General features: G+C 32.4%; 2 protein-coding genes across 2 annotated transcripts; both read right to left on the reverse strand.

Annotated features, from left to right (window-relative positions):
- Positions 1 to 2869: 2869 nt before the first annotated feature.
- MS3_00009229 (uncharacterized protein) lies at positions 2870 to 18497 on the reverse strand (the record flags this gene model as incomplete). Its single annotated transcript, XM_035734407.2, has 3 exons — positions 17725 to 18497; positions 5272 to 5497; positions 2870 to 3028 (listed from the first exon to the last, which is right to left on the reverse strand). Exons 1-3 carry the CDS (start codon positions 18369 to 18371, stop codon positions 2870 to 2872), a joined length of 1032 nt encoding a protein of 343 aa, XP_035586186.1. The 5' UTR covers positions 18372 to 18497.
- A 39258-nt stretch (positions 18498 to 57755) lies between these two features.
- Positions 57756 to 114976, reverse strand: MS3_00011140 (uncharacterized protein). The gene is made up of 10 exons (XM_051219553.1): positions 114578 to 114976; positions 95183 to 95388; positions 90746 to 90855; positions 89171 to 89243; positions 87023 to 87297; positions 84675 to 84774; positions 81955 to 82009; positions 76816 to 77484; positions 66085 to 67108; positions 57756 to 58077 (listed from the first exon to the last, which is right to left on the reverse strand). The coding sequence occupies exons 2-9, from the start codon at positions 95317 to 95319 to the stop codon at positions 66695 to 66697; spliced, it is 1833 nt and encodes a 610-aa protein (XP_051064976.1). The 5' UTR covers positions 95320 to 95388; positions 114578 to 114976; the 3' UTR covers positions 57756 to 58077; positions 66085 to 66694.
- Positions 114977 to 144179: the final 29203 nt, after the last annotated feature.

The raw sequence follows: 144179 nt of genomic DNA on the forward strand, positions 1-144179 counted from the left end.
CTGACCAGTTTTATCTATATCTACTCTGCTTCATAAATTCACCCAATCAATAAAAACTCTTCTCCTTGGCAAACGATAACTAATTAGCTTAAATAATGTTAAAACAATATGTAAAAGCTTTATTTTTTGTGAATAAATTATCATGAAATATATTATAATTGATTTATTCAAAGAAACTATTCTTCACAAAAAGTTGATTTAATTATCAGTAGTTTGAAAATATTGAATCTGAAAACATTTCACAGAGAAGCAAAATTCATTTATAAACTATGACAAACAAATTCCATGGATCAGTTGTTTCTGAGCTATAAATAGATTATCAATCAATTTTGGAAGTCCAGTTTTCATCACGGATTAAAATAGGTTTATGACAACGACTTTCACTCCGTTTTATGATATAGGATACATAATAAGGTTGTATCATCAACTATACGTCTATGTCATGTTCCAAGCTGTCCATATAGGTGAAATGAAACTAGGCTAGAATCAGGCTATCTACGCTTGAAGACAAACAAAAGTATTACGTGACATAATAAAGTGAAGAGGGTAAAAAGTAAAATAACTCTACTGGAAAAACTAGTAGCTCAGCTATGATAAGTGCAATAATCGAAGCCTATCAGCCATAAGTGGATTTTTAAAACTGTAATGCATGTAAATTTGGAAAATGTTTACAATAACAAGATGTGTAAACAGAAAAAGTTTTAAGAAAAAGGTTGCATAAAAAATGATTCTCACTAAAACTTAAGATTACTGAGATGATTTGATTGCAAAGCATTTTCAATGAAAAGATTAAGGATATTAGCTCGACTTACCAATTTTTCACCGGTTTGAAGATAAATCCAACGTTTTACACGAGAATATGATTGTCACTTATTTTGATAACACAGAAATCATCTGTTCTGTCTAATCAATATGATCTTTGCAAGATGTATTCACTGAGCGTCACAAGACACATGAACAAAATAAAGAATATGTATAGTTGTGGAAATCTTCTTTCCAACAAAGTGTCTTTCATAAACAACGTATCCATATGCTAATTAAACTCCTACTATTAACAACTTTTGAGATAAGATTGTAGTTAAACATTTTGTGTTTGTCTAACCAAGCTGGGAAAGAATTTAATATGGTAACGTCTCTGACTGTGAAGCTGGGTGAAACGGCATCGAACCCATTAGGGAGCATCAGTCCTTTCAAGATTACAGGTACACCTTGCTGACGAGTGCCAAATAGCACGAAACCTAGATCCAGTGTTTCCTGTTGACTACTTCCAACCACCATCTTATTCCAACATAGTGCACGCAATTTCGAATCACTTGGACTGGCGACCACATTGCAACTTGGTCGGTAGGAATCGATCAGAACTAAGAAGGAGCTGACATACATAACATTGATCACCACCCAGTGATCAATCAATTGTATATACATCTCAGTCCTATGAGAATTCAATTTAATGTATCATTATGACAAGGTCCTCAAATACAACACGGAAAACAGCAATTCAATCACACTTGATGGAGAAACTCTGGAAGGTGTAGAATCCTCCACGATGAACAAGAAGGATCCGATGCAGATGTAAAGACGAGGATTGGCAAACCAAAGGCCACATGCCTACAATTGAAAAACATATGGAACTCAAAACAACTCTCAACCAATATCGAAGTCACAATCTTCAATACCAACGTCAAGGCAGTTCTACTGTATGGAGCTGAAACTTGGAGAACTACTACAACCATCATCAAGAAGGTACAAATATTTATAAATAGTTGTCTAAATAGGATACTCAACATCCATTAGTCGGATACCATCATCATCAGCCTACTACTGTGAGAGAGAACACACCAGCTTCCAGTTGAAGAGGAAATTATTAAAAGACGATGGAAATGGATGGGAGATACAATACGGAAATCACCACACTACATCACGAGGCAAACGCTAACTTGTAATCCTGAAGGGAAGAGGAAAAGTGGAAGGCCAAAAAGTACATTACGTCAGGAATTGTAAGCAGACATGAAAAGGATGCATAACAACTGGAAATAACTGGAAATAACAGCTGGAAATGATTTCGCAAGAGAGGGTTGTATGGAGAGTGTTGGTGGGAGGCCTCTGCTCTTCCACGAGGAATAACAGGCATAAGTAATTAAGTAAGTAATATCTTGTTCCGACAATCTAATTGTAGTGAGCTTATTTCGATAGGTATATGTTTTAACGTTTAACTGCATTTTATTAAAGGATACCACATGGAAAATGAAGCTAATATCGTAACTAAACAGCTTTAATCAACCTTGTAGCTGATTAAATATAACCTTTATATTCAACATATATTCTACACATTGATGAAATCACTAAAAGTAATATAAATTTATTGCACTAATCTATCATTTATGAAATAATAAAAACATAATGCAATTTACTATGTTTTCTTCTTTCTCTTTTCATTTCAACCCTAAATAAATAAATATCGTTATGAACAATTAAGATTTTATATTTGTTGAATGAACTTTTCATATGAACATAGATTGTTATGTAATCGAAAGATATTATGAATTAGGTGAACTAAAGAATAAGTAAAGACTAACCAGAATTCATTATTATCCAATTATAATTGTTATTCAAAAGTGAGGGGGAACGAGAGAGAAAGCAAAATAGTCAAAATAAAGTACGTAGAAAACCAGAACATCTAAAATTGTGAAGAATATTGTTTAATGAATATGTACAAGGGTACTTATTTCATCGAGTGTTACATTAAAAAATTGACTGAGAATCAAATGAAAATGAATATAAGCTATTTAATATTATTGACATTAATATCAATTTGTTTATCAGTTTTGAGTGATTGATTTCATTTCATTGATAGTACAGAAAATATGTTTTATTTGTGTGTAGAATGGAATGTTTTAGCTAAACCATATTTTACTGTTTTAGTTAAATAATCAAGAATTGATCTCCATGTAACTGCTAAATCATCCGACCATAAGCATTCTTCTTTTAAGACTGGTTCTATAGCACCCCATAATTGGTCCGAAACACTCTAAAACAAAGAACAAAAGTGAGAAAATAATGATGAGCCAGTGATTAATAACTTCATTAGCTAGATTTCTTTTTGTGTATCTAAACTTGATGGTGATAAAACGTAGATGTCAAAAATACTGGTTAAAATCTAAACCGCTTTAAGCACTTAACCAAACTAAATACCAGTGTAATGTCAAAATTTTTTAGATACATGCAGGTACGTTACTTCTTTTTTAACAATAGACTTCTGTCGTTTTTCTGAGAAAATCAAAAAGTAGAGAAAAAGTGTAGAGTTACAACATCGAAACCCATGAGCAATATGAATTATCAACAATACCAACATAAGATCCTCAATTTTCATGGTGAATATTATACTTATTTGAAAATGATTCAGAACTACTTGTAATAAACATGAATTATTACTGAGATAGTTACAGTTTCTAAGCTTAGATGTAAATTTTATGTTATTTTGTCTATGGTAATAATAAATGATTCCATTAGTTGAAATCATGAGTCAATTGAAGCTAGACCACGATGGAAAACCTGAGAGAACTGGACTGCCGTTTCGACCTAGTATGGGACTCCTGGGAAGTGCGCATCCATGACTCCACCCCCGCGAGATTCGAACACATGACCAATCAGTCTCGCGCGCGAGCGCCTAACTATTGGACCACTGAGCTGGCCAGCATCCAACGATGTTGATGTCTACCTTCAACCAATGATTCATATAATTTATAGAACTTTATTATACATTTGATTGGTTAGAAATTCGTTGTTATATATCGCTTACAAGCACATTTTGTACATACAGACAATCATGATATTGCTATGTATTCTTTCAAGCACCAAAATTATAAAAAGACTAGACTGAAGTATTTTTTTCTTTAGTAGTTATAGAGTTGATAATCAGATTACCAATTCCCTTTAGACTTCATTGGTTTACTTAATGGTTATTATAACAATAGTAATTTCAATCAGATACTGAAGCAATGAGTATCTAATCGTTAAATGTTCATTAAAAATTAAACTTTTGTCTTATTTATTAATGATTAATTTATTAAAAAACAATGATTTAGGACAAAAGTTAAATTCAACAAATGAATAGGTATGGATAAAATCTAATCAAAAATTTCATTTAACAATCGAATAACAGTAAGTGTTCTCAAATTCACTTGGTATTGTTTACTTAAATCTTCCCATTGATGTTTAGAACTGCAACTCATTAGTCTCATATTGGCATATGTACATACTGTGCGTATGGCGTTGATATTGACTTAATTCACAAGCACTATATGCAAAGATTAGTAGTGGCTAGCAGTGGAATCCAAGACACCCGTTTCGTTTTATTTGGGACTCTTGCGTTGGGTGTACCTGCATCCCAGAGTTGATGTTCATTCTGAACTCGAACCTAGTACCGTTCGCTTCAAACGCTACCGCGTTATCGACTTTGCTACTGAGTCCTGATAGCCACTTGCTTATGCAATGGGATGTTCTCTCTTACTTTTGTTTAAACGTGATGAAATGTTGAGCTTAATATTTCAAATTTCTATGTACGGATTTATATTTTATGATTTGTGTGAATATTCAGTAGAATATCCATTGAATTCATTGTTTCATATATGACTGACTAAATTTGTTTTTCAGTAAATAACCAAATAAACTCAGCTATACATGTAGCAATTCAGTTTACACCGCGTACTGATTAGAAAACCATTAAAAACCAAAGAGCAATGGCTAGTTGTTTCTTCCTATAACAAGACAAATAGGCGCTGTTAATCTACAGAATCAGTACAGATCTAGCTGAGAACCTTCAGTCTTGCTGCGACTCTTAACCCCTTATATACCGAGCTGGTTTCCAAAAGTTATATTCTCACCTGTAATTCATTCACGAAATTGTCAAACTATATTCTATTGGCTGTTGTAAATAACTGTCACACACCTGACGAAGGTGAACTCTACTAATCACTGTTTCTAATACGAAATGCTGAAATTTGATCCCGAAATTAGCTAGAAGTGAATAAAATGTATGTATTACTATAAGTGATTTCTGAAAATTGTTGGAATACATGATTAGTGATAGCTAGAATTATACGATTCATCTACAAACAAATTCTATTCGAATGTTCAACTATTGATATAGGCTGTTTTTAATTTTTCCGCTGTGATGAAGCAACGTCACTATAAATCCGCAACAAAACAATGTAAATGAAAAGCATTGCTATCTTTGTTTTCAAAATAAGTGGGGGAAAAATGTCAACTTACAGATACCAATGCAATTGTTGGAACGTATCGACAATGTTTTGATCCAATCATCATTAATTGTCTTTCAATATCATCAGTTTTAGGTAATCGAGTAATTAGTTTATCTACTACGCTTAATACGCGTAAACCATGAACTTGCATTGCTGGATCATGTTTTACATCAACGAATTTTCTCTTTCGAAATTCAGTGAATGCATCACGAAAGTCTGAATGTTGTTCAAATATGCTGAGTATAAAAAAGACAAATGCAAAACACTAATGAATCCTTCAGTTAAATTCTTGATGTAAAATTCAAAAAAAAACAACCAAGAATAAAACACTTCTGAATATTTGATAACTATTTATTGTCTACGTTTTTTAGTGAAGCTAGATCTGATAGAACTTGATATAAAATACAATTATTTACAATCATTTCAATATAAAATTGAATGTCTATGAACCCTTAATCTTTAATAGTGAGTAGTAAATATCAAGATACTTTGGTACGAGAATGCTGGTCGGCGGCCTATGCTCCGTTGGGAGTCACAGGTATGAGTAATTAAGTAAGTAAGTATCAGAACAAACAACATCACTTCAGTTGTTTTGTATATTCGTTTATATTATCAAAAATTGAAATCATTGTGTTGATTTTAACTACTCTTTTTGTTTCAAAAATTTACTAAAGACAATAGAACTAGAATAATGATTCAATGAACTGATTACATAACTATAAAGACAATGTGATCTTCATGAAAATTGATTCTGAATTGTGATCGTTTCCGGTGAATCAGAAAAAGTTTATTGATGTTGTCATTCATAGTTATCATAGCTGTTCAACAAAATTGATGCGTTTTTTCATAATGCAAACTAATTCATCTATTCGCAATCTGTTATATGGCTTGAAGGAATTAGAGTGATTATTTGACCATTTTCTTTGGAATTCATGTTTTTTTTTGTCAAAAAAACTAAAAGCTGATTAAGTTCTGACTTTTGTATAGTTGCTTTCAAACATCTATGAATGAAAAACATAATAAAATTGGTATTTAAAATAAGTTTCACCATTATACAACTGTGGTGTGTGCTACTTATATCGACATAAGTAATATAGTACGCTAGTCAGCAATGGAATGTCTCACAGCAGAAAGTCAAAATTATTGAGAAGAAACGAACGGAAATAGAAAGCAATTAGCATGGAAATTCAGGAACAATGGAGTGTGAGACGACTGACTGATATTTACAAAAGGCACAGTCAAGTTTGAGACAAATGATTGACATTTTGCAAGTTAAATAATCACAACCGTTCATTTAGTTAGCTGGTCTTCAGAATTTCGCAGTGATTCGCTTAATATTGGTATTCATAATTCCATGTTCATAGTCCATATTTTGAAGTCATAGCTCAAGATAAATTAAAATAGGAACTTTATAGAGTTTATTAGAATTAAAGACTTTTTATAGTAAAACTGAAGTGAACATAAACATGAGTGGGGACAATGAAATTTGTTTGAACAAAAAATTACAGTACATCTCACTAAAATCTGAGAACCATACAATGAACACTTAATTTGCAAAATATCAATCAAATGTCTCAAACTCGACTGTTCATTTTGCCAATATCAGTCTATCACTCCATTGTTCTTACATTTGCATGCCAATTGCTTTCCGATCCCGTTCTTTCCTTCTCGACCTGCTACTGAAATACATTCTATTGCTAACTATCGTTGTATACTACTTATGTGGATATAAGTAGCTCACACCACAAAAATTTTCGTCAATCGTATGTTTTGATATCAAATGATATCATATACTTTTGGTTCGTTTTTACAAGTGAGTTTTAAAAAATATATTCGGTTTGTAAAATCTTTGATTTACTCATTCAGTCGAAATATATGTTTACAAAAATGCCTGTTGTTAATTTATTGTGATCTAGTGGTCCAGAGGTTAATTGTTCGCGTACGAGACCGATAGATTCTGGGTCCGAATGTCGCGAGGCGGGATCGTGGATGCATACTATTGAGAAGTCTCACAATAGGACGAAACGGCCGTTCAGTGCTTCCAAGTTAACATTGTCAATGCAGAAATAATTAGATCCATAGTTAGAAAAAGCAAATCATCAAGTAAAACTGAAAATCCAGCTGTAAACTATCTCATTAATCAAAATGAATGAAGTGTGTATGATAAAAGCATTTTACTGAAATTCCATCATAGACTATTTCAATAAAATGATAACTTAAATAACACTAACATAGTTTACTCACGCAAAAATCAAACGAATAATGTAAAGTTTTACATTTCATTGTCATTCAAAAAAAAGGGAAAAAAAGAAAAAAGAAAGAGAAAAAAAGAAAAACAGCTTAACTTTGTAATGGTTTGTAACATTTTTATGGATGTAATCCATTCACGTATAGTTTCAACAAAATTTTTATCGTTTTAATTCATAGAACAATTCTAATTAATCACTTATTTATTTAGAATGTTTTATATAATGCATTTATCTCTGAGTGATCTTTGAAGAAAAATGTTAGAACTAGTTGGAGAAAATAGAAAAAAAACCTACGTATTAAAGTGCTGGAATTACATACTATTTAGCTTATAAATAATTAGAAAGTTTCTATGACACCTATCTTTTATCATTAGTAGATTATTCATGAGTGATTGTTTTCCATTATGTTATTCTACTGTAATTTTATCAATGTAATTTATGATATTGACTGTGAAAAAACTTATGTGTTTTCTTTTTTTTTGATGAGACTATAATTGATGGACGCTAAAGTGACCTTGAGAGTATTCACCTAATAACTAGAACTAAATGAGAGTTATAAACCAATGTGAGGAATCAGAATTACAATTTATAGTTGATGGTTAAGGTTAGGAATTAGATACAGGGTTTTCATCACGAACTGACATCAGCTATAATGCCAAAACTCCATTTATCCAAATGGATAAGTGAATTTCACACTAAATCCCAGACCTATTATCAGATGGTGGAGAAGATTTGTAGCTCAGGTAGATGATTTGGTGGAGTTTTGTTCTCTGGGCTCAGAGAACAGAACTCCACCGAGACCTATTATCTTGTACGTGATTGGTTCGTCCATAAATTATAGTCTCGGCGTACTTTTTTCTCAAAAAAATCACAATCATAAAGAATTATCAAACTGATGGTAATATGAATTGGTTGTAACAAAAATGTAATTGACAACCATGGAACATTGTATAGATGTTTCGTTTAATCATCGAACTCTTCAGCCTTATGTACACGTAATAAAGAGTAGTTTTGAAAGCAAGATGACTTATGGAACTATTTATTGGTAACCTAGTCCTATTAGATGGATGATGTTTAGTTCAGCAGTGTGAATATCGAACTATGAATAATTTTTAAAATCATTTTATGGATTATGATTGTTTATAATTTACTAATTACATACTAGATAAATGTATAGCTGTATTTTCATATTTTATTGACTATAATTTTCCAGCAAGCCTATTATTGAACTAAAATCTGAGCTAGAATAAAAGCATATGCTCTGGAACGACAACAGAAGGTTGTTTCTGCCTAATGAAATATAGAATATGTTAAGGCTCAGGAAACTAGGCAATAATCGAAGCATTACGACTGGTAAAACTCTTCCCCAAATACCGGTCAACCTGGATTCCTAATAATCTCTAATAGGTACCCCAAATGCAATGAAACGATTACCAGACTCGAGGTTCTTGAGCTCAGTTACTAACAGAGGCAGTGATTCAAACTCATGTGTCTTTTAATTCGGTACTGATCTGTTTATATCTTTTAGAGTTGGCTAGTAATAAAGACTAACATTCTAATTTCAAAAATAAACATAAACATCCTATCTTAACAATGACATATGTATATAGTGGTTCGGAAGCTTAATGAGTGACACTTCTGATCTTAGGTGAGTAAATAAATATTTTCGGTTAATATAAAATGTAAGTAGAATTAACTCATATCTTGAAACACTTGATACACTTATATACAACCAAGTACGTCAAATTTTACTGACTTCCAATTCCTACTCAGTATTTTGTGCGAATTTCATTTTTATCTGTAATGCAATTTCGATTCTTCAAGGCTCTTGGACATTTCCACTAATGTATTCTTACTGCTGTATATCACCTTAAGTCTTTATATTTAGTTATAATTGTTCAATTTATTTGAAAGCGGTTATTTGGAGATCGATGCTACCAAATTATATATATACGATTGACATTTCATTGAAACTTTACTTTAAAAAATGTGTAACTCATAGATGAATTACTTTTTTTCATTTTTGGATTTATAATTCTAAATAACAATCGGAAAATACGAGTAAAAAACAACTCCAAGTGAATTTAAACTTCACCACATTGCACATGCAAGTGGCTGTCATGAAAGAGTAGCTAAGTGGATAACTCAATGGTGTTTGAAGCCAACGGTACCAGGTCCAAGTCCTGGAGTGAACATCACCTGTGGGTGCAGGTAAATCCATCTGACGAGCCCCAAATAGGACGAAACGAGTGTCCTGAATTCCACTGCTAGCCACTATTTATCTTTGCATATAATGGTTGTGAGTTAAGGCTATATCGATGCAATCGCTCAGGATGCACATATGAAAACAAACGACTGTTCAATTGCAGTGCTAAATAGCGATGGCAAGATATAAGTAAGACAACACCACGTGATATTTAAATTAATTTTTAAGAAAACGATCGATTTATTTTGATACATTCGTCTTTCATCGTTTATGAAAAATTTGTCTTTTCATTAGTTGAGATCATGAGTCAATTGAAGCTGTATCACTATGGAAAAGCTGGAAGAACTAGACGGTCAGTTCGTCCTAATGTGAGACTCTTCAGCAGTGCGCTTCCACGATCCCGCCTCACGAGATTCGTATCCAGGACCTTTCCGTCTCTCATGTGATGTTTAAAAAAACAAACTTAATGTCTGTCATTTTCACCTCATATAAAGTTATTTAAGCTTTTTGTTCGAAAGCTAAATAGCCTTATAATGTATTTTCTTTACTGTCACACATTTGACCTTTTAAATATTGTGATATGGTTTGTATATATTTTGTTCAAATTCACAATTTTTTTTCTCTCAGTTAAGCAAATAATATTAAATAAATCAACGGGAAATATATGATTGTTATATCCCCTAAACCTTTTGAATATCTATTAACAAACATTTCGAATTCAAATCCGTAGAAAGAACTGTTATGGTCAAGGTAATAATTTTTTATTATTTATTTATTATTATTTATTTGAACACATAGATATTGGTACAAATGGGAGTCGAATACATATGCGCTACACAAATCTCATTTGATTTGTGGGAGGGCTATTATACTGCCCGGGTGCCCAAACCGAAACAGGTGGTTTACTTAGGAGGCCACACCCGTAGCCTACGATATAAAAGTCTAATCCACAAGGTATTGGAGCAACGTCAGGAGATGCAGTCACATAGTAGCTGTTGACAAATAATTGGTTCATGCGCTATTTGTTTATTCAGGATCCTGGAATACATGTGCACCATTGATTTGGAATGAGGGTTTTTCGACTCCCCTAGGTGAATCCTCCATATCTACTGACCCGGTTAAAGCACCGGATATTCGCTTTTTGTCCTCTCAATTTCGTAAACAACACCTGTGATGCGAGAAGGCAGTAAGTAGGACTTCCCTGGTAATGGTTCTATATATGTGGCCTTGTGAGAGCATTTGGAGAGGGAGAGCTGACTCTCCCCACTCTCGGCCGTGTTAGGGCATTTGGGGGGTTATCATTATTACTAGTGAATAATTAAAAAGCCTCATGATAACTTGTAAAAGTATCCCAGTTCAATAAACATGCTTACGTTTTGTTATAATGAATGATACTGATAAACACAAACAAACCAACAAAAAGTTCCAATGAATAAGCATAGACCCGATGGACAAGAAAGTAAACACACTTCGGAGGTAAGTAATTAATTCGAATCTCAATGAGAACATTAACTATGAGATACACATGAATCGACATAAATTGTCTAAAACATAATAATACACAGACCTTTAATTCCACTACTAAGTATAATCTATACACAATAAAAATTTCAATTATAATGTAATGTGAAATCATCCACTCATGATGTACATGCAGTAGTGAATATCTAAATCAAGAAAATACAAACCCATATAAATGTAAGATAAGTGTTAGATACATTAATTCTCGTATTATCTTTTTCTGTAAATCAGTAAAACATATTAAGGAGATTGGGAAGTTTATAATTTATGGACGAACCAATCACGTACAAGATAATAGGTCTCGGTGGAGTTCTGTTCTCTGAGCCCAGAGAACAAAACTCCACCAAATCATCTACCTGAGCTACAAATCTTCTCCACCATCTGATAATAGGTCTGGGATTTAGTGTGAAATTCACTTATCCATTTGGATAAATGGAGTTTTGGCATTATAGCTGATGTCAGTTCGTGATGAAAACCCTGTATCTAATTCCTAACCTTAACCATCAACTATAAATTGTAATTCTGATTCCTCACATTGGTTTATAACTCTCATTTAGTTCTAGTTATTAGGTGGACACTCTCAAGGTCAGTCTATCGTCGCTCATAGGTCGTCCAAAAATTTATTGTGTCATCAGGAAAATATTTCATAAAGTTATGGGGAGATGAGAGACTCCTTAAACGTTAGTACCCACAACCCTATCTGTAATTTATCCAAGTTATTTCAGATCTCTCAGTGAGTGTTTAGAAAACAGACTAATGAGTTTAGTTTCGGTGGTACACATTTTCCAATTTAAGCAATTCATAATATAACATAACGACCTCCCAGTAAAATTATACTGACAGGGAAATTCAAACGAAATAGCGATAAGTAAAGACAATATTTATAAACCAAACAAGTATTCCAACAAGTATAGTGGATCAAGCATACTTTCGAAATATAAAAACGTTATGATAACAATTAAATGTGAATAATTAGTGCATAATATTTAATGTAATTAAATTCACTTGGTGTTATTTTACTTGTATCTTCCCATTGATGTTTCGAACAGTCTCTTATTGGCATATGTACATCCTGTGAGGATTGTCTCGTTATTGCTTTGAGTCACAAGCTTTTTAAGCAAAGGTAGATAGTGGCTAGTAGTGGAATCCACACAGGATGCACATATGCTAACAAAACACTGATCAATTGAAGTCCTAAATAACAATGGAGAGATACAAGTAAAACAAGATCAAGTAAATTTCAACTTCAGCACAGTGCACAAGCAGATGGCTATCAGGAATGATTAGGTAAGTGGATAACGCAATGGTGTTTGAAGCGAACGGTACTGATTTCGAGTCACTGAGTGAACATTAACTCGGGTGTACAAGTACGAAAACTTTACCTATTACATACATGATATAAAGGTGTTTATTCTCTAACATTTTCATGTAGATACAAATAATGAATAAGTGGTTTGCGTTATTTTACTCCATTATTTTCCTCAATTTTACTGATTCATGTCTTTGGATTTGTTTCAGGTCTATTACGATCATTTATATGACAGATATTATTCAAACATAAACCATCTAAATTCACATAGTTATTCCTTAATTTTTTTACTTACGTATGACCACATGATAATGTTCACCTTGCTCGATTGTTTTGTTACAATGTATGATTTTTTTTAAAGAAACGACGATACCGAATATCTTCTGTATGAATCTCGTCTGTCAAAATGCCATCTTACTTATAAAGTTGAAATGATAAAATAATGTTATACGCTAAATTGCTTTGCAATAAAAAATCATTTTGGTTGCTAGTAGTCCAGTTACTGTTTTAATTTATTAATTACTCAAATAAAAAGAATTCCTATATAAAGATAAAAAGAGCTAACACCATATCCTGTAAACAGGTTTTTATGTCGTTATGATCATATGTTTCCCTTAGATACTAATTTTGTTTGTAAAAACAGTTAGTTTGTTTTTATGCGTGATGAGATTGAAATGCTCTCAAACATATTTATTATAAAAATAAATATGATATATGATGTCTGAGATAAGCATATTACCCAAGATCTATGGACCTCTGTGAACACCATTAGAAACAAAGTTTTGTGAAGATTATAATGTTTAAAAACTGTTCCCATCACTGACTGACTGAGAAGGTAATTAATGTTGCCTCTTTTGATTGGCTGTTTCAGCTAATTCACTCTGTGATTTACATTACTCTCATCTTATACTTCTTTCAAATTCAAACAATAACTGCTTGTTAACCAGTGGATAATATCAAGAATAATTTTTAAATTTCCATGCAGAATGTGTCTTTGATTAAATTCAATCCTTTCCGAAAAGAGATACTCGATGAACGAAAATAAATAGTCGATACGTATTAGTATGAATTTACTGACGATAGAAATACAAACTGATTTTAGTCTAATACTGAGTTCATGGTTTGTTATCGTTCAAAAGGTTTTCAAATTACTTCCAAACATCTATCTGATATTCTTTCAATGGCTTTTTTTAAAGTTTTGTGTTTGTATTCACTTTGTTCATAATTGATTAATTCTAAATATCCATTGTACATGTAGATTTGTAGAGCAATTGTATACTTCCTTTAAATTTGAGCATAAGTAAAAAGTGAAACATATATCAAATTTATTTATCGAAATCCTGTAAAATTTATGACATTTGTCAGGACGAAAAGTGAATATCCGGTGCTTTAACCGGGTCAGTAGATATGGAGGATTCACCTAGGGGAGTCGAAAAACCCTCATTCCAAATCAATGGTGCACATATATTCCAGGATCCTGAATAAACAAATAGCGCATGAACCAATTATTTGTCAACAGCTACTATGTGGCTGCATCTTTTAACGTTACTCCACCGCCTTATAGATTAGACCTTTATGTTGAAGGCTCCGGGTGTGACCCCCAAGTAGACCACCTGTTTCGGTTTGAGCACCTGGACAGTATCACTGCCCACACACAAACCAAGTGATTTTATGGTGCATATTTATTCAGTGCCACCTTTGTACTAATATTTATGTGTTCAAATAAACAAATAATAAATCAACAATCAACATAACTAATAAAGAAATCTAATCAGTATGAGATTATCAAAAAAAAGAATCTACAAATAAGTAGTGTAAGGTTTATATACATTTGTATAGGTCAAACATTTCTTTCATTTAAAATTCGGTTTCATTTAGAATGAACTGAATCAAATGAGATTATTCCGTTTCCTGTAAAACATCACTGAAACAATTACCTTCACCTTTAATGTTCATTCATGACATTTATATTCATTCAACTAGAAATAGTTGACATATTAAGTGTTCTTACATATTCATAAAAAGATATGACACTGAACGTTTATACACAATGGAGAACATTTCTAGCTAATAATATTATACCAAAAGAAAGTCGAGTGTTTTTTTGTAAGGAAAATGTGTAATTTCACAAAATAAAACAACTCGTTTTATCAGAAGGGGTTGTGTGGATATTATATTAATTTTAGTACCTGAGATCATGAGTCATTTGAAGTTAGACCACCATGAAAAATCTGGAAGCACTAGATTAGTTGAAGTTAGACATTAACACCTGCCAGGTCAGTGCTGTAGAGGTTAAGCGTTTGCACGCGAGACTGATAGGTTCTGCGAGTCGAGATCGTGGATGTGCAATGCTGAGAAGACCCACATTAGGACGAAATAGCCATCCAGTGCTTTCAGATTTTCATGGCAGTTTAGCTTCAATTGACTCATGATCTCAACTATCCAAAGAAACTCATTTTTTGTTACTCAGTTGATTTATCTTGTAAGCGAGTGGTCGAAGTTCCTGGATTTTAGTCCCGTGTGCAGGACCGTGACTATGAAGTGGTGAGGAGTCCCATACCAGAATGAAATACAATTGAAGTACTACCAGGTTTTCAATAGTAGTCTAAAGTTGATCAGTCTATGATCTCAATAAAAACTGGTGAGGTTGTAAACATGAAAAAATTTAATTTATCAATCTGAACGATCTCTATTCCGTAAGTAACAAACGAAGAGTGAGTCATAATATATGAGATTTTGTTAGATTTGATTGTAAAAAACTTAATAACTAATTCAATATGATTCTTTCTAAGTATAAAATTGAATAAACTTCAGTAGTATATTAAGTAGACCGACTATACTATACTAAATCGAATAGTAATGACGTATATTGATGAATAATCGGGTGATAAACAGTTAATATCTTGATTTATTTATAGTTTTATAAGTCATTGTTTGAAAGAAATGATTTTTTTTGTATCTTCCTATAGCAACTTTCTAAATTACATACACATCATTCATTTAATTCAAAATCTAATGTCAGGAATCAGATCAATCTTTATTTGATAAGGACAAAAATTATCGGAATTGTTAAAACCGCCATAAACGTTGTAGTGTGGCGTCGAGTCGCGTTTGACTATGGTCATCACTACAGGAAGACCACGTGCCAGTTAACCGATAAGATCCCCCTTAGGCCAAATATCAGAAGGCAGTTGATAGCTGTAGTCGAGATGTATTTGTTGACGATCTCGTGGTATCGAAAGGATACCGAGATAGTGCCAGGTTACAAGTGGGGTTACTGAGCGTAACCGAATTCGTGCAAGGTCACAATCAACGGAAGAATGTATGGTTTTAGTACCGTTCAACAAACAGGTACAGTAAAACAATCACTGGTACAATTAGTTATAATAATACATGTTTCCATTATACCAATCGCGTTCTCTTCATAAAAGTAGGTCACTACAAAGTATTGATATTAATTGTACTCTTCATTATTATTTCCTTTCAATAATAGTTTGAATAGTTTGGTGATACTATAATTTATGGATGACCTTTGAGCGATGCTAGACTGACCTTGAGAGTATTCACCTAATAACTATGACCATATAAGGGTTATGAAACATTGTGGGGGATTTGAATTATGATTTACAGTTGATGGTTAGGTTTAGGAATTAAATTTTGGGTTTTCATCACAAACTGTCATCAGCTATAATGCCAAAACTCCATTTATCCAAATGGATAAGTGAATTTTGCATTAAAATCCGAGACCTATTATGTTATACGTGATTGATTTGTCCATAAATTATAGTCTCGCCAACAGTTTTCTTAACATTGTTATTGATTTTCCTATAAATACACATCTTTTGGCAAAAGATTTGGGGTTGTTTTCTAATGATTTATGCCCTGATATTGATATAGTTTTTCATTGATTCGGCTACAATTTTTGTCGAGGTTAGTTTTCAGGTGTATTCATATTTATTGATTGTATGAGAATTAAAAGAAATTTGCTAGAGTTTTATTCTCTCTGACCAAACCATCCAGATCAGAGAATAAAACTCCAACAAAATCATCCACCTGAGCTATAAATCTTCCCCACCATCTCAAAGTAATTTACATTAATGATTGATTTCAGCTGGACAAACATTGGGAAGTATAGTTAAATAAATACTTTTTCTAACAAAATTGGTAATTTCATTTGTTATAGTAAATCAATATCTTGATAGTTATTTATGAATGTGAAATTTATGTGTTTCATTTGTAATTTATGTGTCACGTTAATCGTCAAGAAAAAAAACAACACTAAATGAAGAAGAATAAGAAATGAAGTGAGCCATTTACATTTCTACATAAATGATTGATAACTTGCTCTACCAACTTTGATCTTCATTAGTTGCTATTGACGTTTATCACGTCATTGTTTATTTATTTGAGACAACCAGTTATAACTAAAGTTCATAAAATAGGCCATTAGTCTATCTGGAGAATTTCGAATAGCTTGCATTTAACTGAAGTTTGTGCAAACATTGTTGTTCAGAAGAAGAATGTATGTTTGACGATTAAACCACCGAGATTGTACTAAAATGCTCCCTAATAACTTTACATTTCCACTATCTTAAAGCAAAGCGTACAAATATCCTAAGCATGATATTTCCCCATACTAAAATATAACAAAATCAGTAGTGAATCTACAGATGGTGTCGGACTGTCATGAAGTACAATATTGTTGGATATTGTTAGTTGTGTGTGGCATGTGAAAATATATTTAACTAATAAATATGCTGGTAAAAATCGATCTTAAATTCGACTTTATTCTTAAACCTTACGATCAATATTCATATTAAGTAAAAATAATTATGGTAATATTAGCTCTCATTGAAATAGTGTTCATCGCTTCAGTTTTTTATAGTTCGGAAAGTTGTTGCATAGCATTCTGTTACTATTCAACATACCCTACAATAGATAACGTAAACGTAAATAGCTGTAAAACAGTGTATTAAAGATATAACTGGTAAGATGTATTTTAAAAATTATATTATTCATCTAGTTGACTACTCAAACCCTTGGAAGATTGCTTCCAAAGAAAATAACTATGATATGTTAAAAGACTAATCATATTTTAAAGAATAAGTAATTAAACAAAACAACTACCTATTTCCTTCATCGGACTAAGAAATGATGTATGTTTAATTAATAACTTACCCAAGAAATGTAATCACACCAATTTTTTCAATATATTGTTTCACTAAACTCCAACTTGATTGTAATAAAAGTAATTCTTCATTAGTGAATGATGTTACAGTAATTAATGCTTTATCATGTTCATTTTCAATTAATGTTATATCATCTGGTACATCTTGTGTTAAATTTAATTTATTTACATTCGTTGATAAAATGGAACTTGACGCAGAATTTAAACTTATTATATTATTATTATTAGTTGATTGAAAATTGAGTTTCTTGGTGGATATAGACAAATCATGCATACTTTTATGTAAACTAGAATTTCTTGATAAAGTTAAATGTTGTTTAATACGTTTTTTAAAACTATTCAATAAACTATAACTAGAATCTTGTGATATAGATGGTTTTGTTGTTGTTGTTGGTGGTGGTGGTGGTAGTGGTGTTGTTACAGGTTCAACAATAGTTGGATTTGATGAAGGTATAGAAGAAGAGATTGAAGTTGATAATTTACTTTCTTCATATGTAATATTTATACTTGAAGATTTAATTGTACTTAATTCAACACAATCATGAAGAGATTTTACATCTTTCTCATTTGAATTATGTTTTATTATAGAATCTAATGATTGTGAACATTCAACAGTGATTATTTGATCATCATCCATATTATTAAATAGAAATTCTGACTTATTATGTAATTTGTTATCAATTACTTTACATATTTAGTCAATAATTTGTGCTAGATTTCCGGTTATTTCCAGGATCAAAATAGAAAAAAAAGATTATTATTCGTCTTTTATGTTAAATTTTGCATATTTAAAAAGAAGACAAAAACAATAGACAAGTCATTTTTATTAGACAGTTAACATTTTGATTGGTTAAACAGTTGGTAACAATTATGATTTGCCCAAAAATCATCCATTTAAGTAATATACTTTGTATATTTAAGTAATAAACAAAAATAACAAAAGTGAGAAAAAATGGGAAGATACAATTCGATTGGTTTATTTGTATTCATCTTCGTGAATATACACTTAGTGTGTGGAAAATCTTTCTTTTTGCTTTGTGACCGGGAAAATCACCGTAATTGTACATGTTGATCGTCAGATTCTAGAGCTAAGGTCAAATCATTTATTTTATATGAAAGAAAATAAACTGGGAAAAGCACAAGAATTTGAAAACACATAAATGAATTTTTAAGCAAAGATGGATAGCGGCTAGCAGTGGAATCAAGGACTCGTGTTTCGTTCTATTTACGACTCGTCAGATGGATGTACCTACATCCCAGAGTTGATGTTCACTCAGTGACTCGAAATCAGTACCGTTCGCTTCAAACACCATTGCGTTATCCACTTACCTAATCATTCCTGATAGCCATCTGCTTGTGCACTGTGCTGAAGTTGAAATTTACTTGATCTTGTTTTACTTGTATCTCTCCATTGTTATTTAGGACTTCAATTGATCAGTGTTTTGTTAGCATATCTGTCTCCATTTTTCGGCGTAATGTGTTCTTTGGTCTCCCTCTTTTCGTTCGGTCTGGAGGTTTCCATGTGAGAGCCTGCCTTGTGACGCAGTTGGGTGCTTTCCACAATGTGTGTCCAATCCACTTCCAGCGCTTCTTCCTAATTTCTTCTTCCTCTGGAATCTGGTTTGTTCTCTCCCACAAAAGCACTGGACGTAAATATAAAATGACTACTTTAGTAGAGTTTTATAATTTAATGTCTACAAATTGAATTTATTTAGCAGTATGAAAGAAAAACAGTATCTCATGCTACATATAGTACTTGTTGAGTAGGACTGACTTTTTAAATTTGTAAGATGACATTTAACTACTTTGTATATTCAAATATGCCTATCAATTATATGATTATTAATGAGCTAATTGAAACAAAGGAAATAGCTTACTGATTACCTATGGAAAGTAATGATGATGTATGGTTTAATAGTAAGTAGTATGATGTAGATCAAACAAAGGACTGTTGTCTGGACATCTTTAATGAACTCTCTTCAGTTACGTGTTACAGTTTAATCTAGTTACAAACTTGTTTTCACTGAAAATTCAAAAACTTTTAAATTGATAATAAAGCTTTTTCGACGTTCTACATTTTGCCCAAACTTTGATGAACCATGTTCTATGCTTCATCTGATCTATTACTGACTAGGATGTGCTGAATTCAAAACATTTTTATAATCAATCAACCATCAGAAAATCGAAGATTTCATAAAGGCAATCAACTCATTTTGACTAGTGAAAATAGTAGGAGCTTTATCACTCAAAACTAATGATTAAAGAAAAAAAGTGTTATCCTGAGATGTGAGAAAAAAATTTTGTGATTAGTTTTTTTTATAAAGCAATGAAAATAACCAATCAAGGAACTACCCATATAGAAATAGAGCACAAATTGATATCATACTCATAATGAACTATCTAAATTAACCAAAACTAAGGTAATCTTATCATTGAGTGCTTAATCATATTAGAGTAGATTACGTAATAGTATCAATGATAGTAATCAAAACAGTAATTATATCAGGAATTAGTTAAATCGATTAAAATGCTCAATAAACATATAGTATTTAGTGATAATCAGTCTCAGGTTATTAGTAAACTTTGATAAGATTCATACAGAAATAAATACAGTTACCGCATAACAAAAATAAATCAAACGTCAAAGAGAATTACAATTTTCATGGTTTATATCATGAAGGAGTCATCAGATAGTTGTTTTATCCTGCCTGGTATATGTCTATTCATTATTGTTCAAATCGAGGATATTCAGTCTCTTAGGTAGCGCTTAACTTCTAGACCACTGAGTCAACATCCAGTGGTGTATATGTCTGACTTCAATCATTTAGCGATGTTCAAGGATCATCTTCCACTTTCTGTGGTGAAACAATTCAACGAGCTCACTATATTGATATCAAAATCATTGACTGGAATAATCCCATTCACCTGGTGTTTAAATATTTTATTTTCACCGGTGGATGATGAAATATGTTCAAATATGAGAATTATATGACTATGCTCAAACATTCCTATCATATTCTAGGACAGGCATATAAACAATAGATTTTTGCGAAAATTTATTGCACTTTCACTCATTAAACCCACATCATTTATGTGTTATTTATAACTTTTGTATACAGCATGAAGATAAACATTGTCATATGCTGACATCATATGGTTTTCAGAAGTTTTTCCAGTTGTAATCAGTATGTAACCAAGTTATCTACGAACTATGGACATTTGCCGGAATTTATGTAATCTCATTGCATTGATGATTAATAAGCTCATTATTAAATCTTAGCAGCAATGACATTTAAGCAAAGATGGATAGTGGTTAGCAGTGAAATCCACGACGCGCGTTTCAACCTATTCGGGACTCGCCAGATGGATGTACTTGCAGCTATGTGAACAACGCGACGGCGTTTGAAGCGAACGGCACTAGGTTTGAGTCCCGAAGTGAACATCAACTCTGCGATGCAGGCACATCCATCTGAGGAAATGCGTGTCCTGGATTCCACTGCTAGCTACTATCTATCTTTACTTATAACGCTCGCGACTTAAGGCTATATCGAGGGAATCCGCACGTGATGTACATATGTCAACAAGAGACTGATCAATTGCAGTCCTAAATAAGAATTGGACGTTACAAGCAAAACAACACCAAGTGAAGTAATGACATTTAGTTTAAAGTAAACGGAAATAATAATAAAAATGCTGGATGTGAATAGTTAGTCATATCAATTTACTGATGAAAATTTATAGGAATATCACAGTTTATTGATAAAATAAGCCATTTATTTTGAAACTTTAACGAAATTGGTTATATTTTAGATGGTATTCATCATAAATTGACTTTATTTGGAATAATATTGAAACTGGAAACCCATGGACAATTTTCTCATCCTTCTAGGGCATCTTTTAAGAAATGCTCACTCATTAGTCTACCACTGATCGAATATATTTTAAATTCTGTTTTCTATTTTAGTCACATGACAAATGCTTTACTGTCATTCTAAACAACATTCATGACCCTTAATCTAAACAACAGCTGCACTGTCCACATTATTTAGTACTCTAAAACATTACTTTTACTTCCTCACCACTAGTAAACTATAGAAGTATTTTAAACTATGTTCCTATTCTCACTAACTAAAGCTTCTGCTAGTAACTATTATTGTAGTGAACAGAACACGGGTGGGGACAACTGAGTGTATTTGACACAAAATTATGGGACTCGTTCATAAAATCAAATAGTAAATACGTAATTTGCAAAATGTCCATCAGTAGTCTCGTAATGACTCAGACTTCATTGTTCTTGCATTTTCATACAAATTGCATTGTGTTTCCATTCCTCACCGTTCGATCCTCTTGTCTCTCTGTTGCCAGACATTCTGTTCACGACTAACATCATTTACTACCTATGTCAATATAAGTAGCACACACCACATTATCAACTATAAAAATACTACTTACATAGAGAAGATTGGAAACCTAAAGTGTCAGCAAGTTATCTAATTGTGGTTGGTGGACTGAAACAAGAAAGTTTGATGTATATGCGATTTCCTATACCAAGGATTTCATGTATAGCATTCTAAACTCATTTCATCCAAAGGAATCTACATAGTTCTGTTAGTACACACAAATACAACGCTTTTTAGCAATAGCGATCAAATAACATTGTATATTACTATTACTCCTACGCCTATACTTCCGTGATGAATGAAAACAGAGTCCTAATTGAAAACCTTCATATTCAAAGCTTCATAAAATCTAATTAAAACCGTCAACGGTGAAACTATAATTTATGGACGACCTTTGAGTGACGCTAAAGTGATCTTGAGAGTGTTCATTTAATAACTAGGATCAAATGAGGGTTATAAACAAGTGTGAGGAACTAGAATGACGATTTACAGTTGATAGTTAGGGTTAGGAATTAGATTCCGGGTTTTCATCACAAACTGACATCAGCTATAATGTCAAAACCCTATTTATCCAAATGGCTGAGTGAATTTCGAGCCGAAATCCGTGACCTGTAACTTAATTCCTGATTGATTCGTCCTTAAATTATAGTCTCACCATAATGGCCCACTGGTTTGAAGGTTCAGTGGTCGCTTCGGGCTCTTAAGGTACTGCTAGAATCTTGACTGAGCACTGTTGAATCATTCATAATTTCCATCAATTTTCATACTAAAGACATTTAGTGAAATAAATTTATAAATCCGATGATCTTCACAATACAGTACACTAACAAATTATTTAACTCAATGTTAGGTTCATATCAAACATTGACATTACTCCTTGTACTACATATAGCTTACATCATACACGTATTGTTTTCTTTAAAGATAATCATCTTGTTAAGAAACTCATATGATAAATGAAAGTTCAATAACTGTATACTGTTAATAAAATAAATAATTAAACTGTTTTTCAGAAGCATCCTACTGTTGACATTATTTTTGAAGTTTGTTTTTTTCTTATCACTATGACTGTTTCAGTTGTTGTTCATGCAGAAAAGAAGTAAAAGAAAATAAACTAGTCCATATCTATTTGATCCAACAGTCCACAACAACTAAATGAATATCTTTTTACAAAAGAGAAAAATCATTCAAACAATATAACAGCAAAATGTTCTTTAAAACACTGTTTACAGTTTCATTGTATTTTATATGCAAGTTAATGTGTTAAATCATCCAAACATGATATGTTATATTATATTGCAAAATAATACCTACAAAATGTCAGATTTGACTCTCAACAGAACTATTACACTGAATATTATCAAATGATTACTACTTATTAAAAGGGCATTTTGTGGAAATTTTAGTAAGATTATTGCACAGGACGACCGTTTCGTCCCAGTATGGGTCTCCTTAAATCCTGTGAGCGTGGATACACAATGATGAGGAGTCTTACACTAAGACGAAACGACCGCCTGGTGCTTTTAAGTTTTCCATGGTGGTCTAGATTTAATTGACTCATGAATTCAAGAATACGATTACTACTTAATTGAGATTCACCTTAATATCTGTTACAAACAAACCAATTACCAAACTAATTCATTATTTCTTTTTGTTTCCTTGTTTTTCAGTGATTCTATATTAAACAAGAACACGAATGGGGACAACCGAATTTGTTTGAACACAAAATTACAGAATCTCTTAGTAAAATCTGAGAATCATACAGTAAATACTTAATTTGCTAAATGTAAATTAATTATCCAAAACTTGACTGTTCTTTTTGCCAGTATCAGTCAGTAGTTTCAGATTTCATTGTTCGTGCATTTCTATACCAATTGCTTTCCCTTCCCGTTCTTTTTTGCTTGATCTTCTACTGAAATACATTCTATTCCTGACTATCATTATATACTACTTATAAGGATATAAGTAGCTCATACTGCAATTCTACAAACGATGCTAATTAAACGAAACTCCACTTCACAACTTGATTGTGGAAGAGACTGTTTTCTGTCTCTTTTACTATCAGATTCAGTCGAAATCATACTATTCATACTTTCCCAGTCACTTGTTCAGAAGAAAGAAATTAAATACGAAGATAATATAATAACTAATACCTAAACATAAGCTAACTAGGTGACCCAAGTAGCGATGGAGATTTAAGTGTAGCTTTAGTCTACCAATCATAAATTTTGTGGTTTTCATTAGTGAAATAGTGAATACAAGTAGGTACTCGAAAAAGTTTTTCCTTCGGTATGAGATTATTTGTAAGTGAATTAATATTGTAGTGGACGAAAACTCAGTTGGAGAAAATCAGTTCATTGTTTAATACAAAATTACACAGTGCCTCCTTAAAGTATGAAAATCATACATTAAATACACTATTTACATACCTTTCTTCCATTGCCCCTTGCATATTTCACGATTCTTCTACTTGTATTTTTATTCCAATTGCTTTCTGTTTTCGTACTTGTACTCTTTAAATCAACCTTATATTCACAGGTTGAAATCATGAGTCAGTTGAAGCTAGACCACCATTGAAAACCTGGAAGCACTGGACGGCCGTTTCGTCCCGGTATGGGACTCCTCAGCAGTGCGCATCCACGATCCCGCACCACGCGGGGCTCGAACCCAGGACCTACTGGCTTCGCGCGCGAGCACTTAACCACTAGACCACTGAGCCGGCACTGCTGAGGAGTCCCATACCAGGACGAAACGGCCGTCCAGTGCTTCCAGGTTTTCAATGGTGGTCTAGCTTCAACTGACTCATGATTTCAACCTGTGAAAATTTCTAAAACTCTCCACAAAACCCATTCTGACAACCTTATATTGGCAAGCATTTTACTTCCGATTACTGTTGCATACTACGTATATCGATCAGCATAGGTAGCATATATCACAATATGATCTCCACATAATGGAAGCCAAGAAATTAGAATATCACAGAAATTACATTACATCTAAATGCCTAAGTCGGTGAACAATACATTTCTGTATGCTTAAGAAAAGCTATATTGTCTTACGATAATAAAGATTTGTTTTAAATGTACAAAACCAATCAAATAATATTTTGTGACTTGTTATTTAAACTTTTTCAAGTTATCTGAAATTTATTCAGTGTCCACGCGTATAAAGTTTGAGCACTCACGTTTGGTGTGGCACATACGGCAGAAAAGAAGAAAGTGACAAGGCGAGCAGAACCATCGCAAGAACCACTGATTTAAAAAGGGGACGAGTGTGGTCTGTGCTACTTATATCGACATAATTAGTATATAACGCTAGTCAGGAATAGAATGTCTGGCAACAGAAGGTCAAGAAGATCAAAGAAGAAAGAATGGGAATAAAAAGCAATTGATACTGAAATGCAGGAACGTTGTTGTCTGAGACTATTTACTGACATCTACCAAAGGAGCAGTGAGTTTGATACAATTGATTGACATTTTGTAAATTAAGTATTCACTGCATGGCTCTCAGATTTTACTAAGACGTTCTGTAATTTTGTGTTCAAACAAATTCTATTGTCTCCACTTGTATTCACCTTCACTACATATCCATCCTATCTGATAACACTTTTGGGGAGAACTGAAATTAAATAAATAACGAATATGGATTATTGCACGTAATGACTGTCTTCTACATAAGAACTATTTGTTTCAACATTTGGTTGCTCAGAAGATGGAAGACATCAAAAAGGACATAATATTCCTGAAAATCTCTGTAGATGAAATCAAAATAACTACATCATTTCACTCTTCAGTTTAGTCTTTACGAAAATAAGCAAAAATCAAAATCGATTGTATATAAAAATGTTCACGAAACTACTGTGTACTAAACCACTGTCGAACCACACGATGTTGAATTTAGAATTCGTTTAACAGAATGTGAATATCAGCCATTTTTTATGAATACACTTTCAATGTATTTATATAAAGCTGTACATACTATATATATATACATGGTTTTATAGAGTGATGTTCTTTAAATAGTTATCATTAATTTAAGATATTTGCCACTAGGTTCATTCATATGCTTACATCTAGTTGTACTTGCGGAGAGAGCCATTGAACGAATAGTTTCAGAGTAGTTGAGTTCGGTTTTCATCCAATACATTGATGAGGAAAGTTATATTTGTAAAATTCTCAACGATTGAACCTTGAGTAAATCTCACGTTCCGCGCGATAATCTGTTCCAAGCTTTTTCAAGGAAATATCAAACATCAATATTATCGAACATAAATACATGGTTTGCCAGTTAATTTTATACCAAATAAGTCATTCAACCATGTTAACAATATTGCAAGTGAGATTTGTAGTATTGATTATGAGGACTTGGGTGTAAAAAGTGGAGAAAATGATGTTAAATTGACAGCTGTATATATATCTGATTTGAGAGGAATTCACTGACTATTTATTACCTTTGATTAGTGATTTTAGATGAAATCAGACAATCGGATGAATGATATGAATCTAACACATCATAGTATGCATAAAATGAAGGTAAGTAGAAAAAGTAAATGTTTGTATTGGAAGCCTTCCTGAAGTTGGAACGTTTGCTCAACCGTATAGTCTATCTGTAAACCTTAGACCGTGTATTTTTACAATATCATCTACACTAGTTAAGATTGTAGTATCTCATATTATTAAGTTATTTGTAATGTTCTCATAAGTACAATGGACATGTTCACTCCTCTGTTTTGATCTAATGTGCATGCCTTGCCAAGTACATTTAATTTACTATTGTTATCATGACTGTTTGTACTTTCCTATACGTTCTTTTCTTAGTTAACTATTATTTCAACCATTTGTGGTTTTCACTCATTCGAATCTTAAACTTATACATACTCTACAAATCTTATGTAATATCATCAAATCAACGGCGAGACTATAATTTATGGACGAACCAATCAGATTTGCGATAAGTTTTGAATTTTGGCGCAAAATTAATTCATCCATTTGGCTAAACAGAGTTTCAACATTATAGCAGATGTCAGTTCGTGATGAAAACCTGAAATCTAATTTCTAACCCTAACAATCAACTGTAAATCATAATTCGAATTACTCACACTAGTTTAAAACCCTCATTTGGTTGTCGTATGTACGTGGACATTCTCAAGGTCACTCATGCGTCACTGAAAGCTCGTCCATAAATTATAGTCTCACCGGAATGCGGTTATAAACAGCTGATCTAAATCCATTAAATAGACATGAATTCATATTTCTCTGTGTATTGATGGCGTTTTCGGTTTACTGAGATTCACAACAATAGCTAAATGTATGGTGCATTTCTCAGTTTCAAAATAGAATAAACAACTCTCTCTAAATGTCAGCTGCTTTGCTTTAGAAATTTGTCCACAGAATACTTAGTGCTCACAATTGCGCTTCCTTTGTGTTGCCGCAACTATCCTACAATCGATTCCGATTATGATTGATTTTGGTTGAGCCCTTTTATTAACTTACTTGACAGACAGTGTTGCTAGAACAGTAACGATTCGCATATTTCTTTGTACCATTATGATCACATGACAGACTTTAGTTAAAACGTTCATTACTCCATGTTTCATTCTCCCCTCCATCTATCTATGTTCTCAAATCCTATTTTGAGCTTTTGCTTTGTCTTGCTGTGCCCTTATGCGATTTGACTATAAATTTGCCCATGTAATTGCTTGCATATACATATTCACCTCTGCTACAAATTTGTTTAATGTACCCATGGCTTTGCGATGTTTGCTATCCGCTAGTAAACTGTAGTTGCCGCTTCTCATTGCCTTCTGATTTCAAACACCGTTGAGGATTATGTAATAACGGTTACAAGGGTGATAGATTAACGAAGTAAAGCTACTACAATATATTCAAAATTGACGACACACATCATTAACATCAATCCAATAGATCTATTCGTCAAACACGTAATTTATTCTTCGAACTAGTTGTTCTATGACTATTCAACAAGTAATATGGGGAGCAATGGATTGAGAAAGAAATCTTTATTGTACTAAATAAATACGCTTCTTAAAAGTACTTACAAAATTAACTTACTGAAATAATACCAGTATGGTTCATTGATTACAATGATTTACAAAGCACAAATAATCAATTTCTCAAAGTACTTAATTTTGTTTCAACTTTTATTACTATGAACATGATAGCAGATTGTAATCAAAATTTCTTCCATCACCAATTATGATTTATTCAATGTGGAAAATATTTATAAATAGTATTCAGAGTGGGTTTTGTGGATAACATAGTAATTTTAATAGTTGAGGTCATGAGTCATTTGAAGCCACCATGGAAAACCTGGAAACACTGGATAGCCGTTTCGTCTTATTGTGGGACTCCACAGCAGTGCGCATCCACCATCCCGCCCTGTGAGATTCAAACCCAAGACCTATCGATATCGCACGCAAACGTTTAACCTCTAGACCACTGAGTCGGCCGGCACCCAACGGTGTTCATGTCTAACTTCAAACAAACCATGAAGTTGCGTAATCATCTTCATTTGTCTCCGGTGAGTAAGTGTCTCACACCAGACACGAATTAACCGCACTGGTCATGGCTTCTTAATAAAACTCCGAGAATCCTGTGTGTGGGATTGTGAATACGCACTGATGAGGAGTCCGACAATAGGACGAAACGGATGTCCAGTGCTTCCAGGTTTTCAATTGACTCATGATCTCAGCTATTAAAATAGTTTTCAATTTAAAATCAAGGTTTTATCTCCTATTTTGTTTAGAGAATAAAAAAAGAGTGGTGAAGTGCTCGTGCACCATGTTTAGAAAACAAATTCATTGATTTTTATTTCTATGGTTATATTTTGGACATTTTACGAATGAGAAAAAAGGAATCATTCTAATGAAAAATGTTTCTGCTGTATACGTGTGGTCTAAATTTGTCATAGAAATTAGTGATGGTATGAAAGAAAACATTCACTTGAAGTCACGCATATTATTGTTTGATGATTGAAATGATTTATTTGGTGGGTTCATGTATTAGATAGTGAGAAATCTTTATAATCTTGTAATTACTACTGCAGTGAATGCTACTTTTATGGGTCGAAGTAAGTGGTATGTGACACCAGTCGAAAGTGTTAAATCTTGCAGCAGAGGGCTAAGAAGATCGAGTTGAAGAGAATAGAATGGAAAGCAGAAAGGAATCGTGAACTTGAAGTATCAAATATAGTGTGAAGGACAAATGATGAAAATTTGCAAATGAAGTATTCAGTAAATGGTTCTTATATTTTACCAAGACACTTTGCAATTTTGTACTAAAATATATTGGTTGTCCTTACTTGTGTTCTCGTCCACAGCAATACTAAATAATGGGTTTCAATTTTTCATGCTTATTTGTAATAAACTATTTATTGTGTATAAACTACGTACGATGCTAAATGGTTTTTATGGACTTTTGTTCTCTGAGCTAGATGGTTTGCTCATGAAGCTTTCATCATTCTTCTCTACACTCCAGCAAAATCATCCACCTGAGCTACAAATCTTCTCCACGATGCTAAATGGTCGTATAAAAAAATGAAAAGACTGGTGTAGATTTATAAAACACAACAAATAAAATGAAAATTGACAATCAAAACAACTTTCAATTAATATCAAAGTCGGAATCTTCAATACGAACGTCAAGATAGTTCTACTGTACGGAGCTGAAACGTGGTGAACTACTACAATCATCATCAGGGAGGTACAAATATTTATAAATGGTTGTCTATTCAAGATAATCAACATCCATTAGTCGGATACCATCTGCAACAACCTACTAGTGTGGGAGAGAACAAACCAGCTTCCAACTGAAGAGGAAATTATCAAAAGACGGTGGAAATGGATGGGAGATACATTACGGAAATCATCAGACTGCATTACGAGGCAAACGCTAACTTATATTCCAGAAGGGGAACGGTAAGGAGGAAGGCCAAAGAACACATTACGTCGAAAAATAGAACGAGATATGAAAAGGATGAATAACAACTGGAAAGAGCTGGAAAGGATTTAGCAGGACAGGGTTGGATGGAAAGTGTTAGTGGGGGTCCTATGCTACTCCACGAGGAGTTACAGGCGTAAGTAAGTAAGTAAAGATTAGTTTCACATTGAATAATAATATAACTTCAAGCAAAGTAGAAATTAGTAGAATTCGTCAATATTTGTATCAGAAAAATATTGTATTCTGTAAGATTTATTAGTCATAACATTTAAGTAGGTTAGTTTCCTATTTTTAAAAGTTGAGACGCTTTGCCAAGCAAAGAGGAATAGTGGCTAGTAGTGAAACCCAGGACGCATGTTTCGTCTCATTTGGGACTCGTCAGCTGAATGTACCTACATCCCAGGGTTGATGTTCACTCCAGAACTCGAACCCAGTACCATTCACTTCAAACGCCATCGCGTTATTTACTTAGCTACTGAGTCCTGAAAACCACTTGCTTGTGCAATCGGGTGAAGTTTAAATTCACTTGATGTTGATTTCCTTGTATCTTCCCATTGTTATTTAGGAATTCAATTGATCAATCTCTTATTGGCATATATGCATCCTGTCCAGATATCCTAGTTGTTACATTATTGCTCAAAATTTGATGTATTGAATTGTCAGAGTTGATGGAAACAATGTTACTTTTTGTTTGTTTGTTTGTTTTAAATCACTTGAGAATTGTAAAATGATTAAGTATGAGAAATGTTATCATGTATAGTTAAAAATCGAAATCAATCAATGAATGGTAATCATTCAAGTTTATTATTAAAAAAAGTTCCTCTCTTTATTCATATTAGATAAATAAGTAATTGATAACATAATATAGATTATAAATTAATGATAGCTTTTTAACTCAATAACAATTTATATTCAAGGGGGATACAATAATAAAATAGCATATAAAGGTGTTATTAACAACATATAATTGTATCCAATTATTAAAATAATAACTATGTCCGATTATTTCATAGGAGAAGTTAAATTCAGCCCATCATTCTTTTTTCTTTCTGTTTCATTGTTTAATCAATTCACTGAAGTACATTTTCTTGTATCTATGATATCATTTGATAAAATTATGTCATCTTAGTTGTACTGATTTAACAAATGTGTATATCAATCTATTGAAATAAAGATGATTACAATGTATTATCAGAAAGGGGTTTTTATGGATATTATATTAATTTTAATAGTTGAAATCATAAGTCAATTGAAGCTAAAGCTTAAGCGCTCGAGCGCGAGACCGATAGGTCCTGGGTTTGAATATCGCGACTACTGTATTATTTATCTGCTCACTGTAATTTAAACACTTAATCCACCCGGTAAATTTTTTTATGAGTCTGATTGAGCACATGTCAATTTTTAATCTATTCTCCCATTGGTTGTAATACACTGACAATCAATAATTTATCCATACTTGATTAACACTCATAAATATTTATGGAGTTTTAACATACACACACACTCTTGGTTTCCCTGTGTGCTTGCTTCCTGTACGCTAGCGGATTTTACCAATCTTTAAAAATAAACTATCTCTATAATTGGTGTTCAAGCTTTTGAATAATGTTGAGTAAATCCATAATTCTACTAGGAGATTTAGCCTGCATTAAGTACTCAGTTAACGGGATACTATTTGTTGGAGTCAGATATAGGGGGAATTAGCCTCTACAAATACATCGTAATATGTTTGGAGGTTTCAAGTGACAGAAAAAGATTGAGTAATGATGTAAATGTTGTGTTAAGGAAATATGACGGTGAAAATAATTTACAAGTCAAACATATGTAAGATAAGTTTCCACTTGACAACTATTAAGCATAATTAAATATAGAGCATGAATTAAACATATAATCAGGATAGAGCCATCAGTAATTCGAATAGTTTCAGTTTGAATTGTGAGTGCAAATATAACATGTGTAATTTCTTATTCTCTCAAGAAACGAACACCAATTCCCGTGTATTTTTAATATGATTATTATCTTATTATTACACTTATCATTTTTAATCAGAATTGTTGTGATCACATTCACATTTCTCACTTCATTTTTATAGTTATCAAGTGAAGGATTATCTTGTATATGCCTGGCTTGTATATTATTTTCATTATTATATTTCCTTAATACAACATTTACACCATTACTCAATCTTCTTTTATCACTTAAAACCCCTAAACATATTACGATGTATTCGTTTCCTATATTTCAGTAGACTAATACCAATCTAAATGAGATTACACACTTTCATTAAATGATATTATCGACACAAGAAAACGTTTTTCATTGATTTATCATTATACGAACTTATCTGAATCCCACTTGAATTGTGTCACAGTTTGTGATAACAAATGTAAACGGTTGTTCACTTCAGTACTCTAGAAGAAATGAATCCTTTCAAAAACTCTACTACATGTTTAAATGAAGTCATAAACATACATTTTTTTTGCAGAAAAAGAATCAGATCGATTGATAAATGAATGATCGCAAATTAACTTTTGTTGATGTATATATGATGGAAGTAAGTTTTGACTTAAGCTATTTGATAATAAACTATATTTGTTCTGGGTTTTTCACTAATATTTCATTAAGATATTGACAGTCATGAAAAGTATATTTAGCTAAATATATAAACTTCGAACTGGATATTGCAACAATTCAGAAGTGGCGTGTAGTAGCAAAAAGCAGTTTGAAAATATGAATAGTATATATATATGACGAGACTAGCTCGTATGTCACCTAAAACAAATGCAGTATAAAAATCTTTATTTTCTCACAGTAATATTCTATACATTAAAGTATGTGTAGCTAGTCACATAGAATACTTCAAAACATTGTTTAATAACTTGTGTTTTATGTTATATCTCAGAAAACAGTCTGCAAATGTAAGGCAAATAGCAAATATGCCAGATTTTCTCTACCTTTAAGTGATGATCTAGTTATATCAATTAGCTTGCGATTAATCTTTTAGTATAGATGAACTGACATAGTCAGGAATCTTTTATATTTGGTGGTTAAAAGCAGTTACCGTGGAACTCTGAATTTAGTGAAATGGTCAAATGTTCTCAGAGTAATGTATAGATTGAACGTCCAGCGAACTTCATAACTGTTAAGATTGTAGGATGCAGGCCTGTGACAACAAACGTCCAAGTTCAGGGTTTCTTACTGATCGTCTTCAATCTCATAATAATATCAAATATCACTTAACAGTAGACTAATGTAAATACGATTTTGCGGCTTTCGGAAATCAAATGCTGGGATGCTTAGATTCTGCTTCAATGATCCAATGGTTTTCATTGTAAATTATAAATGTTCATTTTACGCATAATTTTTGTGAAAAAATTATAATTTTAGATGTTTGTAGTCAGTTAAATATGTTGACTGTCTCTTTGAGAAATTCGACGATACATCTTTCCGTTTTTCAATCCATCTAATCCTGTTGGTCCACTTTAAACTACCTTGAGCTATTGTGCTAAATATGTACGAAGTTGACACTTATATACATTTACACAAATCCTGTAGAAGTTATGCAACTAACTGGATATTTTACTTACCGCTTTTTGATTTTCAGCAGTAAATTAACCCTTTTGATGAAGGAAGATCTCTTTTTTGAATGTCCTGCTGTGGGTGTTTCAGCCAGAATTACAAAATGGTTGGGTTTTCGTTCAAAATGCCCTAGAATCATATAAATTATACATCAATATAGTTTTGTTTCATGTGATCACCTTCTAGAAAATGAATAACAGTATAGTACAATAGTCGTGTATTTATGTTATACTTACGCTTAAGCCTTATACTAAAGGATCAAATAAATCTTTATACTTATCGTTCTCATTATTAATTTTACCCTGATATTGTATTTCCCAATTAAATTTCGAAACTGACAGAAAAACTGTACTCATATTTGCTAATGTACTATTATTTGAAAAAGGGAATACCGAATAAAACAATGTTCCATCAAACTTATGTGATGTAACTTCAAGTTGTTTTCCTCAATTTCCTAACAACCATTTGATGTAATCAACAATTTCAAGCATTTTACAAAACTAAGCGATCTCGAAACCAGACTGATCATGAGAAAATTAATGAAAAAACAAAAAAAAATTTATGTTGTGATAACTTTTATATCAATTAGCAGTTATATATAAAACTTAGTTATCCCAAAACGGTAGCAACTTAAATGGGTTAGCGCATATATAAAGGGGAGGAAACCTAAGAAGTTCATCTTTAGATGGTATTTGTCTATGTATTCATCAAAGTACTTGTATTTTAATACCTTATACCCCTGCTTTTGTTTATAGATGGATTCATTTTCACAGTGATTGTCAATCAGATTTCCAATAGTCTATAACTAAATCACTTTACCACTGTAGTGTATGAAAAAATGAATGGGGTCAACCAATATATTTTATGATTACACAGTTCTTTCATTAAATGTGAAAACTGTACGTTCAATACTTCATTTGTAAATCCTGCATCAATTGTCTAGAACTCCATGGTTCCTTCATTGCCATAACAGTTGCTCTTTGTTCTCGTACTCTTCAATTCAATCCTCCCAATCATTCGAGTTATTGTTTAGCAGTGAAACGTCTTGTTTTAATATACTTCTAATAATCTTCATAGGAAAATTATTAAATTGTAAGATGTCAATTACATTCTTTTTATTTATCCTCTTCCGATGTGATAATTTTGTTGGCCCTAAATCTTTTTAGAAGAGCTAACAAGATTATCACATCGGAAGAGGATAAGCAAAAAGAACAATAGAGTGTAATTAGTCTTACAATTTAATAATTTTCCCAGTAAGATTATTAGAAGTGCATTAAAACGAGACGTTTCACTGCCTGATAATAATTAGAATGAAATACCATGGATTGTACTTCAGTTTTACCATAACGCCATGGTACAACAAAAGAACTCCAGAGAATTTGAAAACAAAACAGAATTAAGGTATATTACAGAACAACGAACACACTTCGAAATACTTTAGTTCACGTAAAAGAAAAAAATCCTCTTTATGCCAACACAGAACTGCGTCTACAAGTTAGGTTGTGTCGATTGTGACGCCTTCTATATTTGAGAGTCATCTCAGAAAATCCTGACTCGAGCGAAAGTACATCTTAAGTACACAAAGACACCACCTAATAATCCCGTAGAACTAAATAGACTTCAAATTAAATCGGTAATAGCAGTTCACGCCATTTTCAACAACCACCAAATCGATTTCAAAAACATTAAAATTTCACAAAAAGGTTTTTCCAACTACAAAGAAAGGAGAGTAACTGAGGCTTTCCATATAGTGCTTAATCGTCCTACCGTCAATAGAAAAGAAGACCTCACTATACATCCGACTTGGACTATTTACCCTAGCTACCATGTCTGATATTATTCACATTTCACACTATTATCTTACAGACAAATTACACTCTATCCTTTCTGAACACAAAGGTCACATTTTTTCATCTCTAACCTTGCACACATGCACACACAAATTTACATACATGTCGCTTATAAATCACCTTGACCGAAATGACATGACATTGACTTGGTCAGACCTGTTTTTTGATTGATCGTACCTAATATCCTTGTTTTCTCCCTTTATACTATTTAAACTTGTATTAATTTTGGTTTGGTTATTCATTTATTCTCTGAAGAAGTGGCTTACACTAAGTCACGAAACATTAGGAAAACTAATTTTTCTACTCAGTTACATTAACATTTTTCTCCCTAGATTGAATAATAATGAATTTTCCTAACAACTTGTTTCTGTAAAAAGAAAAAAATGAAAATGATTATCAAATCTTATGTTTTCACAGATGCTGTAGACGTTAAATGTGTGAAGAGTCCAATTGGAGAACAAAAGGAGCCAAATATTTTCCACCTACGCAAAAATTACAGTCAATAGTTCTATTGCATATTTATGTATATTTTCTCTAATTACATATACCCATGTGATTTTATTAAAATAAACGTAACTATCTATCATCAGGTTACATATTTGTAATAATCAGACATGACTATTACAAGTATGGACATGTATTCCTTTACTAAATGTTTTTTCAGCTAAGAAAAATGTATTGAAATGGTTCTTATCTATTGAATATCTCGTATATGTTAAAAGAATGGAATCAAATGTAGATGAATGAGAATGTAAATGTTTGACAGTTAATTATTATCAGAAGGAGTTTTGTAGATATTATAGTAATTTCAGTGGTTGGGATCATGAGTCAGTTGAAGCTAGATCACCATGTAAAACCTGGAAGCACTGGATGGTCGTTTCGTCCTGGTATGGGACTCCCAAGTAGTGTGCATCCATGATCCCACCTCGCGAGATTCGAACGTAGGACCAATCGGTTTCGCGCGCGAACGTTTAACCTCTAGACCACTGAGCTGGTCGGCATCCAACGGTGTTAATATCTAACGTCATGGTAGTCTAGCTTCAAATGACTCATGATCTCAACCATTGAAATTACCATAATATCCAAAAGCAAACCCTGCTGATATATTTTTTTTTAAAGTAAAATGTCATAAAGCAGCATAATATGAAAATTTCATCAATCCAATAATAGTATCATAATTCATATTGTTTGATATTATTAAGAATAAAAAAAGGATTTAATGAGATAAATTGTTTCTCAGATTTGTCAAATAATCTACGTGATAACCAATTTGTTTTTGTGTTTATTATTCTCTTGATATTACAAGAAAACCATGTATTCATTGACAGATTTAATTGTAATATGATAGTACATTTATATTAAGAATAATTGAATTGAATGTTGTTATTTATGAATAAGCTTGAATATAACATAAAAATTGATGTATTGAGTTGTTTATTATTTTAATAATCATATTCAATTATTCTATGTGAATGAAATCATCCATGTTATTTTACAGCATTCTAAAGTGTTATGTTCTCCTATTTGATTAACGTAAAATACAGTATACGACTACGGCACTTGAACGTATTGAACTATCACAGTCGCATATCAGAAGATAGAAGAAGATTGGAGAAGTGCTTGTTGGATAAAAATCAAAATGTACAGAATATTATGGGTATTTGTAGATATTGGAGTTTGTTATATCAACATTATAATTCAGCTAATCCGCAAAGAGGCATTTTATGCTACTCTACAATAGTAGCATGCCACGTTGATATTCTAGAAAGCTGCAGTATGTAAACTCTTCGGCTCTTTTAGAACCTCTGGAGGCTGCGTCGTAGTTGTCGAAAGCCACCCGAACACAAAGAATGTGTTATTCCAATATTAGAATGGTAATTAGTTAGGAAAATGAACTCTTTTCAGAATTGTAATTTTGTAAACATTATTGTTCTTTTACAATGTCTATTAAGTTAGATTAAAGAAACTTGTATCCTTTTTTTATAGTTTTCATATTAAAATGTTTCTTTTTTCGGATGAAATGTCACAAAAATATTACAAATTTTCATGTAAGTAGTATTAGTTGACTAGTTTAACCGAATGGTATTTTATTATCACAGTCAACAGTATAATAAAATAAGATTAAAGTTGCATACAACATTTTTCTGAAAATTCGCTTGATATTATTTACTTGAAACTTCCCATTGATGATTAGGAATTCAATTAGTCAGTTTCTTATTGGCGAATGTGCATCCTGTGCGAACTGCCTCGATATTACCTTAATTCATTGGCGTTATACGTAAGGACGGATAGTGGCTACCAACGGAATCCACGACGTGCGTTTCGCCCCGTTTGGGCCTCTTCAGCTGCACGTAGCTGCATCTCAGAGTTGATGTTCACTCTGGGACCCAAACCCAGTACGCTCCGATTCAAACGCCATTGTGTTATCCACTTAGCTACTGAGTCCACTATTTATCTGTATATTTTCCAAGAAGTTTCAAGAACATCAGTCATATCATCTGTTTGTTAATCAGCGAATGTAATACGTTTGGGTTTTTTTTAATTTTCTAGTTAATTATTATGACTTCATCCCATCTCATTTTATTTTTAACGTTTGCTATCACAAATAACTACTTGATTATTCTCGTTCTACGAATATTTCGGCTATTTAGATTGAAAGCACTCAGAGGCGAGGCTGAAGGCGCTGGGTTCGAATCCCACGAGTGGGATCGTGGATACGCACTGTTGAGAAAATCCACAATAGGACGAATCGGCCGTCCAGTGCTTCCAGGTTTTCAATGGTGGTCTAACATCAGTCGGTTCATGACTTCAACCAAAAACTTAAAATATATAGTTTATCATATACACACATATTGTTATTTTGTATATGATCAATATTTTTCACATCTCACTGACTCTTACATTTACTCTGACAATTTACAATATCAACATTCGAATATTACTAACAACGTTGTTTCATTTATAAACTGTAGCAATTCTATGTTAATTTTGTAATTTGAGTTATTGCACTGAAGAAACTCAATTGGGTTGGCCGGTTGAAATCTTAATTTCTAAGATTATTTCAAATATATTTTTTGTATTTATTCTCTTTGTCATTAGAGTTCAAATGTTTCAGCATATTAAGTTGTGTAATTGTTATTATTATAACAAAATAATAGTTTACCAAAGTTTTACAATATTTACATATAGAGTCAGTATCATTTATCGCATTATAAAAAAGCTAACGTCATCTTCTGTATCAACATGTAGCTTAGATTTTTAATTAAATACCTTGCGATGTGAGCTACTTATATTCACATAAGTAGTATATAGCGATAGTCAGGAATAAAATGTACTTTAGTAGAAGATCGAGAAAGAAAGAATGGGAACGGAAAGCAGTTGGTATAGAAATGCACGAACAATGAAATTTGAGACAATGGGCTGATATTTGCAAAGGAATAGTCGAGTTTGAGACAATTAAGTGACATTTTGCAAATTGAGAATTCACTATATGATTCTCAGATTTTACTAAGAGATTCTGTAATTTTGTGTTCGAATAAATTCGGTTGTCCCCATTCGTGTTCTTGTTCACTACAACCCTATTGGTTATCAATCACTTTACGATGTTATCTGTTAAAAACAATGTTATTCATTAAACTCTCTCTGAACATTCCAAAATACTTTACTTTATTGCTTTCGATGTAGAATAGATTTGATGGAAAAATTTACGGACACTGAATACCTAATAGAAAGTTCATTAATATGTATTTATTATAAGTGTATTGAACAATAACCTCATATAATCTTCTGTTTCACTGGAGATCTCATTTTAAATGTTTCGACTATCAAACTAATTTCATTGATGCGCTGAGTTAATACCAACGTTTTGATTATTAGCGGTTTCACAATTTATAAATCTTCATAGTCTTCACGTAAATAAATGACATAACATATACAAATACAATTTGATGGAATCAATGTAACGTCTACCATCTGAAAGTATTGATACAACTGCTTGATATTGTCTAATCAAAAACGAGAAAAAAAGACATTCAGTATCAATCGTGTTACTAAACTCCAGTTCATGCAATAGACCAACCAACCATTCATTATTTCAAATCTTCGTGAAGTTTGATTACATCATTATCATTTTTCTTGAATTCATAACTGATTGATTTCAATTCATATCTTTCTTTATTATCAATAATGTGTTTTCAGTTACTTCATTAGACAGTCACCAAATGTTTGTTAACCCTATGAATTCTAATCACTATTTCAATCTTCTGTAACTTTCCCTCTCAAACTTTATTCATCCGTAAGAAAATTTTCGATGGCATTATTAACTCCATTTAAATCTTCACTGCATCATGATAGACATATTCATCTTTAATCACCCTCTTATGTACAAGTATGTCAATGTCTGTAATAACTCTGATTTTCATATATTATACAGGTTGTAAGCGGTTGTTGAGATCCTAACAAAATGAAATGTATTCATATTATTCTGCATCAGTCTTTGTTCTTCCGCTCTTTATTAGTCAACTTCTTAAAACTTTGGTAACCATGCTTATTCTTAAGTATTATTATAGATAACAAAACAGACCTGAATAGACACATGTCAAAATATTTGAATTAGATCAAGATATCTAGTATACTAGGTGACAAAAGACAACATACGAACGCATCTCACCAACCGTGAATCATGTGATATCGTACGATCCATCTTGTTTTCCTTAGAATATTGGAACATAAACTACGTCCCTTGAATTGATGATTTGTCAAAAGCTGCATATAACGAGTAGGAAAAAGTCAAAGAAAATATCAAACATCATTTCATATGATCAATGAAATTATTTTATTATACATACTGATGGATCAAAGCAACATGACAACAGTGATCTGATGCCTGTAACCCAAATTTTCCTAAACACATAAACATTCCTATTGAGCAGATGTCGATAAACTGTAAAATCTCCATGGCAATGTTATCACTGGTTGCATTTTCTTACCTCATTTTCTGCCCCATTATCTTTTATCTATTATTTTATACTACTAACTAAAATTCAGTAACTAGATTGAATTTAGACATTAACACTGTTGGATGCCGACGCTCTCACACTCGCACGCGAGGACAAAAGGTAATGGAATCTAATCCCGCGAGTGGGATCGTGGGTGCTGAGGAGTCCCATACTAGAAAGAAACGGAATTCCAGTGCCTCCAGATTTTCCATTGAGTTCTAGTTTTAGTTGACTCATGGACTAAAGTATTAAATTACTACAATCTCCACAAAAAACTCCTAATAATGATAATAACTTCTTAAAATTCAGTCTGGGTGGTTAGTTTATATATTGCCCACGACTTCATCGCGCAAAACCCCCGTAACACTACCACGTCATAATGTTAAAGTTGACTTTGGTAGTTGTGTAAGGTTATATGTTTACTCTAGTAAATGGGTTTCTGAATATGTAGACTGATACAGTAAAATATGAAATTCTCCTAAAACTTTCGTGTCCCTGATTAACTCCCATTATGTCCACTTCCTTATTCCTTGATAATACACTCATAAAGCATTTTGTACACATGTTAATTTGGTTATTTGTTCTCTGAAGAAGTGATTTACACTAAGTCACGAAACGTCAGAAAATCTAATTTTTCTACTCATTGGGATATTACAAATATATTATTCATTTATTTATGGAATAATACTTGTTTATCCGTAATATGGGATAATTGTGTTTGTTGAGCACAAGTGATTCTGTCACTCACCTTATTTAGTTTTTAATACTAACAACAAGTGTATCATCTTCATAACAAGTTGTCAGTTTTCATTTTCGAGAGACTAAACTCTACTGAAGTTAATGATACATGTCTCATTCTAGATGTAGTTAAACTTAATGTTTGTCTGATTTAGGTTAGTTTACGACGAAATTATCTTTCAAATGAAAAACGTCCACAAGATTTTCATCACCCTATGAACTGTAAACTTAGGGTTGCCTTTGTGTTGCATTTTCGAGCTCAAGTTTCATAATTATATATATAAATCATTAGCATTCTTTAAGTTTGAAATTATTTTATTTCTAAGAGTAATACTCCATAATGCTTATAGATGGTTGTATCGACATATATCGGCATTCCATTCTTTCGACTATATTTCATATGACATCACAATTTTTTTATTTGACATGAAAAACAGTTTTCTGATATTCTGTCGAAAAAAATCAACAAGGAACATTGACCGATCAGTCTATCGATCAAAAATTTACCCAATGTTTTGTAGTAAGCGATTGAAACTTATCTATCAGTAAGCAAACATGAATAATGGCTAGCATTGGATTCCAGGACGCGCGTTTCGTCCTATTTGAGGCTCCTCATGCAGAAACCCTGCACCTGACGAGTCCCAAATATGACGAAGACTAGGAAACCCTGTACACCTAGTATGAGTGTTATATCCCGATAAGAATAATGAATGGTAACTTTCGGGATCAATTTAGGGACCAATACTATGCGAATATTTTTATCGAATAATTGTTATGTAACTAAACTATTCATATTCATGTCCCTCTTATTATGAACTTTATTTTGATCTATAAACTATTATTATACGATTTACCATTCTTGAGTTATGGCCTGTCTATTAATTACTATCTCCCTCATTCACAGCCACTTTTGGGCAAATATTGTTATTTTCTATTTTACGGTACGCTATGGTCTGTCTGGTTGGTATATAAACCGAGTATGTTTGAAATAAATGATTGATATTGCAGAGGCTGAGATTTGTGTCCTGAACTCAACTGACTGGGCTAGACAGGAAGCGAGATCAATCAGAACTCTAGGCTGCTCGCACGTGTTTTATGCATCATTTATTCGATCGATAATTCGCCGCTCTCTGATTGGCGGTATCGTTGCGTTATACAGTAACAGGGCACACAGATTCACAAGTTATGACAATGAGACTCCTAAATTGTGTGCATTCACGATCCCATTGTGGATCTCGCTACTAACCTTCAGGTCTCCCTGACAGTACCTGACATTTAGACAAATGAGCCAATATCCGGTAGTTTACATATCTAACTGAAATCAGTCGGTGATATTACGCAACCACCCTCCAATTCACTTGTTGGGCAACTGTCTCACATCAGATTTCGTGATCTGAAGATGAAGCGCTCAATGCGGAACTTAAAGGTCCTGAGCTTAATACTCGAAATGATCAAGAATATGTATTGTAGAGGAGTCATTCACTGAGAAGAAATGATTGTCGACTAAATATGTATTTCCTTGTAAGTTTCGGTTTCCTAGTTGAGTAGAAGATGGATTCGTACTTCATCAGCGTTGATGCATAAATTCATTTTCATCTGCAGTCATACCTTCTTTCTTGTATCTGGTCATATCAGTCTTTCTACGTTATGATAAGTAGTAGTTTTCACACAGTCGCAGCACTACTTGTATTTTAGCACGTTATAATATTATGTTTCCCAGTCTTCAACGGTTGTCTGACTAAGGTCAAATCGTGATGTTAACAAACAGTTTCATCAATTACCATTCAGCCTCGCTGTTGACAAATTTTGTTGATGTTGTTAATGTTGTTGTGGTGGTGGTAGGCATATTTAATAAATAAGTGTGTGGTTTGCAGACAACTAAGTATTTCTCCCTGTCAGAACTGAAATAAACAGTCATTCAAAACCTAGTGCAGCTTGGTGTTTCTAGGTGATGCTTTACTTTATGTCAGTAAACATACAATGAAGATCAATTCGGATACATTTTTTAAAGGAGGTGGCTTTCAGTTGTAATTTAGTAAGCATAAGTTTTGGTAAAATGTAGCATTTAGTTAAATCTTTCAAACAGGAATTAATTCATTATTAACTCAAGTAATTCACTATCTAAGCGTTGCATGATCTAAGATTTTGTTTGTCTAAATAAACTCGACGATAATGTAGATTTGTTAATTAAAGAGATTGAAAATTACATTGATACTATATACCTATCAACTTATATACTATTTATTTGTTGGTTGGTAAAATCAATGTCAGTTTATGTATTAATATTCAAGTTTTAAGACAAAATTCTGAGGACAGAAACTGTATCGATTGTAATCTCAGTCAAGAATCTTATTGCTGAATTATTATAATTGATTTTTCCCAATAGTAGTTTACATTCTCTGGTACAATGTTATTCAACTGTTAACAGATAATCTTAACTGTATGATAAAAGTTTACTTTCAATGAATATTCTATTTGTCATGTAGGTGGTTTTACTTATCGGAATTCAAGATTCTTCTTTAATTTTCTTTAGATAACTGGTACAGTTACTGAGAAAAAAATTCAAAAAACTGTTCATCACTATATATGAATTTGATGTTCACCCCTCAAATTAGCTCTACAAATGTAGTGTTAACGGAAGATCCTAAGTGTGTTACTTGTATTTTATTCTTAGCCTATTACATCATGAATAAACTCATAAATCATCATGGCGGACAGATCTCTAAATAAAATCAGTAACAAATGGTACTCGACGGATCTATTTTCCATTGGTTTTACTGAAGATGGCAGTTACAAAAACTGGATATCCTCCTATGACCTAGCTCATCACTGCCAGGAACTTCAACTTACAATCTATGAAGAAAACTGCACAGAATATCGGGACATTTAACTGAACAATAAAAATACTCTGTCATTGTAAATAACAAAATTCGGTTTCCAAAATAAAAGTTTCAGTTGGTTTCTATCAATTCAAGTGAACAATTCGAAACAATTCAGTATTTTTCAACTATGTAACAAGTTTATATGAAGCAATAATCGAATGTATATAGAAGAAAACAGAGGCCTTAGAATATGTTTTGTAAATTTATACTGTACAAAATCATAGACAGTGTAGTTTCCCTTATAGATTGCAAGTTGAAGTTCCTGGCAGTGATGAGCTAGGTCATAGAGGGATATCCAGTTTTTGTAACTGCCATCTTCAGTAAAACCAATGGAAAACAGATCCGTCGAGTACCGTTTGTTACTGATTTTGTTTAGAGATCTGTCGTTCTTCGACGGGATTACCTAGAGTTCTGTTGATTCACTTGTTTAACTTCTTAATAGGACTTCTCAATCCCAGATCACCTTCATCGTAATCTATGAGTAGGTTTGCAAATTTCATTATGAAATCATCATTGTCTATGAATACTGTTGTTCGTCTTTTGTCATCTGTTACTGTGTTGATCTTCTACTAGTACTTAAATGCTTTTGGAATATTTTGTTTTGTGTGATCTGCGTTGAATGACCAGTTTTCCGTATGGTTAAATGCATTATGGCTTGATTTTTTTTCTCAATAATTACTTTGTTTATTTCTGATGCCTTTAATAATGATTCATGATCCGCAAAGAAATGTGATGTATTTGCTCATTACATTTTGAAAGCAGAGTACATAAGATATAATAAAATGTGTATCCTATAATTCATAAAACAATGTATCGTATTTAGTTAAAACAGTAAAACTAACTACCAACACTTCCATAGGATCGGAGTAGGTTATCATTTTTAAACTGTACAATGGGTTGTTTATTAACATAAATTTAATATTTTTCATTGTAGCTAATATCGAAGACGATATCATATAGTTTAAAAAACACTTTTGCAATATCATTTCCCATCGTCTTCAGTGGGTAACAGCCTCACACTTGACACGGTTGAACTCTACTTCTCACGGCTTCTTACTAAAATTCCGAAATTTCGAAGTAAGTCACTATTAAGCACATGAAAATGATTGCGCAATATCGTGGATTGACTGGAACCAGACATTAACAATGTTAGATCAAGGTTCGGTGCTCTAAAACTTTAAGCGTTCGCTCAAGATCTTAGGTCAGCATTTAATACTAATTCAATGATCTAAAGCTAAAACCTTATCCCGGATGAATAGGTTTATATGTACAAGCTAACGAATTGCTACAAACTAGGAAAAGTGGCTATAATATGCTCCTTGACTTTCATAGATTCATCACTTAAATCATAATACAAAAAAGACTCTCTATATAGTATTAATCACATCAATCACAATTTCAATTGAGATGGTTTACTCTTTACTAACATAATTTTTCCTTTTTGACTGATACATGAGTATGGTTTGAGAAGTTTTCAGGAACACTCCAAATGTTTCACTCAAAAGTGTCCTCAGTTCATTAATTTTGTCATTTTGATAATCCCAAGGGATTGTACGTGGCCTACTATATCATGTGGTAGAGAAAAAAATTGCCTTTTGAAATAAACTCTTTTTTTATCTTTTTTTTAATTGAGCACCCAAATTTTGTTCCTTACAAAATGATCATATTATTCAATAGTGTCAATTATATACTACTGTCAATTATTTGTGATGTATAACGGTGGTTATTAATTTTTAATTTAAGCATCTATGTATGTAATTTTGAAATATAGATGACTTATTCAGTCTATTTATCAAGATAACCAAGGTATACTGTCAATCACCAAAATAAAATAAGTCTATTAACTGATTTAGCTCAACGGAATTACACGTGAAATATGATTTCGTGAAAACACTACAAAGCATCATGAAAAATTATTTTTAGCCCACTGTTTCAGCACAATTATATAAATAAATACTATAGAAAACCTGGAAGCACTGGACGGCTATCTAGCTTCAACTGACTCAAGATCTCAACCATTGAAATTAATATAACATCCACAAAAACACTTCTGGTATTAATCAACATATACTCACGAGTGATTGGCTTCAAAAGGTATTTTCTGGAGTTCTAGTGAGAAGCGGTGACCAGTGGAGTTCAACCAGTTCTGTTGTGAAATATTAACTCACTTAAGACAATAGTGGATGGTGGCACAGTTTCGTGGTTTGGTTGAAGTTAGACATTAATACCGTTGGACGCCGGCCAGCTCAGTGGTCTAAAGGTTAGGCGTTCGCGTGCGAGACTGATAGGTCCTGTGTTCGAATCTCGAGAGTCGGTATGGTGGATACGCACTGCTGAGGAGTTCTACAACAGGACGAAACGGCCATCTAGTGCTTCCAGCTTTTCCGTGGTGGTCTAGCCTCAACTGACTCATGATGTAAACAGTTGAAATTGAGAAAAGAGTTTAACCTTATTAGTTGAAATAATTGAATATTGAATTAATTCAACTGGTAGAATTTAATTCAACCTAGGTTTACTGTATGGCAATACATAGTCCTTTACTAAAGTCCAAAAGTGTGGTTTTTTATTTTTTTTTAAGCAAAGATAGATAGTGGCTATCAGTGGAATCCAGGACGTACGTTTCATCCTATTTGGGACTCGTCAACTGGATGTATCTGCATCTCAGAGTTGATGTTCACTTTGGGACTACAACCCAGTACCTTCCATTTCAAATGCTAGTGTTTTATCCACTTAGCTACTAGATCCACTATCCATCTTTGCTTAAAAAGCTTGTGACTTAAAGCCATATCGAGGCAATCCGCACAGGATGCCCATATATCCATAAGAGACTGATCAATTGCAGTCCTAAACATCAGTAGGAAGATTCAAGTAAACAATATCAAGTGAATTTATGGTTCATTATATTCAAAATAACTTCACGTTTATCTTTATTTATTTAATACAAAAAAATTAATTTATTTTATAAGTTGACTGATTTTCTAAATAAGTTAAACTATTCTATACTCACATAGTTTATTTAAGGACATTAGAATTTTAAATCAAAGTTCAATTGTATATTACTATATACTCAGTCTAAACTGATCACGAATAATGATTTTTCAACGTCTCCACCTTCGCTCCCCCCTCCCTCCCCATCACCTCAATTTCAACCAACAAAAAGGCCGAATATTCTATATATGAAAGACAAAATCAAATAATATCTATTCTTTATTGATTTCTTATATAGAAAAATTCGCATTTTTCTATTCAACCAAGAAATCAGGTTGAATAATTAACAGAGGAAAAAAAGTATATTGAATATTAACTAAAATTAATTAGACTTTTAATTAATGACAGTTATCTCAAATATTGAAAAAAAAATCTGATATGTTGCATAGTTTTAATAAAACGTAACATTTTATTGGACGGGGGAGGGCTAACCTTATCGAATATACCTTAATACAGGGTTATTATTATTATTATTATTATTATTACTATTCATTGGACTGTTTCATAAACAATACTCCTACAACATTTTATATTTATTATAGAACCAATCAAGTGAGCAATGTATGTTTAGATGACTAAATCGCCATAGAATAACTGAAATTTCTATCATCAGTCAATTTCTGATATCATACGATCATTACCACAGAAAGATCTATTTTATTTATAACTTCTTTCAAAGATTTTCAATACTATTTCTCAAAATTAATCGATAGAGAGGACATGAATATTATTCGTAGTAAAATCGATGATTTGTAATTCTGAATTAATTTGTAGATTACATCATAGTGTGATAGGCATATGAAATCATTGTTTTCAAACCTCATACACTATCAAAAAATGATCCTCTTCATTATATCCGATATTTAGTCCAAACTGAATATTTTTATAAACATTCAGTTTCATTCAACCCATGAATGAGATTAATCCCCATCAATTAACAGGATATTTATATAATAGTACTTAATATAGAATTATATGCTACATGAATACTGCATTCGATGGTAGGTTTATCGGATAAGATAAACCGTAAGTGCATCTTTTAATTAAATCTGATAATGATCTCTACTTCTGCATAAAAAAATCTTGTTTGCTGACCAGCAGAGATTCGTCCATTGAGATCACTCAGTCAAGGGGGTTCAATTCAAACGATGGAATATCAATAAGACCATATTTTTTCAGCACGTTTTAGTCTTGGTATACTTAAGCTATTTTATTTCAGTTAAAGGTAGCTGGAAACAGCTGTGTTTGTGATCTTTTGTCTATCAATGATGTGATCGAATAATCTAGTCCTTTTTATTTATAGTTTGTCAGTATGATATTTAACGGACTATATATGATGTTTAAAAAAGAATGGTTTGTTATCTGTTTCTTCTTTTCTATTGAGTGCAGTCGTATTGAATAAACAAGGTGCTTCAGTTGCTTTTCTCAATTTATAAGAGAAGCCATTTTAGATTATCTTGATGTTTGTAATATCAAGTTAAATGATTACTTATTATGAACTACATTACCATTGCAAAGTTTATGTATAAATCTAATAACGGAACTCGTCGTAGCATTGAACAGTAATGTTATTGATAATCACATGATATCAGTGCATATGTAGATACCTATTGCAGTGCATTCCGGATATAGTTTCATGAAATTTAAACAAAAATGGTTCTAAATAAACATTTTAAATCAATTATGTTCAATATAATGACAAAGCGATTCGATTTAACGAAAATACAATGTAGAAACCGCTAATTCATAAAACAAAGGAGATATCTTAATTAATGAGCACTGCTGAGGAGTCCCATACTAGGACGAAATGGCCGTCCAGTGCTTCCAGGTTTTCCATGGTGGTCTAGCTTCAACTGACTCATGATTTCTATCTGTGAAATTTCTAAAATCTCCACAAACCCCTTCTGATAAAATCTTAATTGCAAAATATGTCATTAACAATTAGTCATCTAATCGATCAATTGAATCGCTTACCTACACTGAACAGTATATATTCATTACGTCATCAATATGTGTACTCAGCAACTAATTTTTAATGTTTACTCTTCACTAAATATTTTTTTCTTTATATTTTGTATTCACTCATAAGTCATTTGCTGTTTAAATAATTGAATTTGTGCATTGTTTATTTAATAAACGGAATACACCCATTAAGATATTAAATAAGAAAGATTAGTTCAGCGAAGAGTTCTCTTTTCGGCGAATTCATTTTCAAAGCTGTACAGTCGCAAATAGATATATACTTATTTTTACAGGATGATAATAATACTGATAATAAACTTCTGTTAAGCATGTTGACAGTGAGGTTAAATAAACAAAGTTATTAAAAAAATTCTTTTAAAAGAAAGTTTAATAATTGTTTGATTGTTAATGGCTTAAGTATTCATCAAAAGATAAACAGGGAAATTATCATTGGAAAAGGATTACTCAGAATGATAAGATAAATGTTGAAATCGGGATTAAATGTAATGAGAATGATCGTGGAAACAAAATGAACCAGTTAGGGGTAGAAAATTTAGGGGAAAGATGGAGGATGAAGCACATGGCTGTAAAAGAAGAAGAGTATGAAGAAGGAGAAAAAGAAGAGAAAAAATAAAATAAAAACAAGAATAAAAATTAAAAATGAAAAATTATAAAACATCAGGACCATGGTAGAAGAAGAAGTTGTACCACAGAGAGATATTTAAGTCAGATGAACATCTTTGAATTTGCTAACGATATTTTTCATACATTTATTAATCCATTGTCTGGCTTCAGGAGGTATTTCCCGGAGTTCTAGTGAGAAGCGGTGACCAGTGGAGTTCAACCGCGTCTGTTGTGAGATAGTAACTTACTGAAGACAACGGTGTTTGTGTCGCTCAATTTTGTGTATTAGTTGAAGTTAAACATTAACACTGTTGGATGTCGGCCAGCTCAGTGTTATAAAGGTTAAATGTTCGCGCGCGAGACCGATAAATCCTGGTTTCGGATTTCGCGGGGTGGGATCATGGATGTATACAGGTGAGGATTTCCATCCAGTGCTCTCATGTTTTCCATGGTGGTCTAGCCTAAATTGACTCAGTACTCAACTTATTTGATAATACAAATAATTCCACCACTGAATTTATTTATTCAACAATTTTCACAACCTTAAACAGAAAATTTTCCATTCGTTCTTGAATAAATTCTATCACTTGGTAAATGATTTTAAAAATAGAATTATCATATGTCAGGGAAATAATGGAAACTAAGAAGTATTAGCGAGAGTTTAGTCCTAATATACAACTCTTTGGAAGTTCGTAAAAAAAAGACAGTGTTTAATGTCATAACTAGGTATCACAACCATCAAACTAGAATCAAGTGAAAGAAACTATTATTTTCATTTAAATGATTTTTATTATTCTCTATTTTGTACTTACATTCATGAATTAAAAGCAGGAGCTTTATCATAGTTTATAGATTTTTTAATTCCTCTTGTTTACAATTCATTTGTTGCCATGGCCTCATCAAACTTTATTTCCAACATTATAGCATGGTTTTTTATGAATTTTTTTATTAGCAAAGCATCTGAACGATGAAACCTTAACATAAAAAAGTGAATTAGTAAAAGTTAATCCTAGTTAAAAAACAAAGTTTATGAACTACGTAATATTTTGACATCTACGCATTTGTGTTTAATGTTAAAGGCGCCAAAATCATTATGTGCTCTTTAAGTTTCTTTTAATTTAGAGTCCTGACAAAATCCTAGTTCAGATATAATCGATAAAATGTGATACAAATTACTTATACTTTCATATTGGTGTATATTGCAAAATTCACCGACAATAATAATCTATATCTCCACACAGTTTCATTACGTAAAACGTTTCTTTATGTTCTAGAAATAAACATTTTATAATTAAGAGTAATACTCACAGACTACCACTGTTTGTTTACTATGATTTTTAAAAAAAAGCGTTTTGATGAGAATACTCGAGTTTCTCTGAACAGTTGAATTTAGATCTCATACACTGAAACAAATTTGTCCGTCACTAACTCAGTAATACATGTTACCCTCATTCTTGAAATATTTGACGTGTCTCTCCAAGTCGTTATGTACAATGAGTATAGCGAAAGCACTAAAACCCTCTAACCATGCATTACTTTAGAAAATCATCGTTTAAATTTTAGTTGCCAAGATGCATTTATATTCGAATACGGCATATATTTTCATAGATATATATCACTACATCTACAATTGTATCGATAAACAGTAAATATCTTCTTAGACCTAAGAGATATATAAATTTCAGTGTATGTTGAAAACAGTCAGGTAAAACTGAAAATTCTTTCATTGATTATGCTTATTTCACGGTCCTATAGTAGACGCATTCTGTGGTGGTTTAAAATTTGGTACTATAGCATTTAATCACAAGACTTGTAGACAATAAACCAAACACTTTCTGAACTAATCAACCACAGATCTCAATTTAACATCATATTTTGATTACTTGCCATTCATAGAACAAACCTAAATAGAAAGGTGATTAACTGTAGGTGTACATAAACTGACCATAAGTTGAATTACCAAATACATCCATAGTTGCACCAAAAACTGTTAAACAATACACAATTCACAAAAATGATCTATTCAACTAGAAAACAAAAAAAATTATTACACATGTATCTATTGCTTAATCAATTTTGTATTAAGATACATTTTTTTATCATAATGCACAAATTGTCTGTGTATATTCTTTTCTTCACTAGAACATTGTCATAAAAATGATATTAAATAATGTAAATGTACAACAAAAATAAAAAAAGAGAACACTATGCATTTCAAATCAGACAAATGTTATTGAAAAATCTCAGTCAAAAAGAAAAAGAACACACACACACTAGCGATCAATAAAAACTTATTAAAGTACATGAATGGTAACCATCATAAACTTTCTATTGAATTTCTTTAAAATAAGTTCTTTTTTTATTTAGTGAAAATTTCCATTTTGAAATTTGATGCATAAAGAAGGAATGAATCAAGCGAAGAAATTTCTTTACAATTAGGTTTTCATTATAGCTTTACACTCTTGCTACCTTGGCTGTCGATATAGAAGAGTTTTTAGTAGAATTTTGATAAACTATTTTCTTATTTCGAAAGCGCTGGTCGGCAAAGCAAGAACAGCATATTTACAACTGAAGAACATCTGGAACTCAAAGCAACTGTCAACCAACCAACATCAAGGTCAGGATTTTCAATACAAATGTCAAAACAGTTCTACTGTATGGGGTGGAAACCTGGAGAACTACGAAAGTCATCATCCAGAAGATACAAGTGTTTATTAACAGTTATCTGCGCAAAATACTTCGGGTCTGTTGGCCAGACACTATCAGCAACAACTTACTGTGAGAGAGAACAAAGCAGATCCCAGCGGAGGAAGAAATTAGGAAGAAGCGCTGGAAGTGGATAGGACACACATTGAGGAAATCACCCAACTGCGTCACAAGGCAAGCCCTCACATGGAATCCTGAAGGCCAAAAGAGAAGAGGAAGACTAAAGAACACATTACGCCGGGAAATGGAGATAGACATGAGAAAAATGAATAAGAATTGGATGGGATTAGAAAAGAAGGCCTAGGACAGAGTGGGTTGGAGAATGCTGGTCGTCGGCCTATGCTCCATTGAGAGTAACAGGCGTAAGTAAGTAAGTAATTTTCTTATTTCTCCCGCTTTTTGTATTTTACTTACACTCAACATTCGTCACTTGATTATTACATAGCTTTTATACTACTGACCATACACCAAATTATTTTGTTAGTTCCTTCTCTTTTTATGTATTATGCAACGTAATAACTGCTTGATTTTCGAGTCATTACCTTTATTATTTTAATCCTCTTTCTTCCAACTACTCAATGTTAGTTTATAGTCGATATGTAATTACACAATTATTACGTCACATATCTACTTAATGAGTATTATTTGATTATTGTAAATATTATCAAGCTCCCATTCATGGACGATAACTGTCTCATACTCGACAGTAATTAAACTCAACTGTTCACAGCTTTTCATTAGCACCCTAGGAGTTACATCTTGAAGCTAATCACTACTAGGAACATAATTCTTATTGGTATAGGGTATCGTCGGATTTTCCCATAATTTCATGAAACGGCCGTTCAGGTTTTCAATGATGCTCTAGCTGAGATCAGTTCTTGGTTTAAACTTCGGAAACTTTACAATCGCCACAAACTCTCTTTATTAAAATATAGAACACATGAGTCGGCCAGGTGGGTTGGACATGATGCAATCACAAGTTATTTTCAAAACACTGAATCTAACATCATTTCAATTAGATTGATGACCGGTAAAATGAAAAAACTATTCATATTAACAGTGGGTTTTTGTTCAAAGCTACCTCATTTTTAATGGGTTGGTCATCAGTTGAAATCCTGATTTAGCGAATTCAGTTTGCGTATGCTTGTTGTGTAACTACTGTAAACGAAGGATAAATACATAGCCCTTTACTTACATTTTTTTATTAATGTGTGTTTGAACAGGAGATCCATTAACACTGGGCACCTACGACCTCTCTAGTATTTGAATTCAAGAACTTCAGCATAGTTAACTTTCTCTAGTCATGAATTTTCACTAACATTTCTGGAACGTTTTTGAAGATATTCATATATAAGTGCACGTGATTGAAAATGTAGGATTTTTCTATGCATAACCTGTGCCACTGTGCTGTTCTAGGTTAAGCATGAATAAACCGACGACTGTATGTTGCATTTGGTACTAAATATTCAATTAATTACGGCTTTTTAAGAACTTACAGTATCAGTAATGTATTACTTTTCTATTGTCTTTGTTATAATTCAACAAACGTTTCTTACACATGCTAGGTATCACAATTCTTCATAAAAACTATGACATAATGAAATAATTTACTACTGTGAAAGCTCATTTACTTTGTATAATCACAAATAAACTAGGAAAAGGAAATATTTGCAGCAGTCCCGAAAATTTTCCGTGATTGTTACGACGGTATGGTGTCAAATGAAAATAAAGATAGCGAGACTTATTTCCTTTCATAAAATATACATCAATTATAGTAACAACATAAAGTATACTTCACTTGTTTATTGATGAGAACAACTTTGGCTTTTTTTGGTGTTAATATAGAAACATTTTAGTTTGTGTTTTTCCTGCTAAAAAAATTAACTGTATGGCATTATACTTCTTTTATTTATCTAATTATTGCTAACTGAAGAATGAATTGACGAAGTTTAACGTTTAAGTTAAAGCAAATTTTTCTCAATCTACAAAGTAGTTTGAGAAACGTCGAAAAATCTAGCACTTTGTAAACTACCAACACGTTTTTAACAATCACAGCAATTCTAATTTGGATTATTTTTACAAGTAAATATCAAAGAGCAAGTGAAAAATATATAAGATCAACTCTATTTTTAATGGACTATTAGTATAAAAGTAATGTGAGCAGAGAAACAAGAAGCCTTAACAAACTACAGAAGCTATTTTTGAGGGACTTTATTTCATTCAATTCAAAGCTTTGTAAAACTGTAACATTTGTTTTTGTCTTTATTCTACAAATCATAAGCTTTCGTTTGATATACGATTCACTGCAGTGGTCCTTTTTGTTCCCAAGCTATTGTAATTTAAACGTAATGTTTTGTACTCGACTTTCTACGCTGATCTCCGGTTTTTGACATAATTGTATTTTGATTGAGATCTTGAACCGATTGATGTTAGACCACCATTGGAAACCTGGAAGCACTGGACGGCCGTTTCGTCCTATTGTGAGACTCCTCAGCGATGCGCAACCACGATCCCGCTCGCGGGATTCGAACCCAGGGTCTTCGGTCTCGCGTGCGAACGCTTAACCTACTGGACCACTGGGCTGACTTCCAATGGTGTTAATGTCTAACCTCAACCAATCCACGAAATTACGCTACCATTTTCTATTGTACTGAGGTAGACACCTGTTTCTACCCGACACGGATTAGCTCCGCTAGTCACGGCTTCTCACCAGAACTCCCGGAATTTTCTCATGAAGCTAGTCACTAGTGAGCACATGGTAATTATCAGTATAGGGGTTGTGGAGATTGTTAAGTTTTTGATTGAGATCATGAACCGATTGATGTTGAACCACTTTTGAAAACCTGGATTGGTTGAGGTTACATATTAACACCATTGGATGTCGGCTCAGTGGTCCGGTAGGTTGAGCGTTCGCGCGCGAGACTGAAGGCCATGGGTTCGAATCCTGCGAGCGGGATCGTGGATGCGCATTGCTGAGAAGTCTCACAATAGGACGAAACGGCCATCCAGTGCTTCCAGGTTTTCAATGGCGGTCTAACACCAATCGGTTCATGATCTCAATCAAAAACTTAACAATCTCCACAACCCCTATAGTGATAATTGTATTTTCCTAATTGTTTGTACGTTGTGGTCTGGTTAGTCATCTATTTATTCATGTATCTTTTTACACTGACCTGAAATCGGGAACCAGATAGGAATCGAGAATAAATCGCATAGTGTTCCAGTTGACTTGTCTTCTCTCACTGGCGTGCTTGTCAGCCAATCAGGTGATGGAATAGTTTTAGTTTCTCTACCTCAAGCAGTCTCACTTCGAACTCACGCATAGTAGCCTCAAGATTAAGCCAGTCAGCCTATCGCGTCAAGGTCTTAATCTAGATTAGACATAACAAAAAGGTTATTGATTTCCTTGTTGTAAATCGTGGACTGACTTGATTTAAATAATCATTGGAAAGACTGCAGCAGTGTATATCCATTTCTTTCTAATATAGAACTGCTAAACAATGCTCCTTCACACACTGAACAGTGATCAAATCCAGTACCTTCATAACTTATTCTTCAGGTCACTGTGTTAACATTTCGGTTTACATTTCCAAATTCAGTCGATTTGCATTAACATTTCAATCGAAATTAATATGGAAGAAATTGAATAAACCTATTATTCTATCATTTGTAATACTAAGTCATACTCACTAGTTTCGTAAATATTAACATATTTAAATGTGAGAATAAAATTATTTAAGTACATTCAATCATAGGGAATGAAATATAAAAATAGGAAAGCGTTGCAATCAACGGATAGTATACAACTATGCTTTTTACTAAATCATATTTCGATAATGCAATGAAAAGATGAAGGTTATCAGAATTATTTGATAGCATATTTGCGCAATACATTTCGAACAATCTGATCACACCAGGGTAGGTTAAGAGTAAGGACAAACTGTTTTTGAACGCATCAAAGCGATTTCAGTTTCCGTATAGCCAAGGCTTCAATAAACTTTAGTATACGTCCTTGAAGGTCTTTTATACTACTACAAATGCTGACTTGATATCAACCAAATGTTTCTCAATGGAGGAAGATGTCTGCCTATCCTGTGATCTTATTTGATCAAACTGAAACTCTGTTCAAAAACAATTTGTCCTTATCCTTAACCTATCCTGGTAAACTGATTTATTATCCAGGATGGTTACCACACTGTTTTTGTGTACTTTATTTCCTTTCTTTGTTACAGTTTACCTTTAACCTGCCTAGTCGGCCATTTAGTTTTCATATAAAAGTGTCTTAACAAATATATGTGTGATCAAATTGTTCGAAATGTATTGCGCAAATATATTACGGAATCTTGACAACTTCACCTTACTAAATTGTATTTAAGTTTGAACGAAAGTGACTAAAGGTTTTGTATACATTTAAGTGATAAGGTGAACAGTATTGCCTTGTTAACGATTCTCATTACACTTTAACTAGTCTCATTTATGAAAATCATAAGAGGAATTGTGAAAGAAATTGATAGAAAACAGAACACATAACTGTAGTGGTTCATTTTCGCCTTGCCACCTATCAATCCACCATATCCATTTATTGAATGATATTGCAAAATTGTATATGGATACATATGACAGATGTTAAACACAAAAGAAAACCATTCAAAATTCTATCCTTTACAAAATTAGTATCAATTCAAGTTATACCATTATCACCTTGATTTCTTCCAATTCTTTACATGAATATGTTCATTTAGAATAAAAACACGTCTGAACTTGACAAAATATATTTCACTCAGTTAAGTGGTTTTATTGATGTAATTTTCTGTGAATTATTAAATACCTTTTCATAAGTAAATAATCGTTTACTTAATTTATCATCAAAGACAATAAACAGTGTTTGTTTTTTTAATTATTCATTTAGACTCATGTGATTTGAATTGTTTTACATCAAGAATTGATGTCATCATAAAAACATAGAAAATCAATGAGCTTTGAGTAGCTGCTTCTTTTTACTATGCATCCTGTTGTGTATTTTAAGCCCGGCTATTTATCACGTGATTTATTCGCCAATCGAAATACTAATTATTCAATCTTAGTACTGTGACGTTCGACCTGTATGAGCAGTCTAGCGTCCTAATTGATCCTTTGTCCACCTAGTCTGTCCAGTTGAGTCTAGAACACCAATAACAGCTTCCCCCATGAGAATCATTCATTTCAAACATACTTGGTTTATATACTAGCCAAACAGACTGCAGCATACCATAAAATAGGAAATAACATTTATACAAGATCAAGCCAAAATGTGGCTGTGAACGTAGGAGACTGTAATCAACAAACTAAACATAACTTAAGAACAGCAATAATTCATAATTCATAAGTCTAAATGAAACTTATAATAAGAGGAATATAAATATACACAATCTAATTACTAAATCATTATACAATAAGAATATATATATCATATTAGTCCATTAATAGTTCTCAGGAGTTACCCGTAATTTAATCTTCACTAGGATATAACACATCCAAGATACCACTTTTCCATAAAGCTTAGTGTTCTTGGATTTTAGTCTATAATTGTCCAAGGCAGGATAAAGCAACATTCCGGTTCTTCCTGGTTTCAACAGTCACCCAGTTGATGCCAATTCATTATGAAAAAGGATATGCACAAAAGCTATAAAAAACGGCACATAAAATGAAAAACAGATATTCATGATTGAGAAATGCTATCTCTGGTTAACACATTTCTTTGAAATCTATTATACTGGGCTCTGAATCGGTTACTGAGGGTCAAATATCAAGATGATGAATATATGTCGGACAGCTCTATGATACCTAATTAGTATCATCATGTTGTAATCAACAGTAATCATATTTCAGATCTGATATACTAGTTTTAGAACATACTCAGGGGGCCATGTGCCGATGCATAGTAGACCATAAATTTATTTACAGAAAACACTTATGCATGATATCAAAACGAAATTAAACTGATCATACAATAATAAACTACCTTCGAGATTAGTCATTGTAAATGTTAGATCTCAGATACATCACGATCAGAATGGATTAAGGGATGAAGTATTATATTAAATCTATCATTCTAATTACATTCATTCACTAACTTTCACAGTAAGTACTGTAATTTGTTCAAATGTTAACAGCTGTTAAGTCGTTTCACAATTACAGTCAGAAATATTTAAAGAAGTGTATCTTACACGTAAGACGTAGCCCAATTCCGGAGTAATGCCGAATGTATAGTCAACAAAATTCAGACAAAACAGATAATTTAATTGATAAACATATCGCGTAAACCAATAAGCTTTATACTATTCCAAGAGGTAGTGTCTACGAGTTCTAAATGATATATATATATATATATCATTTTCAAAATTATGTCATTATTGACTGTCCGGAATTTTGAATATATTAAGTTTATAAAACAAAACCATTCATCAGCTCAAGTATTACTATCAGATAGTTTATAATCATCAATTAGTGAAGGTAATATGTTGCTTTTATGTATGATGTAACAAGTAACATAACATATGAAAATATTTTAAACAAGTAGTTTTTGTATCAGTCATAGTCTATTTTCAATGAAACTATTACATTTTATGACCAAAAAAATACAAGTTGACATTCATTTGTTTTTACTTAGTCAGTTTATTTTACAAGTAACATTTAGTAATGGTGAAAGATGATTAGAATTTATAGTAATAATAATGAAATCTAACCTTGATTATTTTGAATTAAAAATCCCTATTTAGCATAGTTTTCTAGATTTACGACAAAACAAAAAACAACAGAACTCCATATAAAAGTTAAAAATTTTGTTACCATGGTAATATTGAAATTTTTCACATTTATTTTTATAAATATCGTCACGAACTGTTCTTCAAATTTATATATAACAGTTTAATTCAAACAACAATAAAAATTTGAATGTTTATTAAGAAAACGTCTTTCAGTCAATATCAGATCGTTGAATAGTTTTAAATAAAAATTGAAATGTCATAATGTTTTGTTTTTTTTTTAGAAAATTGTTTTTTAGTTTTACTTCTTTCTCATATCCTTGAAAGAAACATTAAACAAAACATGACATCATAACAAACGTCATAGGTTTCAATTAGTCGAGTCTCTACTAATGTACAATGTAAATAGTGATTTATGGTCGTTTCAAAATTGTCTTATTCAAAGGGGGATTCTTTTGTAATCAAGTAAATTGTCATTTGAACACAGTTATTTGCATTACGTAATATTCACTAACTTTTATTCCAGTTCAGCAATTATAAGTGTTATACACTTAATTACTTACACCTGTTACTCATCGCGGAGGAACAAAGGCCGCCCACCAGCACACTTCATCAAACAATGTCCTGCGTATTTCTGTCCACTTCTTTTCAGTTGCTATTCATTCTTTTCACATCTGCTTCCATTTCCCGGCGTAATGTGTTCCTCGGTCTTCCTCATCTCTGTTTTCCTTCAGGATCCCAGGTTAGCACTTGTTTCGTGATACAATCTGAAGATTCCCGTAATGTATGTCCTGTCTACTTCCAACGTCTTTTCCTAATTCCCCCTTCAGTTAGAAGTTGATCTGTTCTCTTCCACAGAAGGTTATTGTTGATGGTATCTGGTCAACAGATATTGATTACCTAGCGTAGATAAGTGTTCATAAATACCTGTATATTCTTGATGATGGTTGTGATGGTTCTCCAAGTTCTACCTCCATGTAGTAGGGTTTGCTTAACCTTTGATATTAGTTGACAGTTGTTTTGAGTTCCATATGATTCTCATTTTTAGGAGTACGACCCGTGCTTTGCCGATCCTCGCCTATACCTTGAAATCAAACCTTCCTATTTGATCGATGATAGTCCTCAAGTTAGTAAAAGATTCCACATCTTCCAGAGATTCACGATCAAGTGTGACTGGGTTGGTGTTCTGTGTACTGTATTTGAGGATCTTGCTTTACCCTTTGTGTACGTTGTGTTTATTATAACTTGTGAACCGGTGTGGCCTGTTAATGTATAACGCAACGAGAGCAGTGAATCTTCGACCGGACCTATGACGCATAAAACACGTACGAGCAGTCTAGAGTCCTGCTTCCTGCCTAGCCCAGTCAGTTGAGTTCAGGACACAAATCTCAGCCTCTGCAATATCAATCATTTATTTCAAACATACTCGGTTTATATACCAACCAGACAGACCATAGCGTACCGTAAAATAGAAAATAACAATATTTGCCCAAAAGTGGCTGTGAATGAGGGAGATAGTAATTAATAGACAGGCCATAACTCAAGAATGGTAAATCGTATAATAATAGTTTATAGATCAAAATAAAGTTCATAATAAGAGGGACATGAATATGAATAGTTTAGTTACATAACAATTATTCGATAAAAATATTCGCATAGTATTGGTCCCTAAATTGATCCCGAAAGTTACCATTCATTATTCTTATCGGGATATAACAGTATCGATAAACATACACAGGTCAATTATCTTGGTGATACCTTTTCCTTTGATCTCTCTTGGTCTTCTCATGTTTTACTGTTATCAAAGGAAAATTTCCGTCTGACTAACTACATAAAGAGACTGCACGCTTTTAGCGTTACTCGACATTTACTCCTACAGTTTGTTAATTGCATATCACTTATTATTCTTTATTGTTATTCATTATCCCAGGCTTTTGTGAAAACCTTTGTTGTATTACGGAGAGTGCTGAAGGCAGTTAGCAATGTGTGTGTTCAATTTTTTGAGGTCATTATTGATATGATTGTGGATAAACATCTAAAGCTTAGCAAACTCCTGGCAGGTGATTTCTCATCAGATACTAACAATCCCCTTCATTCATATCTTTCTCTTTGTATATCTTCTGGTAGAACGAGACGTAAATACATTAAAATCCATGCACTCAAGCAAAGGTACAAAAGTTCTATAATACCTTACCTAGTAAATATACTCTGTGAATTACAGGTAGTTCAAGTTAATCTAGTCAATAACCTGAATTCTTAAACATGTCTCTGATTTGAAAAGTAACTCCGCCTGGAGTCCCTCTGGAGGATTCTGCCGGCCCCAAGCCCGGATAAAGGAGGAGGGTTAGGCATGGGGTTAGCGACCCCATCCCGTAGAAAACTAACTCGCTAAAAAAGCGCTAACCAGAAAAAGTTATTCAAACCAATTAAACTCTGCCCTGGGAGTCAGAAGGTCTTCATTTAGAAGAGTTATGAAGCCCCATGGTAAAAGCCGAGTTACTACGGAAGCCACGAGACCGATGCCCCTTCTAACAACCAGAGCAACCATTTATTTAGGTACATGGAACGCTCGTACAATGTGGGACACCGGGAGAGCCTTCCAAAATGCTGCAGAAATGAGGAGATACAACCTAGAGGTGCTTGGCATCAGTGAAACACTTTGGACGCAAGTCGTAAAACAAAGATTAGCTTCACGGGAGCTTCTGTTATACTCCGGCCATGAAGAATAAAATGCCCCACATACACAAGGAGTCGCATTGATGCCGTCCAAACAAGCACAAAATGCGCTTATAGGATGGGAATCTCATGGATCAAGAATCATCAAAGCCTCCTTCAACACAAAGAAATAGGGCATTTCAATGAACGTCATCCAGTGCTATGCACCTACCAACGACTACAATGAAGACGCTAAAGATCAATTCTACGATAGGCTGCAGTCAATCGTCAAGAAGTGCCAACAAAAGACCTGACCATTCTGATGGGAGACTTCAATACCAAGGTTGGAACGGACAACACTGGATGTGAAGATATCATGGGACGACACGGACTGGGAAAAAGGAACGAAAATGGTGAGAGATTTGCAAACCTATATGCTTTTAATAAACTAATTATAGGTGGCACTATATTTCCACATAAGCGCATTCACAAAACACATGGACTTCACCGGATCACACCACGCAAAACCAAATCGGCCATATCTGCATCAACAATAGGTTCAGGAGGACAATGGAGGATGTGAGAACTAAGAGAGGAGCTGATATAGCATCAGATCATCACTTGCTGGTCGCCAAGATGAAATTGAAACTCAAGAAGCACCGGACAATGGGGCGGACAATATCACAAAAGTTCAATACGGCCTTTATTCAGGATACTAACATACTCAACGAATTCAAGATAGTCCTCAGTAATAGGTTCCAGGCCTTTCATGATCTACTCAATGGAGAAGGAATTACTATGGAGAGCAACTGAAAAGGGATAAAAGATGCAATCACTTCAACATGTCATGAGGTTCTGGGCCACAAGAAGCACCATCACAAGGAATGGATCACTGTTGATACACTGGATAGGATTCAAGAAAGGAGGAACAAGAAGGCAGCAATCAATAACAGCCGAACAAGAGCAGAGAAAACCAAGGCACAAGCTGAATACACAGAAGTAAACAAGCAGGTGAAAAGGAGCATCAGAACTGACAAACGTAAATATGTGGAGGATATAGCAATGACGGCGGAAAAAGCTGCAAGAGAAGGAAACATGAGACAACTGTATGACACGACAATGAAACTCTCTGAAAATCACCAGTGTAAAGCAAGGACGGCAAGGTAATCACCAATATTGAAGAACAACAAAACAGGTGGGTAGAACACTTCAAAGAACTCTTGAATCGACCAGCCCCACTGAACCCACCCAATATCGAAGCTGCACCCACGGACCTCCCAATCAATGTTGGTCCACCAACAATTGAAGAAATCAGCATGGCCATCAGACAAATCAAGAGTGGCAAAGCAGCAGGATCAGACAACATTCCAACAGAGGCACTGAAAGCAGACGTAGCGGTAACTGCAAGGATACTCCACATTCTCTTCAGCAAGATTTGGGATGAAGAACAAGTATTAAGAGACTGGAAAGAAGGACTTCTGGTCAAAATACCTTAGACAGGCGATCTCAGAAACTGTGATAACTACAGGGGCATCACTCTTCTCTCAATACCGGGAAAAGTCTTCAATAGGGTATTGTTAAACAGAATGAAGGATTCCGTAGACGCCCAACTTCGAGACCAACAGGCAGGATTCCGTAAGGATCGATCGTGTACAGACCAAATCGCAACACTACGGATCATTGTGGAACAATCGATTGGATGGAATTCATCACTCTACATCAACTTCATTGACTACGAGAAAGCATTTGATAGCGTGGACAGGACAACACTACGGAAGCTTCTTCGACACTACGGCATACCTGAGAAGATAGTCAATATCATACGGAATTCCTATGATGGATTAAAATGCAAAACTGTGCATGGAAGACAGTTGATAAACTCGTTCGAGGTAAAGACCGGTGTCAGGTAAGGTTGCTTACTCTCACCCTTTCTCTTTCTCCTGGTGACCGACTGGATCATGAAGACGTCAACATCTGAAGGGAAACGCGGGATACAGTGGACATCTAGGATGCAGTTGGACTATCTAGACTTCACAGATGATCTGGCCCTCCTATCGCAATCGCAACAACAAATGCAGGAGAAAACGACCAGTGTAGCAGCAGCCTCAGCAGCAGTAGGTCTCAATATACACAAAGGGAAAAGCAGGATTCTCTGATACAACACAGTATGCACCAATCCAATCATAATTGACGGAGAAGATTTGGAAGATGTAAAAACCTTTACATATTTGGGCAGCATCATTGATGAACAGGGTGGATCTGATGCAGATGTGAAGGCGCGGATCGGCAAAGCAAGAGCAGCATATCTACAAGTGGGGAACATCTGGAACTCAAAGCAACTGTCAACCAACCAACATCAAGGTCAGGATTTTCAATACAAATGTCAAAACAGTTCTACTGTATGGGGTGGAAACCTGGAGAACTACGAAAGTCATCATCCAGAAGATACAAGTGTTTATTAACAGTTATCTGCGCAAAATACTTCGGGTCTGTTGGCCAGACACTATCAGCAACAACTTACTGTGAGAGAGAACAAAGCAGATCCCAGCGGAGGAAGAAATTAGGAAGAAGCGCTGGAAGTGGATAGGACACACATTGAGGAAATCACCCAACTGCGTCACAAGGCAAGCCCTCACATGGAATCCTGAAGGCCAAAAGAGAAGAGGAAGACTAAAGAACACATTACGCCGGGAAATGGAGATAGACATGAGAAAAATGAATAAGAATTGGATGGGATTAGAAAAGAAGGCCTAGGACAGAGTGGGTTGGAGAATGCTGGTCGTCGGCCTATGCTCCATTGAGAGTAACAGGCGTAAGTAAGTTAGTAATTTATTAGCGCACTTGAAAGAAACTTTCCAATCCTTCTTTCAACAAGTGCCATTCAATTGTTTCCCTTAATGAATTTGAATACAACCAGAACAAACACTGATACAGTATAATATAAATTCATTGGATTTCGCCGTTTCTCATCAACTGCTTGCAACCATATGTGTATTGAACGTTAATATTGAGGTAAGATATGATATGAAACAAGTAATTAAATTAAGGCAAAGAACTAGAATGACAGATGTTATATATATAACATGAGGGTGTGGGTAAAGTATTAATTAAATGAGGTCCGGAGATAGATAAGATAGATAATTTTAGAGGTTATGAAGGGTTTACATAAGATTACTGGAATTAAAAATTGATAAGACGGGTTACGTAATAATCGAACAGGATTTGAAGAGTTTACAAAAGTTAAGAGGACTTAGTGAATGAAAACGTTTGTGTGAAGGGATAGTGTACATAAAATAAGAATTAGTTAAGGAAAGTTCGCTTGACAGAATGAACACTAATAAAATATTGATACTGACAAAAATAATTCACCAAGGTAGTGGTAAGTTTATTACTGTCTCTTTCAAGATACATAAATCAGGTTTGAGTGTTTTTATTGATCTTGCTTTGGCAAACAGAAGAAAGGATGCGTTATTAATCTGTTGATGAGATATCATGAAATATAATGAATTCACATTATTCTGTATCAGTATTCGTTCTGTCTTTATTCAAATTCAACAAATATAACCGAAGCAAAAGTTTAAATGATCAATATGTATTAGAATCTTATAGAAATTCATAGACATTTCATTCGAGCCTAGGTTTGCATATCATTACTGAATTTGTTTCATAATTAACAGATACAGCTATGACACTCAAACTGATTGATTTTGAATTCAGGCATCAGTATGATTATCAAGGCTGAGTTGTATGATATGGATTTTATGATAATTAATTAGACAACATCTCAGTGAATTTAACTGGTATGTACTTGTTACTAACTGATATGTAACACAATTTGATCTTAAAACTATGTGATTAGAATGTAGAAACGTAAAAGTGTTGACTAGCGAGCCGACAAAGTGATGTGTGGGCGAGGATGACAATGATTGGTTATTCGCTTTGTCAGACTAGTAGATACTTTAACAGGCGTTAGATGAGTTGTATATTCTCTTATCCGTATTATTATTATTATTATTATTGATTGTGTCGGATTGATGTCGGTTTTTTGGTGTAACAATATATTTACGTTCTAGTCAGGCTAATCTCGTGTCCTTGATCTGAGTTATATTAAAGTCCTGTAAAATAGACACTGCTAGGGAATCTAATGTAGATATTCGTCTAAGGTAAATTAATGTCTCATTCATATAGACGAGGAAACTCCGAGCATTATAACAGAAAGAAATTTAATTAAATATTTGAGTGAATACAAACTGTTGCTTCTATTTAATTACCTGTTTCCTGAAGAAAGAAAGAAAACATTTTCTCGCTAAGAAACACACATGCCAAATGAACTGAAAGGACAAATTATTTCTGGTTTAAATTGAGTGCAGTTTAAACAATCAAATGTTAAACTTATCATAAATCACAGTTGCATTTTCTTTGTGTGTGTGTGTATTTAAAAATGCATCAATTAGATTGAACATCGTCTTTTATTTTTATGGTCTGAATGAATTTCGGTCTACTTAAAATGATCAATTAATTGAAGCGTTTAAAACAAAACAAAATTGAAAGTTAATACACATTTAAAACAGCAACAACAACAAGAAAAACGAAAATGTTGGTTTCTGCTTTTGATTAAATTAAATTTAGAAATAAACTAAATAATAGTAAACTCAGAACTCAATTATAAATACAGATTAAAATGTAGAATGTATTTTTTTTCCTTTTTTTCTTTTCTTTTTCTTTCTTTCTTTTTGTACATTACTCTTATTGAAATATACAATTAATTTAATGAATTATCTACTTATTAAACATACGTGTACATTGTTTTAGATAAGACTATGGAATGTGAAATCTCATTAATAATCTTCATATATATGAGGTGTTCAATGTGAAAATAAATTAATTATTATTCGGATATGAATTAGGACAAAAATAGACAAGATTTGAACCAAATCTAAAATGATCTTGATCAACAATAACACATGTATTCGGAGACGGTGATGATAATGATGATGTTGATTGTGGTAATAAGGTATCTGCTGTATGATAAACATGTTTAAGAACATTTTCATTTGCATCAACTGATTGTAAAACTGTATCTAATGTTGTAAATTCTTGTAATGAATTATCCGTAATTAATGTAGATATATTAGATATTTGTGAATTTGTTACCGAATCACAATATGCCATATTTGTACAAAATGCATAAGATTGTACAGTTTCTTTTGGTTTTTGTGATTTACTTACAATATAGTTTGATTTACTTGGAGCTTCTATTGAGTTCAGTACCGAAGCACCACTCGACGGCTGCATCTGTTATAAGAAAATGAAAAAGGACACGAAATGTGAATATATATATATATATATATATATATATATATATATATATATATACTAACAATAGTAGGCGGATGTTAACAGTTTTATGAAAGGGTGGAGTTGATGAGAAACATGGTGTGTCTTTAATCCTTACTTTTCGAACAGTTTGGTCACATGTAAATATATCAAAGCATTTATAAATGAAAACTAACAAAGGTCATTTAAATAGGGGTTTCATTAAACATGACAACAGGAAATAAACTAAGGGAAAAATGAATGCGATATGAAAAAGATAACAGAACATTACAATACCCCGGTTCTGGAACTTCACTGTTTATCAAGGCAGATTCAAAGTTAAGAGAAATATTCTTCTGTACATATAAAGTTTCGAGATTTTTCAAAACCAAAGTTTATATAATTCAACCTTGACAGTTTCTGTGCGAATCTTGAAATCCATATCCAGGTCAATCCTAAAGCCTGTTTCTATTGTGTTTTGTTATTGAAGGGCATAGTTTTCTACTTCCTGAATTATCGAACCCCCTGATACTAATTGATTGGCACATTTGGGCACATGTTATATCACTGAAGATTGAACCGCCTGATTACTCTCAGCATATATGCACCCACAGATATTCAAAACGGGTAATGCATTGGTATGTGATATATCCGTTCATCATATGTAAAGACCTATGTGGAATCATGGGCTTATTTGTCTCACAGGCAATTAATTCAGAAACATAATATATTTCCTTCATGAATGTTTTCAATCCCTGCTTTAAAATTATAGTGTTTGATTTTCTTTCATATGATAGACTGATGCATATCATTTTCTCGAAACAAATATAATAAGAGATCCTAATGTTGACCAACTTTTACACAGATCTTAAACTTTAACGAATATTCGAAGCAACGGTTTCATGTCACGTGCTTTAGTATCTTCAATGCATATTTATTGAATTGTGTTGAAGAAGCACTTAACCATACGCGTTTTATATTGCAGCGAACAGGAACTGAAGAATTCCAGACAATGGTCAGTTCATGTGTGTTCCTTATTGTTAGGATAGTCGGAAAAATATACCAATAATTGTCGTGTTAAGTCTATGGTGGCCTTGGGCCTTAAATGTACATTTCCTATTGGTCGATGTTTATTTCACTTGTTAAATATTGTGTAAATGTTGTTCTCTATTTTATGGTACGATGTCGTTTGTTTGGTTAGTATATAAATAGAGTATGTCTGAAATACAATGATTCATAACTCAGAGGCTGTGACTTGCGTTCTTGACTCAACTGGCTAGGACAGACAACGAAGCAGGGCCAATCGGAGCACTAGGTCGTCCACTACGTGTTTACGTGTCACTGTCACAGAATCGATCAAAAACCTGCAGTCACACCCGTTACAACACTTATAAACTGTTCGTTTTGTGACCCAATACATCCTTCGACTCAAATTATGTCTAAAAAGAGTATTCGCTTTACATTTCCAACATACAAGTTATTGGTTTGTCATTCAGTACGTTAATAAGCTTATTTGATGACCGAACAACAACAACATTTCATAACAATCTTATTAACTCTAAATAAATGGTCGATCATCTGCGAATGTGAACCGAACTTGTCAGTATGTAATAAAAATAAGTTTTTCAGTTGCATTGGACGAATAGGAAAAAATACGGAAACTACTGGACGATTAATCGAAATAAACATCAATAGTTTTGGTTAGACATCAATCACTTTTCCACCAGATGAGTTATTATTCGTTTCCTTAATATTAATATTATCACCAAGATTAATTATTTCAAACTTATCCTTTCATGAAAACTAAATTTAAATAAATTCCAAAAGTTGAACATGAATTTCAACATAAATCAGTTAATGTGTACTGACAAGAAAAAGAAATAAAAGATCGCAAACAATCATAAACATGAGGTGTATAATTTAGGTAAAATTGTTTCTTTTCTATTACTAAAATAATTAGTTACTTTCCTATTTTAAGACAATCAACATAAATTTTCACTGAAATTTTATTTGTACTAAGGATCAATTAGGCAATAAATATTTTATGCATAGATGAATTACTTTTACGAAATGGATGTTTTATTGACTAAATATAAACTCGCGAGTGAGCGCTTAACCACTAGACCACTGAGCTTACCGGCATCCAACTGTATTAATGTCTAAATTAGTGGTCTAGCTTCAATCGACTCATGATCTCAACTATTGAAATTACTATAATATTCACAAAAAACTCCTTCTGATATTATTCAACATATGCTCAATAGTGACTGGCATCAAAAGGTATTTCCTGGAGTTCTAGTGAGAAGCAGTGACAAGTAGAGTTCAACCGGGTCTGTTATGAGATAGTAACTCATTGAAAACTATGGTGGATGTGTCGCTCAATTTCGTGGATTAGTTAAACATAGACATTAACACTGTTGGATGCTGGCCAAATCAGTGGTCTAGTGGTTAAGCGCTCGTGCGCGAGACTGATAGGTCCTGGGTTTGAATCTCGCGAGTCGGGATGATGGATGCGCACTGCTGAGGAGTCCCACAATAGGAGGAAACGGCCATCTAGTGCTTGCAGGTTTTCTATGGTGATCTAGCTTCTATTGACTCATGATCTCAACTATTAAAATTACTAAAATATCCACAAGAACCCCTTCTGATATCAAATGCAAACTGTTGAGCATAATTAGTAACTACCCATGTTAGTAATTTTCGTTAAATTAACAACGTTTTTTTCTTAACTAAAAATACCCACTTCAAGCAAACACATTCTTTAAAGGCATCGAACAAATTGTATGTTGTCTCATGTAAAGTTCACTCCACTGAAAGTGTAAGGTGATTGAAATTGTATCGCATGTTTTAAAAAATTCCATACATTAGTTAATAACACTTGTTACATAAAGGTTATGAGTAGAATGATCATCTTTTGCTTATTAAGTAGATAAACGATTTGATGAATGAATATGGTCTATAATTGAAATATAAAGTATTTTTAGATATTTGATTTGTTTATAATTCAAAAAATATTACCAAGGACACAACTATATAAACATGTAGTGTGTATACATCAATCCACTAGTGAAACACTAATAATATCTTCTTCAGTAGCAATAAACCACAAATTTGGCAAAATATGTAGATGATACTTTTGTCATTATTAAAAAAGATTTTCCTACGAACTTTTTCTAAATGGATCAATATACTAAGATGGTGGTTGGAAGTAGTCAACAGGAAACCTTGGACCTAGGTTTCGTGCTATTTGGCACTCGTCAGCAAGGTGTACCTATAATCTTAAGGAAACTGATGCTCCCTGACGGATTTGATCCCGTTTACCCGACTTCACAGTCAGAGATGTTACCACTGAACTATCCGGGCTGCGACCGACCTCCTGTTGGACTAAGATGCCTTTAGAATTGAGTGACCACTGGGTGTTGATCAATGTTATGTATTTCAGGTCCGTTTTAGTGCAGATCGAATCCCATCGACCAAGTTGCAATGTGGCCACCAGCCTAGTTGACTTGACATGGCATGCACTATGTTGAGATAAAATGGTGGTTGGAGGTAGTCAACAGGATCAATACACCCGCATCCCATAATAAATTTACTTAGGAGAATAAAAATGAACAATTTTGGGTTGCTTATTTAAAAGAAATTTAACTGGTTCTTTAAATCTATCTATCTACCGAGAACCAATACACTCGAATCGTTATGTCGACTTCGATTCAGTACATCCGATCAGTGCTAAAGTCTCCCTGACCCTAAATTATTATTATTATTTTTACATTTGATGGGGATAAACGAAAAGAACAGAAGTATATAACTAACAGCTTACAATTTAATAATTTTTCCATGAATATTATTAGAGATGTAATAAAACAAGGGAATTTACTGTTAAGTAATAGTTTGATTGAAATCCGTGGTTTGGTACCGTTGTTTTACCATGGTACATCAAAAGAACACCAAATGGTCATGAAAGAACACAGCATGAAAACAGACTACAAAACAACTGACACCCATCGCAATGCTTTAATTTATATAATCAATAATATCCTCTATACTTCAACACAGAACTGGGTCTACGAATTAGGATGCCTTCTATATTAGAAAGTCATCTGGTGACATCTTGACTCGGGCCAAAGAACATCTTAAGTACACACAAAAACTACATGATGATCTTGTAGAATATGAAAGACTCTACATTAGATCGGTAATCGAATGTGTTTGAATACAAAATAGCAGAATCTCTTAGTAAAATCTGAGAACCATACAGCAAATAATTCATTTGCAAAATATCAATCAATCGTCTCAGACTTCATTGTTCTTTCATGTCCACACCAATCATTCTTTGTTCTTGTTCCCTTTTCTTTGATCTTCTTAACATTTTACCTCCAAGCATTTCACTTTCGACTGGCGATATATACTACATATATTTATCGACATCAGTAGCACAAAACACAGCAGTGCATGCCATCTTCAATAATCATTAAGTTTATACTAAAATTATCAAAATAATCCAAAAATGCTTTTCCAACTGCAAAAGAAAGCCCTCAATAGAAAGGAAGACCTTACCAAACATCCGGCTTGGACTATCTGTCCGAGCTACAATGTCTGATTTTATTCACATCTCACATTATTATCATACATACAAATGTCACATTTCTCATCCATTAACACACGTGGATACAAATATTTTTGTCTTGTTTCTTTGTATTATCTAAACTTGGGTTAATTTGTTTGTTTATTCTCCAAAGAAGTGGCTTACACTAATTCACAAAACGTCAGAAAATTTAGTTTTTCTGCTTATTGCGATATTACAAATGCATTCTTTCTACTAGAAACAGCTATTTAGTTAGTATTATAGTAGTTTCATGATTAAAAAGACCATCATATTTTACGGTATCTATTAATCATATAACTTCTAATGATTAATTTTCATTAATAACGTCACTTGAAAGCTACTTCCCTAACAGACATCAACCGGTTCTGATTGCAAATCGAAATCATGTTGTATCACACCAAATACCAAAATGTAAACCACAAATTTATTCAGTCAAGGGTAAATGATTACAACTTGTTCATGCTATGTAAAATATCAAAATATTTGTCTGGTCTTTTATGAAAATAAGCTGATAGCGTTAAGTGAACAGTTTTTCATAATTTCATTCTTTTGAGAAGGCTGATATGAAGAACCGTTGGCGCAGGTACTAGTTTTAGCTTTAGATGAAGATATGTTACAAGAGCTATGTTGTTTAGTTTTGATTTTTTCATTGTCTCCCGAACTCACTTTAGCATAAACTTCAAAAACATGTTAATTTTAGGAATTTTTCTGCAAGTTGTGAAGAACTTTTTCTGTCAACATTATATGATTGTTTGATGTCAAAGTTTGGAATGTCACTATCTCTAAACTTATTTCGACTATTAACCTAAATGACCTGATTTTTGACTGTATAATGCTTGTGATTCTCCTAACTGATTTCTTACTGACCTGTACGTCCAGATTATAAAAATCTTCTAGCTATATTTTTTTCACCACTGCCCAGGATTTCGATGTTTGCTTCAATGAACTTATTTACACGATTATCAAGATACAATGATATAATCGAATAAACGCAGCTTAATAGTTATATGGTTTTCATGTACCTTGAAAGGGTGATCACTTACTCAATTGAGACGACATGATTTGGTCAAAATCATGCTCTTAAGCTACAACTCATTATTCTTCACTAATTGCGAAATCATATGCTTCAATATAATATACTTAATTTCATCAACCGGTACCAGTGAGCTATGAATATTTCTAGAAAGCAATAAGTGTGAGCATATGTTATTGATGTGTCAGATAATTTTGGCAGCTCATAAATCTAAATTTCACATCCGGAATAGTGTTTCCAGGAAACATTAGATCTTCTGAACTTCTCTAACAACATGACTTCAGAAAAAACAACAAACCTTGTACTCATATAGAGAAACAAACTTGAGGAAATAAAACATTTAAGTGTCAACTACCAAAGAAGTTAAAATATAAATATTCATCATACAAAATTTATTGATATGCATAAGGATACGAAATCATGAAGGTAAGATCTTAGTAAGTAAGGAAATGATATATAAGTCAGATAAATAAGAAGTTGTGGATGAAAATTTGAATATATGTGATGTTTTTAGATCCATTCATATATATATATATATATATATATATATATATATATATATTCAAATTTTCATCTACAACTTCTTATTTATCTGACCTTCAACCACCTAGCATTGAAATGTAATCCATGTGATATTGAATCAAATTATCTATAGACTATATTGTAATCTGATCAGTAGTATTCAATCAATAATGAGAGGTGGAAAACATTAAACTGATTGCAATCCAGTTATCAAACGGTGAGGTCCCATAGTTTATTCGATAAAAAAAACATTTATCTAAATACTTCACAATCAATTCAATCGAAAATGCTTTTTTTTGAAAAAAAACTTTATAAGTGACCAAAATGCTTAAGCTTAAAGTTAATGCATCCCTAAATGTATCCTTAAATTATTATGTAATACATTGAAAAAGCTGAAAATTTCTCTAAAATGAATACATAGTGATATAGGACGAATAGGTTTACAAAAAAAGGTTGCCTCATTTAATTCCATAAATCATTATGTCTCCTTAATGAACAAAAAGTATATAACTATGGTAACGCAGCATTTCCATTAAAAGAATTATGTTAACTTATTTTCATAAGGTATACAAATACTGTACAAACTACATGGAACTAAGTAAACATTTAAATGAAAAAAAAAAATTATTCTCAGTCTACTTCTGTGTACTTTGGTAGAACGAAGTTAAATAATTCCTCTGGGAATATCTATGTACATATATATGGAGTGATAGATGGAAGAGAACAAAAAACATTATTAAGATTAATTAATTATTTTTCTACTGACTAATCAAAACGAAACAAAATTATTTTATACAATTAACTTCTGTGTATGATTAAGTACATTACATTAGACAAACAATCCCTATTGAAATGAATATATATAAAGGTTTATTTTATTAGTTAAGGTCATGACTTAATTGAAACTAGGTCACCATGGAAAACCTAGAAACACTGGGCAGCCGTTTCGTCCTGCTGTTGGGCTCTTCAGCAGTGCTTCAATTGACTCATGATCTCAGCTAATAAAATTATTATAATATCCACAAAACCCCTTCTGATATAAAGGTTTATATTTAAGAAACCAATAACAGGGTTAGTGGCTATGATTTGTTTGACTTTATTGTATAATATTTTCAACTCTAATTGTTACTCAGAACAATAGATAATGTTCATTTTGGTATATAGTTATTTGTATCAGAAGAGGTTTTGTGGATATTATAATAATTTTAATGGTTGAAATCATGAGTCAATTAAAACTAAACCATCATGGAAAACCTGGAAGCAATGGACGGCCGTAATATTTTATCAATAGAGAATAGTTCAGAATAACTTTGAAATAAATTTTGCATACATATTGAATCATTTTCAGTAAAATGCTACTAATCTTCAACTTGGTTCCAGTAAATTTTCTATCGTTTTAAAACATTTTGACTGTATTTCTCATGATGTTTTTCTTATATCCCGATGAGAATAATGAATGGTAACTCTTGAGAACTATTTATGGATAAATACGATACATATACATTTATTGTATAATTACTAAGTAGCTAAACTATGCACATTCATTTCCCTGTTATTATGAGCTTTATTTTAACTTATGAACTATTGTTATACGATTTACCATTCTTGAGTTATGCACAGTCTATTAATTACAGACTTCCACATTTACAGCCACTTTTGGCTAGATCTTGTATAAATGTTATTTTTCACTTAATGGTACGGTGTGGTCTGTTTGGTTTGTAAATATACCCAGTATGTTTGAAATAAATTATTCATATCGCAAAGGCTGAAATTAGTGTTCTGAACTTAACAGGCAGGGCTAGACAGAAAGCAGGACGAATAAGGACTCTAGACCGATCGTATAGGTTTATGGGTCATTGGGTAGGTCGATAATTCACTGTTCTCTAATTGGCGGTATTATTACATTATACATTAAAAAGGGCACAAACCCACAAGTTATATCAGTTTTAACTAAGTTAGTTTTTTCTAATACTAACACTTTTGTTTTGAACTACAGAGAAATAAAATAATTTGATAGTTGTATAACCTAGGATGAAAGTTTGACTTCACTCAGACGTCAATTACCATTGTCCAAATTCATCTTTATTTTTAAAAAAAGGTAGTTAACTACTGGGAAGAAAAAGAACGAAATCCTTGTTCTTTCATCACAACATGACCAAATAATATGTCATTTGAAGAAAACGACATCATCCCAAACAGGGAAAGTACAACATACTGATTATAAAATCTAATGCTATATCAGTCATTCGTAAATGTATTTTAGTAAACATGATTTTCGTGTGGTTGTCTGGTACATCTGATATAAACGTTTCAGACTCCTAATAATCAGAACCAGTAACTTTTTAAATTAAAGACATATATCTAGCACCCTATCTTATCATAATAGAGCACTATACTAGTTGTTAAAACCACACATTTTTGGATATTAACTTGTTTTGACTGCAGATATTTGAATGACTTTATTGACCTAGAACCGGTTTCATTAATTTGAACAACCTAATATATTTCCGAAGCAACAAATTATAACAATACATGTAATGAAGGGTTTATAAGGAATGATGTAATGAAAATTATACCTCAAATTGAGGTAAGAATACTATTAGAGGTGTTTAGCACAAAGAATAATGAAAAAGGTGATGTAGTTTAAACACAACGTGACTCCAATGCTTAAAATGATATTTACAATCCGTAATTTTTTGGGATGTGAATTTACAGTACAGCTTTCTCTGAGCTCTTTAGAGTTCTCTTATTACGTAACCGTGTTATAAATATAAACATTTCTAGGATTTTAATAGACGGTTATTATCAATACGGAGAAATGTAATGCATGCATAATATAAATGACAGATTTCGCCAAACAATCTGTTAGATACATTAGAAGAAAGTTTTATATTGGATAACGTAAATCTACTTCATTAATGCAAAACTTATATACACTTTTTTGAAACTTTGTAGAATTCAACTTTGTTTTTAGGTATCAATACAAAGGTCATACCTGATAGTTTGAAATAAATTGCTCATTGGGTAGAAAGTTGATAATAAATATCAAAATAATTTAGAAAATTTTTTTGTCGGAACTATAAAGAGAGTTAAGTAGTCAGAGCGTTTCTCACAATTCCAAATCTCTCTACCCTCAGTAGGATAGAACGCCTGACTATTTATCCAACCTGAACTGTTTTTCACAACAACGACATCCGACCCTACATATTTCTCACTCAATTTTAACCCTTCAACTTTATATAAAAAATGTATACACTTATCATAATCACCTGCTTACGCACAGTGATATTTCATACAAAATCCCCTTGATCAAAATAACATAACATTGACATTTTCAGACCTATTATGATTTTGACTGTACTAAAAATGTACCACATTTTACCTTCTAACTACTTAAACTTGTGTTAATTTTATTTAGGTTATTTATTTACTCTGACAATATGACTTATATCAAGTCATGAAACATCAGAAATACAATTTTCTACTCATTAACATATCATATGAATATATTTATTATTGACTTACTTTGTTACTTATATCAGCTAATTTAACATTTACAGGATTATATAAATTAGGTCCAGATAGTACTGTTGATGACGATGCTGTAGACGACAGAAGTGTACTGAGATCATTTTGATTAAATAATGCATCATTATTTAAGATAATTTCTTGTGAATTTGGTAAAGCAGTTGAAATATATGAAGTTGTTGGTGAAAAAATTAGTTGTTGCTCTTTTGAGTTTTGTTGTTGTTGAGCATTTGTGTGTATTAGTATTTTATCCAATGAATGGTTGGTTAATTCTCGTTCATCATCTCGAATAATTTCTGGTGTGGTAGTCCATACAACATAAGCAGTATTTGAACATGATGAAGGAGAATTGGGAAATTTTTTTGAACAATTATGTGTTAAATTATCTTTACCGTCACTTGATATCTGTATATTACTATTATTACTACCTTGAGTTATAACTCCATAATCTGAATTTGTAATACTCGATTGAAGTATGTCAACATTAAAGTTTCTGGAATTTTTATCTATAGAATCTGTATATAATGTACCCTCAAATGATACCGATTTAAATGAACTGAATGAATGCTTAACTTCATCATTGCTAAAAATATTTATAGTATCTCTCATAACAGACGATGATCTATGATCAGCTGATTTAATAGAATTTATAGGTTCTGATTCATTCTAAAATTAAAATCAAGTAGATAAGATAAATAATTGATTATGTAATTATTTCTTCGTTAATATTGTTATTCAAGCAAACAAACAAACAAAGGAACTGAATACAAATACAAAATGGGAACTCCTTTAATGAGAAACCAATTCAAGCATAGCCTACAGAATATAAATAAAAGAATTATTAAAATTGATCTGTATTGATAAAGATCAAAGAAATCTCAATAATCATTATAAACAAAACTTAATCATAATTAATAATGAAATCAAATTAGAAAATTTCTTTAGACAAAACAAAATTACTCAATTACTCAATAAAGTTGGAACACGACAGGAGTAAAAAAACTAGAAAAAAAAAGAAAAGATAATCGAAATTTCTATTATCCGGATTAAATTATTATTTAGATCATTTTATGAAGATATAAAGCATGTTTTATAAAAAGAAAAATATTAATGTCTAACAGGCATGAATAGTAAATGAATTTAAATAAATAAAATACACAATTAATTAAAATGAACATCAAAGATTAATACATCAGATGAAGCGAAACAAACAAAAGTATAATATCAGAAGAGGTTTTGTGGATATTTTAGTAATTTTAATAGTTGAGATCATGAGTCAATTGAAGCTCAACCACTGAAAAGAATAATAATATTACCAACATAGTACGAACTACTATGGGTTGATAACGAAATTATGCCAAACCACAGTGGTACGACGGAAGAACTACAACGAATGGTTTCAATACATAGCATGAAAACATCTTATAAAACAACGTATACTCTGAGAAATATTTTGTTCAAATGAAAGATAACATTCTTTCTTGCATAGACACAGAATTGTGTTTAAAGACTAGGATGTGTAGAGTGCGATACCTTATATATTAAATTGTCTTATTGTGAAATCATAACTCGTGCTAAAGAAGATCTAAACTTTACAAATAATCCTATATATCTAGAAAACCTGTAAGTCAAATCAGCATTAGTTATACAGGTTAAACCTTACTGCGCTTAACTAAAAAGGATGTCTAACGATACATCCGATATAGACAATTTATTCAAATATCTACAAAATTAAACCCGTTCACACCTTTCACATTTTTTACATCTACTGACACGCACACATAAACCAAATATGAAGTGACATAACATGATCAGACCAATTTTAATTCTAATTGTACTAAATATATTCTTCTTTGTGTCCTTTATACTATTTTAAATTGCGTTAGTTTAATTTGCTATTTATTTGTTTTTATTCTCCGAAGAGCTGACTTATATTTGATTATGAAACGTTCGAAATTTAATCTCGCCAGGCGAGATCAGGGATGTGCACTGCTGAGGAGTCCCACAATAGGCCGAAACGGCCATCCAGTGCCTCCAGGTATTTCATGGTGGGCTAGCTTCAATTGACTCATAATTTCAACCACTGAAATTACTACAATATCAACAAACTCCTTTCTGATATATCAGTGTTTGATAAATTTTATACTTTTGATTAAATCTGAAACATTAGTGAATAATAGGCTTGAGATGGATTACATTAGCTTCACCTGTGTTCGAAAGACTTATGCACAAACCTTACAAAAAATTTGGTAAAATGTGATAGGTAACTCGAAAGGCTTTGTTCTCTTGTTCTCCTGTGTTGATTAATTAACTGAATATATATGAATTCCTAATCAACCTTACTCATTCTTCATTTAGTCAAGGAATATGTATTTTGGGATTTCGATGATGAACTTGTTTGATTGTGTGCATGGCATGGTTTCCTTTAACACAGCGCTTGAATTAGATCTTCTGAATAGATAAAGGATAAATCACAAAAACCTATCTTTGTTTTCGAGTGTGAAGATGAGACATTCTAAAAATAGGTTCGATAGATAATCAATAAACATTTTCTTCATAGCTATTTTTACTCGTGGTGTTATTATTTCACTAGCAAGGTAATTTAGGAGCCCTAGGTTCGGGAATGGGAGACCTAAACGCTAAAGTGGGAATGGACAACACCGTATGCGAAGATATCATGGGAAGACATGAACTGGAACAAAGGAACGAGAATGGTGACAGATTTGCAAATCTATATGTATTCAACAATTTGGTTATACGCGGCACCATCTTCCCACAAAAACGCATACACAAAGCTATATGGATCTCACCGGACCACATCACGGAGAACCAGGTAGATCATATTTATATCATTGCGAAATTCATAAGGTCAATGGGAGACGTGAGAACCAGGAGAGGATCTGATGTAGCTTCACATCACCACCTTGTTGTGGCCAAGATGAAATTGAATCTAAAAGAGTACTGGATAGCTGGGGAAACAGCATTACAAAGGTTCAATACAGCTTTCCTACGAGATACTAATAAGTTCAACGAATTCAAGATAATTCTCAACGACAGGTTCCAAGCCCTACAAGATCTACTGAAAGAAGAAGAAGCTACTATGGAGGACAGCTGTAAAGGAATCAAACAGACACTAATCTCAACGTGTCAGGAGGTGCTAGGCCATAAGAAGCATTATCATAAGGAATGGATCTTATAGCGACTCACGTGCAATTGGGTTTATTCTCATTTAACTCAGTTAAGCCCTTTCGCTAACTTATTTAGCGGACAAAGTCGTCCGCACTATAATAACTTATTGTACCCTTATTATTTTGTGCTTGTATGAAATACGTATGCTTGAATATTGCTTACGGCCTACGCATTTATTCACTCTGCTAGTCTTACTACTAACCGCTTATTTGATTCGATTACTCATTCATTTCACATGGCATATATATGTCCATGTTATTCATATTCAACACCCACTCACTCACTCACACACTCTCGTCTCGCTCTTGCTCTGGTTCCCGCTCGCTTGCTTGCCTTTCGGCAAAACTCTTCTATGCTTGTTTAACGCATCTGTACATTTGAATATATGTGGGTGGTCTAGTAATAAACGTAATCAACACTTCGTATTTGCTTTCTGATTAATATACCGTTGGGACGATATATAGAACGGTTATCAAGACGAACTGTATACGAAGTTTAAGGATTATATCGAATACCGACCACCACAGTCTCTATGGAAACCCTAGACAAGATTCAAGAAAGGAAGATCAAAAAGACAGCAATTATCAACAGTCAAACGAGAGCAAAGAAAGTAAAGACGCAAGCTAAATACGCAGAGGCAAACAGGAAAGTGAAGAAGAGCATGAGAGCTGGCAAGCGGAAATATGTGGGAGATCTAGCCACGACGGTGGAAAAAGCTGAAAGAGAATGAAATATCAGACAACTATATGGCACGACGAAGAAACTGGTAGTGAAATATAGTAAACCGGGGAGACCGATCAAGGACAAAGAAGGCGAGACAATCACCGAGATTCAAGAGCAGTGGGACAGATGGGTAGAATAATTTGAGGAGTTCTTGAATTTACCTGCTCCATCGAATGCACCAGACATCGAAGCAGCACCGATAGACTTTCTTATAGATGTCACTTTACCAACGATGGAAGAAATCAGGATGGCCATCCGAAAAACTAAGAGTGGAAAAGCAGCATACCTGATAATATATTATCTGAAGCTATGAAGTCAGACATAGAAGTAACTGCAAGCATGCTTCACGTTCTATTCAGGAAGATTTGGGAGGAAGAACAAGTACCGGCGGACTGCAAAGAAGATTACCTCATCAAGACACCAAAGAAAGGAAATCTGAACAGATGTGAGAACTAAAAGGGCATGACACTGCTGTCGGTACCAGGAAAGGTTTTCAATAGAGTGCTGCTGAACCGGATGAAAAAATCAGTAGACTCTGAACTTCCAGATCGACAGGCTGGATTTCGTAAGGATCGGTCGTGTACAAACCATATTGCGACACTACGGAGTAGAACTCATCACTGTACATCAACTTCGTTGACTGTGAGAAAGCATTCGACAGTGTGGATAGAAGAACATTATGGAAACTTTTCGACATTATAGACTACCTGAGAAAACTGTCGATATCATACAGAATTCATACGACAGAATGCAGTGCAAAATGGTGCATGGAGGACAGCTGACAGATGCATTCCAAGAGAGGAGTGGAGTCAGTCATGGCTGCTCACTCTCATACTTGCTCATTCTTCTGATGGTCGACTGGATCATGAAGACCTAGATATCTGAGGAAAGCACGAATGAACAGCTCAGAATCAATTAAATGATCTGTTGTACACACACGAACAAATGCAGATGAAGACAACTAATGTAACAGCAGTTTCTGCATCAGTAGGCCTCAACATACACAAGATTAATACCAAGATCCTCAATAATCGTATAACCGTTGAATGTTTTTATTAGCAGTATACGCCACAACTGTTTTCTTACTCAATTACTGAGATGTTGATTTGAAAATTTATTTATAACAAGGATTTTGATTTATAATGTGTTTGTTTAAATTGTTGCTAACTGACCATAATCAATATTAGACAAAAACAGATTGCGATAATTTATGAATTAACATACTTCTTTCGATAGACATTTACAATCTTGTTTTCTTTTGTTTAAGAGTTTTTTCCTTCTAAAATATATTTCAAAAGAACAATATAAAGAAACACTATCATTTGACATCGACAGGACACATATAAACTTTTAATTATGTTTTGAAAAAAAAAACTATTCACTACTGAATGTTATGGTGGGATGACGGAAGCGACTTTTGGTTAGTACATTTTTCATGTTACCGTACTCTTATAATTGTCAAGCGAAAAGAGATTGTAATCACTATGGTTACAGTGTAGTTCTTAATGTAACAAAATTAACAATAATTTGTACTCTGTTTTTGTTAACAAATAATCAGGTTGGAGAAACTGTACACTTTCAAATCAAACTTGTTATTCGAACGAATACAATTTAATAGATAAAACTGATATCATTTTTTCTTTTAAAATTTGTCACAACGTATGTTGTTGTAAACTATATGTTTTGATTACAATTACGCTGTACTTCAGCTACTGTACCCTAGTAAATGTATCCAAGTAGAGTGCTTGTATTACGGTAAATATACAAACTGTATGTTCATTTTATATCATTATGATCTAGTTAATACATAATTATTTATTTAACTTTTTGTCACTTTTGTCACTCAGACTGGAGATAGTCTTTTTTTCTTTATTGACGTCAATAATTGAAAAAAATTATTTCAGTTTTGCAAGTATAATTTAATGAATGAGGACACAGTTGTTTATTAAATCAAAATACACATTCATTCCATTTGTTGTTGATAGAATTGTTTATAGCCGATGATATTTTAATCTGGATTTTTAACTTTTATTGAAGTATTAGTCAAATAAATAATTTTATTACGTAATGACGTTGTTATTTTTGCTGCTGTTGTTGTTTTCTCTCTCTCTCTCTCTCCATTAATTGTTTATTTAATTTTGTGTTTGTTCAAATACTTTCATTATTATCAACATAAATTGGTTTATACAAGTTTTTAAACTATTTTCCTTATTGAAATAATAAATCTCTTAGGATTACAAAGATAAATGTTTATGTATCTAAGCATTTTGAATTTTATAGATCTATGGACATTTTTGTTGTTGATGTGCCTCCTGAATATTGATTACATTTCAAAAGGTTGTATCTGTGACATAGATACAAGTCAACTAATTTTAACTGATTCTAGATAAATCTGTATATTTTAAATCAATTTTCTTCTCATTAACCAAGGCTTCTCATATTTGTAGGTGATTGTATCTTAAACTATTGATAGAGATATTGAGTAAATGAGTAGTAAAATTTATTGAATACTTTCAAAGGAGTCATAGCAATTCTAATCAAATTTACCCTCTATGAAATTTTCCTATAGATAGATTCAACTTGAACAATGAGAGAAGTAAATTAAAGGGAATTCATTTATTTCATAGATTTCTGTCAGCTTCTAAGAACTCAGCAAATAATAATAATAGTGATTATCTATAGACAATGTACATACTTTATATCATATTAATGAAGATTAGTAGAATAACTTCACTCTTCTTTGATAAAATAACTACTCTATCACAACATGTGGCACTAAACATAAATGATGATACTTATATATGAATTATATTTACAACTCAAATGTACCAAGATGATGTGACTTAAATTTCACCGATTCACATTTATTTTTGCATGAAATACTGATAAATAGCTATGAATCATTTGACTTCAACATTTTCAATAGAACGATTAGGAAATATATTTAATCTAATGATTAGTACATTGTGCAATAAGGAATATTACAGCTGTTTCATTTTCGGAGCTAAATGAATGAGTTCTCAGGAATCTACTGTAGCATGTACTTCATTTAAAAGTAGAACCCCACTGAATATGATACAGAGAATTTAAACTCTATGACTTACTTTAGTAATCAACAATAAAGGTTTTAGTAATGCTAATTTTATGAGTGTATTCACAATGAATGTGATCTAAGTAAATCAATGTTCGTCTCGTACAATCCAAGGGAAATATAGTATACAATAACATATTCTCATATAACTATAGTGGTCTTAAATCACAGATGCTTTAGTATTCAAAGTACTTGACCCCAAATGCCCCGATACGGCCGAGAGTGAGGTGGGTCAGCTCTCCCTCTCTAAATGCCCTCACGTGATCACGCGTATACAGCCACTGCCACGGAAGTCCTACTCACCGCCTTCTTGCGGCATGGGTGTTGTTTCTGAAATTGAGAGGACGAAAGGCGAATGTACGGCAATTTAGTCGGGTTGGTGGACACGGAGAGTTCACCTAGGGTAGTTGGAAAACCCCCATTTCAAATCAACAGTGCACATGAGCTCTAGTATCCTTAAGCAACAAATGGCGTATGAACCAATTATTGGTCACCAGTTACCGTGGGACCGCATTTCCTGACTTTGCTCCACTGCCTTGTGCATCAGACCTTCAGGTCGAAGGCTTGAGGTGCAGTTGCCTAAGAAACCACCTGCTTCGGTTTAGGCACCCGGGCAGTATCCCAGTTCTCACACAAATCGAAGGACATGTGTGACACATATGTATTTGGTGCCTACCTATACCAATATTTATGTGTGTAAATAAATAAATAAATAATAAAAACCACATGATTTTCAAAGTCTTAATTTAAAGTATTCACCTATTTATTCAATCATTTGTTGACCTGCATAACTCATAATTTACAATCATTTAAAAAAAATTTATATTGACATTAGTCTAAATTGATCACTTACCTAAAGTATGCTGCACAGAATGTTAATAGCAATATAATCATTGAACATGTGATTGCAGTGCCAATGAATGTAGCCAAATGACTTTTGACATGTAGACAATCTACAAAAAAAGTAAAATGAAAACAGAAAACATAATGCATTAGGACAAGAATGGAAAGCAAGAATTGATGGTTAATACAGTCTTAACTCATCAAACGTCTTTTGAACAATGTAAGGAACTCAAGACAATACCTAGGGTAATGTTTCGGAAAAAAACTATCTATTAAATTTCAAACACTCAATGCAATTTCAACTAAGCTTAACAATGATACGAAACTTTAGAATATGAATTAATGATTTATTCAGATTTAGCTAACAACAAAATATATTAACTAGTCAATAATTTTTCAAATCACTTGGCTATGTGCCGTTTAGTTCGTCCTTTACTATTTATAACATGAGTGCACGTAAGTATTATGTCTTATTCGGAGTACGTTGGGATTTGATAGTTAATATATTCATAAACTAACATGTGTCTGCGATAAAAATTGTGTGCTTAAAATATAGTAACAAAAGTTCACCTTTTGTGTTGCCCTATTCGGATACAAGACTGAGTAGATAGAGTAAACGTTCGTCATTGGTAGACTTGATGAGTGAGGATTATCTAGAATCAACTCAAGCAGAATCTTGTCTGCCTCATTATTATTGTTTACGTTACTCAGTCTATATTATGGAGTTCTGTTTAGCTGATCCACTCTAAATACCGATCAACTTTCATTATAACCTTGTGTTATAAAATTAGGTATATGCACTTCTTAATCCATTAGTGTATAAGCTCAATTTTAGTTATTAGGATGAAAATTGACAAGGATAGTGAAAAACAAACAATAACTTTTATTTTTGATAGATAACATCTAGAGATTTACTAAAAACCAAAGATAATTTTTCCATCGAAACAATCGTCTTCAAAGTTCATTGACTGTATAGTGTTATTCGACTTCTTGGACAAATGTTATTAATGAACATCAATGTGCAAAACAAATCTTTGATTGAATGTCATGAGCAAACATGTGTTTCACTTTTGCATTGACGGCATCCGTAGATCTCAAAATTTCAGCAAAAAACAATTGGAAAGGATCTCAAAGGTAATGATTGGAGTCTGGAACATTATTGGTAAACACATGATTTTGTGAAGTTTGATTAATTTGAATTCAAAACTATTTTTGATGTTGGCTAGTTAGAGGCCATCGGCAGGGATAAACGGACCACGAAGAGCATTAAAACACCACATCACTGTTATATGACTTCTTTTGCTTTCAAAATAATTCAACTCAATAAACTACAACTAACAGTTTATTGGGCATTGCCAAGTCAACATAGGAAGGGTAACGTATTATATACTGAGGGTTCTGAAAGACATACGTTTTATTCCACTAGTCAAAATAAAAGAAACGAAAACACCATACAGGCTCACCGATGAACCCAGACAACATAATCCTAGGCCACTATATTTTGAATATCAAGAATTCATTAATAATAGGAGGGTAATTTTATTATCTTCATAGTACTAAAGTATTCACATAAAATTCAACTGAACTTTACTTTCCCTATTGATTGACATTATAGATTAGTATAAAATGCTAATACTTTCTTCAGATATTTGAAGAAACCGATGATGGACAGCTTATATGCCACGTCCAAATAATTACCATTGAACGCTGTCAGCCATTGAATAGTTCGTGACCGGTGGAAATATTAACACAAGTATTATGAAAATATAATTTATACATAATTTTTGAAAGCATTCAGCTTAAATTACAATTATTTTGACAAATGTCTCAGTGTTTTGTGGAGTTTATTTCGCTATGATGATAGATTTTGCCAAGCACTGATGGCAGTTAACTATTTGTTTAGAAATTAAAGACCACTAAACAAACGTTTCATTCTAAACTTGGCCTTTGAATCAAATCACACCCAGGATATCATTAGGGAATAAAAAGTGATCTTTATCTTCAACCTATAGAGCTAATTCAGTTATATGAACGCTTTTGGACAAAACATGTGAAGAAACATAATCCAAACTTATTCCACTCTATAATAGCTAATAAACCATTTGTCAATCCAATCATACTATTAACAGAGTGGGATATTTTATAAGCGTTAGAAATGGTCCATTTGAATGAAATAGATTTGCATGTTTATTAGTAATTAGTTTTTAAATAACTAAACCGAAAAAATCCAAGCTGAGAGTTAGTTTATTTTGTTTATAATCATAACTTAGTCTTCATAAAGCAATGATTAGTAATTTAGAAAGAGGACTCATTTCTAACAACAGAAAAAATAACAAAAATAAACCCAAATTTATTCACCAGTAGTAAATTGAAATTCAGGAAGAGTACACAAATCGAACTTTTCACGTTTTATTTCTGATAATAGTTCCATAGTTTGCTTAGGCTGATTATTATTATTATCATTTAGAATTGATACAGAATTAATTAGGTCAACTGACGAGGATGATTTTGAATCCGACTGCAGATAGTTTAGATTCTTTTTAATTGGTTGTGTATTCATGATTAATTTATTTTTGATTTTATCATTTGACACAAGTTGATCACATAATTCACCGGTATGTGTCTCCGGACATCTTAATTATGTATGAAAAAAAACAGAAAAAGTAAATCAAAACAGGTAATGTGATTATGAGTCTAGTTATACTTTAGAGAAAATAGACGACAAAATAACACTTCGTACTGAGATACTTAAATTTAATAATACTACTTATTTCACAAAATAAGTAGCTGTTAAACAACTAATGAAGACCAAAAGATGCTGAAAAACGTTTTCACTCTTGTACAAGTCTTCACAGTAGAGCACATAGCTGACCTGATTGAAGATTGAAAGAATGACGTAAACAACAAAATTATTGGGGTCAAAAATGTGAACTACTGGATGCCGGTTTAGTAATCTGAAGACAATTTCCCACCACGAAACCTGAAGGTTAAATGTTTAATCTCCGGTAGAGTTGTATATGCCCACCATTAAGTTGTTCAACACTAAGATTGAAATGTTGTAAAGCACCTCCCAGTTTCTAATGGTCATCTAAAGATATAAATTTATTGTGCGAAACGTTATATACAGTAGTTCCCATAACGCCTAACAAAAAGTTAGTTTACGTTTCGATTTCCAACATAACGCTGGTTTTGTATTTAACAGTGCAATGTAAATATATCTTTGGATTCATAATTGATAAAACGTGGATCGGAGAGATAGTAAAAGATTATGCCAAATGATGTTTGGGAGTAAATCTTGAACCTAAAATTCAATAAATTTAATGAGTTTTATATTCACAATAATTGTTTGTTTTCAGTGATGTTTTATACTTGGACCGTCTTAAATATTACTTGTACTACATATCTACGCGTTTGTTGAATAACTACAAAATTCAGTTCATAAATTAAGCGCTGATTATGTTGTCTAAATAAACAACAAACTATTCAAACTAGAAAACCCAAGGACGCCGATAGCTTAGCACTATTTCGAAATTTCTCAACTGAGAAAATATAACCTCTTGTGTTACATTAAATGGAAAATCTGTAGTGTGAGTTACTTATATCCACATAAGTAGTATATAACGGTGGTCATGCATAGAATGTATTTCAGCAGAAGATCGATAAACAAAGAACGGAAACGGAACGCAATTGGTATTAAAATGCATGAATAATGAAATCTGAGACAATGGATTGATATTTTGCAAATTAACTATTTACTATATGATAATTTTGATTTTGATTATTACCCTGAAGAAGTCCAGACAAGTTAGCTGGACGAAACGTTGGAATTAGTTAAATTTCAATCGCTGAGAATATTTCAAATATAATTTTCACATATAATGACTTCTCTATACTCGGCGCTCAATTACTGTCAAACTATTCGTTCTAATCTTGACGAATATTCGTATAAATTATTTACTATATGGTTCTCAGATTTTAGTGAGATTTCGTGTCGAATACATCGGATCGTCCCCTACTGGTGTTCTTGTCCAATACAAATCCATTAACTTAAAACCTCATTTGATGATAATCTTAAACATGTGAATAATTCTATATTAGACTACTCAATATTCAAATATTCCAATAAACACATTTATATTCAATAGTACTGATCTCAAGTAAAGCTTTCTCCAACAAAATAAAATGAACAATTACATGAATAAAAATTAAAGAATGTTCTAAAATGAAATCGATTCTCTATGGTAAATAGTTGAAAGAAACAAAAAAAATTTCAATTACATTGAATACAAATTACATGATTGAATCTTAATTAAATTTTGTCATAATAAGTACTGAAATATTTTTATTTTTTTATTATTTTCTCATCTCATATCAAAGGGGTGGAGGTGTTTATTTTGTTTTTTAACATTGAATCAAAGAAATAATTCAAATTCTATACACACACACACACGAAAATATTAAATTTAATATTTTCCATATTGAAAAAATATAAACCATGTCACTTACCTACAAAGTGAATTATTATTTATAATGAAACATGTCCCCATATTGCAAATATTCACTGGACAAGCTGAATAAACTTTATGTGTCAAAAAGAAAAAAGAAAAAACGATTCAGCAAAAAGAAATTTTTTTTGTTTTTGTTCTTTTTTTCTCTAAGAGATTTTGTAGAAAGAAATTCAACCAATTCACACACAACTAAGCTTTAATGGTTATTCAATTTATTATTGTTCTTTTTACTTTCTTCGAAATTATCTCTTCATAAAGAAGGTTATTTATGGGGAATTTATGCCTTTACATTCAAATTCTTATTTTTCAAAGAAAATTCCCAGACTAGTGATAAATCGTTTATTAATGATTATTACTTAACGAATACTACACTTACCAAATGTTGAGGGTTATTTCTCTCATTCATTTGGTTTTTTCTCTTCGATGTTTATAACTCTTTATTTCTATCTGAATTATTTTTAGTAACAGAAGGAGATTTTTGTGGATATTATAGTAATTTTAATAGTTGAGATCATGGGTCAATTGAAGCTAGATCACCATAGAAAACCTGGAAGCACTGGATGGCTATTTCCTTCTACTGTAGAACTTCTCAACAGTGCGCATCCGCGATCCCACCTCGCACGAACGCATAACCTCTATATCCACAAAAACCCCTTCTGATATTAATCAACATATGTTCAATGGTCACGGTCCTCAGGAAATATTTCCTGGAGTTCTAATGAGAATCAGTGACAAATAGAGTTCAACCGGGTCTGTTATGAGATAGTAACTCACTGAAGACAATGGTGGATGTGTCGCTCAATTTTGTGGACTAGTTGAAGTTAGACATTAACACCGTTGGATGCTTGTCAAATCAGTGGTCTAGAGGTTAAGTGTTCGCTTGCGAGACTGATAGGTCCTGTGTTCGAATCTCGCAAGTCGGGATGGTGGACGCGCACTACTGTGGAGTCTCATACTAGGATGAAACCGTTGTTCAGTGCTCCCAGGTTTTCCATGTTGATCTAGCTTCGACAGACTCATGATCTCATTTACTTACTTATTTAATTCAAATAGATTTATGAAGAGTTCGGTTAGTTTCAGAATTTATTGTTATGGATAAATTAAGAAAATCAAAGCATCCTACAATAAAAATAGAGTGAGACAAATATCAGTCCGTTTGTTCTGTCAACCAATAAAATGAGTCTACTATGTACTAGTCTGAATTATGACAAACAAATGTGTAACTTTATTTACTAAATACTTATCATAGGTGAACAAAACTTATTGCTTATTGTTTCATCAGTATTGTCATGGAGTCGAGTCTATAGAAAACCATAAACCTACTTTTGTTGACAGATTTGCTCATCAATAGCGTTCATGGATTTCAACAGTGGGCATCCACGATCCCGCCTCGTAAGATTCGAACCCAGGACCTATCGGTCTGGTGTGCGAACACTTAACCTCTAGACCACAGAGCCGGCATAATCTCATGACCTCAACTATTGGAATTACTATAATATCCACAAAACCCCTTCAAATATTTATTTGTCTAAGTAATGTAACATGTAAGTGAACATTATAAAAGAAAACTTGCCCGAAACAAAAACCCATTTGCTTATTTGATTCTGTTGACTTTCTCCTCGACAGGAGTAGTTACCAGTGTCATTAGTTATGACGTGTTCTATTCGTAATTCTGAATGCTTCCTGTAAATAAAGATAGAAACGTATAAACACCATTGTATTATGATGTGAATAATTGATGTAGACTAAAGATAGTATTTCATGGGGAATAAAAAAATTATATAATCTTGTGTATCTTCTGTAGCTCGATGTCAAATCTATTACATGATGTACTGAGATATGCTCTTTGTGGTAGGTAGGATATCAATTCATAGGACTATCGCTCCTGGAAAGGTCTAGGTTAAAACCATAGTATGGTTTCATTGAGTTACATGTTTGAGCCTGTCAGCTATTTCACTAATCCTGAACGTTTCATCATCCCTCAGCATAAACTCAGAAGCCTAGCATGATGGCATTTTGGCCTATAAAATAAGGGGGTTGATTACTACTCAGAGACCACTTGATGCAAATATCTCAGTCCTACAGGAGTCCGATGATTCATTGAGATGTTTAATCAGTTGCTTTGGTTATTTCAATTCACTGTTTTCCTTTTGATTAGTTCAGTAGCTTTAGAATGACTTTGACCTCCTTATAGTTTCACTTTCTAGATAATTCTGATCTTATGTTGGTTATCCTTAAGTAGTTTATATCATTCGAAAGATTATTCTCCTTAGTCATAGTAATGGTAAACTTGTATTTCTTGTATTTTGACTAACTTATTTACGATGAAAAATACAGACCATTAAACAACCTGCAGAGACATAATTTTCGAAGCAAAATGTTTAACAACTAGTAGATAAGTTAGATCACGTGGTATTCATACATTCTATGTTCGACCCAAATAAATCCAATTCAAAAGATTTTTATGCTTCCCAAACTAACTGGGTAAGAATAAACATCACCGATTATTATCATATCACTATAAATCGTAATTAATGTCTAAACATATGCATACATATACTCTTGTATGTAAATTTGTTGACTGTGAAAAATGATTCTAGTCTTGCTAATCTCTCGTTGCTTGGAAATGCTTAAAGTTTATTAAATTGTTGGCCTCATTAAACCTCAATATCTTAAACAAAACATCATCATCATCGCAACCTCAAAACAACAAAGACTACTCAACATTATATTCTGTTTAACAATCTTTAGTATTCAGATTAATATTTTATAGAAGTAGAATTATGAATGAATGTTTTTCTTTCTTTCAGCGATATCATTTGTAAGCCATAAATTAAAATAACAAAATATAAGCTAGAAAAAACGAGTAAAAGCTAAATATACTATTTGAACAAGCATTGACATCAGTGTTACATAAATAAACCACACATCTTACACTATATGACTTAATGTTTTCTAAAGTTTACTACAAACTGATAAATTTTAAACAACTGTTTTGCCAATAATTCATCATAGACAATAATATATATTCCACGTCTTGTTCAACTACTGATACAATTTGATTTGTATTAATAAAAATACTTAATATCATTTATACACAACTAATATTTTACATTACAGACTAAATTGAAAATGTCACAGTGAAATTACACAATACAAAATAAGAAAAGTGTATACATCATTATATTCACTGGTAAAGCTAATATAGATAGAATTATTAAGTCAATTAAGTACATTGAAATATGCAGAAATATAATTAATTTTAAAATGCAACCACTTTGCTAATCTAACCACCATTCATCTCTAAGTCATACGATATATAAAAATTGATTCACTTTAAAGTGGGTAAAAGTAATTAATACTCAAGTCACTGTCTTTCATTTAAGACAGTTATATTTAAAGTTAGATTCAACATCGGGGCTTTTGTTATCCTTTTCTTACACAGTAGTCAGTTTATTGTTGCATTATGTATACATACATTTGACCATTCATTTCGGCAGACTGTTTTTTCACTCATTCGATCAAAGATGGTTGGATTGTTATTGGTTAAGTACATACTGGTTGTGTATAAGGTATAGATATACACATTGTTTTTCTGCTTAACGCTTCAACAAGAATGACGTAATACTGCAAACTTTATAATATTTTCTGGTTAAATTCTACTATAATAAATTGCCGTTTCAATATTACAGTAAACGAAAAACCCCGATTCCCGTAAATAGGGATTTGGATTTCTTTCTTTTGCTGATCTAATCACTACAGTATTTCATCACAATATTAAGTTGTAGATATTTATAAGTGAACAACTGAAGTAACACAGTTCTGTAGAAAATCACCAAGACCTAAATAGAGCGCTCTTGCAGCTTCAAATAATCCATGATAAAATGTGATGATCATTTATTATTGTTGGTTACATCTATCTTACTCCTAACAAACCTGAACAACTCTGGTCACCATTTCTCATAATAATATAATATAATATATAATATATAATATAATATACATTATCCGTGAGAAGGCCTGATGGAAGTTGACTTTTCTGCTGTTGGCATTCATCTTAAATTAAAATCAGTTGACCGTAAATTTATTTCTCAAGTTCACTGCACACCTTTCGAAAGGTCGAAATACACGAACCATACAGATACTGAAGTACAGATAATAGACTTTGCTATATCATTACGACATATTAACAAAACTTTACGGGCTTATTTTTCCGGGACACAATGGACGATAACCTTCACTTCGTATTTCTGAAGCTAGGTGTGCTTTGTTCACAAAATATAATCGAAATATATCTTATTGAAGTTAGGATGTTCTTTCAATTGATCTTCGTATGAATAAAGATCTCGCTTATATGTTCACTTCGTCAAATGGAATAGATGTTTATTATAAATGACTGAAATACACACTGTAGTGTTTTTCCGTTATATGACGTAAGACAGTGGTACTTAGCTCTTCATGATATAAACACATCGATTTTCAGTGATAAATAATACACGGATAGAACGCATACTGAAATTGTTCTGTACTGTATTTCATATGGAACTAGTTTTTGAATGTCATATATTTGCTGAAAGCATGAAGCGAACTTTTTCACATAAGCAGAATGACAATAAACATGTTTATCTTCACTTTGGCGGAAATTATGAGATAAAAATATTTGGATATTTAAAACTAAAATCCAAAATAGAGTCACAATAATTTTGATTACATCAAGTTGATCACTGAAATGTCCAGAATGCACGACACGAATGTTAAAAAGACCTAAACAGAATAAAGCCTTCGATAAGAACAGATAATGAAAACGAACTTATTTAACTCCCCCCCCCGTAACAATTTGTATAAACTCAATTCTATTTAGAGCAGATATTAACAATGTTGCTGAAAAAGTGACCGCAACGTTTGAAATGTAACAGTTCAGCTTAAAAATATGTAACAACGTATGTATTCATTTGCATTGTAAATCTGCTTCATTATTCGCAAAACTAACATCATATCTAGACTACTTATTTAGTTCTATATCTACTCTCCTTCTTCCTCTTTCTTCTGATGGTTGACTGGATTATAAAGACCTCCACACCTGCCGGGAAGCACGGAATACAATGGACAGCTCAGAATCAATTAGACGATTTGGACTTTGCAGACGACCTGGCCCTCCTATCCCATACACACGAATACAGATGAAGACAACTAGTGTAGCAGCAGTCTCTGCATCAGTAGGCCTCAACATAGACAAAGGAAAAAGCAAGACCTTCAAATACAACACGGAGAATACCAACCCAATCACACTTGATCGCGAAACTGAGAGATGTGGAAGCACCATCGATGAACAAGGAGGATCAGATGCAGACGTAAAGGTGAGGGTTGGCAAAGCAATGGCTGCATTCCTACAATTGAAGAACATATGGAACTCAAAACAACGATCAACCAACATCAAAGTCAGAATCTTCAATACGAACGTCAACACAGTCCTACTGTATGGAGTTGAAACTTGGAGAAATACTACAACCATCATCAAGAAGGTACACGTATTTATAAATAGTTTTCTACGCAAGATACTCAACATCGATTGGCCGGAAACCATCAGTAAAAGCCTACTTAGGAGAGGACAAATCAGCTTCCAGGTGAAGAGTAAATTAGGAAAAGATGTTTGAAATGGATAGGACATACATTAAGGGAATCACAAAACTGCATCACGAGACAAGCGTTAACCTGGAATCTTGAAGGGAAACGGAAAAGAAGAAGGCCAAACAACACATTACGTCGGGAAATAGAGGCAGATATGAGAATGATGAACAACAATTGGATAGAACTAGAAAGGATTTCTCAGGACAATGGTTAGATTGAGAGTGCTGGTTGGCGGCCTATGCTCTTCCGCGGGGAGTAACAGGCGTAAGTAAGTAAGGAAGGAAGGAAATTAATTAGTTTTCTTGAATTTCTTGGAAAATTGTTTTAACAAAATGTAAATTTAATGACATTTATCAAATAAAATAAAATTTCGATCACTTACGTTGAAGATGTGATTTTAATATTCGGATGCAATGACATATTTATAGATTTATTATCTTTAAACCATTTAATTTGTGGATTTGTTTCACCTTGCACTTTGCATTTCAGAATAAGACGACGACCTTCGTGAATCTCCATAACACCATGAGTTGCTGTGTGAATTTACAAAAGTTAATGTTTGAATCAATCACGTTTATATGATATTTTCTGAAAAAGAAATATGATTTCTCTGTAGTAAGAATAGTGAATAGAATGTAATATTTGTGAAAATATGTTACTTTGTAATGAAGTGACAAACTATTAACCGAATCTACGTGATATTGGTTATGGCACCAGGATGGATGAATTTTATCGATCATGTCTCAGTATTAATCCAATTTATGCGATATCCCATGAAGTATTTTAAGATGTTAGTTGATTGGAGATATTCTGTACACGAAACGCGGATTCTAAGTTTCTTGATAGAACTGATGCTCCGTGTGAAGTTCAAATTTACATCACCCAACCTCACAGTCTTATACGTTATATATGAGCTATCTGGGTCACAAGTCACTTGCAACCATCTAAAAAGTCAATAGAATTTAGGCAAATATAACGTTATTGCAATTATTTGCTACTAATTATTAACCATCATCAATAGATCATAGTAATGTTTTTCATATTTAAATAACTGCATAGAATTCATTATTTTTATGATGCTTTGAGATTACCATATCATTTTTGCACACAATTCGCAAAAGTATAGTTCAGGTGTGTCCCAGTTACTAATAGTTTCAATACAGTTCACCCGTTCATAAAATTCACATGGGAGAAGGAAAATGGGGGTAGAATAGTCGTTCCAGATGTTCTACTTACAAGGAGGAAGGATGGGTCGCTAAGAAGAAAAATAAACAGGTAAATTACCTGGACGGGCCAATGTACAAACTTTCCTAGTTTTGTTCTTCTCCAATACAAAAGGAACCTTATTAAGACACTGCATCATAGAATCAAGACTATATGTTGTCTGGATACGACTGAAGATAAAACAAAGGCAATATACACAACCCTGAAGGAAAATGGATATCTCGAGAAATTTATAAATAAAAACAGCCAATAAAAGACAGCATAAAGAATGTCTAACTGTAGATAAAAAGCCTCTGTATATACGCTTACAATTCAGAGGCGATGCACCGAGTGGAATGCTAAGACTTAAGTTAAGCTGATCAATTCAAAGGACTTTGAATGCAGATAAGCGACAAATAATGTTCTCCACACGTCCAATAATCACTCCGAGGTTGAAAGATAAATTGCCTAGACTAGCCACCTCTTTCTGTATTTATCAATGGAACTGCTCCTCTGGAGCAAGTTATGTTGATAGATGTTCTAGGAATTTGTACATTCGGGCTCGTGAGCACCTCTCCGTGTGGTTAAGCAAATGTGTAGTCAAAACGGTTAACAGCCCCATTTCAGACCATCTAGTTCAGACAGGATATACAGTCAACATGGAGCAATCTTTTGCAATAATCTGTCCTGTTAACAGCAGTCTACCTAATTCCGTCAGACTGCGAATCCTACAGACGGCTGAAGCAATTGCTATTCGGATCAAAAAGCCAGAGCTTTGCATCCAAAATAAATATGTTCAGTCACTCCTTTTACCCTGGCCAACTAGTTAATAGTCAATCTTATGGTGACGTAATTTGATTAATGTTCATTTTATGTCCCAAACTTATTATTATCATCTTTATCATTGTTATTATCATTACACTTGATAAAATGTTTGAGGAATTTATTCAGTATCCACCTCTAAATCTACTATATCTGACCTAATTCATATTATTCACTCTCACCCTATGTTGACCATATTTATTCTGATCGTTATTTATCTCACAATTTCATTCCACTTACAAAACTGATTCAAGTTAACGCTTTATATTAAACAGCCCTAACATTGACGAGTTGATTTTATGCTACAATTTCCAAATGATGTACTCTACCTTAAATCTGGTCAATTTCATGGACTAAACTTAAAGTTTGTTTGGTTAGATAAATAACAATCGTCAAACATTATTAAAACAAAAATCTTTTTAGTAATAATAACATCCAGTTCATGAACAACCATTCACTATGTAGCGGTAAGAGTTTACAATTTAGTACAATTGTATTTAGATGAAATGTTCCAAGATTTTTCATAACAGATTCCTTTCAAATGATAAATCAATAAAAAAACTTTAAATGAAAAGAATATCTATTTAGCTTACTTTTGGGACTTCTTATAACTATACATTTGAAATCTAATTAGGTCTCTATAACCTAAACTGTTAGATGATTTCAACACTTCAAGAAAATTCAGTTACAACAGAGTTGTCTACACTTTAAGGTTGAGTTTTTCTATGAAATTGCTAAAGTCATAACTAAAATTCCTTTCTGATAAACATGTTTTGCCATGCGTATAATCAAGTATTGAATTGTAAAAGTTCTTAATTCAGTATGATGATTAGATTGAGAAAGATGTTAGAACTGTAGGTCAGAGTTATCTGACAAGTTTAAAAACTAAATAATAACTAAACACACATACTTCGGCGGCTTACTTTCTATCATATGATGAGTTGTAATAAATATTATATGATCTCGTGTTCTTCTTTAAGCAACTAAACTCAAACATCCTTTGTAACTAAATATGTACTTATTTTCCAACAAAAATCGTATGTACGTAGATCCATAAGAACATATATATATAGAACAAAAACTATATATTTGTAATAACCCAATGAGTGTAAAAATCACATTTTCCTACGTCTCGTGACTCAATGTAAGCTCTTTCCTCAGAGTATCTGGGAAAACTTTTCTACTCTTTAGGATAATACAAATATATAATCTTTATTACTAACAATCTACTCACTACTCAGTCTGCTTGAAATCAACAAATCAAATCTACTAATCCGATCAACGTGAGAGGTAGAAAACCATGTTCGTCGATAGCGAAACATATAATTGAAATGGGATACAAAATTGACATTAATACAGCTTTTAAAAAGTTGTAAAGAAATTGTCAAGGACGAATTCTCAAGTTCATTGAAACCTTGGCTATTCTTAAATTTAAACCCCACTTATGTGTATAACCTTGAATTTATTCTGGTAATCCTTATGTTATTCTATGGCCTAGGATAACGCGACAACTTCTTATTCTTTCTATACAATGTAAAATTGTTTCTCTCCCCTTTGTTACTTTTTACTTGAACTTTCATTAACTGACCTTCATTAATCTTCAGATAAAATGCCCTGACAAGTATATGTGTGACCAGATTGTTCGAAATGTATAGCTTAAATACATCACCTTTTTCAGATCAACTTCATCTTCTCATTGTTCTGTCGAAATTAAAGGTAGTCCCACCTACTGTATCTATGAAAAAGCTTACTGATAAAACATACTTAAGATCATATAACTTGGATTCTCTTTGAGGGATCTTTACTAATGTGTATTCCTAATCATTGTATGCACATTATGAATTTACCTATTTGAAATCAATCAAGATAAAATACATATCTAAGAGTCTGATATTAGCAAGTGTTTTTTTAACATTTCACAGATTGGTACATAAAGACGTGAATATTTACATCACATTAATTCATCTCGTTTCATTTAATTGATAAGTGGTATTGTACATCGTTTTAAATCTTATCCATCACCAATCAGCCATTAACCGGCATCGGCAATAAAATTGATTAGATATATAAGAATTTTATTGTTCAGTATAAGAGCAAGAACAAAGATTCTAGCAGAATAACATGAATTCATTTTATTTCGTAGGTTCTCGTCAGCTGCTTACAACCTGTGGTATTTAAAGAGATAATAATTACATAATGGGTTTAAATTGCTTACATGAGAGGGTTTATATTGAAGAAATATTCGCAAAGTATGACATGGGTGTAAATGAAATTAGTAGACTGAATATTGTAAATATATACCTAATGTGAAAGAATATTCTAGAGCATTAATCGCGACAGCAGTTCACTTGTTTCTAACCCTTTTGAACTGCTGTCACGATTAATGCTCTAGAATATTCTTTCACATTAGGTATATATTTACAATATTCAGTCTACTAATTTCATTTACACCCATGTCATACTTTGCGAATATTTCTTCAATATAAACCCTCTCATGTAAGCAATTTAAACCCATTATGTAATTATTATCTCTTTAAATACCACAGGTTGTAAGCAGCTGACGAGAACCTACGAAATAAAATGAATTCATGTTATTCTGCTAGAATATTTGTTCTTGCTCTTTTCAAAATGACAAAGGGAACCATGTGTATGAAATGTTCGGTATAAGTTTATTATAGAAATCAAATATAAGCCAATATCATAATTGCAACTATTTATATTTATATATAAGATCCCGATCTCAGTGTTGCATGCGAATAAGCTTAGTATAAATACTTTTTAATGACAGATTCTTGAATACATTCAACATGGCCACTAATATTAATAACAACATATTTCTGATAGTTGAATGAAGGCAGTCATTAGGAAACCTAGTATTCAGGTTTTATGCCAGTATGTGTCAGAGACATTAATCTGTGATATTATGCTTTCCATGGTTTTGGAAATGATGTCATTCAATGTCACAGTCAGAATTATTACGGGCTTCTCACACTGCTGGGATGTTTACACTGGTTTACCAATTAGTGTTGACCAATGTTACGTTTTAACTCCGCCTGTAGATCTTATACGGTTACTGCCGGTCCCAAGCCCGGGTAAAGGAGGAGGGTTGGGCATGGAGTTAGCGTCCCCATCCCGTAGAAAACTAACTCGCTAAAAAAACGCTTACCAGAAAAAATAATTCAAACCATTTTAACTCTGCCCTGGGAGTTAGAAGGTCTTCATTTAGAAGAATTATGACGCTTCATGGTGAAAGCCGAGTTCCTTCGGAAGCCACGAGGCCGATGCCCCTTCTAACAACCAGCGCAAAAATTTTTATAGGTACATGGAACGTTCGAACAATGTGGGAAACCGGAAAGACCAGTAAAATAGCAATGGAAATGAGGAGATACAACTTAGCAGTACTGGGGAATCAGCGAAACCCACTGGACCCAAGCTGGACAGAAAAGGCTAGCTACGGGAGAGATGCTGCTATACTCCGGTCACGAAGAGGACAATGCTCCACACACTCAGGGAGTCGGTCTTATGCTATCCAAAGTAGCACGAAATGCACATGTAGGATGGGAATCTCACAGATCCAGAATCATCAAAGCATCATTCAATACAAAGGAGGGGATCTTAATGAATATTATCCAATGTTATGCACCCACCAATGATAGCAACGACGACATTAAAGATCAGTTCTACGAGCGGCTACAGTCAATCATTGAGAAATGCCCAAGAAAGGACCTAACTATTCTGATGGGAGATCTAAATGCCAAAGTCGGAATAGACAACACTGGATATGAAAATACTATGGGACGACATGAACTGGGAGAAAGAAACGAAAATGGAGAAAGATTTGCAAATCTATGTGCGCTCAACAAATCGGTCATAGGAGGCACAATATTTCCACACAAGCGTATACACAAGGCTACATGGATCTCACCGGACCACATTACAGAGAACCAAATAGATCATATTTGCATCAACAAAAAATTCCGAAGGACAATGGAAGATGTGAGAACCAGGAGAGGTGCTGACGTAGCTTCAGATCACCACCTAGTTGTAGCCAATTTAAAACTGAAGCTTAAAAAGAACTGGACAAGTGGACAAACAGCACAACAAAGGTTCAATACAGCCTTCCTTCGAGATACTGACAAACTCAATGAATTCAAGATAGCTCTCAACAACAGGTTCCAAGCCTTACAAGATCTACTGAAAGAAGAAGAAAGTAGTATGGAGGACAACTGGAAAGGCATCAAGGAAGCATTAACTTCAACGTGTCAAGAGGTTCTCGGTCTAAAGAAATACCATCGTAAGGAATGGATCTCTACAGAAACACTGGACAAGATCAAAGAAAGGAAGAACAAGAAGGCAGCAATAAACAACAGCCGAACACGAGCAGAGAAAGTCCAAGCACAAGCTGAATACATAGAAGCAAACAAACAAGTGAAGAGGAGCATTAGAGCCGACAAGAAGAAATACGTGGAAGAACTAGCAACGACGGCAGAAAAAGCTGCTAGAGAAGGAAATATGAAACAGCTTCACGATACAACGAAGAAACTAGCAGGGAAATACAGTAAACCAGAGAGGCCGGTCAAAGACAAAGAAGGCAAGCCAATCACCGAAATTCAACAACAGCGTAACAGATGGGTAGAATATTTCGAGGAACTCCTGAATAGGCCGGCTCCAATGAATCCACCGGACATCGAAGCAGCACACATAGATCTTCCTATAGATGTCAACCCACCTACGACGGAAGAAATTAGAATGGCCGTCAGACAAATCAAGAACGGGAAAGCAGCAGGACCTGACAACATACCAGCTGAAGCACTGAAATCAGACATCGAAGCAACCACAAGCATGCTTTATCTTCTATTCAAAAAGATTTGGGAGGAGGAACAAGTGCCGATGGACTGGAAAGAAGGACACCTCGTCAAGATTCCAAAGAAAGGAGATCTGAGCAAATGTGAAAACTACAGAGGCATTACACTACTGTCAATACCAGGGAAAGTCTTCAACAGAGTGTTGCTGAACCGGATGAAGGATGCAGTAGATGCCCAACTTCGAGATCAACAAGCTGGATTCCGTAAGCATCGGTCGTGCACAGACCGAATTGCGACACCACGGATCATCGCCGAACAATCAGTTGAGTGGAACTCATCACTATACATCAACTTCATTGATTATGAAAAGGCATTTGACAGTGTAGATAGGAGGACATTATGGAAACTTCTTCGACACTACGGAGTTCCTGAGAAGATTGTCAATATTATCCGGAACTCATACGACGGACTACAGTGCAAAGTAGTGCATGGAGGACAGCTGACAGATGCATTCCAAGTAAGGACCGCAGTCAGACAAGGCTGTTTACTCTCTCCCTTCCTCTTTCTTCTGGTGGTCGACTGGATTATGAAGACCTGGACATCTGAAGGAAAACACGAAATACAATGGACAGCTCAGAGTCAATTAGACGATTTGGACTTCGCAGATGACCTAGCCCTCCTATCACGTACACACGAACAGATGCAGATGAAGACAGCCAATGTAGCAGCAGTCTCTGCATCAGTAGGCCTCAGCATACACAAAGGAAAAACCAAGGTCCTCAAATTCAAAGCAGAAAACAGCAATCCAATCACTCTTGATGGCAAAACTCTGGAAGATGTAGAGTCCTTCACATACCTAGGAAGCATCATCGATCAACAAGGAGGATCCGATGCAGATGTAAAGGCGACGATTGGAAAAGCAAGGACAGCATTCCTACAATTGAAGAACATATGGAACTCAAAACAACTTTCAACCAATATCAAAGTGAGAATCTTCAATACGAACGTCAACACAGTCCTACTGTATGGAGCTGAAACTTGGAGAACTACAACAACCACAATCAAGAAAGTACAAGTATTTATAAATAGCTGTCTACGCAAGATACTCAACATCGATTGGCCGGAAACCATCAGTAAAAGCCTACTTAGGAGAGGACAAATCAGCTTCCAGGTGAAGAGGAAATTAGGAAAAGACGATGGAAATGGATAGGACATACATCACGTAAATCACAAAACTGCATCACGAGGCAAGCCCTAACTTGGAACCCTGAAGGGAAGCGGAAAAAAGGAAGGCGAAAGAACACATTGCGTCGGATAATAGAAGCAGATATGAAAACGATGAATTACAACTGGACGGAGCTAGAAAGGATTGCCCAGGACAGGGTTGGATGGAGAATGCTGGTGAGCGGCCTATGCTCCTTCACGAGGAGTAACAGGCGTAAGTAAGTAAGTAGTAATGTTATGTTTACTTAATGCTTAATGACGATAGAATTCTATCAATAAAATCTCATATTAGTTGACAAGAAACGCAAATAATACGTATCTCCACATTTTTAACTAAATTCAGAATGCGATTGTTCTGAAGTCTATTGAACTACCAATTACTTGTTATGTGTGAGTCATATAAGCTAATAAATCACACTTTAGTCAGTCCTATAGTTACACAATTCACAACAATCTCAGACAGAAACGTTTTAATGCATTTTATTCATCAACGAAGGCAAATGGCTAAGTGGTGTTTGCTAAGCCTGATTAACTCTGTAGGTTCGATCGGGCAAATGGTCAAAACAGTTAATAACAATATTATCCAAGTTAGTTACCATATTGAATATGGAACCCATTATTTTAATAGTAGTTATATACTAAGTGGTAATATGGTAAAATATATGGAAAGATGTTGCTTAAATAAAAGCAGTTATGAAGAAAGCATTTTCAGTTTTTAATTGAGATCATGAACCGATTGATGTTAGACCACCATTAAAATCTGGAAGCACTGGGCATCCGTTTCGTCCTATTGTGGGTCTTCTCAGTTTTCCAGTATGAAACACGAATATTTTCTAGAAGATATCTTACATGTGGAAAGCCATTAAATAACTTTTTCGCCAATGATATTTCACTCAAATAAGTTCTCTAACAAAGTATGAATAATCGATATTACAGAAAGTAATACAACCCACTTTATAAGTATAAATACTCATCAATGTATTTTTTTAATGAAACAAAATGTTCCCAAAAGAAGGAAATAGTGAAAGCAACAATAAGAAACATAGTTTGAATATAAGTTGAAAAACACGTATAATTATACCGTAGTAACATTAAAAGCCAGAATGTGTTCCAAAGTCGGTGGTAGTAAGACTGTTTTTCCAAAGTTGTAATAAGAATCAATTGTCAGCTGAGGTAGTTAATGGAATAAATCACAATTTAGTCACCAACTAATAATTAGAGCGTAATATAGAATTCCTCATTATTAAAAGAATCAAGCATTCATTCAAATATGGTATAATTAAATAAAACAGTAACAATCCAAGTAGAATAAAGTAATGCGAAAAACACATGAGTATTTTGTACCAACACAATAACACAGCAAAATTCATGAGGTTATTCAGACTTCCACTAAAACCAAGTAAAACTCAGAGTATTGTAACTTCTTAATAATGGAATACACGTAAAACTGATATGAATGAGAACATAATCATAAAAACAGGCATATATATATATCACAATGGGGGTTTGTGGAGATTGTAGTAATTTTAATAGTTGAATTCAAATCTCCATTGTATATAATAATCATTATGTGCTTCCTAGTGACTAGCTTCAAGATGGATTTCGTGAAGTTCTAGTGAGTAGCCGTGAAAAATGGAGTCCAATCCGTGTCGTCAGGATATACGTATCTACTTTAGACAATGGATAAAGAGTTGCGCAAGACCACTGATCGATTGAAGTTTGACATTAACACCGCTGGGTGCCGACTCAAAGGCCTAGAGGTTAAATGTTCATTAGAGTTACCGAAGGTCCTGAATTCGAGTCCCACATGCAGGATCGCGGATGCGCACTGATGGGAAGTCTTATGCTGAGACGAAACGGCCGTCGATGCTTGCAGGTTTTCAATGGTGGCTTAGCTTAGATCGACTAATGATTCGACGATTATATATATGAAATAAAGAGTTACTGGAATACTTTACTCAGGATCACTTTGACATACGATATTTTCTACAAAGTACGTTAGTATTTACAAATTGTATTTATCTGTAGTCCGTTGTATGTAAACTTGGCTATTTTTCTTCTGTTTAGTCAATCGACCGTTTCAATAGAAAGCAATTTATTTCTTTACTCGTAAACTTCTATCTGTTTTTTGTTTTGGAAAAGTAATAAATATATTCAGTTCCTCATTAATCAATAATAACAATTCTATGGTTACACTTCATGAAGGAATTTCTAGAATTCATCAAGTAAACTCCTTAGTAATCTTATTAGTCGTAATAATAAGTAAAGCATCTTATGATACTGTTGACAAAGTTATTCTTAGATTCCAGTATGTACAAAATTGAATAAAAATAATAGTTCAATTAACCTAAACAAATAATTTAGTGATGTAAAACTATTTCTCATATACAAAGAATAGAATCTTTTATTTCTTCACATACCAATATCTAACTGCTGTATTACTGAAATCTAATAATGAAACCAATTAAATTGATTTTACTAGATCTCATCAAAACGTTTCATATGTGTAATATTTGGTATTAAATACTTAATCTTTACACAGTTTTATTTTAACTAACGGTATTTATCAGTATGGGTTTGTGGAGATTATTAAGTTTTTGACTGAGATCATGAACAGATTGATGTTAGACTATCATTGAAAATCTCAAAGCACTGGACGGCCATTTCGTCTTATTGTGGGTATTTATCTTAAAAGCATTCAGGAACATTATTTTATTTCGAATTCCATGATAAAGATTCTTTTCATTTAGTGTACATAACGTTTCTTATCGTAGAGTTGATTAATTAAAAATTCCTGAATAATAAAGACGGATAGTGGCTAGCGGTGGATTCCTTGACGCGCTTTTCTTCCTATTAGGACTCAGTAGCTAAGTGGATCACGCTATGGCTTCTTAAGTGAACGGCACTGGGTTCAAGTCCCGCAGTCAACATCAACTCTGGGATGCAGGTACATCTATCTGACGAGTCACGAATAGGACGAAACTGGATTCCTTTGCTAACCACTATCCATCTTTGCATAGAATGCTTGTGAATTAAGGCTTCATCGAGGCAATCTGCATAGGTTGCACATATGCCAACAAGAAACTGATCAATTGCAGTCCTAAATAATAATGGGAAGATATAAGTAAAACAACACCAAGTGAATTATTGAATAATGATTTATTGAAGCTAGATTTCTTCAAAAACCAATGAACATGGACTTGCTGATAATTTGACGTATTCATGAAATTTCGTTTTGAATATTTAAAAGTTGAAGCGAACATTGAATTACAGGATATCCAGCTGTAGTTGTTTTGTTTACCTCATAGAATTGATGACACTTACTGAACTTAACCAACATACCTCTGATATATTTGTCACAAATAATGAAAGTATCATCTAAGTAAAGATAGATGGTGGCTAGCAGTGGAATCCAGGAACGCGTCAGCTGGATGTGCCTGCATCCCGGAGTGAATATCAACTGCGGGACTCCAACCCAGTACCGTTCGCTTCAAATACCATCTCGTTATCTATTTGGCTACTGCGTTCTGTCAGCCACCTGCTTGTGCAATGGGGTGAAGTCTGAAATTCACTTGGTATTGTTTGCTTGTATATTCCCATTTTATATTATATTACAAGCTAACCATCATTCATCTTTGCTCATAAAGCTTGTAACCTAAGGTAATATCGAGGAAATCCGCACAGAATGCACATATGCCAACAAGAGACTGATCAATTGCAGTGCTAAACAACAATGGGGCGTTACAAGCAAACCTTGGCAAGCGAATGTACCCTTTAAGGATCTATTTAACAGACAGAAGCTGTTAATTGTTGGTTCATCTATCGGTCTACTTGCGCCTGTGGAACAGGTTATGTTGCCCTGACAGAGAGAGTTACTCCAAAACATATCTCTGAACATGACTATCAACTTTCTAAATATATACAGATTTCAGTTAATAGCTCAATCTTAAAACACCTGACTAGTTCAGGTCAATCCGTTTCTTTAGGAGCCTCCTTCAAAATCATACATGTGGTCAGAAGAGGAATGCAAATGAAAAACCTATGTAGAGAAGACGTTATTGCCATCTACCAGTTCAAGCCTAACCTTTGGATACAAAAAATAGTATTTTCACTTCCTCATTCTTTCATGGTATTAAACTTCCTTTTTACCTTCTATGATCTGTCACTTTTATTTCTACTTCTTTTCAATTATTCTCACAAATATTAATTAGCCATTACTATAACTTCTAATTGTTCTTAATAGCTATCAAGCTGATTATTACCAAACTTCGTTTCAATATCTGATTTTCGTAAGCCATTCATGATGACATACTACCTCACATTTTCTTTAATTATTCAATGTATCTTTGTTTCACTATAAACTTCTATTTTACCGAATAAAATACGAATGTCCAGCTAAAGTAAATAAAATTGTTGGAAAGGATATTCTCTTCCCTGAGCTGTATTTATTCTTCATCTAAGATACAATGAGTTACTTTCGTGATTTAAACACAAGTTAATTGTTATCAATAATCGATTGATATCGATTATTAATACTACGATTTATAATCTTTCTATTATTTGTCACACTACCACTATTCCATACATGTGACCACTGGCTTTTAGGTAACCACAACACATATATATCCTCATACACAATAGTGTGACTCACGTTCACAATATAACATACATTGAACATCTCTAGTTGTTTTGTTTGTATTCGTCTTTAACAATTTCAATTTGCTTATATCTGATTGCTTAATGTTCCCTTAAATTACATCAAATTACATTTGGTTAGATAAAACGTTGGAACTAGTTGATTTCAAAAAAGGTAGAGTTTTCCATTCAGTAATATTTTTTTGTTGAATTTTAATACAGAAGTTACTATATTCATCAATGTAATGAGATTAAATAATTATTTGAAAAAAAATGCCTAGATGTAAACCTACCAAACAGAACATGGTGCTTATTTTTTTTCCTCAGGAATAAAATCTGTCAGTTACTAAATGTATCATGTTATATCCCTAACAACATATAATTCAATAGAAAACAAAATAAATTGAATTTAAACGGATATAAAAGTAGACCGTTTAGGAGTGAGTGAATATTTCTTTCTATGAATAGTACCATTAATAATTCCGTTTTTTTATAATCAATATTGACTCTTTTTTTAATGTTGCATGTTTATCATCTAAACATTAACATTTTCGTTATATCTTACTAACAATCGTAATTACACATGCTTGTATGATGTATTTGCCTTAAAGTGGACCACTTTATGAATTATTGATTTAGATAAATAACTGTAGAACATAAGCAAGATTCTTCTTTCATATATCTTTTATGTTTCAATATGATGAGAATCTTTTAGATATTGAAATGTTGTGATTAATCCACATACTTTGTGAAAAATAAATACAAACTAATACCATCAAGTCCTGTTCGTGATTGATCGACCTCATTTAGGGTCTATTTGAAAACTGTGGGATTATGGACAACTGTTCGGTATTAGTATAAGGGCTCTTCAGAAATTAGTACACATGATTATATCGAGCGTCGAATAAAAGAAGTTCAGGTTTCGAGATGACTACTCAATCATCAAAGCTGATTATTAAAGACTGTTTCGCTCCAAATATTTTCCTTGCTCACTGCTGAAGAGTCCCATGCAAGGAGATGTTAAGTGTTGAATGCTCCTCAATTTTTGATGGTACTCAATACAAGATCAATTCATTACGAATATTTTTTACAAAATGATGGCTTAATACCGTACAGTCAAACATACTCACCCAATATTCGCTTTAAAATACCGTTTTCACTACCCAAATGACATAAATAGGTTAACAGTTTATTAAATGTTCTTGAAATAAGAATTATTATCATTATTAATAGCTCCATTCATTATTACATGTTTAGTACAATAAGAAATTTTCAGAACAAAGTATTTCAACAACCATTTTGCACAAAAAGCAAAAAAACAGTCTATAACTACATACATATATACATGGAATAAGTAATCAAACTATCTGGAATTAAATGAAATGCTTTTAATAAGATAATAATCTATACAGCATTTAATTAGCAACATGTTTAAAAGTACAAACTTCAAATTAGATCAGTTCCTGAGACATGTTCGTTGCATATTATATGTACTAGATATCGTATCGCTCAATACTTTTCATGCATCATTATGTTATATAAGTTATATATACTTGTTAGGTATTCAAATTTATTTTGATATGGATTACATCGAAATGATTTCCGGGCGATTTCATGACTGTGGAATCGACAGCTGTGCAAAAATATACCAAACAGCATCGATTCCGATTTAAGGTCTCTAGAGCGACGCTGCTGGATGATAGGGGCGACCTCATCAGTTAATCTAGGTGGTATGCTGGTGCCAAACTGATCCACCACTCTGCTGTAACTTGGATTGCTTAGACTACACTTTTAAGCACTAATATCGTAAAGGACTACCTTATATATATATATATATATATATATATATATATATATATATATATATATATATATATGAAGTGCTTGAGTCTTGGCTAGTACAGTTTATGTATGTAGGTATCTGCATAAGCTAAGCGCCCAGCCGTTTTGTAATGAACTACGTCAGACAACCTGCCCTATGTTTAAGAGCCCCAACTAAGTAATAAAAAAACGTATCCGTAAAATAAACGAAAAACGAGGGGTAGTTAATTCAGATGAAAGAACTGGTAATCGTTAGCTCCATCTTAAGAGCGCTGTTGCCTAAGATTATGCTATGATATTCATGAGCCCAAGCTAATGTACTAGTGGAGTGCATGTAACATATAAGAAAGAGGTAGCAAATATGATTGAACAGAGCAATGAGTATCAACCCTTCTGATGAGGCGAATATGCCTATGTGTATGCTACAGAATGCATAAGCGAAAACTTATGTAACAGATATGCAGGTAATGTATACTTGATTCAGGTTTGTTATAACGTGAAAATACTGCTTATTAGAGGACAGCGAATTATTGATCGGACCAAAGACGCGCAAACACGTAGAACAGCCTAGGGTTCTGATTGGTCCCACTTCCCTGTCTAACCCAGCCAGTTGAGTCCAGAACGCAAGTCACAGCCTCGGATATATGAATCATTATATTTCAAAAATACTCTGTTTATATACTAATCAAGCAGACCACGACGTACCATAAAATAGAAAATGACATTGTACAATATTGGCCAACAGGAAAATGACACGTTAAATAAATATTGACCAATAAGATGATATCATTTCATGTCCAAGGATAGCATTAGGCTTAACAGGATAGTTTTTGGGATATTTTCCTGAATATCCCAACAAGGTTCGATGTGCACGCTCATCAATACCTAGAAGGTTCTAAAGGTTTTCATTTGAAAACATATCCATACGGTGAGTTTATGTGCCTAGAAATGACAGTCTTTGTGTCAGAACAACCAAGCAGGCTCTACTAAGTGAGGCCTCATCAAGCTTGATTGGCTGGCACACTGCACCAGACATAGTTAATGCGATGTATTTATTTCTTGAGATAAATAGTTTCGGACTGCAAAACCAAATTTAAAAACAGTAATTATTGTTTTATGACGCACAACTGTATGATATGTAGGCCCTCTTTATTAATTAAATCCTATTTGTTTCCATAGAGAATAGAAAAGCTAAACATTGTTTGATTCCAAAGTGGTATCATGGACTAGTCATCATGGAACAATTTGCATAAAGTTAAAATTATTAATTTTTTTGAAATATTCGGCTACCACCTTGGAAGCCGTGTTTCAAATTGACTCTCTATTGGAAAACAGCATGAACTGATCTCCGTCAGAATACCATTAAATACCAGTCAGCATCACTCACCTGTTATAGTTCTAGTGGGGGACTTCTCAACAATGGTTAGTTATGATCTTGCAAAGCACCTAACTAAGTGGTTTTCAGGCCAGTGTATTACAATTCGCGGGTCCATACTCTCAACGTAAATCAATTTAAATATAATGCGATGATCATCTATCGACATCAGTGTGACCGTCTCACTCCCTTGGATTTGGATATCTCGCAGGAGTTTTAAGAAATAGGCTATAAGTTGGTAAATTTATGTTTTATTCCAATGGTTCGGGGTTCTATTTTTTATTTCTTATAAAAAATCCGTGACAGAACAACACGTAGATTATGTGGGTGTACATAAGCTGATATCATGAACAACAATCATAAAAAAAACTACTAAAAGTTGCAATATGGGGTGAAAGATGGGAGAAAAAGAAACGACTAAAAATTTATGATGACTATGCTACTAATTAATAACTTTTGTCCTCTCAACTTTGCAAAACAACTGATCGAAATAATAGAATTGCATCATTATATAATTCCAATTATATCTGTAGCCGGTCTTTTCGAATAAAAAAACATAAACATTTATTGTTCAGAGTTTGTGGAGATTGTGGGACATAATAACATATATTATATACTAATCGAAGTTAACAATCGATAAAACCATCAAACAATGAACAGCTATTTCTTCTTAATGTGGGACTCACTAGTGAACATATGTCAAGGATTTTCAAGACTTTGAAAATATGATTGCGAAATACATGGAATAGATTAATATGTAAACCACTGCTAATTCAGTGATCTGATGGTTGAGTGCTAGTCAGGAAAGCCGGAAGATCAAAAGTTCAATAGTCGATGGGTTAGTGAAAACAACTGACCATCAGTTGATGGTTTTTAATTGCTGTTTATCTGATATTAAATAATTTTTGAAATACGTTTTGTTATGGCTGATATTGTAAGTTGAACTAAGTTTCAATATAGTGAAAATTCCCATTTTGCCATTTGGTAACTCAAGAAGGAACGAATTGAGCGAAGAAATTTCTTTTCAATTAGTTTTTCATCATGGCTCTACACTATATATATATATGATTTACAATAATGATATAATAATCATCGAATGGATACGTTACGTAATAGTTACATAATGACATTTATATTAACATTGAGTAGTTGGAAGAAAGAGGATTATTAATCATTTTGACTATTAATAATCCTCTTTCTTCCAACTACTCAATGTTAATATAAATGTCATTATGTAACTATTACGTAACGTATCCATTCGATGATTATTATATCATTATTGTAAATCATATATATATATAGTGTAGAGCCATGATGAAAAACTAATTGAAAAGAAATTTCTTCGCTCAATTCGTTCCTTCTTTAAACTAAGTTAGTTTATACGAATATTCGTCAATGTTGGAACGACTAATTTAACAGAAATTGGACACCGAATATAGAGTAGTCATTAAAGAAAAGTATACGGTTCCATGTTATTTAATTCTTTTGGGTACCACACATATTTATTGGAAATTATCTGTTTATTATTTGTGCAAAATTATATTTGAAATAATTTCAAAGTATGAAATTTAAAATAATTCCGATGTTTCGTCCAACCAACTTGTCTGGACTTCTTCAGGGTGATAATCAAAATTACCAAAGTATGATGATATAGCGTGTTAACAATCAAATCAGATCAAGTCTATACCGTGCTAATGCAATCATATTTGGATGTCGACTTTAGTAAACACCATAACATGAGTCGGTTAAATGCGAATTCTGTAAAATTTTCACGACTGAAACAAAATTTGTGTGTGTGTGTATGATTGAGTTAGTAATGATTGATATTCGGTGTTAATATGAAGGAATAAATAAAGTTGCAAGTTGTAGGTTGACAATTGTTTCTGAATCATTGATGTGCAAATAAAAATGAGAATCATCAATTACATGAAACTATTGCTAAAAATAGTTCACACCGATTTCCGTCAACATAATGATGCATGTGAAATAAACAGGTTGGATAGAGAAAGGGACCAAATACCTGTTAAGGCATATTTGCCAAGTAGTTGCTAGTTGAATATCATACTTTCGGTTCAGGTTGTTCTTGTTCGCCCATATATACAGCGCTTCTGCTGTCAACCGTTTTTTATGAGTGTTCGAGCCTTTTTGAAGTATTTTGGTTTCTTCAAAATTAATCTTGTGTCCTGTTTCTAACGCATGTAACGCTATCCAAGACTTATTCTCAAGTTTCTTGAGATCAACCGAGGATTTCGGGACATTTTTCAGTGTCTTTGTTTCTTCAACCTTACATTCAATTGTCTGGAAATTTCTCCCACATAAGCTGCATTACAATCATATTTAACGTAGATAATTAAATGTAAAAAAACAACAATTTCATAAAAACAAACTTGTGAATAAGTCTTGGATAGTGTCATATGCGTTGGAAACAGGACACAAGATTAATTTTGAAGAAACCTAAATACTTCAAAAATGTTCCAACATGGTCCTAACATGGAACCGTATACTTTTCTTTAATGACTACTCTATATTCGGTGTCCAATTTCTGTTAAATTAGTCTTTCCCACATTGACGAATATTCGCATAATATCATATTTGACTGTTATTTTTGAAGGAATAATTAGTCTTTAGTTGTAAAATAATTAGATCCAACAACCTTGTTTTTGATCTGATAAATCAATAAAGACATGAAACTGAATTGAATTCATTTCAACTTTATGAACAGTCTCATCTTATTGATAAAAGAAACATTATATCTTTTTTTCAATTTATATCATTTAGATAACATGATCACATCAAGAAAAAATGATCTAAAATATAAAATAAAAAGGATCATACCTAATATTCAAATCATTTTTTGTCAAATACATAATTCAATATGATAATAGTTTTCAACTAACTCTGCTGAAATTCGTGCTTTGATGAATTCATAGACAATGTTTATTTTGAAATGTTACTCCTTTTTGGAAATTTAGTTTCATATCAGTAGCTTAACTTAAAACCAGTCTTTAATATATTCAGACTGTAGATATCAGTTGTATATTACAAGTAATTTTTAAATTCTGTTTTCATAATTCGAATGAGTTAAATCTTTCCACATAGATATTTATATCTAGCCAATAAAACATGATGATTTGAGAATCCATAAACATGGTTTTATTACTTTACTAACGTTAAAAAAATTGATGGACTCATCAATTAGCTATTTGTCAAGTATGATTCATTGTGAACGAGAACAGAGCTGTAGGTAAAGTCATCGAACTGAACTACGTGAACTTGTATAATCTACGTTGCTTACTCTCTAATTAAAAATAGTGAAGAAGCCAATAAGTCAGTAAGGATATAAAAAGAGCTAACTGAAGAAATTACATCTATTTGACACGCTGACATTAATGTTTAATTCACGTATATGTAGATATACATATATAAGCCAGAGGTAAATCAAAGTAGGAAACAATTCTATTCTATAATTTGCTTAATTAAATGATTCAACTCTCGAACTTATGTTACTGTTTTGGCAAATATTATCAGCAACCACTAAGATGAATCATGAACGAAAGCATAATCAGTGGAACTTAATCATGTTTAAAAAGGAAAATGTTTCACTAAAAGTACTAGAGAGTCTTCGTGTTCTATTAAAACTTTATTCCAGTTGGATTTGTGCCAATGAGGATTTGTAGATAAATCATCCATATCATAGATACCAAACTATCGGAAGTATGTACGTGAACTAAAATTTTTTTCCATTATTATTATTATTATTATTATCAGTAGTAGTAGTAGTAGTAGTAGTAGTAGTAGTAGTAGTAGTAGTAGTAGTAGTAGTAGTACAGTAGAGTATCTTATTAGTGTAATTTATTTTCATGGAAATTTCAAATATTAACAACATACTTACTTTCATGATATCCATTAACTGTGAACTACATAAAAATAAGAGGTAGCTCAAAATTCATACAGTGACTACAAAATGATTGTGAATGAAAATGTAGCACTACTTTCAAACTTGATCAAGTCTCTTTGATTCATTTCTCAATGTATGTTGTAAAATAACGTTTTTATAAGAGCTTCTCATTCACACAATACACATAGATAGATAGGTAGATTCATAATATTTTCTGTGTTTCCATAATTTCATTCGGTTGATCAAATATGAATTCATTTATTTCCTTCTATTCAAATGTATTTAATTCCATACATTAGTAGTATATTCAGTAGTATAAGATTAAAATTAAAACTTGATAAAATTGATTCCCAAATATAAAATAATAATAATCACATTGATAAATGCCATATTAAAAGCTAATCTACAATGTATCATTAAAATATCGGTACACAATGACATTGAATAGACCAATTGTAAGTTAATAAAAAGTTGATAAAGACCATCTTCCTATTGGTTATTTGGTCATTTTATTTCCAGAAATCACTTGTCTTTAATTTCTTAATAATGAAGATGGATATTAATAATTATTATATAATAATGATATGCATCCTTGAAAAATCTTATTGGCATATATGCATACTGGATAATACGGTGGCGTCTAAAGCGAATGGTATTGAGTTCGAGCCACAAAAGGAACGTCAACTCTGAGGTGCGGGTACATCTAGTTGACGAATCACGAATAGGACGAAACGCGCGGCAAACTGGATTCCTTTGCTAGCCACTATCCATCTTTGCACAGAATGCTTGTGAATTAAGGCTATATAGAGGCAATCCGCATAGGATGCACATATGCCAACAAGAAACTGATCGATTGCAGTCCTAAATAATATTGGGAAGATATAAGTAAAACAACACCGAGTGAATTTGAAGAATAGTGTTTTTCATCGTGGTTAGTAATGGTGTTACATACTTCATTGTCATAACTAATTTGAACGTAAAAACTTCTTTCAGTCACTGTTTTAATGGTCAAAATTTTAAGAAGTAATCAGATATTACTTCTAGTTTTACAAATATGTAAACAATTTGATAACCTAACACCCAGTATTAATTCAATCAAATAGTCATATTACTTTAAGGAAATTAGCAAAAACAGAGTAAAACACAATTTTTGACTTTATTACTGTTTTTTTAAAGGTTAACCAATGGGACTAAAATATTTCTACAATTATTATATAGAGGCAAGAGGATAGATTTTAAAGCGTATTACGCCTTGATAATCACATAAGCTGGTTTATTTTGTTCCGATTAATGGTTTCTTGAAAAACAAATCTATCTTTACGGTCACTAGTATTACTTTCATTCATCCGTACTGCCTAAATTGTTATCACTAACACATACTTGTGTTTTATGAAGTCAGTATTAAATTTGTAAGTACGAAACAGATATCTGAAAGGGTTTTGTGGAGATTTTTAGAAATTTCAATACTTAAAATCATAAGTCAATTCAAGCTAGATCACTATGGAAAACCTGGAAGCACTGGACGGCCATTTCGTCCTATAGTGTGACGACTCAGCAGTGCGCATCCACGATTTCGCCTCCCGCGAGATTCGAACCCAGGACCCAGATATGTTGAATGAATGATTAGTGATTATTTTCAGATATCGTAATTGGTAACTACAGGGATAATAATGTGCATTATAACGCGGGATGCCTTGCAGAATATAAAAAATAGTTGTAGTTTATTTACACTAATTATTACTCAGTGTATAAAATGTCTCACGAATGACAGAGATCTACGACAGATCTCAACACGGTTATATGTTAACGTTAAATTTTATCTTAAATATTACTTAATATATGGAAGAAATAAAATTGGTCAGTCTCAAACTTATTATAATAAGTAGATAGAGCTGGCTAGATAGACAAATAAAATCTAGCTTACGTAAATACTTCTACTAACCTAATTATCTTTGTTAATTTAAAGCAAACAATTAATCAATACAAACTTCTACAATTGTTCTATGGAGTAATTACAAGAGAAAAAGATTTTATAGACCGGTAGATCGATAATTATAACTCTAAATGCATTCCTATTCAAAAAATATTCCCTATCTAACATTCGGTATACATTTTAGTATTTAACTCAAAACAGCTCTAATAATGGTATACTTCACTTAAATAGAGTTATACAAAGTAATTATAATTTTTTCTCATCAAACTTAACAGAAGCTTTTATTACTGATTAGATCAAATTATTATGCTTCAATGTTGGTATATTTACTTACATTATTTTGTAGAGTAACCGAATTAATTGATTCGGTGGTTCTGAATACCAAGAATGGTCTAATTCATGTTTCATAATTAGATTAATAGAATACTTGGAATGTTTTTCAACTTTATGAAGTAAGAATTATTCAAACAAGCCCAATATCTCAAAAGTTCAATATTGAAATTCGTTTGAGCTCATTACTGAGCAACACTAAGAACCTTAGAATGACATGCGATCATGTCAAATCATTTGTGAATGATGTTATTTTTGAGGCTGTAAATACTTTGAAACTATAAAATGACCCTATTAAGAATGCTAAGAATAAACTTTGCATAAAGCTATAATATATCAATTATAAACAGAGAGAAATGGTGACTAACAGTGAATATTTCAAAAGATTACTGATTGTTTTATAGGTTTCGTTACTGGTTAAAAAATAAATAAATCCTATCACAGCTAAACCAGAAGTATATCCTTAACCAAGCACGATATCGGTAAAATTGTATTGAGGTTAAAATCTTAAATAATACGGGTTGTCATGTATATATGCATATAACATATGACATATATCTTCAATAGTTGAAATCACGAATCAATTGAAGCGAGACCATCATGGAAAACCTGGAAGCACTGGATGGCCGTAGTGGTCTAACTTCAATTGACTCATGTTTTCAATTATTGAAGTTAATATAATATCTACAAAATCCCCTTCTGATATTAATCAACATATGCTCAAAAGTGACTGGCTTCAAGAGATATTTCCTGGAGTTTTAGTGAGAAGCAGTGGTCAGTGGAATTCAACCGGGTATGGTGTGAGATAGTAACTCACTGAGGACAATGATGGATGTGTCGCTCAATTTCGTGGATTAGTTGAAGTTAGACATTAACACTGTTGGATGCCGGCCAGATCAGTGGTCCAGAGGTTAAGTGTTCACGTGCGAGTCTGATAGATCTTGTGATCGAATCTAGCTTCAATTGACTCATGATCTCAACTATTAAATTGCTATAATATCCACAAAACCCCTTCCTATACAATTCGTAAAGATAACTGTGTTGATCCCATGCTCAAATAATAAGGTAAAGACCCTTTCTTAGACGTATAGGTCTCATGTGTGTAGAAGTTAAACGAGAACATAATAATGCGCTAGATTTTTGTTCAGTTTGTGGAGAATTTCGAGCAATAATTTTGTTTTGAACGAATACTCCGTAGTGGCAGTATGTTCTGTAGTCGAATGATTTATGCATCTACTACTACCTATTTTAGCAATGCGGGAAAGTTTTCCTAAATCCTATTGAACAACAAATACACCTTATTCGATAAGAAAAAAACAAATTTACAAATGCAGACTGTACAGTTTCAATCTGAAGGCTTATTCTTTAGTTGTTTTAGTAAATATAGGTCAAGTAGGAAACGTTGATAGTAGGGTCACTGACACGAAAGTTCTTTTGAGGCACTTCAAAACAATCATCTAAGAGTTTGTAAATTATTTGAGGATCATACTGTATATTGTAAAATTAAGCACTAAAAATATTTACATTAATGAGCTCACTAACCTAGTGTTTTAAGTATTGTTAACACAGAGAGAAATGAATTTACATTGTAAAATAACTCCTCAACAGAAATATCCTCAAATTACCAGCTTCTTTATTTTACAATTAGAGAAATAGCGTTCATTATGAATATCATCACTGAGTGATTGAGAACATATGCAAATTATTGTAATTTGTGCTTAATTTTTGTAAACATAAAATGGAAACACGATTTTTAAAAAAACTTTAACTAAAGTTTCAATGACAAATCGATAACATGTGTTAAGCCTGATCATAAAACAAAAAATAAACAAGAAAAAAATATATAATAAAGGTCATTCTTGATATTGTTTGACAGTAAACTTGAAGTATCCACACAGACAATGAAACCATTTCATGATAAACAAATTGTATCAATGTAGTTCAAACCAGTTAGTTTCATACTACATAGGATACTTTATTTAAAATAAATATGAATTTTGACGTATTTGTTAAACTTCAAATGTGTTGATATTATATGTTTCAACAGTGGCTTTATAAATATGAAAATCATACATTAGATACATCATTTTCATATCTTCCTTTCTCTACATACTCCATCTGCCTCTTCGCTTTATTTTTTAATCATCTCGCTGTGAATATCCCACTTCCAATTCCTGCTACATACTAATTATGTTTGTCCACATAAGTTGCACACACCGCAAGTATAGTAATTTAAAGAAATAAGGATTTAGAACACACATGGTATTAAGATCCAAAAGGATAAATACTGGGTTCAGGTTTGAACATAATCATTAATAAATTCACTTGGTGTTGTTTTACTTGTATCTTCTCATTGTTATTTAGGACTTCAATTTGTCAGTTTCATATTGGCATATGTACATTTTGTGCGGATTACCTCGATATAGCCTAAAGTCATTAACATGTATATCCAGCTGAAGTGTTTCAAATAGAATAGATGTGTGTTGTGAATTTTACTTATAAATGATATTCGGATATTTTAAATTCATACTACCTGGTTGACCGGTGAATATTGATTTTCTCCTGAATGAAAAACCATTACAATAGGTTTATAAAGAAACAAATCTTTATGAATAAATGGAACCTTGAAAAAGTGTCACTCAGAATCCTTGATGTGTATAACTTATGGAAACATTAGTCATACGTTTTTAAACGATAGTTTGCTAATCGTACATCCGATACATTTTGATTTATTTGTGTATGTTTATTTAAATTTGAATATATGCTGTCCTTTCTTAGTGTCCTGTATTTTTAAGAATCGTGTATCAATATGATATATGACATTACTATACTGAGATTAATATTGCTACTTTAGTCATTTTGGCAGTATGTGATTATTTGAAAACGCTAAGATGTAATATGTTTGTATGGTATCAGTGGTTCATATTTCAACATATACAAGTATAATTTTGAATGAATAGTCCATTAGAGATCATTTTAGTTTGATATTTCTTTTTAAAATGAAATGCGGTAGAAAAGTTGTATTTAAACTTCAAAAACGTTTATCTCAATGCAAGGTGAATCAATCAAATCAAATATTCAAGTACCGGAAGTGATAATTCTCTCAACCGAATAAATTACATAAATGATGTAAATTACATAGTTGTTTCTTAAAACTCAAATTACAAAATGTAGTTTTTTTCAAAAGATAAGAAATATAGTCGCATAATAAAATCTGGTGAATACAAGTATAGAAACAACCTAGTTGATTTTAAAAGTAGTGAATACTGATTTTTGAAAGTTTTATAGCTGTAATTTGGTTTAAATGTAACTAGTAGTATGTTAGAGAAATGCTCTAGTTTATTGTCTAATGGTTAGAAATTTCAATAGTTGGGGACATGAGTCAATTGAAGCTAGATCAAAATGGAAAAACTAGGACCACTGAAAAGCCGTTTCGTCGTATAGTGTGACTCCTCAGCAGTGCACATCCCCCTTTCCGACTCGCCAGATTCGATCACTGGATCTTTCAGACTCGCACGTGAACACTTAACCTCTGGACCACTGATCTGGCCGGCATCCAACAGTGTTAATGTCTAACTTCAACTAATCCACGAAATTGAGCGACACATCCATCATTGTCCTCAGTGAGTTACTATCTCACACCATACCCGGTTGAATTCCACTGACCACTGCTTCTCACTAAAACTCCAGGAAATATATCTTGATGCCATTCTCGCATTACTATTTCCCTATGCTACACTACTAAACTCAATTTAAAATGATTTCCTTCTCATTTTTCATCATTTTCTGCTGTTTACACTTATTTTCATAATTTATCATATTACACAGCTCACCTTCATCACAATTATGATTTATTCGGATTTATATAGATAATAATTCTTTTGGTTTTTAAGAAAGAAATTCAATTCATGTATATCTAATCATCAAAAATATTCGGAATCTCAATTTTTAAGTTACATTTTTATTCATTGATTATGTGACTTTGAACAACGCTAACAAAAGTTATAATTAAAGAAGAATGAAAACTGTTGAAGATTTGATTATTTTAAATGAACAAATAAATGAAATAGTATGATGACAAAAGGAATATAAAGTTTGAATGATATTTATGATGATTATAACTAATAAATTTGTCCATATATACAGCTTACTGTTATCCTTAATTTATTACTATTACTATTATTATTATCTTTATTCAATATTATGTTTTTAATACAATATAAAATTCTCAGTACAATGTTTTTCAATACGTTTCTGTTTCTTACTTCTTGGTCGATCCTAACGATAAATACTGAATGATCACCAGTTAGAAGTTAGCAGTTCAATCAACTGAAATCTAAATAATGTACATTCTTTTCGCTGCATATTGCCAGCAGCCACGAAATCTCTGACTGGACCTTTTGTAACTTGTACAACGAAATGTTGTACAATTTTCAGAAACGCATCTGAATAGATTATGCGATTAACAGCCATAATGATGTATCAAAACAAACAAAATTAAATAACTTGTTGAAATATGTATATGACAGGAACAGGTAGCCCAGATGTTCAAGCAGGTCGCCCATATATTCTTCCGGGATTGAAAAAGCACAACTGATTACTATAAACAACCAATAACAAATGAATGACATTTCACTGGAAATATAGTATCCAGATGAAAACCAATTAATACTATAGAATGTAAATTCGCGAAGAGGTATTCACCTAAAACATTACGAAGTATTATTGCTCAATGTTCATTCATTCATTCAAAACGATTGAAATTTGAAACGTTAATTAAATAAAAACACACTGTACTTTTCATTTACTCTTTATAGATGTATTATTTATTGATTACGGTCTGTTTCAATTAATTAGCAATTTTCTCATTCTCATTCATTAACAATATATTTGTGCGATACATTTCGAACAATCTGATCACACATATACTTGTGGAATTCCAATGGTTAAATAAGATTACAGGATAGATAGACATCTTCCTCCATTGCGAAACATTTGATTGAGACTGGTCATAAGGTTGATGGATATCAAGTCAGCATTTCAAGTGCTATACAAAAGCCTTCAAGGACGTATACTAGAGTTTACTAAACCCTTGGCTATACGGAAATCGAAACCCCTCTTATATGTTCAAAAACAATATGTTCTTAACCTTAAGCTACCTTGGAAATACTGATTTATTATTCAGAATGATTATCATATTGTTTTTCCGTACTTTATTTTTCCTTGTTATGGCTTACCTTTAACCATTTAGTTTTCGTATATAAAAGTGTCTTAACAAGTGCGATCAGATTGTTCGAAATGTGTTGAGCAAATATGGCATCACATAGTACTGATAACTTCTGTCTTCTTATTGCATTATCGAGATTTATCAAAGGGACTTATTGTTTTAAATTCATTATCAAATAAATAAACAAACCAGAATCACTGTACAGTTAAAATGAAAATTATATTTAAGAAAAAAAATTCGTCGATTGAAATTAATAATTAATTTTCTTATAGTTTCATAATCATTCCCATTCGAGAATAGTTAGCAATGTCATCAATTACCAATTCAAAACAATAAACAACTTTGTATGAATGTTTGTCTAAATGTAATTCAGTTTATTGTGATATTGTGATAGGATGTTATGAAAAAAAGGAAGAAAAACAACAACAATCTCTCACTTTCTTACAAAACAACATCAATATATACATAGTGTCATTTAGAAATAACCAACAAACATTGGGAGTAGACAGGTAAGCACACTACTAACATAAATAAATTAAACCTTGAACCTTAGAACTCTGTATTCAACCAGAATACACCACTTAATAAATAGAACAAATTACAGTAGCTAAGTGAATAACGCGATGGTGTTTAAAACGGGCGGTACTGAGTTCGACTCCTGGAGTGAACATCAACTCTCTGAAATGCAGGCATATCCAGCTGACGAGTCACAAATAGAATGAAACGCGTGTACTGGATTCCACTATTAGCCACTATCCATCTTTGTTTAAAAGGCTAATCATATTTTATAAACTACTTATTTAAACATTCTTCGCGAAATCTAATTATGATACCTTCAAATGAGAAAACTCAATAATCACTTGAATAGTAAACAAGTAGTATAAAGCCTTGTTCACTTTAATCTTATAAGTATTTCTATCCAATATACTTAATCACTTCTTTAATTGTAATTACTAGTATCTATACAATTAACTACTTTATCTCTCTTTAAAAAGCTTGTGACTTAATGCCATATTGTGGCAGTCCGTACAGGATGTACATATGCCAACAAGAGACTGATCAACTGCAGTCCTAAATAACAATGAGAAGATACAAGTAAAACAACATCAAGTGAATTCAGACAAAATTATATTTGAGAACAAAACCTAACCATTTAATACAAGTTTGCATCATCTTCAATTAATAAAGTAAATTAAGTGAAAGGTTATCACACAAGTGGGAATTTCTCACATCAGCTGATAGTTAAGCGCAATTAGTAAATATCAAGGTTACTTGTTAGTCATGATTAATTACCATAAATCTTTACTCTAAACAAAGTAACATCTTTGGCATACATAAGATATATCAAACATAAACGGAGAAAACAAGCATATAATTGAATGACAAGTATTCTTTTACATTCTAATATAACGATGTAACATATGAATAAACTCATATAGATCAGAATGGGTTTTGTGGATATTGTAGAAATTTTAATGGTTGAGATCATGAATTTTCCACGGTAGTCTAGCTTCAATTGACTCATGATCTCAATCATTTAGATCACTGGAAAATTATTATCCTTATATAATATGGTATAAGAAAGCATTTTAGTATTTTATCCAATACAAACCTGGTCATCTATAACAAATGTGAAAAAACAGAATACGAAATCTCATACACATAGTTCCCTTTATCATTTTGAAAAAAGCAAGGACAAGCATTCTAGCAGAACAGCATGAATTCAGTTTTATTTCGTAGGTTCTTGTCATCTGCTTACAACCTGTGATATTTAAAATCAAAATTACATAATGGGTTTAAATTACTAACGTGAAAGAGTTTGGTTAAAAGTTATATTGAAGACATATTCGTATAGTATAGCAAGGGTGTAAATAAATTTAATAGACTGAATACTGTAAATATATACCTTATGTGAAAGAACATCCTACAACATTGATTGTGACAACAGTTCGAACAGCTAGAAACAAGTGATTACATAATGAATAAATATTGATAGGGATATAGTGAGTAGAGCTCAGTTGAGAAATTACATCATTAATTTGGAAGATAATTGAAATAAATTTGATAAATGTGAGAAAGAGTTTAAGAAATAGGAAAAAAAATTAGGGTGCAACGAAAGAGTATTTGTCATCAAGGCAAGGAAAGATTAATAACCGTCTCCTTTTGAACACAGGTCAGGTTTTTTGACGCCTGATGGCAACGGCTTCAACAAACTTCAGAAGACTGGAGTTTGGCTGCTTACTAATCAATTTAAAGGATTGCAAGGTATCTACCTGATGTCCTGTATCAAGGAGATGTTTGGTGATTGCACTGTTCAGAGTCATTCTTTTCCTTGTTCTGAGAATTTTTGGATCGTTTAAAAAATCTAAGATATTTTGATGAAGTTTTGTTCTTTGAGCTGGATGGCTTGGTTGTGGAGCTTTCATCGTTCTTCTGAACGATATCATCAGCACAAACTCCTTTCTGTCCCGCCAATGTGGCTGCTTTAGCAGGTACACGTAAATTTATAAATACAGTTGGCGGTAATATGAAAGGGGTGCTTGTCGACCTTTGGTCGGGTTATTGAACGTGTTGTTTCATAGAGAACTAAACGTTTAACCGCCGGATAAGTTCTGGCTAGCGCAGTATTCAGTCTCTTGTTGATTATGTGTGCAACACCATCACCTTTGAAGTTAAGATTTATAGATACTGGCTTTTTAATGACCCCAATCATTTCCGTCTTGTTTTCTTTGGGCTTGTTATATTTGTCAATAAATTTTTGTGGGTAAACGTTGTCTCTTATACATTTTTCCACGTTCATTAATTCTTCATTCAGTTTATTGGTGGTACATATCTTTTCTACCCTGTAAAATAGTGTTTTAACCAAAGCCTTCTTGTAACTAATTGGACAAAAACTATTGAAATTCAGGTAAAGGCCATTCCAAATATTTTTTTTGATAAACCGAATGACATCGTTATAAAAATGATAATTTCACTGGAAATGGTTAATTTATTATTTTCTGTTTCTTTTTTTTATATTTCAACAGTCAGATACTTTGAGAATTCACTGTTCCTCGGCAAAAATATCATCTTTATAATGAAAAATTGGAATAAGTAATTCTGATAAATGACTGAATAGCGTGAATTTCTTTCTTTGTATATTAAATATTACTAACAACTTAATTATATTCTATATGAAATATCAATGAATTAAATTTAAGAGAATGTCATCAATTATTACCTTCAATTCCGTATACTCATTTCAGCCAATGTAGGATGGATCTATTAATAATTGTGATCAGGAGATACTTGGAATGTATTTAATTTAAATAAAAATCAAATGGAATGTGTTCACTTCTTTAGTGTATAATCATTAACAATTTTCAAATAATAAAAATTTTTAAAATATTAATATAACTTACTTTCTATACTTTAGTTTCAACATACTTTTGATCTGTACACATTTTGTCCTTGACTTGATAGAAAACTTTATTATCATCTTTCAATTGCTTATGGTTAATTAACTTAGGAAATTATTAAATTGGATTTAATCTAAGATTTCCGAAAAATTTGCTTAAATTTTTCAACCATATTCATTCGTTTAACTTATACTATACTATATGGACTGACAACTTGTAAATATTAGGGAACATAATGAGTCGATTATTCTTTGCGTATCTCTAAACAGTGTGTATCCGTGACCTTACTAGGAACTTAATATAAAATATAAATGCCTCCCACATATTGCTACTTCAGTATATATATAGTAGTCAACATTTTTAATCTCATTTAATTTGTGACCATTACTTTGAATAGTGTTGTTCATAATTATTTACTTAAGCTAGACGTAGTTTTGGTAAATATATATAAAAAAGTGTACATCAAATTAAACCATATCAAATGCACTCTTTACAAGTATTTGTTAACCGTTTTATCAACACAATTGTTTTAACTATGTGACACTGGAAGCTCGAATACTTAGTCTAGAGATTTGCATTCACAAAAGTTATTTTGTTGGCACTACACACTTAACTAAACTGATATTAAATAGTTAATGGTGTATGTTTAAACCATTATAGTATTATCAAGAGTTATTTGATATATATGACTGTGAAATAGAGGTTTTAAAGATCAGTTGGTAACTAGTGAAATTAAAATCTAAACAAAAGTCTTAAACCTATTTAAATGTAACACTATCTTCATGAAATAATCAGGATCTTCACGTGATAAATTAATAAAATTTCTACATTCAATAACATTTTCTTCATTTAACTTTATATTCATGCAACTAATTTGAGTGCTTCGTTTAAAGATGGATGTTATAACTGCTTAATAAAATATCATGTAAATTTTGATCTCCATAGGTGATAAAACGATAAAAAAACACGACCACCTTCCATTCTTTCGCTTTAAATTTTGAATCCCTTCGATTGTTTGCAATAGAGCAAGTTCGTTTTCTTTCTACATTTACTATCACTCAAGTACTGTAACTACACTAAGTTGAATCAGACTGAAAATTAGGCTGTTAGATCATTTGTGAATGCACGAAATTATTTTTCGTATGTTCCACATAACATTTAACATCTGGTTCTGCAAGTGTCACCTAAATTTAACTGATTTGGAGAGATTTTTCTGTGGTAAATCCGTAAATTATATATACGTCGTAATGAGGTCATGTATGAACTAAAGAACTAATTTCAGTAAACCGAATATCATTAACGATTATCTTAAGTACTCTCCACCTGATATAACAAACAAACTGTTTACTTGTATATGAATGTATTATTGATCTCTTTAAACAAATCAAAGTATATACAAATGAAAGTTATTCACACCAATCAATACATAGTAGTAAAACATATTCAAATGACTGGATACTGGAAATAAAACAGAGAAACTGACAAATACAACTGATTCAACTGTTTTCCCAAAATGATACTCATGTGTATAATACTTGATACAAAAATGTAGATGAACCATATATGTTTTTTAAGTCACTCATCAGTGAATGACTGCCGAACACAATTTAGGGATAACAAATTTAGATTAAATAATTTTATAGATAAAATTAAGTCAACTGTTTAATTCCAATGGGATAAAAATAAATCGATACTTTTGGAATTCAGTGTAATGTTCACACAGGAAACGATAAGTAATGCATACCTTCATAGTCAAGATATTCTGTAGTAAACTAGGGAAAGCAAGATAATGAATGGAATAAATATTTCATGCAGTAAATATTGATTAATTAAACTCGAACTAAAATTTATGAAATGGTCAAACTGCTATAATTAAAGATTCCAATGTGTTAAGTTATCCGCTTTCTCATTTACGGCATCGTGTAATACCATAGAGATTTCAGTTTTCATTTAGTAAATGACGTTGTATTAATTCAACCTGCATATTTTAAGGCAAATCTGTCATAGCGTTACAAATGTCGCTATCCCTATATATATATATATATATATATATATATATATATATATATATATATATATGTCCGTATGCATTCAAAGTACAAACTATATTGTTGATTCGTTTCACTCCATAATATTGTAAAGTTCTTTGGGCATATTATTTATAGACAAGTATAATATTCATTGTAAAGATAAACAATAAATTCTCATATTGATTTTGATTAAAAAATATATCCACTGAATACGTTTCTGACAAAATCGGTGATACTTGGAATTACCATCTTCTTTCAGATTCTTTGTCATAATCTCTCTAATAATAACATTGGTATTCAAGTTATCTTAAAGAAATTCAATTCGAAATCCATAATAAATTTAGTTGTTTATACATAGTACCAATGTGTATAGAATTTCCTATATTCTCGTTAGTGAAAATGATGTTTTCTCCAATATATGATTACATCAAAACAAACAATTTCATATATTTTCAATAGTTGAGATCATGAGTCAATTGAAGCTAAACCAACATGGAATACGTGGAAGCACTGGACGGCCGTTTCGTCTTATAGTGTGACGCCTCGGCAGTGCGCATCCACGACAATTGACTCATGATCTCAACTATTGAAATCTCATAATTTTATGTACAGTTGAAAACATAATTGAAGCTTTTACTTACATTATCAATATAGAATATTCAGAAATAATTCAGTTTACAATATGATTGTATTTACATATTTATCTCGATTACATAACAAGAAATTCGTAGTTTAGTCTAATAAACTGAACTTTTTTTTATTGAAAATACACTTTGGCATTTAAAACCAATTCGTCACATGTAATTTCTAGATTGTTACTGGTCATACATACGTTATTGTTTTAACCGAGTTTGTAAACCGTTTCTAATCAATTTGACCAATTTCTATAACAGAGTTCATCCGAAATGTTCACTTATTAGTGCAAAATAAAAACTAACTAGAATAACATCAGGATAGATTTTAACTTGTCATATTTACATTTTTACTTGACAAAAGAGTTAAAATACTTTAGATATTTAAATTTGCAAATGAGAGGAGGAGAGCGGGATGAACGTTGACTAAAAAATGTAAAAAAAAAATATTATATTTGTTAAATATTTTCAGAATTATTGATGAAAGTACTTTTATTTTATTAACAATGTGAAAGAAACATTTAAGCGAAGAAATAAAAAATAATAATAATAAAGAAACACTGACAATTTGAAACGTTCGAAACAATATTTACTATGAAGTTATGTATTTTAACTGACATAATCTTTCGATCTTGACTAGTGACAACAACTGTTTATGAATAGTTTTATAGTTTCTACGTCAAAAACTTTACATTTTCCATAAAACAAAGATAAGTTGATGTAACTTCATGTTTTGTTTTTTTTTTTGGTTTTTTTTTAAAAATTCGATTTAAACCAGCTTAGTAACATTCTACTTAGTTTTCAATGTTTAATAGATTTTGTGAAAATTAATTAAAAAGTATTCTCTTTTCAAAATTGAATATAAGAATTAAATTATAAATGAACATTAGTGATAGTATAATATTTCATATTCTTCACATGATGGTTAATAAGATAAATAATGAATACATGAAAATAATATCTTTTTAATATGTTTTAATATATGTATATATTGCTTGGCAACAACTGTTATCGATCTGTTATTATAAAATTTAAGAAAAAAATAAAACAAACTTATTTGTAACAGTACAAATTTATGTGCTCAATTATAAATTTTATTTTCTAGGTCTCTGTAAATAAAACTTTGTGTAGCAACAAGCTGATGAAGCATAAACCATGAAATCATTCGTTTTAGAATAATAAAGATTCCTATTATAAAAATTAGAACAACACATGTAAGCAAACAATTGTTTTCAATTAGGTCGTAATAGATAGTTATAGGAAAATGTCAGATTAAATCCTGATGATGATCTAACTGAAAACAATTGTTAGCTTACATGTGTTGTTCTAATCATTTATTTACATGGTTGAAAAAATATACCTTGTTTAATTTGCATGCATTACTCAAATCTGTCGTCGTCATTCAGCATTGTGTAAATCATTTACTAATAGTCGAGTAACATCACAAATAATCTACATGATTCTACGAATAGATTTACTAAATTAAAACTAAAATTCTGCTTTGTTTGTTTTGTTTGTTTATTCATCTATTTCTTTCACTTTTATTATTTGACCGAATTACAAATCAATGACACAACTAATCTCATTCTCCTTTTAATTCTTTTGATTACATTTAATTAAATCCAATAATCCTTTTGGTCAAATTATGAGCAATGATATGTGTACACTTTATAATTCTATGGTTACAATTATAATCATTTTTGTCTGCCTTTTATTTTGTATAAGGATTATTGCTATTTTCTATGAGTGGATTATGTGGTTCATAATAATAATAATAATAATAATAATAATGTTTTCTTGACCTTTTCTAGTATTTTTCATACTAGAAATGTATTTTGTACATTAAATAAAATAATCAACTTACACAAAGGTCTTAGTCGTTTTCTAATTAAAAACAAATGCAACTTTGATTATTTAATCAACTGGTTGCATATACGTAAATGTTTATGTTTGTAGGTGTCATTAACAACAGTTGACTTAATTATTTCAAATAGATTGAGCATTGGGTAGATTGCTATAAATAAAAATAAGATATTTGTAATATCGTAATCAGTAGAAAAATTAGGTTTGTAAGTTTAAAGATGTATCGTGCCTCAGTGTAAGCCACCTCGTCTTTATAGCAGCCGTTCTTGCGGTGGTTCTGCTCGACGTGCCACGCCCTCCATCGAAATGTCCAGCCTGCGGCGCACTGATCTTCATAGCTCCGTCGACCTGCCTGGACATCAAAATCCGACGTACACCCAGAACAGGGGGCGTTCAACACCTGCTCTTCAGAGACCTCATGAACCATCTACATCTGATATTTGCCCGGCAGCCGCAAGTCTCACCATTCCTCTCTGTTGACAGCATCCGCTATCGCCACCCTCCCAGAACACTCCACCCGACGTCACACCTCGCTGCACCACACCGCTCTAACTGGCACCTCAGTTTCAGACCCGCAACGGCGTCCACAAAATAGCGCCCTTCCCCATCCTGGTTGGTAGCAACACCAAGTGTACTAAACGAGAACACAAGTGGAGACAGTCGAATATATTTGAATGCAAAATCACAGAACATCTTAGTAAAATCTGATAACCATACACCGAATACTTCATTTGCAAAATGTCAATCAATCATTTCAGGCTTCATTGTTCTTTCATTGCCACACCAATCTTTATCTATTCTTGTTCCTTTTTCTTTGATCTTCTTAATCTTTTGTCTTCAGGTATTTCACTTTCGATTGGTGATACATACTAATTATATCTGTCAACATCAGTAGCACACACTGCACTATGAAAAGATATTGTATGATAGTGTATTGCAAAACTCAGATAGTGTCAATCATCTATTTTTTGTGCAGAAAATCGTCAGATTTATATAAATATTCAATCTGATTGTATTATGAAATGGTTGAACTATCCATTTCAAAGTCAAACAATACACCAGTAGAAACGCTTTATAAACCCAAGAAAATCAATTTGATTAACTGTATAGTATGGATTACATATAACTTTGAATGTTAAAATGCAGGCGCCTATGAATATTTTGTGCAGGATAAGAACTTTATCAAATGTTCTAAATTAGATATTCAAAGTAGCTTTACTATTTTTGATGTCTGGTATAATATAATTAAAACTATGGTAATTAGTTAGATTATTTCATGCACCACTACACCATCATGCAGAATTGTAAAAGATATTTAGAAAATGACAAACTATCTTACTCAACACCATTAACCTGATTATGCTTTAATGCACACTTTACAATAGGTCTACCTTAGGCGAAATTTGAAAAAGTTTATTGATAAAACAACAATTGAACTTAAAATAGATGAGCATTTTAGATTGTGAACTGTTATATCCTAGTGAAGAATAAATTACGAGTAACTCATGAGAAATATTAATGGACTAATATGATATATATATATTCTTACTGTATAACATTTCAGTAGCTAGATTGTGTATATTTTTATTCCTCTTATTATAAGCTGCATTTTGACCTATAGATTATTAGTATAGGACTTACTGTTCATAAGTTATGTTCAGTTTGTTGATTACAGTCTCCTACGTTCACAGCCACATTTTGGCTTGATCTTGTATAAATGTTATTTCCTATTTTATGGTATGCTGCAGTCTGTTTGGCTAGTATATAAACCAAGTATGTTTGAAATAAATGATTCTCATAGGGGAAGGTATTGCTGGCGTTCTGGACTCAACTAAAAGTGTGAGGAGAACAAAGTACCATTAAGGACACTAGACTGGTCATACTGGTCGAACGTCATTGGTTTATCACAGTACCAGGATTGAATAAGTCGTAGTTCAACTGGCGAATAAATCACGTGATAACTATCCAAACTTAAAGTCACAACACGAACCGTATTTATTCATTGAGTAAGCACTTTGTGACGTTATTTCAAGTCAATAAAAATTCAAATGCTCGTGCATTTTTCTTATAGTATTCAATCAGTACACGTTTATTTTTCTACTTAGTTGTCGCAAAAAATGTGTAAAGCATCATTAGAACGAACTAGTAATTTAAGAAATTCTAACATCGATAAATGAGGAGTAAATAACACAATTTATATAATTAATCTACATACTACTATAAAGTCATTAATTAGTGAACGCAATAACTATGAATATATCTTCACATAAAATGTTTTTATCCGTTTACATTTGGATTTGGCTGACAATGTAAACCGAAAGATGAAATTAATAAGACTAATATGTAATGATATTTTTTTTGTACAAAGATGTGTGTATACTGATTGTTTTATAGATAAAATAAGGTTATAAAAGAAGTCTGACATTTACAACAATTACAACATCATTTCAAAGTACTCGGTCAATGAATTACTGTACATTTATTTATGAGTGTAAGAACTCAAGACTGTTGGAAGACAATCATTACCAAGGTTTGACTTGATAATTTAGAATAATTTGAGTATTGGGTGGGTTGTTATAAGTAAATCAATATATTTGTAATATCCCAATGAATAGAAAAATTAGATTTTCTGACATTTCGTGACTCAGTGTAAGCCACTTCTTTAAAGAATGAATAACCAAATCCTTGGCAGAAGATAAACTCCACATTTCGAAGTTCTCTAAGTTTATCGCAGTCAGTATTTCCGGTTATGTTTTCGTTTATTTAGTCAGTCATCTGTAGATATTTCAAAACAATTTATATTATGGAATTACTGAAGGTACGTCTATTTCTCCTCCATCATGACTGACTGACTGACCTACAGATGACATGTCTGCAGCATGATGGAAAGCTGTTTTCGTCACCAAAAACTTTACGTTTTTCATATGAGCTCGCAAAACCGACAGATAACACCAAAACAGTGTATCTGATATCAAGTTACCTAAACTAGACGCAAAACTTTATCTTGATCCATAAAAGTGCGTCGACACCAAGAACTAAATAAGCGTTACATTCGACAATGTTATTTTTGTTTTAACTCCTAATTAGTAACACATCCGATTATGAAACTAAGCGACCTTAACTCGAATCCTGTTGGACTAGACCATATTTCAGATGCGTCTACGACTACCTATTAATCGCCTCTTATTAAACTGATATAAATCTTATCATACTAAGTGTTATGATTTCAGCTGCCTTACTAATTAAAGTTGTATCTCAACGTGGATTATTTTGCTTAAACCCTCTGTACAAACTTTTGTACCAAATTCACTTTAACAGCAATCATCCGAAGATTGAAACCGGTGAACAAAAACAGTAATAACGGTAAACATTCAGTGATTTTATCAACAAAGGAGTTTAATGGTCATCCTAAACTTTTTAACACTTCTAAAGTTCTTCCCAAAACGATTGGCCTACTCGAAATAGGATATTCCCTTAAAGATGTTTAGTGTCTATGAGAATTTTCATCAAATCCAGTTAAGTTTTTTCCAAATCACACTAAAAGCCTTAGTAGCTGGGTTTCTGAACAGACTATGTACTACGAAATAAATAATTTTTATTCGAAATGGATTGTTTATTGTAATAAAAAAAATATTTTTTTATTGGACTATAAAGCAAGTGATTGCTTATCTGTCTTTGTACCTATTACTGAACTTCACATTTTGATGTCATATATTCCCAGGTTTAATATATTTTCATTTTCTTCTTAAATATCATGTAACACACTTTGTGCATTATAGTTCAAACGAACTTTCTATATTGAGAAAAGTACTTTTTACTCATTAAATTAACATTCCGCGCACGCAGAAATCATTAAAAAAAATTCAGATCATCACTGTTTAACAGTCCACTCATTTGATAATATCACTCTTATCCTACATCATACATACATTCATATGACCAAATCAAAGTGCTTGTGCACATTTGTTATCATTTTTTCATTAGATTTTTCCTAATCAATATAATTAACAGTTTAAACATGAATCAATTAACGTAACTATCATCAAATAAGTAAGTAACTTCATTATTCAGAAAATATCACTGCAGGTTATTTATTATTCAGTCGTCTAGTGGTTAAGCGCTCGTGCACGAAACTGTTAGATCCTGGGTTCGAATCTCACGAGGCGAGATTGTGGATGCGCACTTCTGAGGAGTCCCATACAAGGATAAAACGGCCGTCCAATACTTTCAGGTTTTTCACGATGGTCTACATTTAATTGACTCATGAATTCAACTATTGATTTACTAGTTATTAGTTTGTTTTATCAATTTGCATATGTAACAGATTTACACAATGATATGAATTTTCAATTCGTGTGATTTTACTTCCTTTTGAACATGTTATTTTGATAATCAACTTATTATGTATGAATGTAAATCACGATATTGAATTTATCAATGTTATTGTTTACATTATTTTTAATACAGAATTCAAAAAAACGTTGAAATACACTTTCTTGTATCAGATTTGTTTTAAATAACTAATTATTTATGTGTTCCGCATAATGTACTCACTCTATTACGTGAAAAGAGCGAGACTATAACTTATGAACGAACCTATCAAATATAAGATAACAGGTCTCGGATTTTGGCTCAAAATTCACTGGTCCATTTGCTTTGAATGTCATCCCGTTAGCCGATTAGCTACTGAGTGTAATTGGTAACTCACTTGTGCGACGGGTATGAGATTTAAATCAGTTTGAAGTGGCTTGGACTGTTCCGTTGTTGAAATTTAATGTCCCATTTATCGACCAATACTGTTCCGATTTCAGTTAGAAATATTATTAACAGGATAATCCAAACCATTTCACAATAAATTAGTGTTCTGTTTGTTTCATATCATTAAGACGAAACATTTAATCACTAGTAACTCCTGATATGAACTGTAATTAGATACACTTTTGAAAATTTGGTGATACATAATAAATATCACTTCAACTGTATACTTTAAAACCCAGTGTTCATTCTGATATTTTCTGAAGTGATTAAACATAAATGTAATCTGCATTAATGGATATGAATATGCATAGCATTTAACTAATATTAGTACAGATTAACCATTTCTAGTTTTTCTGCAGGTAAGCACTTCATTTACTTTTAATATCGATTTGATCATATTGTATTCATGAGATTAACATGAATATCCCTTTGAATCCTTTATACTTAATATTAACATATTATAACATCATTTAAAATCAATTAAACTACCTTCTTAAATGAGACTATAGTGAAGAAAAATTTCATAAATTCACTTGGTATTATTTGTTTGAATCTTCCCATTTATGTTTAGGACTACAATTGGTCAGTCTCTTATTGCCATGTGTGAATTCTGCGCGTATTGCCTCGATATAGACCTAAGTCACAAGCTTTTTAAGCAAAGTTCGATAGTGGCTAACAGTGAAATCCAGGACACGCGTTTCGTCATATTTGTAACTCATCAGCTGGATGTACCTACATCTGAGTTGATGTTCACCCCGAGACTCGAACCTATCACCGTCCGTCTCATAAATTCAAAAATGAATTTCATACGTTATTCCATTTCATTAAAAGAAAAACAAAAACTAAAATGTACAAATGAATGTATATAGAAGAAATTCGTCATTTTACGTGATAATCTATAATTATGTCTTGAATTATTATTATTTTGTTCCTATGAAAAAAGTTTTTTTTATATTTTATATTTGAGATGACATAAATCAATAATTTACAGTTTACTCAGCAACTAAATTAATTTTATTTGTATTTTTTTTCCATTATTTAATAATTATGTTTAACTTCTTCAAATTTGTCTTCTGTTATTTGAAATATCTGAAATTTTTCTAAATTAAAATTTTAACACGTTTATTATAGTAATAAAAAATAATTAATTAAAAACACGATGTTCAGTGAAGGGATCTCTATTTGATAAATTTATTAACAAGCTGTACAATCGTATATATATGAAAAGTTTGTTTTCGTTAAAGTACTAATTCCGTGAAGGTATGTGAACACGAATAATCAGGAACTTATTTTCTGTATCCATAAAAGATAAGCTCCCGCGTCTGGTCGCCTCCATTTGCATCTACCAGTTCACCTGCTCTTGTGAAGCAAAGTACATTGGCCGTAGCCAGCGCACGCTTTCAACTCGGATACAAGAACATGTCCCAATTTGGTTCTACAAGGGCGAAAGGAAATCAGTTAGGAGTTCTATACTTGAACACATAATCGACTGTAATCATTCTACGGATCGACAGGTTGATTTTAAAGTTGTATATACGATTCACCCAAATCTACCTAGATTTCTTAGCATCCAACTCCTAAAAATAGCCGAAGCACTTACCATCCATGAGCTCGAACCAGAACTATACGTACAAAAAAGTACGTCTTATCGTTACTGTTACCTTGGTCTTAATTAATATTATTATTACTGCATTCCCCTTTACTTGTTTTATTCGTAAATATCGTATCACTTTATTTATTTTTACACCTCTATGACCTTTGATGACCTTTATTTATTGTAACGAAAACATTTTAATCATTTTAGTCATCTTATTACATTCACTAAATTTATTGTTATTATTCGTATTACGTAACCTAGTATCATAATCTTTCTATTATGTCATCTTGGTTATTCCTTGTTCACATTTCCTCATGGAATTAGTACTTTAACAAAAAACTTTATATATATATATATATATATACGGTTGTACAGCTTGATAAAAAATTCGTTGAAAAGTGATCCCTTCAATGAACATTGTGTTTTTATTTTTTAATGTTTAGATGTGAAGTATCTGTCAAATAAATAATTCAATGCTAAATAGTTACATGAACAAATTCTAAGACAAACAACTTACAGATTAAAAAAATTATTTGGATTAAATTAACAACCACTCAGCAATGCTCATCCACCATCCCCACTCGTGGGATTCGAACCCAACACCTAACAGTCTCGCGCGCGAACGCTTAACCTCTACACCACTGAGCCGGCATCAAATGGTCTTCATGTTTAACTTCAACCAATCCACGGAATTGCGCCATCGTCCACCATTGTCTTAAGTGAGTTACTATCTCATAACAAACCCGGTTGAACTCCACTTGTCACTGCTTCTCACTAGAACTCCAGGAAATAACCCTTGAAAACATTCACCAGGTTTTTCATGACAGTCAAGCTTCAATCGACTCATGAATTCAATTATTAAATTACTACAATATCAACAAAACCCCTCTCCGCTTATATTACGTTTAATATTTATAGTCAGGCACTGTACACTCTTGAATGAAAAAATATGTGGTATAAGCATATACCTAAATAAATCCATGATTAACCACTGCTAGCCATCTTTGCTTATAAAGCTTATAACCTAAGGCAATATAGAGGCAATACGTACATGACGCATATATGCTAACAAGAGACTGATCAACTAAAGTCCTAAATATCAATGGAAAGATACAAGTGAATTTAAACCTCAATATGTTTGTAGTAACTGATTGATTTTCCATTAATGTCTTCTCACTAATCTATCAAAAAGAATGCAATTAATTTGTTCAAATAAAAGGACTGCAAGCACATTAGAAAATATTTACGTCTATAGAGTTCTGTTTTAAAGTTAGCTAATTTCTTTTCGTTTTAGTCGTCAATATCTCTTGCATATTACAGAGTCCTGAAATGGTAGAGGGGTTTGGTTTCAATATTTTCCTACATATAGTATTACATAAATTGAGACATGGGCACCATCAACCATTTAAAGAGGAAATATTTCTTTCTAATAAATATCAGGAAACGAATTTATAAGTAAATAGGTGGCCAGGTTATCCCTGGTTATTATTATTATTGACTCTAACACTGATCAATTTCAATCCTAAACATCAATGGGAAGATTCAAACAAACAATATCAAGTGAATTTAATGAGTAGATTGTTTGCATAAATTAAGTTTTTCGCCAAAGAAATCATTACCTTGTTAACATATAATGATTTTACGACGTTTATTAGTTCTATCAAAGCTTTCACATTCACCCCAAAAGATTGTTTCTGAAACTTTTTAAATAATAAATAGCTTATTAACGAATTCGTGAATGCCCACGAAATTTTTGTTGACAAATTTATAGATGCATTATATGGGTAATTCATGCGTAGAAGTTCTTATCTATTTCGACATCCTTATTTCACCAGTGAACTACAAATAGAGAGATTTATTAGAAAGTAAAAGTAAACTGAAATAAGAATTCACTCATCATGTATAATACCAATAAAAAAAATACTTTACATGCTTAATATTGTCGGTATTTCTCTACAATAACGAAAGTATTCCTATCGGGCTATTCGTGTGGTTTGGAACAAAATTTATTCAAGCTTTAAAGTTCTATCACAACTTTGAGCTTACGATAAATTAGTAGAGATATTACTCAAATGAGAAACTATGAACTTCTTCAATGGATAGTCTTAGCAGTACACAATGAATATCTCATTTCGTGACATTTCGCCAAATTAGGCAAACATAACTTGTATTCTTCTCTTAAAAAACTAATCCTCAGTCTGCTGATATTAAGTTGTTTACATTGTTATATTTCTTTAATCTTTTTTTAACTAAATTGACAAAATGGACACTTGAGAACTAGTTAGACAAATTATGTTTTATAATTTTTCATTAAATGTAATTCACATTAAGCTGTTTTATGCAATACCGAACCAGCGAACTGAATATATACATAAACCATACGATGGAATGCATTCATTCATTTGATACATTTGATGACAATGAACTAAATTATTGGTTGGGGGAGGTTAGACAAAATTAATCGGAAATCGTATCAAGTTATATATTATTTTTACAACTATTCAACTCAAAAGTAATTCTTTCATATTTATTTTCAATGTTTCACATATTTGTTCTTTGTTATTGCTATACTTGAATGTTAAATTGTTCCATTTGTCTTTTTATGTTAAAAAAACACAGTTATTATACAATCTATTAACATTGGTGGAGGTATGAAAACTCTCAATGACAATCCGTTTATTTGTTCAAGATAGTGAAAGAAGGGAAGAAAAGAAGACTGAACAATGAGTAGTTTAAGTGAATTAGTAAAACACTTGTGTTTAAGTATAAGTTGATCACAGTGCTTAAAATGTATAACACGGGTTTGAATGATAGTGACAAATATAGACACAATTATGGTAGTAATAATTTTGACTAATATCATTAAGTGAATTGGATTTACGATGATCTTTTCAAAATATGGCTTATATAAACTACTGTAAAATGACTTGATTGGGCGTTTCGTAAAAACAACATCATGATGTAACTAAGCAATCCACCTGGTATAGAACAGTAGAATCAATCATTTGACTAAGCAATAACAACCGTTTGAATTCGATAAACATCTATGTTACTGACAATCAAGTGGAATAAAACGCACCTGAAATATCACGATTATACCTACTTCATTTCATAAAATAACTATTCACAAGCCCGATTTCGTCTTTAAGCTTTCATCAACCAGATAGTAACTGTTAACTAGGGTATACTTGAAACCTGTTTCCATTTTGTCAGCGTAGCAATATAAAAAAGAGACTAGTTTTGTTCTTAATATAGGACCTTCATACTTGAAATCAGTCATGATAATTTTGAGCCTGAATTCAGTTAATCTGTAGATTATAGGCACAAACTACTGTTAATTACAAATGGTGAGAAAATAAATGTGTCATGTATTTTGGTTCTTATCGGTTCTCTCAAAATTTGGCTGCTTCTCAATTACCTCAACAAAAAAATCATTCACAAAACTGGAATCGAAGGTAGTGAATTCAAGTTTTTTTTGTTAATATTATTAAATGTGATTAATTTGATAAAACATGTTTTAGTCATGTTTGCAAAAATAATTACAGTACTCATATACGAATCTCTTAACTACACTCAGTTAAAGTTCTATCTTAAGTCCTTCTGTTGAATGCATGACATATTGAATGCAAAATAACTTCCCATTGGAAACCAGGAATATCAAATCAAATAGACATAAAGCTTTTATTAATCGATTCATTCTATAAAAAATATCGACATATTTTCAAATATTGTTATTCTAGGGAAACTCCATTAACTGTCGATAAAATTTCTTCAAAATTTAGGAAGTAAAGCAGAAAAATCCAATAATTAGCAAACTTTATAAAATTATCGTAAAAAATATACACCCTAATATGAATATCACATTCTTATCGTTTTTGTATTAAAATTATGATAATGATTATTTCAGAAATCAGATTATCATAAAATGATAGTCTAGTTGTTCATCGACTACACCACATCTTAGAACACCGCTAAAAACCAGGAAGTACTAGATAGCTATTTCTTTCTAGTACTGGAATCCTTAGCAGTGCATATCTACAACCACGCTACAGGTAATTCAAATCAGGATTTTACGTTTCGTGTGTAAATCATTTAACATATATCCCACTGAGCTAAAAACCAATTACATATGTGTTTAATTTCAGTCAATTTACGATATTGCACTACCGAATTCCATTGGTTATGGTTAATATTTGTCTCACAACTGACGTATTTGAACCCTGATGGTCACTGTTTCTCAATAGAACTCCAGGAATTAAACCAAGAAGATAAATATTACTGAGCGTAAGATGATGATCGACTTCCAAAGATTCTCTTATCCTTTTTCACAACAACATCAACACATATTAAAAGAAAAGAATGATAAAGGAAGTCATTATAACATTACTCGTCTAATATTCCCAGCTCACAGAGCATAACACTTGCCAAATCTCCTTACCAATCTGCAAATCATTCATCTTCTAAAGATTATATTCTTTTATTTAAGTGTTTATCTTTAACTAAGAATATAAAATGAATGTTTTGAGGGGAAAAAGCACTCCAATCGCATTAAATTTCACAAAGTGAAAACACACACAAACTAAAAAATATTATTTTTTCCACATCATTGAAGAAAAGATTTTTCACTGTTGTTTACAATCTGACAGAAATCAAACAAAACTGAGTTCTTGTTAAATAGTTGACAAACATCAGTTTCTTTGATGATTGACTTGGTTGTTAGTTAGTTAGTATATTTGTTTGTCATTAATAACCATAATAATAATATGTAAGTTAAATACAAACAAATAAATTATAATCCTATTCAAATAGCATTGTTTATTGTTTTATTTATATCAGCAGTAGTAGTAGCAGTAATAATAATAATAATGATAAATTAGAGACTATATCGACCGATACTATATTCATTTCATTTATTATCAGTAAAACATGATTAATGAAGCGTTTATCTCAAGTGAACACCACCAACTCTAATATTGAGTCTGGTCGTACTTGGTGTTTATGGTTGTTAATTTATTATGTTTTTTCAAAAGCAACAAAAAGGAAAAAAGAAAAACGAGTTTTATATTCATTTATTATTTATTCATTTAAAGTTTGCTCAGCCATGAAAAGAAATCAGTAGTTGTTGTTTTAAATACTTTTTTTGCATGATAAAATTATAAAAAAATAAATAAACAAGAGAATTTTTAATAAAGGAATAAAAAACACATCATTTAGAGGACATATTCTACCAAGAATATTTGATCGAAGACAATTCTTCACGTTCTACAACTAAATATATATATATATATATATATATATATACTTCGGAAGGAGTTTTGTGGAGATTTTAGTAATTTCAATTGTTGAACTCATGAGTCGATTGGAGCTAGACCACTGTGGAGAACCTGAAAGGACAGAACGGCCGTTTCGTCCTAGTATGGGACTCCTCAGCATTGCGCATCCACGATTCCGACCCCGCGAGGTTCGAACCCAGGACCTGTCAGTCTCGCGTGCGAGCGCTTAAGCATTGGACCACTGAGCTGGCCGGCATCCAACGGTGTCAACGTCTAACTTCAACAATCCTAAATCCACATGGATTAAGTTGAAACGATATACTTTACCCTTAACCTGGCCAAGTTTTCGGATGCATATAGTTGAAGAATCTGAAGAGAATTTATGGAAAAGAATATTCTTCGATCAAATCTTACTTCTTTATTCGACATATCACAGTACCTTCTGTTCTATTGTTAAGATTTAGAATAATTTAACCTTGTCAAAATGGTTTGACTCAAAAAGTTGATAAAAATCATAAAAAATTACTTTAATTTATCTAGATGTAAATGTTCATTTTGACTTCTTATTACATGTACTTTGAATGTTGTAATTTAAATAAAATCACATGTGAAGTAAAATCACATGGCTGATTTTTACAAATAAGTGACGTCCTAGTAACTAATATATATATATATATATATATATATATATATATATATATATATATTCTCCTTAACACTTGGATAACAGTTAGCGGCGAAATACAAAACACATAATTAGTTACATTCGTCAGCTAGATTCACTAGCATTCCAGTGTTCATATTAACAGAGAGACTTGAATTCACTGCCTATCACTTTAAACGTCAAGGATTTAACGACTAAGTTTCTGATTCAGATTAACACTAACTAACCATAGTGGTCACATGAGCCTTAATTGCAGTCCTAAACATCAGTGGGAAGATTCGAGTAAACAATACCAAGTGAATTTACAGATGAACACAGTTTTAATATAACATTTGTTTGGCGTAAATATCTTCTCAATAAAAATAAATGAATTTTAAGATTCTTCTTAATATTGAGGTAGATAATTAGTAATAATACTTCATTACATCATAGTCCGGGTACCAGTAATCTCATTAATCGTCTCAAATGAAACATACTTTCTGAATGTTTTTGAGTATTTATACAACAAATTTGTTTGAAAAACAATCTGTTAATAGTGACCAAGTGTCTGTGAAATTTTTTGTCATGTTTTTATTATTTATTGATATAGGCCTGATACCATAAATCAATACTATAAACATGTTTAATTTTTATGTGAAATCTGTGAATATCTTTGAATGGACATTAGCAAATAATATTAATGAAAGAATGACTTAATATTTAGCGATTGTATTCATACACCCATTTCTATTTAAAACTGGCTTTGAGATTGTTGTTTGGATGAAAGTATTACAAATAAACTAACTCTTTAACCCTAACTGAAGCACAACATTAGAAATAATTATTTTACGATGGTAGCTGCTGGTTAAAATATGTTGCCAGTTAAACTATGATATGAAAAACTTGTTGGACTGTACTAAAAGGAAACGAACACGAATACATGAAAAACACATGAACTCCACTGTAGGTTTGCGAGGTTGTAACTGTTGTGACTTTAAGCTCGGCTAGTTATCACATGATTTACTTGTCAATCGAAGTACGACTTATTCAATCTTTGTACTGTGCTAAACCAATGACGTTCGACCAGTATGAACAGCCTAGCGCCCTTATTCGTACTTTGTTCGTTTAGCCCGTCCAGTTGAGTCCAGAACACTAATAACAGCCAAACAGACCACAGCACACCATAAGATAGGAGATAACATTGACGAATCAGAACACACATAAACTTTTATGCTTCATTTAGACCCGAAAATGATAATATTTATGAAATACAATGAATTTATTACATTCCATTATTTCCTCTACAGCTACATACTACCCAATAAGTTCAGCTATTCGAAACATTGAACTGATTTTCAATTTGAAGAATCAAAAAGTCCGTCAGTAAAAGATAAGTAGTTTAAAATGTAAATGTTAGGAGTTAGGGTTTTAACAGTCTTTATAAATTTCTCGGAGTACAAGTTCTTAAATACTTTATTACCTTATGCGACAAGACTCTAGGAAGTTTAAAAAAGAAACACATTTCAGTTGATTTCCCTTGATTTTAATGAGAATCAACTGAAGATTGAAAAAATAAGAATTTAAAAATGTTCAGTTTGACTTCGGGTACAAGGTCTAATTTCCATTACTCACAGTTTGTTGGCCAAACTGAATTCATTCGTTACATCTGCTTTTTTCCCCAATCAAGCAGGTTGTGTGTTTCGAACTATGAAGAACTTTCCATACTTGGCTACACAGGACCATATAAATTCACTGGATAAAAAGTATAAATGTGCCACTTTCTGTTGTTCCTATGTGTATTTTTTCTGTATGTATATGTAAATTGTTACGTGCAGTTGCTGGTAATAGAGGTTGGTTTTATTTATCTACCTTCGTTTGTTTTTTAAAATAGTTCCAAAGAGATCTTAGTGCT

This window comes from Schistosoma haematobium, chromosome 5, assembly GCF_000699445.3.
Source record: "Schistosoma haematobium chromosome 5, whole genome shotgun sequence".
NCBI classification, from domain to species: Eukaryota; Metazoa; Platyhelminthes; class Trematoda; order Strigeidida; family Schistosomatidae; genus Schistosoma; species Schistosoma haematobium.

Coding starts and splice junctions, on each gene's coding strand:
- MS3_00011140 (XM_051219553.1), bottom strand. CDS start 95,319: ATGGAGATTCACGAAGGTCGTCGTCTTATTCTGAAATGCAAAGTGCAA. Junction 89,244..90,745: donor CAAATGGGTTTTTGTTTCGG/GCAAGTTTTCTT, acceptor TGACACATAAAG/TTTATTCAGCTTGTCCAGTG. Junction 82,010..84,674: donor TTCTGTGCAGCATACTTTAG/GTAAGTGATCAA, acceptor AATATATTTTAG/AAGGAAAAAACTCTTAAACA.